The sequence below is a fragment of the Dermacentor variabilis genome, chromosome 1, assembly GCF_050947875.1.
Source record: "Dermacentor variabilis isolate Ectoservices chromosome 1, ASM5094787v1, whole genome shotgun sequence".
NCBI lineage: Eukaryota > Metazoa > Arthropoda > Arachnida > Ixodida > Ixodidae > Dermacentor > Dermacentor variabilis.
This window is the reverse complement of record NC_134568.1, coordinates 89658900-89803078: the sequence shown is the minus strand read 5'-3', so window position 1 is coordinate 89803078 and position 144179 is coordinate 89658900. Positions and strand designations below refer to the sequence as shown.

At 44.5% G+C, this 144179-nt stretch overlaps 1 protein-coding gene across 2 annotated transcripts; it reads left to right on the top strand.

Annotated features, from left to right (window-relative positions):
* Positions 1–57359: 57359 nt before the first annotated feature.
* Positions 57360–106815, top strand: LOC142580231 (ATP-binding cassette sub-family F member 1). 2 transcript variants are annotated; one of them, XM_075691134.1, is made up of 18 exons: positions 57361–57775; positions 61637–61692; positions 61764–61895; positions 63289–63389; positions 63470–63555; positions 66505–66644; positions 69048–69196; positions 73494–73577; positions 75641–75765; positions 81048–81160; positions 84502–84676; positions 85052–85126; positions 87222–87292; positions 87401–87433; positions 91914–91985; positions 103835–103996; positions 106446–106518; positions 106607–106815. In XM_075691134.1, exons 1-18 carry the CDS (start codon positions 57532–57534, stop codon positions 106789–106791), a joined length of 2076 nt encoding a protein of 691 aa, XP_075547249.1. In that variant the 5' UTR covers positions 57361–57531; the 3' UTR covers positions 106792–106815. The 2 variants fall into 2 exon arrangements, with proteins under 2 accessions (XP_075547250.1, XP_075547249.1); XM_075691135.1 differs by lacking the exon at positions 85052–85126 and having other exon boundaries at positions 57360–57775.
* Positions 106816–144179: the final 37364 nt, after the last annotated feature.

The following is a 144179-nucleotide window of genomic DNA, read 5'->3' as shown; positions in this document are numbered from 1 at the left end:
CGTTCGGAAGCGGTGCTGCCGCTCTGCCGCTGCGACGAAATTCTAACTTGCCCGAACCTCGCCGCTCTCGCCGCTAGTGCCGCCGCCGCCGCTCGAAACAGATTTCCGCGGCGCGGCGGCAGGATTCGCGAGCATTTTCGCTTGCATGTGAAACAGGCTTTACCCACGCGTTTCTCGTCCGCTCAAGTTCTTGCTTGCGTTTTGACGTACTGCACCTCGGCAAGACCAAATCAAAACGTGCCAAGCGTCTCCACGTGCTCGCTTGACCACGAGGTGTTGATAACTGGAAGGACCGCTAAGTGGCGTTCAGTTGGACATTAACGCTTTCGCATTCACAACTCCTAAGTGCTTCGGTGTCCCCGGATTTTTTAGCACTGTACAGCTTCTGTTTGAATATTTAATTTCAGAGCCACAGGAACTTCCTGAAGACAACTGTCTTTCTATCTTTAATGTTTACCTCGCGCCATGAAATAATGGAGCGCACTTCTGAACAGTTTTCAAAAAAACACGCTAAAGATAAAGACAAAAGGCACACATACGACAAGACGGGCGCTGCGCTCGGGCGTCCTGTCGTCCGTCCTGGCGTATGCGTGCCGTACGCGTGCCTTTTGTCTTCGTCTTTAGCGAGTTTTTATGAAAACTGTCCAGAAGTGCGCTCCATAATTTCATGGCGCGAGATACCCGCCCAATGCAAGGTATTGTTCCACTTCTGAAGTTTGGGCCGTAGAATCGCAGGAAATCCGGTATATTATATCAATATGTACTAACTTGAGATGATGCTTGAATATTTTACTTAGGACAACTATAGTCAACCGACGAACCGCGGATCATGTTGCTATCCGATGCAAAATATGTCAGATAGCGCGCGATTTGACAAGCGCTTGTTTCGAGCGCGTGGCCGGCTTGGAGACTCTCCGATTTTGGGAAAGTAGCTGGGGTTCTATCTGAAAGAAACTTGATATGCACATTCGACTCTGATGCCCCTTTATACGCATGTGGTACAAGGAAGGTCGTGCTCTTTATTTTCTTTATTTTTCTCTCTTTGACGCCCTGGTCTTATGAAAGTTCAGTACAAACGCGAGTACTTTTGGAACATCGCAACTTGGGCTAGATTCATGAGCCTTTTGTATTCGTTGTGTGCGCAACCGGCGTTGCGCATGCGACGACCTCTATGCTCGGCCAGTCATGCATCCGCACGAGGTCAGCAGGCAGAGTCCTTGATCTATACTGTATTCAAGGGGATTGCCCCACCAACGGCTGCAGAATATCTGCAATGAAATGCCTCTGCTGCGGTTTAGTTAGCCAATATACCACGACAGGAAGCCCGCTGTACATCGTTGAACCAATCCGGCCGCGACGTACCATATTTTCCGGCCCTAGGTGTACACTTCAACTGATAGGCTATTACTTGAAGGACGGTCTGACGTACGATGGGTAACTGACCTGTGATATCACTATTTTTGCCCATTGTCGGTCAAACTGTGTATGATAGCACTATACCGTACAATTAATGTCGCTGTGAAATTTCTGGAATTGAGCACGCTGACGTGCAAGTGAAAATTGCGTGCTAACGCAATTTCACTTGCACGCGTGTCCAGATGTACTAAAGAAGCACCAAAATATTCTAGTGCAATGTGAACGCCCCAAAGACATCTTCGCTGAACCGCCTAAAGTAGTATACCGTAGAGCTAGAAAAATTCGAGATATACTATCATCATCATCTAAATATGACTGCCCTGACGCCATCGGAAGCCATCCTTGCCGAAAAGCGCGATGCAAATTATGTCCCTGCATGTGTACATCGCAGCAGCTCACTAGTACGGCTTCAAACTTTCATTTAAAAATCAAAGGCAATTTCAACTGCGATACTAAAAACGTAATATATATGCTTGACTGTACACTGTGCAAGAAACAGTATATTGGACAAACACAAGGGCCTTTCATATTGCGCTTTAGCAATCATAAATTCCATGCTAATACATTGCCCAACCTACCGATCTCAAAACACGTACATTTCCCTGACCACTCATTTGATGAGATGAAATTCACGTTGCTTGAATCGGGATTTCGTTCAAATTATGATAGAGAAGCCCGTGAATCCTTTCTTATATATAAGTTTGATACCATCGCGTCTGGTTTGAATGAAAGTGTTGGAAAATTGAGTTTCCTGGCCACATAGCCCTTCACATCTTCCCTCTTTTCCCTTCTTTTCTACCAGTACGGCATATTTTGCCCTTTTACTAGCATGTCACTATTTTTCGCTTTTGTTTTCATTTATTGTTCTTGATTGGTGACAATGCACCTATTCGGTGACGTTTTTTGCGGTCACGTGATAATTCTTTCGAATTTCATATTTTGTGCGTTTCTTGAAATGATGTGTTTGCAAACGCCATCTGTTTAGATATGTATCGACTGTTCGTCAGAACGATTGACACGCATTCTGTTCGCGCATTTTTTCGGTTGTTATGTAAACACATCTTCATCTGGTTGATATGCGCATGTATATAAACTGTACCTACGCCATGCATTGTATTCTGATAAGGGCCGGACCCCGACCGAAACGTTAATAAATCGCGTCATATGCTCGTCTACTTCACCACATATATATATATATATATATATATATATATATATATATATATATATATATATATATATATATATATATATATATATATATATATATATATATATATATATATATATATATATATATATATATGTACGTGTGTGTGTGTTTGCTATCCTTTTGTCACGACAGCAAAGCAGTCAAAAAGAAAAGAAAAAAGACAAAAAATCGGCATAGACATTTAAGACCGCTTACGTATGGGAATGCGAAAGCATTAGAGTTCCTTTGGTTAAATGTTTTCGGTTGATGTGTTCTACATTAAAGTTCTTTGAGCTGATTCGGTGCATGTGTTTGTGTATATATTGGCCACAGACCGGCTCATTCATGACGTGGCGTCAAGAGTGCACTGCAGTAGACACAGCACCGATTAAATCCGAAGAGCAAGTGACGCGCCGGTGGCAGCACTCTCATTTTATGCACTCAAGGCGTGGCGATACCTCCTCTCTATTGGCTGTGCCGTCACGTGGCCAATGATGCACGCATTAAGCACACCTTTAGTCAGCCAGAACCAGCCGGTAGTCAGCCACTTAGCCAGTAGTGGCGTCTACGTGTCCATCCAAAATCAAATTTGAACTTCGCGCCACGGTGACATTTGGTAGGCGGATTCTTGTGGACGTGCCCCGCTTCGACGTAGCCTTCGCACTGCAAGGCATTGAAGAAGGAGCGGAGGCACCGCGAAGGTGGTGTTTGATTGCCAATAACTCCACTTCTACTGAACGCATTGAAGTACTTTTTGCTTCGAAGTATTCCTTAAATAGCCTAATTTAACTTCAAATAGATTTCTCCCCTTCGATAAAAAGTGGTTTAGGGCCCCTTTAAGTATTAAACGTCAAATCATCAGAAGAGAAGTCGAGCATATTAAGAAACGTTTCACCAACTTTGCATGAAGGTACCCTTTCCATAAAGGTAGTTCCAAGTGCACACTGATATTCGACGTCCTGAAACAACTTTTAAATGAACCGTCTGCGTTGCACTCCGATCGAGCGCATAGACAAGTCATATGCAGTGGTTGCATATGCATGCCCATCTACGCCCCAACCTCTCCGTCATAGAAATTTGAATTACGGATACAGCGGCGTATTTATTCTGGCAACATTATTCTCATGATATCAATTAATTTGCGATCTAAGAAAAGAAACTTGAAAAATCCCTCACTCGAGAAACAATCCGCTCCGCTCTCGCTCTGATCCCTGTTCTTTTCTCGCTTTCATCAACCGGGTGAAGGGACGTACGTAATAAACAACATGATTCCCACACAGTTAACTGCAAATAACGAAATTATAGACGTATCCATCGACAATCTTTGCATTTCACAGCAGACCGTCAACCTCAGGTCGAGTTTATGAGAATCCGGATGACGTGAACTCACAATTTCCAGTTTGCTCGAAGCAGCCAGCCCTGTAGCTCTAAATACGTATTCGACACTATATGCAGCCCACAGCGAAAATGACGGACGTACAACGCACCGTGTTACAAACCAGCAGGACGCAAACCGCCTCCAGGTGTAGGACTCCGTCGTTCCTTGTCTGTGTGAGTCATTTGAAGATTGTGAAGCCGCGAGAAACGGACAGGCTGTCGGGCGTCGGATACGGCTGAGCAGGACTCTGGTGCGAGTTAGTTTGTTCATGATCTTGAAGCAAACTTTGACCAGCGCGAAGAAAACGAGACGAAAGGCGAGGAACACGCAAAACACGCTCGTCTGTGTTTTAAGTGTTACTCATGTTTCGTCTCGGTTTCTTCGCGCTGGTCAAAGTTCGCTTCAGGATACGGCTGTTGAGAGGATCACATTCAGAAACGGAGAGAGGTAGGCGGAGGGGTCAGTAGCGAGCCGGAAACATTTTACGACACAGCTCGCGGTAGCATTCCGCTCCCCGTCTCACGTTTGATATTATTCAAGATAAACTTCAAGAACAATCGAAGGGCAGAGGGAGTGCGCCATGAAGAGCTTCAGTTTATGTTTACCGCCATAGCCGTGAGATAAAAAAATATAATACAAAGGAAAAAAAGAAGAATATGAAGACTCGCTGTGTCAAACCTCCTAAGACCGGCCAGAGGATCATATGTTACCCCTTCTATTTATGCATTTGAATTAAGACGAAGCGGAGGATGAACGTGATGCATTCGAGCTCTTTCTTGCTTTCCATCGTTATCTTGATCAAATCACGCACAGCGACGGGATCCGGAGGAAAGAACTAACAGGACTCTAGCCAAGCGCTCGACGGAAATTCCTCTGATCAGGGAAACACGTTACACAGAAAAAAATGCAACCACTGACCATGTCAAAATAAAGAGATGACGTTTCGGAACCTTTACGGAATCCTCGATCACATGTATGCCGATTACTATAGCATAGTTACCAGCGCGAACCAGGCTAACGGAGGGAAGGTTAGAAGAGGACAGAACGCTAGACTTCAACGGACAAATTTTATTCAGATAATCACGCAAAGACGCCATCGTATGCCCAAATAAATGCGAAAACAAACGCATAAACGAATCTGCCACATAGGAGAAAACTAAAACAGCAACGAAGCCGATGTGCGGCCGCAACGAGCCATTACACTAAGGCATTAACGAGGCTCTTCTCAAGGTAAAACGCTTCTTCCATACTTATTAACCAGCACGAAAACAACGGAAGACAAAGAGAAGAACACAGGATGGAGCGGTGTCTAACAACTGAAATTTATTGAAAAATATGCTCGAAAAAGAAAACACGAATGAACCAACTACGTGCGCGCGCAGGAAATATAAGCCACCTGGAGAAAGTTACTGAGCAAGTGCGTTTCACAATCTAGCAAAACGACAGATGGCTCAGATACACAGTCATCGCGCAGCCTTTCTATATGGAAGGCTTCAGCAGCAAGTTCACGAGCCCTCCTGTCCTTGTGCCTGATGATTATGTCAGTTTTTTTTTTTGAAGACAGGTTCGCACCCACAAGATCTACAATGCGCTGAAAGATGAGGGGTGGGCGTTTCTTTTAAAGTATTCTGATGCTGACGCAGGCGCTCACTGATGCAGTTGCCCGTCTGCACAATGTAGGCGCTTCCGCAAGGGAGAGGGATTCGATAAACTGCAACCACAGCGCAGGAAACGAAGGGTTCGCGATGATTCACAGAGCAACCAACAACAGTTGATCCACCTGCCTTCCTTTCAATCGCAGCACAAGCCTTACCTACTCTACGGTTGGCCGAAAAAACAACATCCACGTCAAATCTTTAGCTATCTTCTTAAAACGATGGGACAATCTATGAACATATAGAATGACAGCAAGTCTACTACTCCTCTTAATGCCCATGTCGTCAGTTTTAATAGGACGAGATTTACACTTCTTGATGAGTCTCTCGGACGCCGACACAAGCACATGCGCAGAGTACCCTGCATTTGTTAAACGAACAACCAGATGCTGAAAACTATCGTGACATATATCTAGAGAAGACTTTCTAAGGGTGGAGTGCTGAGAATTTCGAGCAATAGAGTTCTTGATAATCTTTGAATGACCAGAGGAATGTCTAAGAAGGGCTTTCTTGAAAAGTGCGGTGAAAGACAAGCAAATGTGGGGCGCTATAACGTAAAACTTCCAAACTTTTCTATTCCAATTCTGCTATCAGCCCTCCACGATTGGTCAAAAACTTTTTTCGACCACGCCCACTTCCCCTGTCTGTCACGCGACGTCACGAAAACTGCGATACCTCCCCATTTGATATGATGTGTACACACTGATTACCTGTGATTTGACAGAAAAAAGAAACAACAGTTATTTCTGATTCGACCCCTTTTCGCCATTAGCCCTCGGCTATTGGTAAGAAGTTTTCGGGCTCCACCCACTTCACCTGCCTGTCACGCGACGTCACAAAACCGCACAAACTCACCGCGTCAAAGTGACGTGTACGCGATAAAGATGCATTAATATGCCGAACAAAACTGAAATTTCTTCGGAATAGCCGCAGGCTGCCCCGTTCCGAAAGGAATAAAAGATGGCTGCCGCCGATCGCTGAGACGCTGGCTACTCGCACCTGCCGGAGAGCATGGGTGTATTTGCGTATAATAAAACTTCTTGCGTGGCCGTGTAACGTTTTCGAGCCCTCTCGGTACGTTTACCACCTCATTCTGCCAACTCTTCTTTGCTGAGGGTCAGCTTTAGCGTCATTCTTAAGCTTCCGTTGCATGCCGCCGTGATTTTCGACCAGCCACCATAAGCTAAGTAAGGGAAAGCCGACCAATCGCAGACGCCGGCACCACCCTCTTCATCCGGTTATCGATTTTCAGTGCACTGGCTCTGCCCCAGTGAATCCCTCTCCACTTAAGCGTTCTCCTCGCCTCATGTCAGCCAATTAGATACGACAAGCCGCTCAGTGTAGGCAATGTTATTCGTTTTTCAAGCAAACAAAAGTGACTCCCTATGAACGAGGAGAGCGTTTGATTGGTCTGTTCAGACAACACTGAGTGTGACCGCCCGGTGATTGCGTCGGTGGTTACGCAAATTTGACGTCAGGAGATCGGAATAGAAACATATTGGAATAGTTTTACGTTATAGGGCCCGTGGTCTTGCAGAAAAAGCAAGCGTAACTCGAGAAACTGCTAAGAATTATCTTTTGCCAATTCGGAAGTTAAATATAACCCAAAAGCTCTTTCTTTGAATATCTTCAACAGGTTGACATGGTGAACAGGGAGACAATCTCTCCTCAAAAAGAATTTTAAAAATCATTGACGCAGCGAAAAATCTTCACTGCGAAATGACGTATGTTCAGTTCAGTTCAGTTCAGTTTATTGTCCTTAAAGGCCCCCGAAGGGTGTATTACATACGGGGTGGGCTTTACATAAGTTCCACCTTATGTACGCATCATTATCTATATGCAAAGTGATCAATCACACGCTGTTGGAACAAAGACGGGCAAGCGATGTCCACAATGTCAGCAGGAAGGCCGTTCTAGTCTTTTGCAGTTCGAGGAATGAACGAGGCGGGAAAATGAGCGGTTCGGGCCCGCGGGCGTACGACGTGTTGCGGATGACTGGTGTGGTGAGAGATGCGTGCTGCGTGAACGATGAATGGCGCATGATGAAGGGTGCTGAAAAAGAACTTGGAATAGAGCTGTAGACTAGCAATGCGACGGCGATTAGATAGTAGTGTTCATCCTGATTCTGCTTTAAGAGCAGAAATACTGACATCATATGAATATTGGAAGTGAATGAACCTAGTAGCACGGTTCTGTACAGATTCAAGTGAGCTGATAAGACATGCTTGGTGTGGGCTCCAGATGGCAGATGCATATTCACATTTTGCTCGAACAAGGGATTTGTATGCAAGCAATTTTACGTTTTGTGGAGCTTGACGGAGATTACGCTCTAAAAAGCCTAGTGTCTTATAAGCAAAGGATATAATTCTAGAAATATGTTTATGCCTGAACAGATCATTGGACACAGTGACACCTAGTTATATGACTCGACTAATTCGAGAGGCATGCTTCCGATTTGGTAAAGGAATACCAGGGGATTACTCCAACGAGTCACTGACATAACTTTACATCTTTAGCATTAAGTGTCATTAACCAATTGTCACACCATGTTAGTAACTTGGCGAGGTCTTTCTGCAGGACTGTTTGTTTGATTGAGGGTGCGACGTATAGTGCGATAAATGACACAATCATCAGAGACCATTCGGATGTTCGAGGACACATGTGAAGGTAAATCATAATACATATAAAAAATAATAGAGGGCAAAGAACAGATCCTTGAGGGAAGCCCGATGTTACTGGTACAGGGCTAAATAGGTGACTATTTATAATGACAGATTGGGAGCGGTTACTAAGAAATTCTATAATCCAATTCAAAACATCAGGATGTAAATTAAGTCTTGTAAGTTTTAATATTAGACGCTGATGAGGAACTTTATCCAAAGCCTTAGAGAAATCCAGAAAAATTATGTCAGTTTGTATGTTAGTGTCAAGGTTAGTGTGAGCATCGTGCAGAAAGATGGCCAGCTGTGTCTTACACGAGAAACCTTTGCCGAATCCGTGCTGAGCGGGATGAAAACGTGATTCGAGTCAAGAAAATCCATGATAGGAGATCAGATGACATGTTCCATGATTTTGCAAGGGACGCTTGTTAGGGAGATGGGGTGGTAATTTAGCGGTGAATTCTCCATACGTGATATCCGTCGACAGACAACTGATCTCGTACAGCACGAGTCACCGATTTTTGGGGGTGGTCATTGGTGAAAATCTCTCCTGGACCCCTCATATGAATTATGTGAGAGAACGCCTGACAGGAATTTGCCATATGTTCAAGTTCCTTGCAGGAAAGACCTGGGGAGTGCCAATACAATCCATGCTGCAACTGTACCGGGTCATCTTTATTGGATTCCTGCGGTACAGCCTACCGGTCATGTCCAACACCTACATAACTAACCTGAATATAATCCAAAGCATCCAAGCCCAAGCCCTCAAGATATTCCTTGGTCTACCGCGCAGTGCGTCAACGACTGAAGTTATTGCAGTCACTCAAGGTTCCACTATTAGAACGCACATTAGCATTGAAACAATGCGTGTGCACATAAGACACTTCGCCCGGACCCCTACCCACCACCTCGCAAGTCTCCCAGTAGATAGGCCCCACACGACATTCAGTGCGACTATCTTCGCGCACCGTGCCTCTCTCAGGTCAGGTTACACACCTGCGGCAAGGCCTTCCATTCCTCCATGGTGTATGCGCCGTACTCAAGTAAACCTTACACTCCCAGGACTTCAGAAAAAGTCGTACTTGCCATTATCAGCGCTCAAGCAACTAACTTTACTACTCTTGTACGAGAAATACAGCGACTGCACACACGTCTACACTGATGGATCAACTACATCAACCAGTTCCGGTGGCGCTGTAGTTATACCAACAATGAGAATAACCCAGCGGTTCAAGACTTCCCATGTCACTCCGTCTACAGCTGCAGAGCTCGCGGCTCTCCGCGACGCGCTTCATGTGATAAAGGCTGAAAGTCCTAGAAAATGGGCAGGCTTCTGCGATTCAAAGCCGGCCTTGCAATGTGTGCAGTCATTTCTCCGACATGCAGCTCACGATCAGCTCACGTGCGAAATCGTGAAACTTGTCCATCACTTAAGAGAAAAAGGCCATGATATCTCTTTCCAGTGGATACCAGGTCATTGCGGTATCATAGGAAATGATGACGCCGATAAGGCAGCTCGGACATCAAACCAAGAAGACCGCTGCGTCCCCATTCCTCTCTCAAGGACTGACGCCGCGAGACAACTTGGCATTTTAGCACGCACGATCTCAGCAGAGTGGAATACCGCACATACAAGGCGCACAAGACTGCACAGACTAAACCCGTCACTTCAACTCAGACCTCCAGCCGGTCCACACCGACGTGAAGCGTCTCTTCTGTGTCGGTTATGGCCTGGAGTTGCCTTCACGAATGCCTACTCAGCACTAATTACAATGGCTGATAGTCCTGCATGTGATGTTTGCGGATGCGAGGAGAACATTGAACACTTGTTGTGCCATTGTCCTCAATTTCAAGCACAAAGACAATCTTTGTCCAACACATTGAGGAAATTAGATGATCGTCCTCTGAGTGAACAGACATTACTAGAGCACCGTCCCGACCGATCATCGGCTCAGAAGGCAGTCAAGGCACTATTATGCTTTCTCAGAACTTCTGGTTTGCGCGAGCGGCTTTAACTCAAGTGCTGTCCGTACACGTATCTACACCTTCTCTCTCCCTTCTCTCGCTTCCCCTTCTCCCTTCCCCCAGCGTAGGGTAGCCAACCAGACTATTGACTGGTTAACATCCCTGCCTTCCTATATTACTCTCTCTCTCTCTCTCTCTCTCTCTCTCTCTCTCTCTCTGTTACCTGATTTGTGGACTGGAACGACCTTCCCAATTTTCCAGTCATCTGGAATGAAACCTGAAGAAAGATACTGGAGAAATATCAAAGACAGATATGCTGCGGCAATATGCTTTGTGTTTTTTTTTTATTTGTAAATTAATCTCGTCCATGCCGGAAGATGATGAACACTTAATTTTTTCGATGACCTTGCAAATACCGTCTACATTGAAAACGATCGCTGGCATTCAAGAGTACATACTAAGCGATGGCGAATTGAGAGGTGTATCAGATTCGTTAGTGAACACAGTAGCAAAGGTAGAATTAAACACGTCAGGGCAATCGGAATCATTAATAATTTCGTTCGATTCGTTAGTTATCTTAATAGCGCGCATTTCGCTATTGTTTATGACTCTCAAATTGCCTCGGATTATTTATAAGTAGGCTTGCTAGATCATTGGGGTAAAAGGAGTGTTTAGCATGACGCAGTGCGTCAACGTAGTTCTGTTCAGCTTCGTAATATTTATACCAGGCGCATGGGCGTCCTCTTTGATTGGCAGCACGATAAAGACGCTTTTTTCTTTATTTTCTAGGCGTTTGAGGGCTTTCCTGAACCATGGTTTTTGCTGAGAGGAACGAGAGGTCACTTTAGGAATGAATTTGTTCGTAAGTTCACTTAGTTTGTTCTTGAAGCGCGTCCAGTTGCTGTTAACGGTATGGTTTTGGAAAGTGGATTAAAATACAGGAAATAATGCACTCATAGCTTCTGTTATTTCTTCGTAATTTCCTTTATCGTATAGACATATTGTTTTTTTAAAAGTATCCCGTGCCAACAAACTGAGCGTAAAAGTGGCATGGATGACTTTATGATCACTGATCTCCGGTAAATAGCAAATGGATGAAAGGCTGTCAGGGTGGTCGGTTAGTACAAGATCGAGGACGTTTGCAGTTTACAGCGAAATCCTGGTTGGCTCCGTTACTAGCTGGGAAAGGTTAAAGTTAAGGGAGAAATCGACAAAATTCTTAGTTCTTGTGTCCGATGCTGATAATAATTCTATGTTACACCAATCTATTGCGGAAGTTAAAATCGCCGAAGAGCATGATTTGCGCGTTTGGGTAGGCTGTTACCAGTTTGCTTATGATGTTGTTAAATTTATGGCAGAAATCAGGAGTGGCACTGGGGGGTCTGTACCAGACACCAAGTAGCACTTTTTTTGGAGCGGCATGGATTATCACCCATAACATATCAAGATCTGACGTAACGTTGATTAGCTAGCGTGGTAACTGCTCGCGAACTGCGACTGGTACACCACCACCACGAGCTCCTGCATGTGCTTCACATTCTATCAGCCGATCTATAACACTAAAAATATATCGCTTAAAATCGGTGCCACTCTAGAGCCAATGCACACTCCAGACTCCTGAATAAACAGGTCGCCTTCTCATGATACAAACGTGGACTTCAAATAGAAGCTCATGAGCTCTAAAAAGAATTCAGCAGTTACCAAGCTGCTGTTAACAAAGGTTATTTCATCATTGTGTTCGATGGTGAAATCATTGACAGACTTCATCAACTCGTCATGTGGGAGGGAATAAAATAAATCCCCGTCTAGACCAAGTGCGTTACAAAAAACCTGAGTTAGATTCTCTAAAACGGTCTTTTACATCCAGAGCAGACAGGTGCTTCAGCAGGTAGCTGGATACTTCATATTGCCACATGTGGCGTTCAGAGACACTACACCAAAACGGGACACCAACTTTGTGTGTTTTGGCGGAAAACCTGAAGAACGTCATCTTGCGCCCTATCAACAGCTAAGGCGAAGTTCAAGGCCACACTCGCGCAAAATAAGTCCCAGCTTGCTCCTTTACGGGCAGACGGGCAACTACATCAATGAGTGCCTCCGTCAGCATAAGAATACTTTAAAAGGAATGCCGACCCCTCATTCTTTCAGCCCATTAAAAAATTAAATTATGGGGTTTTACTTGCCAAAACCACTTTCTTAATATGAGGCACGCCGTAGTGGAGGACTCCGGAAATTTCGACCACCTGGGGTTCTTCAACGTGCACCTAAATCTAAGTACACGGGTGTTTTCGCATTTCGCCCCCATCGAAATGCGGCCGCCGTGGCCGGGATTCGATCCCGTGACCTCGTGCTGAACAGCCTAACACCATAGCCACTGAGCAACCACGGCGGGTGTCAGCCCATTGTAGATCTTGTGGGTGCAAGCCTGTCTTCAAAAAAACTGACATAATCATCAGGCACAAGGACAGAAGGGCTCGTGAACTTGTTGAAGTCTTCCACATAGAAAGATTGCGCGATGATTATGTATCTGAGTCATCTGTCGTTTTGCTAGATTGTGAAACGCACTTGCTCAGTAACTATTTCCAGGTGACTAAGATTTCGTGCGCATGCAGGTAGTTGGCTTATTCGTGTTTTTTTTATCGAGCAGCTTGTTCAATAAATTTCAGTAGTTAGACAGCGCTCTCTTATTAACTTCCTGAATAAAATGTTTCTACCACCACAACCGCTCATCTTGTGTTCTAACTTTGTGCCTTACGTTGTTTTCACGCTGATTATTAAGTATGCATCCTTTCCAACTCGCCCATCTTTCTACCTTACTGCAACACTTCTTTATCAGTGAGTGCCGAAGACGGTGTGCTTATGCATTTATCAGCAGCGTTTAAAATGCAAAACAACTCAAATATTTCCCTATATAACTGCCTGTAGGACCGTCTCCGCACATACGTGTTACGAAAACAGGGCGAGAAATTACATCTTCGGCAATTAGCCAAGTGGCCAGCGCCTGCTAGAGCGCTTACAGCGGTCCGGTGCTCCCTAAGCCGGTCATTCAGGCACGTGCGTGCTTGTCCAGTATAGTATTTTCCACAAGAAAGAGGCATCTTGCAGACCAGCCTCACGTGCATTGCAGTTAACAAAGCGGGTGGCATGCTTCTTAGTGCATGTATCTGCCCTCCCTACTTTCTTTACCAACCTGCACATTCTTGCTAGCTTTTGTGGCGCTGAAAAAAATATCACCAACCCCGCACTTGTTCGCCACCTTTTTAAGGCGGTGGGACACCCCGTGTATGTATGGCACAGCCACTGGCCGCCCACTGGGACATGCATTATTGCACCGAGCGCCTGCCGGGTCAGCTTTAACCTCTTTTATGAGGCTCTCAGTGACTGGCACCAAGGTGTCTGCGGGATACCCGGCCCTACGTAAACGGCTCGCTCGTTGCTGAACGCTGCAGGAAACCTGGTGCGCAGAGGAATTAACAGAGCAGTTCTCAGGCAGTTAGTAGTTATGCCTCTTTTAACAAACCTTGAATGCGTTGAATGGTAGTCAAGAAAGTCAAGAAAAAGCTTGTTCCTCCTAGGAGAGTACATCAAACACAAGGAACTGTCATTTAGAATGATATGAATACCTAATAATTGTAGGAGACCACATTCTGTCAACTCATGAGTGAACTTAAGTCCTACTGCACGTTTTTCAAAAACACCCAGAACGTTTTATTGCGATAGCACTTGCATGGACGGTGCAGGCGCATTTTTGCCGTTGCCGCCGCCGTCGCCTTGATGTTCCGTATGTAAAGTCCAAGGGCGATAACACCGCCGCCGCGCTTCGTATGCTGTATGTGCGAGTGAAGGCGTGCGCGGGTCGCCGGCGATCGCGGCTCTATCTGGCGTGTGTGAAGGAGAAAGCAGAGAGCACACGCGCCGTCTACCGTCGCACGAAAGAACATGGGGGGACAGGAGGGAGGTCATATATGGACTCTCGCGCGTCATCTATGGAGGAACGCGGGGAAGCAGCGCGGGAGGAAGTGGGGGCGGCTTCGACTCCGTCAGCAAGTGTGTACTTTGCACGGCTGCGCACAGTCACGCGCGCCTTACGTTGAAAGTGATCTGCAGACGGCCCATACCTTTGCGTGCGCTGTGTTCTTGTCTCTCTTGCGTTGAAGCGATAGACGGCATGAAAGCCAGTTCGCTCGCTGCTGCTGCCACGCTTGCTCACACCAGCGTCCAGCGTTTTGCAGCAAGTGTCCACGCTCATCGAGTGCGATGTGTTAATGTTTGCTTGTGCACGCTGACACCATGTTGGTTATTTCATTTAATAATGGAATGTTTCCAAGTTTATACGGTCGATAAAACTACCATCTTTACTTCGTATAGTTGTGTACTAATTTGCTATCGGAATCGATGCTTCGCCTTTCGGGCGAGACTGCGACCTTCTTTTTTTTTTTTTTTTTGCAGGAACGCCACACCCCTCAGGCTGTATTCATTTCAGAACAACAAGAAAGTCGTCGACGCATACCTCAAAATATTAATTGCAAAAGTACTGCCAAGTAACAAAAGAATAAAAGAAAAGAAGAAAAGAAGGCTAAGCTATTTATGTATGTCGACGACTTTCTTACTACGCTGATAGGAATAGAACCTGAGGAGTGTGACGTTGCCGTAAAAAATGTTCTGGGTGTCCCAGCCGCCAATGTGGTATGCCAGCCGTCATAGGCGGAGAGTTTTCATTTTTCCGGGGGGTGGGGGGAGGCGACCAGCTTTTCGAAGCCCACATATATATATATATATATATATATATATATATATATATATATATATATATATATATATATATATATATATATATATATATATATATATATATATATATATATATATATATATAATTCTTGCACTTGAAGAAACTTCGTGCGACTTTGCCGAATTCAGCGCTGAAGTGACGGCGTTATATGAGTATATACAAAACCTCATGGTAGGAGACAGTTCAATTTCACAGCCTGCGTCCTCTCGGTGGAGTAATCTTCCTTCTTGTAATTGTCCCATACTTGGCTATCATTAATACTCCTTCGGATATCTGACGAAACTGCAGCCCCTCTCTCTCTTTCTTTCTTTTTCTTTTTCTGTGAGTCCGAGTATAAGCTCTGCTGGGCACGACTTCTGTTGAAACTGATTTCGAGTGAATCCGGCTTGGCCTCATTTGGGTTACTGAGTGAATTATACAGTGTTCCCCAACTATCACGCACCAAAACTTAAAGAAGAGCAGTTGCGTTACTCGAAGAAAACCAAGTGCATATTTTTTCCAGTACAGTGGAGTAGCCGCCAGTATTATTTCGTTAGTGGGATTCAATTCGGTAAATGAAAGTAATTATCTAACTCGGCAAGCACTATGCTAATTTTCAAAGTGGCAATGAGCCATTTGTAGGTACCCAAAATTACACCTAACAGCGGTGTTTTCAGCGACGTAATAATTGCGCACAATTTTTCCCGACTGCCAAAAAACCTCACGAAGTATGAGAAATACCACTTGAGTGCGATCCCACCCGCATCATAAAGCAGCGTCCTCAAATAAGCTGATTGAAAGAAACTGAATTGCCTGTCGCAAACCCGAAGAGACAGCGCATCACCTTGATAATGGCACGGAAGGAGCACCAACAGCAGGTTTCGCGGTTTCGCGGCTATTCCTTCCTCTCATTACTACGTCACACTTATTAGCCGTCTATCGAGGCCGACTCATCACATTTATAACAAAAGCCCCTTGATAACGGGGCCGAAGCGCCGCTATGACCACGCACGAAACCCAAAAAGCAATGTAATAGGCATAGAATGTTTCAAAATCCTGGCTTTGCTCGCGCCTCATGGAAAGAGTGCACGCGAAGCTATATTTTGCGCCAGAAACTTGCTTCGGACCGAAACTAAATTGAAGTGATCATTTAAAAAAAACGATAAAATTTCAGTTTGTCCTTATTATCTATGAATTCATAAGCTTCGTTGAACACCAGCTGCTGCCCAGAGGATGTGTTCGAATATGTTTCCTTTTGCAGCTACGCAATACTGTGTCCATTTCATGACATCTTCAGTGGCTTTATTGATGACCGACACCGGAATTCTACGGCACACATCCTTGCCTTGCCTTGTGTACCCTTGTCTTGAACTAACCTGACGCTCGTCTCAATCATGTAAGCACGATTTTTCACATAACCCCAAAGAAAGAAATCGAGTGGAGAGAGGTCAGGTGACCTATACGGCCAATTTACAGGTCGGTTCTTTCCAATCTATTGCGCATGAAAAGTCGCATCCAGCCAGTTTCGTGCTCGGCTGCTGCTGTGTGCGGGTACCCCATCTTGCCGATACCCCAGAAGTGGTAGACGTGACAGCGGGACTTCACTGAGAAACTCATCCACCAGTCCTTCAAGGATTTCGTTCTCGTAACGCTGTCCAGTCAGTGTGATCGGATAACACGGGACTGATTTTAGCACCGGCGTAAATTCCTATTCACGCATTGAACGACCACTGGTACTGCTACCGATTGCCCTTTACCCAGTGTGGATTGGCGTCCCTCCGATAGTGTGCATTATGAAAGTTTACTTAGGCGTTTCTACGAAAATTGGCCTCATCTGTGCTGATGTTGCTCAAAAGTCCGGTGACTCATCGGCTTTAATGAGGACCCAGTTCGAGAAATCTATACGTTTCTATAAATCCCTATCTTCCAAGTATTGGTGCAGGTTAAGGTGGTACGGGTGAAAGGCCGTCATTTAGAATCGTCCAAACTGATGACTTGGAAATTGGTACCTGGGCGGCCACGTACCGTACACTAGCATGAGCGCTTGAGGCCATAAATGCTAGAACATCCGTGCGTAGGCTAGGACTCAAAGATGGAGTCCTCCGCCGCTGTTTCTTGAAGCTGCCGGTTTGTCTCAGGTTTTCATAATTTATGACGATAGTCGATGCGTTTGGTCTACCGCCACACTTCCATGACTGATATATATTTGCGGCCTTCCTCATGTTGGCATTTGCAGCTCCCAAGGCAAGGATCATGTTTTCCTTCTGCTCATTAAAGAAAGACATGGCGACTGGGACGAAACAAAACGCACCTTTAAATTTTTGCACTCGCGTTATCAATTCCCTAGTGTGGTGATAGTTCTTGTGTCAAAAAAAAAAAAGAAAGGAACCCTCTGTGCACTTTATCTGTACGCTAAGGCAACAGCTATCACAGCTTGTTTCCAACTAATACCAAACGCACTATAGCTCGATCACGATGTTTTTCGTCGTTTCCTTTATTTCGTTCTGGTTAACTCACAGGGAGCCAGTTCGAGGACGCTGCTTTATGATGCGAGTGGGAGCGCAGTCACGTGGTATTCTTCCTATTTCGTAGGGTTTATCAGTCGTAAAAAAATAGTACGCAATTAGTACTTCGCTGAAAATACCGCAGTTAGAGGTCCCTTGGCTGTGCCTTCAAATGCCTCATTGACACTTTGATAATTAGTATAGTACGTCCAGGGTTAGATAATTAAGTACAATTACCTAATTAAAGCTCAGTAACGAAAAAATTACTGGCTGCTACTCCACTGTACTGTAAAAAATGTGCACTAGGTTTTCTTCGAGTAATGCATTGCTCTTTTTTTAATCGTGGTGCATGAAAGGACACCCATTATATATTTATGACCTTTGCATGTAAGTGACGATGTTTTCATCCCTAGTAAATGTTGTAATTTATTAGAAATATTCTTTCTTTAAAGATATTATATGATATTGAAGCAGTGCACTTAGATCTGACACGTAAACGTAGACATAGAAAAGACATACACAGCGCCTGTCTGGGTCCTTTCTATGTGGGCGTGTAGGTGTTAGACGTAAGTGCGCTGCTTCAATATTATGTCTCACCAACTAAACCATCAGTATGTATTTTCTTTCAAGAGTCGTTAGCATTGCTTACTTGAAAGAGAAGCTATTTGAGACGCAACATTCACGTGCATTTCACACGCCATTGATAAAAGACTCGGCCGAAGGGTCACTCAAGTCTATAGCTTTTTTTTCATGATCAAGAAAGCCCGCTAAGCATTTGAAGCGTGGCAAACATGCAGCAACATATTCATTCTCTAGGCATGCGCTATCCATACCTTTAGAAATAATTTTTAATTGGCTACCTCCATCTCTTTCAAAGATATAATAAACTTTGCACTATGTGTATATTTAAGTATATTGCATATGTGCATGGTGTTTACAGTGGAAATTTAAAACAATGTTAAAGTGAGAAAGCACGGATACGGCAGGCGTTGCGAGTGCTTCTAATGCGCCTGTCCTCCTATTGTCAGGATGGGCAGAAATAAAGCGAAAGTATGAATTAAAAGCCGTGCACATCCGCGCCAACAATGATGCAGTAAGGTATTAGCCCTAACATTTCAAGTGAAAAGGTCGAGGAAAGTCAGAAGAAACCTGAAATTATGTGGGTGACAAAGCTCTGGCAATGGCACTTTAGGCGCGTGCGTGTTGGGAGGTGGGAGGGCTTCGGCATCGTGCAGGGAGACTGAGCCACACCCCCCCCCCCTCCCGGACGTCCCCGGAGGGGGCTCGGACTTCGGAGCCCCCGCGTAGTCGGCGCTCTATGCCAGCCGTGGTTGCTTATTGGTTATGGTGTTGAGCCAACAAGCACGAGGTCGCGGGATCGAATCCCGGCCACGGTGGCGATATTTCGATGGGGGCGAAATGCGATAACACCCGTGTGCTTAGGTTTAGGTGCACGTTAAAGAACTCTTGGTGGTCAAAATTTTTCCGGAGTCCCCCACTACGGCGTGTCCCATAATCAAATAGTGATTTTGGCTCGTAAACACCGAAATTTAACTTAATTCTGTGGCACATTCGTTTATGCGTTTTTCTTCACAATTAGTTGAGCATACGGCGGCTTCTTTGCATGATTACCTGAATAAAATTTGTACGTTGAAGTCTAGCACTCTGGCCTGTTCCAACCTTCTTTCCGTTAGATTTGTTCACGCTATATAGTACCTATGTTACAGCAATTGCATGAACACCAACTAGCCCAACTCTCTTCGTTAGTTACTATGCCTATTACTTTAACGTGGTCAGCGACTGCACTATTTTTGTAACGAACAGGACTGCATGGCTACTATTGTTGAGAGCCGCATGAGTTTAATGGCATTGTGGCACAGGCTTAAAGGAAGAGGGGACACAAATCAGTGCACAGGACAGCCCCTGCTCTTTTGCACTCCGTGTCACGTCTCCTTTAGCGCAGATTACATGTTTCGCGACTAGCCCTTTCAAAGATCCTCTTAGCCGACAAAGCCTTAGTCCGACATAACAATAGAGAGACTCTCAGGCTTGAAAGCATGGTTTTTCCTCATGTTATCAGGAACACAGGTTTGCTCGCTGGCGCGCCCCCTTCCGCGCGCACAGGAACCGAATCGGCCCATCAGGCAGTCTGAATCCGCCTCGCATCGAACCGCTGTAGTAATGGTCTGGCGCGACCAGTCATGTGACCAGCGACCACAAAAACTCGTTGCTCCTCCACCGACTCGTCCACGTTGCGCTATGGTCCGCTCTCTTTTCTGCCTGTCACCGCTCGCATGTATTGCACAGAACAACTCGACCTGACTCTTCAAAGAAAAAATTCCGGCAGAACCCATCTCACAGTGGCTGTCGACGATAATGCGATTAGTATTTAATTAATGTGGCGACGCGCCGTATTGCTCCAGACGCGTTTATTAAGAAACTGTAGTGGTCATTCTGAGACTTCCGTTGCTTCGGCTATATGCGACGTATACGTGCACGTGTCTGTGGTATCGGCCCACTATTCCATGACACGCGCTTACCAAGGTCGCCCATGAGCATGACGGCATGACGATGACTATTTGACTATTTGACGACGATGCAGTGATGATGATGGAATGACGAAGGAATGACGACGGTGGCATGACGACAATGAAACGATGACGATGGTATAACGACAACAACATGACGACGAAGGCATGATAACAATGAGACAACAACGAGTGTATGACGACAATGGCATGACGACGACTGTATGACGATGATAGCGTTGCAACAACGGTATGACGACCACCGGATGACGAACCTGGAATTACTACGATGGTATGACCACGACGGCATCACGGCGACGATATGACAGCCAATGCGTGATGACGACTGTCTGACGAAGACGCAATGACGGCTATGGCATGGAAACAACGGCATAATGACAATTGAATGACGACAGCATGATTACTACAGGATTAAGAAGGAATGGCGTCGCTGAAACGACAAAGGCGCTATGACAGCGACAGCATGACATTTCTCAAGTGATGACGATGGCTAAATGACCGCGTGACGACGACGGCATGACGACTACTCTGTGATGACGACGGCGGCATTACGAGAGCCGGATGAGGAAGTTAGAATGACGACGATGGAACGACCACGACGGCATCACGATGATGGTACGACAACCAATGCATGACGATGACTGTATGACGACGATGTAATGACGACGATGGTGTGACAAAGATATAAGGACAATGGAATGAAGACTAGGGGTGTGACGACGATGGTGTGACGACGACAGCATGACCAGAATTTGATGACGAAGCTGGAGTAACGACAATAGAACGACATCGCGACGATGGTATGGCAACGAATGCATGACGACTGCATAACGGCGATGGCGTGACGACGACGACATGACCAGAGTCAGAAAACGGAGCTGCCATGGAGTGACGATAATGCAACGACCACAATGGCATCAAGACCACGAGCACTTACCTATTTTCGGCGAGGACTTACAGACTCGCCATCTGTCGGAAGCGCCTCGCTTGCGTTGTACGAGGGATAACGCGAGGCGCTCCTCTTAGGTTTGTCTGTCGGCGCGCGATAAAAATACAATGCGGGAGCTCTGCTAGACATTTCTGTAAGTCCTCACGAAACGACAGAAGTTCTTTACTGTCAAAATAATAATCTTGGGCAAACAGAAAGCACAGAATTGTTTACAGACGCTATTTCTTTACCGAATACGTGCAGTGAACGCCCACTGCGCGCGGTCTCCGCGATGGAGTCCCCCGAACCGGTTTCTTGAGCGAAAGGGAGGCACTCGCTGAAAGCAAACTATGTAGAATATGTTCTTATAGTGGGCTGTTTGTATAATGAAATGGATCATAACACAATGAAGCCTCCCTTTAAAGACGGATAAATAAAGTTTTTCATCAATGCTACGATCGCACGCTTTCGCAGCGACCGTCTGCGCCTGTGCATGCCTGCGCGCAATGTTTCGCTTTCGTTGCGAGCGCGTTTTCGCGCCGTTCCGTGAGCTTCAGGCCGCAGCATATGAGCATTTTCCAGTACACAACTAACCATTGTTGTGTCGACGCTGTTAGAGCAGTTCAAAAATAATTTCGTTATAACTAGGAACTTTGACGCCTACGGCGACTTGTGATGTGCCGTGGCGATGATTCAATCTTTTTTTTTCATTTCTTCTAAATTAGTGGACCTTTCAATATCATTATTTCTCAAGTTGCATTGCACTGTATATTTATTGATCTTCTCAGCGAACAATTTCCCGCTGCTTCTTTCTCTTAATCCAGTATACATTCATTGTTTGGTGCTAACACAAATATGAGCATATGCCACGCCTTTTTTTAACGCTCTTCTTACCGTTCCCTTTCCATTCCAATGAACTTGCCAGCGTCTATCATCAACAAGTTCATAGATCAAATGTTCATGACATTAGCAGGGCAGCGGGCGCGAGCGAGCGTCTCGGTGCGCGCGCTTTCTGCTACTCACTGAACATCGCAGCGCCGAAGCCGTAGCAGTAATCTTCCTTGCGGAAATGCTCGCTGCACACCCAAGTTGTAGCCGGTGGTTTCTTGCCGGTTCTAAGTTTCGCGATCCAAGCTTCACTCAGGCTCTTGTCCGCGGGTACGTGGGAAGGTTGACACCGGGCTCTGTTGCGTATACTTTGGGCACTGCGGCACCGAGCAGTAGCCTACCACGTTAGCAGGGCAGCCACTACCTATTACAGTGCTTTCAAGTGTTGTCAAGAAGACACCCGAAGCGGGAAAACATCCCCACTTAATCAGAACCGCAACGCAAGTAGGACTTTAAGCTTTCGTTTTCAGCTTGCTTCGACGCTTCCGAAGCAGCCGACGCGGCCGCTGTGTCCACGTGATCCCTCATACCATGTCACGCCGATGGCAGCGCCAGCTTTTCCAGTGGTGGAGCTCGCCCCAATTTCGCAACTTGGTCGCCGTAAATGTAAGTCCAAATTTAGTGGGGAAAACATGTGCGGCATGCCGCAGGTGGCAGAACGTGCCAGCACTGGCATCTTCATCCCATTGTCCTCATATCCTTGTCACGCCGTCGTCGTCATTGCGTCGCCGTCATACATTCGTTGAGCACGTGCTGGAGGGCGAGTTGGTTATTCAAGATTACACAGTCGTCGTCATGCATTAGTTGTCACACCATCATCGTCTTGCCGTCGCGGCAAGCAAGCGATTTCGTCTCAGCTGCAATCACTGCGGCTAAGATCAACGATGCTAATAGAAGGGCAGCCTAGCTCCTCGCAACGTTTAGCCACGTGAATGAATCGGCCCCTCATCATTGGTTTCCCCGAATGGCGGCGAGCGGCATGCCACAAAAAATAGCGCAAAGACCCATTCACTCCGCTGCAGGAAAATGTTGCCGCTCATCTGTTATCGCGGCGCGGATAGCGGCATGCCGCGCACGTTTTTCCCGCTACGCTCATAGGGTAGATTGGCTCAAAGCGCCCGAAGTACGCAAATAATTCTAATAGCGTTGAAATTCTCATTCACCCGAGTGTATCAGGAAGCTACAAAGGAAATCCATACGGGTTTCTCAGAAAGAAAGCTTCGCAATTGATTAAAAATTCATCCTGGTCCGGGCGCCAACGCTTTTCCGGGGCGGTCCCTCTACCACTTGAGCTAACCAGAAGGCTAGCGGATCGCACTACGGGGGCAAATTACTCGACAACTTGAAGCCCAGGGACACAGAATATGGCAAATCTGCTCGCCTTATGATTATAGCTCATATGGGAGAGCGACCGCCCGGAAAGGCGTTGGTCCAGGGCTGGATCCCCGGACCAGGTTGAAACTTTCTTCAACGGTGAAGCTAAATGAGAAACCGTATGAGCTTCCATCGCAGCTTCGTGCTACACTCGGCTGGATAACAATTTTTCTCTTTCATGAACCTTCCTCCACCTTGTGCGATTCCGCAGTACTGATTTGTGACTTGACTCTGTCGGGATGTATTAACGCCATTATTTAACAGATATGTCCTGCTAATTCAAGAAGGTTCAAGAGGACACGAACGAAGCGAGTGGGGACACTCTTGTGTGTGTTTCGTCCGCGTCCTTTGTTGCGCTAGAACATTCATCAGTATACCTTACCAGCACGTCTAGGCTCCTTATGAACTACTTGTGAGCTAGTGCTGACTTTTCTGTCTCTCGTAGTACCGACAAAACGCAGACCCCTCCTAACTACTTTGGCAGTCATCTTGCTGATATTTTGCTGACATTTTGCTGGCACTCGCGCCTGACACGCAAACTATGAAGAGACGCCAGGAATGGTCTGTCCAGTCTAACTGACAGCCAGGAGTGGTTAATTCGCCGGCCAGGGGCAGTCGGCCGATTTCACCTAGGTGATGTTTTCGCCCTTATTATGTTTTTTCTTTATAACTTTAGGCAGACTCGGCAATGACAGACACCCGTTGTTAGGCGATTTCTGAGGGTAACCCTTACTACACCAAGCTTCGCTGGAGTGCGCACATGTTTTGTTATTCATTCGGGAAAGGAATAGCGCCGAAAGAGGCTGCTGGCAATTCTCCAGGCACCGACATTTCCTGGGGCGGCAGATATGAAATAAAAATTGTAGCCATTTTCATCGAAGGCCTGGAATGGAGATGTTAATAGAACTACCATAAAGTATAGCTGAACGTCATTTCCTAGATTGGCTCCTCTTTTCAACTCCAAGAGGAGCCACTATCAAAATATTTCATGAATGGAAATACAGTTGAATACCACTTGATCGAACACGTGAGCCAACAACTGAAATCGACAAAAAACTGCGAAATCTCTACTTCGATAGCAACTCAGGTATTTAGATTTTTCGTTTGAATTTTAACTTGACCAAGTTTCTTGGTACATGCTTGAATGTTGTCCAATGAAGGTATACTATATCTTGCGTTCGATGTTAAGCTGCATATATAGCAAAAAAATTATGGTGTTTTACCCGCCAAAATCGCGATCTGAATATGAGGCAGGCCGTATAGTGGGGGACTCCTGATTAATTTTGAAAGCCTGGAGATCTTTAATGTGCACCTAAATGTAAGTGCACGGGCGTTTTTGCATTTCGCTCACATCGACATGCGGCCGCCGTGGCAGGGATTTGATCCCGCTACCTCGTGCTTAGCAGCGCAGCACCAACGCCACTAAGCAACCACGGCGCGTAAGCTACATATGCCATTCCACAGAAATTAATACTACTATAGTATATGAATGGGTCTTAGTAATTTAATTGATTAAATTTACAAGTACACGAATAGCATTTATCGAGTCTTTGGCTCAGCTTAGCAAAAATGTATATACATATATGTTTTTTCTTCTAATTTCTGGGGCGCTATAACGTAAAACTATTCCATTGTGTTTTATTTCAATCTCCTGGCGTTGAATTTACGTAACCGCCAACGCAAGCATCGGGCGGTGACCCGCAGCGTTGCCTGGACAGCCAAATCAAACGCTCTCCTCGTTTATATAGGAGGTTACTTTTGCCTACTTTCAAAACGAATAACATTGCCTACATTGAGAGATTTTTTCTTATCTGAGTGCCTGACAAGAGACGAGAAGCACGCTCAAGTGGAGAGGGTTTGGATGGGGCCGAGCCAGCGCAGTGACAAAAGGATAACCGGATGAAGAGGGACGTGCCGGCGTCTGCGATTGGTCCGCTTTCCCTTACTTAGCTTGCGGTGGCTGGTCGAAAATCACGGCGGCATGCGACGAACAGTTAGAAATGCCGCCAGAATGGATCCTTAGCAAAGATGAGATGGCAGGGCGATGTCATATACGCGCCGAAAAGGCTCGATAACGTTATACGGCCACGCAAAAAGCTTTATTGTACGCAAATAAACCCATGCTCTCCGGCAGATGCGAGTAGCCAGTGCCTGAGCGATCGGCGGCAGCCATCTTCTATTCCTTTCGGAACGGGGTAGCCTCCAGCTATTCAGAAAAAAATCCGTTTTTTTTTTCGGCATGTTAATACATCTTTAAAGCGTACATGTCACTTTGACGCAATGAGTTTTCCTGGTTTTCTGAAGTCGAGTGACAGAAAGGTCAAGTGGGTGCAGTCTTAAACCTTTTGACCAATAGCAGAGGGTTAATGGAAAAAAGGCGTCAAATCAGAAATAATTATTTTTCTTTTGTTCGTTTGAATCATGCATAATCAGTTTGTTCACGTCATGTTAGAATGGGAGCTATGCCGGTTTTCGTGACGTCGCATGACATACAGGCGAAGTGGGGTTGGTCCAAAAAAGTTTTTGACCAATCGCGGAGGGCTGATTGCAGAATTGGAATAGAAAAGTTTGGAATAGCTTTACATTATAGCGCCCCTGGTTCACGGTAGGTTTATACTTCAAAGACATCAAACACCTTCCGCAATTTGCTTGTAGCACTTAAGTTACAGTAATACTGAAAATGGCTGTAGCCATGAGAGGGCGCAATGACTACACAGCGCACGCTTGATACGTGCGATATATATTATTGCAGCGCTAAGATGGCAGCGCAGGCAAGCTGTTCGTCGCCAAAAATGCAGACAAGCTTTTAAGAGTGATCTACAGCCTCGGAACAAAGAGTCCTTACAAACATGCACGCCATAGAGGTGTACTACACGCAAGCAGCTAACAGACGAGAGAAACATTCACGCCTCCAAGATCGGAATCGCGATCTCGGATGTCATGCCGCACATATCCTCCGAGATTGAGCGCGCTGGCGGGTTTTGCTACTTTTGCTGCGGCGCTCCCATTCGCACCGGAGAGAGTGTAAGTGTAGTGGGGGGAGGGGGGGGGCAGGGCCGGCTCCTTCTCAGCACCACGGAGCTCGCAACCGATGGCTCTAAAAAGAACTAATTTTAAATGTGTAACCGTTTCTTGCCTGCCTAACGAGGAAGCCCGTCCGTCCGTCACGTAAGATGATCGCTTTCAAGAGAGCGTCCGCAGCAGCGGGCGAATTGACCTTCGTGCTGCCTCAAACTCAACACGAACTAAGCGGCGAGAACACAGCGCAAAGCTATCAGCACTCGGCGCACTCGCTTTCAAGCTAGGACCTGCGCGGCCGCGCCATACGCAGACGCGTCCGCAGTATGGTAGATGACGGTTGATAATGGTTCGCGTCGAGAGGAGGCAGCGTCATCGACCACGGTCTACGTACGAGGTCTACCAAACGTGACACTGTTAAATTACGTCACGTACTACAGCACGTATGGGACAGTGCTCATCTGCCACGAAGCAGCGGCATCATCCAAATGCACTATCATATAACATGAGTGAACATTGTTACTAATCGCCTCTTCTTCATCGTCTCATGCTGGTCTCAGTTAACATATTAGTGCTGCAACCTTTCGCGGTGTTTCTCGTAAGTATACCAAACACAGCAGCATACGACGAGGAAACACCACGTGATTGGTAGCAAATGCTTACGCATCATTTAAATAACTCCCACAGGAGATTCTGCGTGTAATTCTTTTCTAGTGACTGTAAGGGGCTTTTCATGCCTCGAAGAGGTTTACGGGCGGTTCGGTATACTGTTTCTGCGGCTTGGATGAGGCGAGAAAAAAAAAGGCTTTTGCGTTGTTACGTGATCCCTTACTGATTTTAAAATGACGACTTCATGTCTACGAGGGGCAAAGTGCATGCTGGCGCCTAATCATGGTCTAATCCGTTTATTTTTTTTCTGCGCACACACCCTCACTGCATTCTCGTGGTTATGTAGAAGTGGAATATCTGCAACAGTTCGTCGTGTGCCGGAAAAGCAATATTGTTCCAAATTTAAGGCTATACATATGTTTATCATTTTGTGAGTTGGTTCGCGAGCTCAAAAGGAACAAAGAAAAACACATGACTGCGATGCCAAATGTTTGATGCAAAGCACAAGGCAGAGCCGAAAAATTGTCAGTGATATGCACAGCGAAAATACTTTTCAAGCTTGAGAAGAGAAGCAATGCGCACGTTCAGATCTCGCGCGGCCTGCCCTCTAAGGCCGCCTCGGAGGCCGCTAGATAATGATGCTGATGATGACTTATTGGCATACGCTTTGAAACGGGGCGGGGACAGAAAGTCACCCAGCCTGCTTGAGTTAATCAGGTATGCTAATCATGCTTTTCATTCTAACATTTTTGTATACATCTCCTTAATCTTTTTTCTCTTCCTGAAAACTTCTCTAGGTACCTTGTATCGCTACCTATGCCTTAACGGTCCCGGTCGCATCAAACTATTCCCTGCTTTTTTTTTTCGCGAATACCCTAAACGTGTCTTGCTTATCTCGACTGCTGACCGGTTTATGCTTCCGTCTACATTAAATCCAAGCGCTTCTGGAAGGTGCACGTTATCTACGGGTCTCACTTGGTGAACCCCTTCGCATTCCATTAGGATGTATTGAATGGTCTCCGGATTTTCGCTGCAGCAGGCACATGCCTGATCCAGTTACGAATATTTGCTCCGCTTTCTGTTTGCCCTTAGGCAACCAGCACGAGCCTCAAATAGCAAGGCACTGCCCTTTGTAGTGCCGTAGAGATTTTTCCTCTTAATTTCTTTCTTCCCATTCTTGTAAATCTCCATAGTCTTTGTTTCCATTCTTTGCTTCCCAATCCGCTGTCTCTGTTTCTCTTACTTTCTTTTTGATTACTCCTGGTTCTCTATTTACACATTTAAGCCAGATGGTTGGATGAATGCTATAAGCGTCCTCTTTGAAACCGTGTGGTGGGTCGCGCCACGAAGCTCTTGTTCTTATTTTGTCTAACGTCCTACCTATATTGTTATGTTGTCAAAGAAAAAAATAATTCCCAGCATCAAACTTTATGAACTACTATTGGGAGCTGTGTTTTTTTGTACGCCTCCGTAGTTTGTGGTCTCCCTACTTTTCTGCCGCCAAACCTCCAGTCGCCGTTTACTAACCTCTATTGCGGACACGTTTCATTTCCCCCCGCTACCCCTGAAGCCAAGAGATTCAAGGAGGCCAATGGAGGATAAACCGACAGCTGGGTTGATATGTTCACATTCTAATAAAATATGTTCCATTGTTTACCAAGCTTACCGCAGCAAGCGCATGTTTCTTCCTTGGTGTACCTCGCTCATGACCTCGCTTTACAACTACGCGTTCTAAGGCCTGAAGCCCGGTCTAACAGCGCCATCTCGGGGCAGCCGGGCGCGCACGCACCACTTTTCTCCTTCTTTTCTTTTTTTTTTTTTCGCTGGGGAGCGCGTTGAATGGCACGGGTCGCGCGTGCAATCTCCACTCCGGCCATGACGCCCCAAATTATGGTTCCACCAGGGACCGCGTGTCGGCGACTCCTCGCAATCCCTAGAGGAGAGCGAAGCTCTGGGATTTAAATGTACAGGAATTAAATCGGGCTTCGTGGTGTTTAATGACACGACTAATCAGCCGGTCACAATGCGGATAATGAGATACCAAGGGTCGCTTAGTGCGAATATCTGAGGGTATGGATTAAACAGGAATAGGTACATGGAAATAAAGCATTTAGAAACAATGAAAGCGAAATACAAGTTCAAAGCCACATGATCTGCCTGAAGGCAACTGTATTTCGTTTTCTAGTGTTCCCCTCCTGCCACGACATAACGCGGGGCACCCTTCTAGTGAAATTTAGGTTAAACTAGGTTAAGATGCCGCTTGCTTGCGATCAGATGCTAGGGTGTTTTTCCCACGATACCTCCTTTTTATTTTTTATCATTAGGTTTCAAGATTATCATGTGACTCTCCCTCCTAGTTTTTTTCTTCCCTCTGTGGGTGCCAGCACTAAACCTTTGCAAACGCCCCATTCTGGGCTTAATACGAAAGATCTTATAGGCGTGTAATGTTAACCAAAGGGTGGTAGGCTTGTTGCGATTCGAGGCCTAAGATCAAAATACAAATGAGGCAGTGCAAGTTGGCATCGGTAGGGCCCCTTTTGAAGTCAAAGAAGCTCAGAGCAAAACTAATTTTGAGGATCAACCTCAGTAAGTGGATGAAAAGAAAGAGGCCTCTAAACAGCACAAATATATGTACTCAAAAGCGTGGCCTTCGAATGGAGGGAGAAATCATGAAAGTTGGCAACCAAATACAAGGTGATTGGAAGTACAAGTAGACAACCTTAGAATCATCATAAGGAAAGAGAGAGACAGAGATGGTAAATTGGGTGGAAAAAAAATGGCAATATAGAAGTCGACGGAGCTTTACAGACGTGGGCGAGAAATCCGGAAAAAATAATAGTATGACAACACAATGAACAGTGCCTTGCTTTTTGAGGCCTTAGCTGGCTGTCTGAGAACAAAAACATACAGAAGCACAGCTTCGCAACAGGATGAGTCACCCGCCGTGATTGCTCAGTGGCTGTGGTGTTGGGCTGCTGAGCACGAGGTCGCGGGATCGAATCCCGGCCGTGGCGGCCGCATTTCGATGGGGGCGAAATGCAAAAACACCCGTGTACTTAGATTTAGGTGCACGTTAAAGAACCTCAGGTGGTCAAAATTTCCGGAGTCCCCCACTACGGCGTGCCTCATAATCAGAAAGTGGTTTTGGCACGTTAAACCCCATAATTTTTTTTAACAGGGTGAGACGTGTGTTTGCAACAGAAATAAAAACTTACACTGCAAAGCAAATCATAACTGGATGCCAAGATATTGTCACGTGGTAGTGATGGTTGAGGACACAGCAAGAAAACTGTGAATGGCGAAACTAACTTTATTGGGCGAACCTGTGCCCAGAAAAACAGGCTATACTCAATGCTCAACGATAACGGCGAACACAGTCGGCGATCGTCGAAAATCTGATCAGCGGGTCAAGCGCGTCGGCTTTTATACATCCGTCGTCGAATGTTCCAGAGTAATCGCTGGGACCCGCCTGCCTTCCACAAAGTTCTACATTATTCGCGTCGCGCACACATGTAATCAGATTACACAACGTTCGGCCACAGACAGCGGATGGAACCATCGATAACATTCCAGAAACTTCCGATACATGCAGGCGCGTCCTGCGCTGTGGGATAACATTTGTTAGGCGGTGAAACGTGGTCGCCTGATAAAGATAGGCGAGTACACGTGTCAATATTCGCCCAGCCAGAACCACAAGAAACGCGCACCTTACAGAAGAGCTAGGGGTCGAAGCTGATGGGAGCGTTAACTGCTCAGTGGTTGACATAAACAATATACGTTTAGAGTATTACCAGGAAAAATCAGAGGAGAGGTGTCGCTGGGGTCGGTTACAGGCACAGGCAATTTTATAAGATAAAGTAGAGGTAGGCCAAATGCTAGACTGAAATCGATATAGGGAAATGGTCAGTTCAAGCAGGCTAGGTGACTGGTTGGCGCCACCCTGTTTCCAAGGTGATGCCCTTACAGATCATCCTCATGAGCTACCAAAAAGACCCCACACAGGGGTATTTCGGTAGCTAGAAATCCCTGTGTGGGGTTTTTAGCTACAGGCGTTGCAGCAAAAATGTAACCGATTACAAATACAATTATTTCGTTTAAAAATGTAATTGAATACAGTGACTAAGTACTGCCCCATGAATTTAATTGAGCAGCTACTAAAATTTTGTCGCTTATTTTTACGTCATTTCTAACATTTATTGGCATTGCACAAATAAGTAAATAGAATCAGCTGACCTGGCTCTCTCAGTGCTAGAGATGGGTAAAACGGCTCACTTCAGCTCGGAACAGCTCAGCTCACTGAAATTAACCGGTTCATTTGAGCGGCTAAGCGGTTCACTTAAATCTGTAACCTGTGGTATTTATAGTCTACTTACATGGCTTTGAAAAAATGGCATATGCGAAAGTAGAATAAGCGTGTTACATGCATTTGGACTATGCTGGGCGACTAGTAAACAAATCAGTAATTTAAAAGTGGGAAGTTTTACTATTAACGAACCTTTTCCGATATTGGAGATAAAATGCTTCTTGTACTGCGACTGGCACTGAGTAGGCAGCGTCCTCTCCTGTTCCACCGTGCTGACTACCATAGGCGGAAAGTTTTCATTCTTCCGGGAGGGGAGTCTGGGTTGCACTTGAAGAAATTTCGTGTGACCTTGAAGAATTGTTCACTGAAGTGACAGCCTTATATGAGAATTTACAAGCCCTGATAGTAGGAGACAGTTCAATTTCACAGCCTGAGTCCTCTCCCACCACCAAGAATCTGGCGTCTCTCGGTGGTGTAATCTACCTTCACGTAATTGTCGTATACTTCGCTATCACTAATACTGCTTTGCCTTTCCGGAGCAACTCCAGCTTCTCTCTGTCTTTTTTTTTCTTTTTCTGTGAGTCCGAGTATAAGCGCTCCTGCGCATGACTGCTGTTGATTCTGATTTCGAGTGAATCCAGCTTGGCCACATTTCGGTTCCTGAGGCAGCATAGGGTGCCCCAACTACCATGCAACAATACTTAACAAAAAAGCAGTTGCGTTACTCGAAGAAAACCTAGTGCATATTGTTTCCAGTACAGTGGAGTAGCGGCCAGTAATTATTTCGTTCCTGAAATTGAATTAGACAATTGCAATTCATTATCTAATTGGAGAAGTAATGTCCTAATTATCAAAGTATCTGTGACTCATTTGAAGGCACACCCAGGCACCTCCAATTGACATGTAACTGCTGTGTTTTCAACGACGTACTAATTGCGTGGAATTCTTTTTTTTTTCGACTGGCAAACAAACTTTACGAGATATAAGAAATACCACGTGACTGCGCTCCCACCCGCATCATAAAGCAGCGCCCTCAAATGAGCTAATTGAAAGTAACTGCATTGCCTGTCGCAAACCCAAAGAGACAGCGCATCACCTTAATAACGGTACGGAAGGAGCACCTACAGCAGGTTTCGCGGCTTTGCAGCTATTCCTTCCTCTCTACGTCACACTTATTATCCGTCTCTCAAGGCCGAGTAATCACATTGATAACGAAATCCCCTTGATAACGCGGCCGAAGTGCTGCTCTGACCCCGCACAAAATGCGAAAAGCAATGTGATAGGAATAGAATGTTTCAAAATCCCGGCATCGCTCGCACCGCATTGAAAGAGCGCGCGCGAAGCTATATTTCGCGCCAGAAACTTGCTTCGGACCCAAGCCAAGTTAAAGGGACTGTTTCAGTTTTCATGAGAGAGTATACGGGCTGCAAAAGCAGGTTCACGGCATAAAATAAAAGCGAAATATACAGACCGCGAAGCGACCCACGTGTTGATAGAAGGCAAAACCGATGCGTTCAAGAAAGAAAATAACCGCTTCTAAATGAGCAGAATTGGCAATAACAATGTCTGCACAAAAAACAAAAACAAAACATATTTCAGTGTGCCCTTATTATCTATGAATTCGTAAGCGTCGTTGAAGACCAGCTGCTGTCTAAAGGACGTGTTCGAATAGGCCGCCTTCTGCAGCTACGCAGTACTGAGTCCGCTTTATCATATCTTCAGTGGCTTTCTTGATGAACGACACTCGAATTCTACAGCATACATCCGTTATCCTTGTCTTGAGCTAATCCGACATCCGTCTCGATCATCTAAGCACGATTTTTCACATAACTCCAAAGAAAGAAATCGAGTGGAGAGAGGTCAGGTGTCCTAGCCGGCCAATTTACAGGCCCGCGCCTTCCAATCTATTGCGCATGAAAAGTCGCATCTAGCCAGTTTCATGCTCGACTGCTGCTGTGTGCTGGTGCTCCATCTTGCTCATACAACAGAAGTGGAAGACGTGACAGCGTGACTTCATTCAGAAACTCATCCACCACTCCTTCAAGGATTTCGTCCACGTACCGCTGTCCAGTCTGTGTGTGATCGAAGAAGATGGGCCTGGTTATAGCACCGGAGTAAATTCCGCACCCCACATTGAACGACCACTGGTACTGGTGCCGACTGCATTTTACCCAGTGTGCATTGTATTCACTCCAATAGTGTGCATTATGCACATTTACCGGGGCATTGCTGTGAAAATTGGCTTCGTCTGTGCACATGATGTTGCTCAAAAAGTCCGGTGACTCATTGCCTTTCCTGAAGACCCAATTCGAGAAATCTAGACGATTCAACAGGTCCCTATCTTCCAAGCATTGGTGCTGGTTAAGGTGGTACGGGTGAAAGGCCATCGTTTAGAATCCTCCAAAGTGATGACTTCGAAATTCGTACCTGGGCGGCCACGTCCCGCACGCTAGGCTAGCAAAGAGAGGGCCGCGATTGGCTGCTACAGTAGTGAGGGCGTTGCTCTCCGTCGCAGCCGAGCGTGCGCGCAGCAGCATAGAGAAAGAAATTCAACAAGAGGGGACACTCTTCAAAAACTGGCAACAGGAAACACGTCACGCCTAGTTTCAACAACATCCGTTAGTTGACGCGAGCATCAGAAAAAAAAGAATGTGAAATAAACTTCCAGACAACGTTTTATTTTTTTTATTCCTTCCCACTAAAAGTGAGAAAGTTTTGCGTGTAAATGAACTTATATTTTGCAACTTTTTCTTGCGTTGCCTAGCAACAAGCTAGCGGCACGCCAGACGCGCGTGCATACGTCATGCGCCAGACAAGCCGCAGGAGTGAGCGAGGCTGGTCGTACTACGTATGTACTTACGTACGACCGGCCTCGCGACCGAGCACGCGAGCTTCGCACGTGCGAAGCTCGCGTGCTCGGCGACCCGTATGTTTTGGATATAGCCCATGTTTTTGGGCTCCCGGCCTTCTCTATGCTTTTCTTGCGTATCGTCTGCATTTCGACACGGCACCACTGCACTACTGGACTACGGCAAGGTGAGAAATTGGGTTTGACAGTGTGCGGCGCATTTTAAGCACATTTAGGCTTAGTTCGAGTGGCGCAGTTAGCGAAAAACAGCTCCGCCGTCCTGGCGCAGTTAATTTGAGTTAATGCCTCGCCCTGGGAGATGTTTACGACGCTTTCTATGAGCCTCAACATTACTGTAACTTATTTCGGTAGTTTTTGGGCACGCTTGCCGCGCCCGGCTTATCGACGCAGTAGGCGAAAACCGGCTCGGCCGTGTGACGCATTTGCGCGTGTACTACATGCGTGTACTACGTCGTAGCGCTTAAGACAGACAAGTTTTCGCGCATTCAGTGGCCCCCAACATTATTGTAACTAGCGTCGTTATATTTGGGGTAGTTTAGAAGCACAGTTGCCGCGCCCGGGTTATTGACGCAGTTAGCGAAAAGCAGCTCGGCTGTGTGCCGCAGTTAGTTTCGCGTGTACTGAATCTTACTGGTAGAAGTTCGTGACGCATTCTCTGACCTGAAAAAGTATTGTAAATTATTTGGTAACTTTTTGGGATATCTTGAGGCTTGCTCGCCGCGCCTGGGGTTGTGAAGGTGTTAGCAAAAAACCAAGCCGGCCATAGTGAGTTAGTTTTGCGTGTACTGAATTTTAGTGGGACAAGTTTGTGACGCATTTTATAGCCCTGCAACAACATATACCTTATTTCGGTACTCACGCTTCTCGAAAACGCGACGAGCGATTGCCGAGAGTGGTAACACGGGAGTGTTGCATGCGCCGGCAGGACGCGTAAAAGATAACACGGAGGAGCTCAAGAACATGACATTTACGTATTCTGAGCGACTGAAAACAGGCTTTGCACCCACGAATCTGTCTTGAGTGCGATTAGAAGGCATTCTGCGAGCGTGTAACATGGTCTGGCCGAGCCTGTGTGTGCACTTGGCGTACCATCGTGTCGACTGAGGCCAAGTTGTTTTGGAAACGCGCAGTCACCCGTGTATTTGTGCACTTAAAGTGCAGGAAATAATGCCCGGGAAAGGAGAGGTGCTTGAAAATCGGATGTTCAGATTTTATGGCATTGTTTGGGAGGAGTCTTTGCTGCGAAATGTACGTAAAAGTGAATTTATCTGTAATGCCGCTCATTCACCACTTACGCACGTTTCGCCTCTACACGAAATACTCCTGTTAGGTCAATATACCAAAATGATACATGCTTGTAATTTACTTTCTTTCAGCTGATAGCATCCGGTGGAGCATCGTACGACAACGACTGCTGCTTGCCTGGTGCCACAACTTTGGACGAATGCAGAAGTCCGGAACGAGCATTTATATTGAGCAAAATAAACATTTCATCATTTCAGAAGGCGTCTTTCGTTTTCTTTATGAAATTGCACCTGACAGATTCGGTGCAGTCTTGTAAAGGTCAATCGCAATCATTTCTACTTAATAATGAAACGATTCCACGCCAAGGCCACGCGAGGTTCAGCAGAAGCGAAAAAAAAAATGAATGCCGCGCCGAGCAGCGGAGCCGGCGCTGCGTGTACCAACTGGTGTTCGAAACGCGCGCGCCCAAAACCGAAACCGGAAGGAGTCAACATCCGCTTGGTGTGCTACAGTCAATTCGGCCGCTGGGCTCTATGGGAGTGTCCGCTCTTGTTGAAATTCCTAGCAGTTTCTCTCCGGCTCCGAAATGTGTAGGTCACGCGTCATACGTACTCCTGAGGGGTAGGCAGCTTCGATCAGCAACGCCGCGAGCAGAACCGGGAATGAGCTTGTCTACGCCGTGTCGATGCTGCAGCCCGGGCACAAGAACAAGCTCGTGCAGCCGAGCGCAAGCAACTGCGTACCGAGGATCCGGTAGCCTGCCGAAAAAAAAATTAAATAATGGGGTTTTAGGTGACAAAACACACTTCCTGATTATGAGGCACGCCGTAGTGGAGGGCTCCGGAAATTTCGACCACCTGGGGTTCTTTAACGTGTGCAAATCTCATACACGGGTGTTTTCGCATTTCGCCCCCATTGAAATGCGGCCGCTGTGGCATGGATTCGATCCCGCGACCTCGTGCTCAGCAGCCCAACACCATAGCCCCTGAGCAACCACGGCGGGTCGGCAGCCTACCAAGCCGTCGTCTAATGAACCATTGGGATTAACCCAGTGATAAACACCGGGGCCGCACGTTTCAGCTTCGCTGGTTAACCATCTGTACGGAGTGCTCGGGCGCCTATTTTTTTTTTTTTCTTTAGTTCCTTCATCTCGTTCTGGCTAACTCAGAAGGAGCCTGTTCGAGGGAGCTGCTTTATGATGCGGGTGGGAGTGCAGTCACGTGGTATTCGCCATATTTCGCAGGGTTGATTTATCGGTCGGAAAAAATTAGTACGCAATTAGTACGTCGCTGAAGATACCGCAGTTAGATGTCTCTTGGCTGTGCCTACAAATTCCTCATTGACACTTTGATTATTATGATAGTACGTCTCGAGCTAGATAATTAATTACAATTACCTAACTAAATATATGTAACACAAAATTACTGGCAGCTACTCCACTGTGCTGAAAATAATATGCGCTAGATTTTCTTCAAGTAGCGCATTGCTTTTTTTTTATCTTTATGCATAATAGTTAATTGGGACACCCTGTATTTATTTACGACCTCTTCATGCAAAGGACGATGTTTCCATCCCTAATAAATTTCGTAAATTATTATAAGTTTTTTTTAATGAGTCGTTCGCTTTGCTTACTGGAAAGAGAAGCGATACTGAGGCACATATCATTCACATGCATTGCACACACCATTGATAAAAGACTCTGCCGAAGGGGTCACTGGAGTCTATTCTTTTTTTTAATGGGGAAAAACAAAGCAATTTGAAGCGTGGTAAATATACAGCGACATATTCATTCTCTAGGCATAGGCTTTCCATACCTTTGTAAATAATTTTTAACTGGTTACTTCCACCTCTTTCAAAAATATAATAAACTTTGTCCTGTATCTATATTTAACTATTTTGTGTATGTACATGGTGTTTGCAATGGAAATTGAAAACGATGTTGTAGTGGGAAAATACGGATGAGGCGACCGCCACTGGCAGTTCTAATGTACATGTCGTTCTGTTGTCAGGATTTGTAGAAATAAAGCAAAGTATGAATTAAAAGCCGTGCACGTCCGCGCCAGCAATGATGCAGTAAAATGATTCAGCCCCAGTAAAATTTCAAGTGAAAAGGTCGAGGAAACTCAAAAGAAACCTCAAATGATGTGGGGGACAAAGCTTTGGTCATGACACTTTAGACGTGTGGGGGGGCGCAGCCTCCCCTCCCCCCGGAAAGCTCCGAAGGGTGCTCGGGCCCCGAAGCCCCCCTATAGTCGGCGCCTATGGTATGAATTAAAATCGGTGCACGACCGCGCCAACAATGATGCAGTAAGCTGTTAGCCACAATAAAGTCCCCCCCCCCCCCCCCCCCCCCTGTAGTCGGCGCCTGCTGACGACCCAAAGGGCGCAAGCGAACCTTCGGAAAGCGGGATGCTTGTGCGATCTCGCGCCTGTGAGCCAATGAGCTGAGCGGAGCTACACTCTAGCGGAGAGGAGATGGGTGAGAGCGACAGCAGGTGAACAAAAATAGACGGCAGCCGAGTCCGAACCGAGCTGACTGGAACGAACGTGGTCGAACGGTTAAAACGGGGAGAAAAACCGGGAACTGCCGAAGTCACACCCATAAGAGCCTTTCACACGTTGTTTATCTTGACTTTGCTTCACTTTGCTTTTCAATATTTTCATCGATCATATTTCCTCGTTTTCTAGTGGACACATCAGCAGCGACACTGGATACTCGCACGATGTGCGCGGTTTTAACGTGAGAACACCGTGCGCACAAAAGCGCTGCGATGCTCGCGTCTTTGTGTTCTGTGTACTGCACGGTAGGTTCAATGAATGAGTAGGAAAAATCGTCCGTATGTGTTATTTTGGCATCGACGTCCTTTTGTGACATCGCTATCGAGCCATAGCAGTACAAATTCAATTCGTCGGCCAACATCGTTAAGATGGGGAGACAAACACAGAACGGCCGGGTTTGCTTGTCTGACCACGACCACGGCCGTTCTGCGGCAGTTGCCGCCAAATGGAAGTGTTCAAAGCCGCGTCACCTGTTGCAGCTTGTCACGTCAATAAAGTAAATGGTTATATGTCGGTTGCTGAAAAATGTAATTACAGCAAGTGTTCCTGAGTAAAAAGATGTAATCGATCAATTACACAACTGGCAAAACTATAATTGAGTACAAGTAATTAATTACACGTAATTTGTTACGTGACAGTCTGGCTCTCACACTCATGGAGGAACGCTCTCCTCCGCGCTCGCTCGCGTGGCTGACCGACCGTGGCGAACGTAGCCGTGTCAAACAGTGCTTCCCGCGGCATTTGGAATCGCTGCAACAGAGGATGGTGAGCAACTGTTGCACAGCCATGACATCCGAGGCTGAGTGATAAGCAGACTCGTACAGCCCAAGCACGAATAGCGTACTGCACAATGGTTCACAGCGCGTGTGGATTACAGTACTTTCCCCGCTCAAGAAACGACGCCAAGAACGTCGCACTATGGCCTCTGTCTACCGTATTTACTCGTGTAAGACACGCACGTTTTCCTCAAATTTTTTACTGGGTGCGGGTATCACACGAGGCAGGCTTAGGTCTACTCACAGAAGCACCGACCTGCTTGCACATTGCCATGCAAAATAACGCAACCACTTGCGACCGGCTATGAACACATTTACAGTCACCGGTATTCGGTATTCGAATTGAATTTTATTTTTCATTAATTCAAACGAGCGTAGGCTCACACTAAAGGCATAAAGCCCGACAAAGGTCCCAGCCCCCGCAACAAGTTCGACAGCAGAGTACAGAATACGCACAATTTTGCAAAGCCGTTGATTCCTGTGAGAAGCCGTGGTAACAATGTGTATTATCATTATACTGAAACGCCATGAAATTCATGCTGCAGTATACCAGCAACAGCATGCGTGCAACAAATTCTCATATCCTAATTGCGTAATAAAATTATACAAAAACAAGAACGTCATCATTACCACTTAACACCACCCCCGCACTAGCTTATGATTAGGATTACTTAGACGTCAACTTGCATTGAGTCTGCTTGGCGTTTTTATGTTTTTTTTTTAAATTTCTCCCTAATAACGGGGTGAAAACCACTTTATTTTTTTTATTTTTCTAAACACGAGGATTGTTCAACGGTCTCGGCAGGATACGGAGTTAGCCGTTCGCTGAGTGTAGCTGCTGCACGTACAAAACTTGTGATATAAAACAAAGCTTTTGTTTATATCGAAAAAATAAAATGGTGGGATTATCTTCAATGCGTAACAAGCAAAGCGAAGCAATTTTTTTCTTTTTTCCTCCTCTGCTACATTGCTCCCATGTAACCACTTCAAACAGCGCGCGTACAACCTCGTTTTCAATGCATCTGGTGGTCAGTAGATGGCGCACCATGTACCATCGAGCTTCGCGTTCTTTGGTTGAAGGGCAATCGAAAGCCACAGAAACCACAATTTAAAAAAAATATAGCAGTTTTTTTTGGCTAGCTATACATAAAAGCTATTGTCATAAAATTGTATGAATGTGTTGGAATAATTACATCATCAGGTTCCTAAACTGGACGGGAAAAAAACCTTGTCCTCGCAACCCGATCAGCTTCCGCTTTCCGCTCTGTGCGTATATGGTAGAGCGCATTAAGTGGAGTGGATGGGCAGGTCGCAACGTCGCGCCGGCTGTGGAAAAACCTGCCGGGGGCGCTACGAGCGAACTGGCTTTAACTGGCGTAATGCGGCGACACGCGCTGGAGCGCTGCAGTAATTTATCTGCAATAAGGGTAAGTTTAAGAAATAGGTGAAATAAATTTTAATTAGAGAATATTTCAGCTTTGACTGATGAAGTTATGTTCTTTTTGTTTTATTAGACTACAGAGCTCTCATTTGCATGCAGAGTTATTTTTTTGATGGCTCGTTAGATATGAGAAAAAAAAATATTTTCTTTTTCGTTTTCTATTAGTTGATGCGAATGAAAACTGTATTATTTAAACATGTAAGAATGTAAAATGTACGTTATTTTCATATGTGAAAATGTTAGATGCGTAATAGCTCACTTCTAAATGGAATTTGTATGAAGACTGTATTATTTTAATTAAGTTTTGATGACTGCTTTATACCGACTGCTGTGTACCAATTTAGACATGTATGCTGACAGATGCGTGCCTATGCCAAAATGTTTAGGGGTCAGGCCTGGTCCTCTGTCAGGCTACGTGCTTTTAGTCCCTGCCTCTCCTCACTTGTGTATGAGGATCGAATCAATAGCTCAAATGAAATTAAATCAAAGTTCTACGGAATCTCTATGGGCGTTTTTTGGCGTCAACCATGTAGCGTCAATGAGCCAGTTTACGGCGTTTGCTATACTCTGTTCGAAAATAATGTGGTACTGTAAGACACTTGGTGTCTGCGATGGAGATTAAGCAAGTAGTATTTATCCTGTTTAAGCAAGTAGTGCTTGATCCCTGTGTCCCTCCGCGAGGGACACAGGGATCATGGGCCCCCATATTCCAGGGCACATCCAGTGCCTCGTTATACGAGAGCACATACTGACGAGCCGTGGCATGTGGAAGGCACGGTTTCCCTTCAACGTTCTACCTTTAGTCATGAGTGATGACTCCCCGGTATAGACATGATCCTCTTGTAAGGTAATTTTAGCACACTTAATTACAACAAGCGCTTGTTCGTCTCGATAAACGAGGCGTTAGAAAACTTAAATGGACGATTCCTCGTCCAGCGACACGTCGGTACATTGGATACTGCCATTTTACAGTATCGACTCTATACTTCTCACTGACTCGACTCGTGCTGCGGCATCCGTTTTGTTGGAGGCGACTCTAGAGTCTGTTTCGTCGTTGTTGTTGTGGTTGTTGCTTCAAAACAACAAAGCAGACTAACGTCAGCGCTATGCTGTTGTTGTTGTTGCCTCAAAATGCGGTATTGTATTTTCGTCTTCATTGTCTTCGTCTTCCGCTCTGATTTTTCCTGAATGGTTGTGTACCAACTCGCCCATGTGAACACTCCATGTCGACAGACTGTAAAAACGCCTCTAGGAGAGTATAATGAATGCCTCATCTATACCGTGAAGCGTACAAATAAGTTCAATCTGGAGTGTGACTGAGGGAGGTACGCGTTGGATGAGGGGGTAGGAGTATACATACGAGTTTTTCGGAAAGTATACTGCCTATGCATCTTAGAACTCCAAATGTAATGCATTACCTTGAGCCAAGCAACATATGTCGTAGTGAACATATGTCGAACGTATGGTGAACATATATAGAAAATTATGTCGTAGAGTGAACGGGTGGGGGGGGGAGGTTAACACGGTCAATGTTGTAAGCGCGGAAGTTGCCGGCATGCTTCGGTACATGTGAGGGGATAGTTGCGTTGATAGCGCATATGAAACCCCTTGTAGCCTAATCAGCACCACAAATTGAGCGCGCGGAGGCCAATTCTTCACAGACCCTGCCCAGGAATTCTGGACATTTGTTGTTTCCTTTTTTTTCGCTACCACGTGACGTATCCACCGTAAAGAATTGAAATTCGCGTCATGGGGGGGGGGGGAGGGACGTATGCCATGACGCACAAGAAATACAATAAAGAGAAGCACAGCTTGAGACTTGCTTCACCTCGGTACTTGAAAACGAGCGCGGTTATGTATCAGCCTTATCTCGAAGACGACCAGCTACTTGCTCGACCGGCAATGAATCGACGATATTGCTAGACAGCTGGCCAGACAGCTCGTCGGCATTCCGTATGAGATGTCTAGCCAAGATAACTGCTCACGCGAAGCTTCCATTATTCTTCTTTTTTTGTGTTAATTGCTTTTCTTATTATTTGTGCACCATGCACTGCGGCCGCAGGTTTGCGTATAGTCAGCGTTATGTTTCGCAGTTTTCCTATAGAACCGGCGTGATGCATCTAGAAGAAGCTTTAGCTCGGGTCTATCTCCGATGACAGCTCCTGAAGTACACGGTCGTCAACTTCCAATTTCAACAGGGCTCCGGGCGGCCGGCGAGGCCGGCGCTCCGCGGAGCGCCGCTCGTGGGCCGCCCGCAGCCGTGTTCAAATTGGAAGTGGACGACCGTGTACAGTACATGTAAAACGCAAGAATGCTTTCATGATAAACGCACTCAATTGATTTGATTGAGAATTGCTGCATTTAAGAGAGAACGTTAAATAAGTGATTACAGGAAATAGAATTTTGATTTAGGCCATGAAATTTTTTACAGGAATTGTTGAGAATCAGTATATATCTGAAAAAAGTAGAAGTACGAAGTTTACAAATATGGTAACTTAGCATCAAAAACAAATATCACATTTATAATAACCGCATCCGTAGAAGCATCAAAATCGGACAAATTGGACATATGAATTTACGACTTATGTGAATTGGTTACAATGTTTGAAAAGGTTTTGCAAATGTCATATTCAGAAGTTAGTGGTACATTTCAGGGCAGCGTAAGATATATCATTTTTCTCCACCTTATATGATATATTAGGAGCAGCTAACAGAATTGCGATATCTTTTTTAGTTGCTGAGGTACGTAGTTGTATACTTCAAGTATTGTTTCTCGAAACTTCACAGTTTTTAGGAATTTGTGTAAAAAAAGGTACCAGCTAAACAAAAAATTCGCCTTCTAAACTGACTAGGCTTTAGTTCCTTTTAAGTTCAACGTAACTCACTAATTTCGGTGCAATGGTTGTCAGAAGAAAGGATTGCTGATTGCCCATGCAGGAGCTAAAGCTTCCCCTTAAGAGGAAGCTTTAGCTCGAGTGCTCCTATCTAAATACATGTAAAAGGAGAATTCGTTTTTCTCGGCAACCACTGCACCAAATTTGACGAGGTTTGTTGCATTTGTAAGACAAAATTAAAATCTAGTGACTGTTGGTTTCGAATTTTTGAGTTAGGTCGTCAATTTTTTATTAAAAATTGGCAAAAATCGTAAATTTTCAAAAAACGAAACTATCAGGTTTACAACTCTGTAACTCAACCACTAAAAATTATAATACAATTCTGTGAATTGCATCTAATAGTACATCTAAAGCGGACGAAATTGATATGTTACACACGAATATAAAAAAATTTAATCGTAGGGAAAACAACTTTTGCAAAACCATTGTAATCAACGTAACAAATTCGCGTAAGATGTAAAATGACATATTGAATTTGTCCGCTTTGAATGATCTAATGGATACCGTTTACAGAACCGCGATATCAGTTCTTGATGCAGAGCTATGAATTTGTAAACTTCGTGCTTCTATTTTTTTTCAAACGGTCAAATATTTGAAAATCGTTTTAAGAAAATTTAAGTCCTAAATCGAAATTCCGCTTCCAACAGTCGCTAGAATTTAACTTTCTCTTTCAAATGCAACAAATTTCATCAAAATCGGTCCAAGGGTTATCTCATAAAAACGTTTTTGCGTTTTACATGTATTTGAATAGGCCGCGTCGGAGTTGCGCCCGAGCTAAAGCTTCCTCTTAAGTTCGATTTGGAATAATATATTTATTAGTAGGATGCGTTTGTAAAACAGCTTGGGCAGGATGAAGAGCACAGAAATGGAGAAGGTAAGGATGGTAATCAGATAGGCGTCTGGTTGGCTAAAAATCACTCAACGCTTACTTCTGGAATTCTATAACAGTTAGACTAAATAATTTAGTAGATGATATTTTGCTGTGTGCACCAGAAACTTTCAAAGCGCTACGCTACAAGGTGTCTTACAGACCTCCTGTTCTTCTCTAATTATTCTTAATATACGCACAGCTGCCCGCGACCAGCCCAGCTAGTCGCGGGCAGCTCTTTTCGCATTCATAATACGTCCACTTGAAATCTACATTTCCTATCGGACCCTAAATGACAGCCATATAGGCAAGGCGAGTTACGGTAGCTCGTGGGTTTCGACTAACGACACTCTTCACGCAGTATTTTCGTGTTTTGCGTGGTTTTGAACCGGAGTGAAATGCAGGAGGGTAACACGCCTTCCCGAAATATGAAACAATCGGAATAACCCTTTGTTCGACTGTTGGACATATGCCAAGGGTCCACGAACCACATCAAGTCGGTATCAGCTTGCACAGTGGGACTGAGATTAAACGTTTTCAAGGGGATAGAGAGAGGGAGAGAGAGAGAGAGAGAGAGAGAGAGAGAGAGAGAGAGAGAGAGAGAGAGAGAGAGAGAGGGGGGGGAAGGCAGGGAGGCCATCCAGATGTACGTCTGGTTTGTTACCCTGTACTGAGGGAAGGGGAACATGGATTTATTTATTTATTTATTTATTTATTTATTTATTTATTGATACTGCGATCTCGAAGAGAGATCATAGCATGTGGGATACATAAAGAAGTGTTTACATGAAAATGCACAAACGCGATAAAATAAGAACGGTACGTATATAAAAGTGAATGAATATATGAATTTATTAAACGTCAAAAGCAGAAAAATTGATGAATAACACAAATGATTTAGAGACAAACAGCAAGCCCCAATTAACACGTAAAAGGCAGAACAAGACCAGAGATGAAAATAGAGAGGAGAGCCCAGCTAGGCACACATTTGAAGGACCGCACAGAGTCTGCAGGCGGTCGCCAAGACTTGTCGACCTGACGTACTGCAACAACGTTTTCGTGGCGTTCTGTGCCATCGACGCGTACGGCCACGGTCCAAGGATATTCATTTCCGTAAATTTTCTGGAGTCCGCGCGGTTCATTGCTGCTCGGAGAGCTTCACGCTCGGCGTCATATTTCGGAAAGAGATATAAGATGTATTCAGTCTTTTCTAGAGTTCCACAAGAGTCGCACATGGACGTATCCTCAATTCCAGTGCGAGACGAGTAGGCCTTTGTGAATGCCACGCTGAGCCAGATAGGCTTCTATCTGACATAAGAATATTTTTATTGAAATTTCCTTCCCTGCCATAAGGTGAAAGCTGACTAATAAGTATTTAATTTTTCTTTATTCTTGATACTTCCTGTTAATATCCGGGTTGCTGTCTTTTGCAACCTCCTAGATTAAAATGTCAGTTGTGAATAGTAAATTATTTCATTAAAAGCGTTAACGCACACGCAACAAAAGTCCTAGTCCATTTTCCAATATTCACTGAATGAAAATATAGCATGTCTATACTGTCCCGGTTGTAATGATGTGAAGAACAAGACAGTTCCAAAAGGGTGAATATCGAATCCAACTCATTATTAGGCGAGCTTGCGTTGAGAAAACAAACAACACTTAGAGCACAACGACGGCTATGGGCAAAGTCGTCCTTCGTCGGAATCTGTCTATGGATGGAGGCATATCAAGGCATCGGTTTATCAGACTTGAATGCTTGTACTTTGCAGCGCAATCGCGGGCGCTGGAATCTGATCGAGAATGTACGCCAGTATTCCCTTCACGCGCGCAATCTGACTAGATAACGCGTTTTCCTTATTGAATCGCTAACAACATTCAGAATATTTGGAATACATACAGGCGCGTCTTGAGCCAAGCGATAACTTTGGATCAATGGTTAGGCGCTGAAGAAAGCTCACTGAATAAGAAAAAATAATAATGTACAACTGCTTTAAATATTAGCTGAAAGATAATGCACCTGGCAGAAGGGGTCCCAAAGACTGCACAGAAGCGCCGACACATCAAAACTCTAAGAGCTAAACACTTCCCGATTGCTGGTATTTATTAAACCAGCATTTCATGTGTCAATGTAGCCCTGTAGTCCAGGGGCCAGTTCCACCACACTGTGTCGGAGCTCATTTTTCACGTGACTGTACATTAATTGTCACAAAACCGCAGTGTTTTCTTCTTTATGTCTTAACATTAGACAGCCAAAATATATGCAGCAAAACCCTTATCTTAATATTTCAGTACTTTTTGTTCTAACGTACATGTCCGCGCTGATCCATATGTTACGAAGTACTGAAAATGTATCCAATGCTTTCCCCCAGGCAGCTATTTTTATTCCTGATGATGCCAGGAAACCGAGCCTGATGCCACCAACGCTCAGAAATCTAATCGGTACACACACTATGTTCTCGCACACCTTGTGTGATGTACCGTAGCGCTGAGGTGCTTCTTGTATAATGTAGGAGAATCGGTTGCAAAGGCAGAAGTGCATGGTTGGGCATATGCGGTTAAGCTCACAAACTTGATTTGCGCCAGGATAACCTGCAGCCGAAAGTGGACGTGGAGGAGCCCAAATGGCGAGACTAGAAATGAAATAGACTTCATATTCTGCGCTAACCCTGGCATCATACAAGATGTGGACGTGCTCGGCAAGGTGCGCTGCAGTGACCATAGGAGGGTAAGAACTCGAATTAGCCTAGACTTGAGGAGGGAACGGAAGAAAGTGGTACATAAGAAGCCAATCAATGAATTAGCGGTAAGAGGGAAACTAGAGGAATTCCGGATCAAGCTACAGAACAGGTATTCGGCTTTAACTCAGGAAGAGGACCTTAGTGTTGAAGCAATGAACGACAATCTTATGGGCATCATTAAGGAGTGCGCAATAGAAGTCGGAGGTAACGCCGTTATACAGGATACCAGTAAGCTATCGCAGGAGACGAAAGATCTGATCAAGAAACGCAAATGTATGAAAGCCTCTAACCCTACAGCTAGAATAGAACTGGCAGAACTTTCTAAGTTAATCAACAAGCGTAAGACAGCTGACATAAGGAACAATAATATGAATAGAATTGAACATGCTCTCAGGAACGGAGGAAGCCTAAAAGCAGTGAAGAAGAAACTAGGAATAGGCAAGAATCAGATGCATGCGTTAAGAGACAAAGCCGGCAATATCATTACTAATACGGATGAGATAGTTCAAGCGACTGAGGAGTTCTATAGAGATTTATACAGTACCAGTGGTACCCACGACGATAATGGAAGAGAGAATAGTCTAGAGGAATTTGAAATACCACAAGGAACGCCGGAAGAAGTAAAGAAAGCCTTGGGAGCTATGCAAAGGGGGAAGGCAGCTGGGGAGGACCAGGTAACAGCAGATTTGTTGAAGGATGGTGGGCAGATCGTTCTAGAGAAACTGGCCACCCTGTATACGCAATGCCTCATGACTTCGAGCGTACCGGAATCTTGGAAAAACGCTAACATAATCCTAATCCATAAGAAAAGGGACGCCAAAGACTTGAAAAATATAGACCAATCAGCTTACTGTCCGTTGCCTACAAAGTATTTACTAAGATAATCGCAAATATAATCAGGAACACCTTAAACTTCTGCCAATTAAAGGACCAGGCAGGATTCCGTAAAGGCTACTCAACAATAGACCATATTCACACTATCAATCAGGTCATAGAGAAATGTGCGGAATATAACCAACCCTTATATATAGCTTTCATTGATTACGAAAACGCGTTTGATTCAGTCGAAACCTCAGTAGTCATGGATGCATTACGGAATCAGGGTGTAGATGAGCCATATGTAAAAACACTGAAATATATTTATAGCGACTCCACAACCATCGTCGTCCTCCATAAAGAAAGCAACAAAATCCCAATAAAGAAAGGCGTCAGACAGGGAGATACGATCTCTCCAATGCTATTCACAGCGTGTTTACAAGAGGTATTCAGAGACTTGGAGTGGGAAGAATTGGAGATAAAAGTTGATGGAGAATACCTTAGCAACTTGAGATTCGCTGATGATATTGCCTTGCTTAGTAACTCAAGAGACCAATTGCAATGCATGCTCACTGACCTGGAGAGGCAAAGCAGAAGGGTGGGTCTGAAAATTAATCTGCAGAAAACTAAAGTAATGTTTAACAGTCTCGGAAGAGAACAGCAGTTTACGATAGGTAGCGACGCACTGAAAGTGGTAAGGGAATACATCTACTTAGGGCCGGTAGTGACCACGGATCCGGATCATGAGACTGAAATAACCAGAAGAATAAGAATGGGCTGGCGTGCGTTTGGCAGACACTCTCAAATCATGAACAGCAGGTTGCCACTATCCCTCAAGAGAAAAGTGTATAACAGCTGTGTCTTACCAGTACTCACGTATGGGGCAGAAACCTGGAGGCTTACGAAAAGGGTTTTGCTTAAATTGAGGACTACGCAACGAGCTATGGAAAGAAGAATGATGGGTGTAACGTTAAGGGATAAGAAAAGAGCAGATTGGGTAAGGGAAGAAACTCGGGTAAATGACATCTTAGTTGAAATCAAGAAAAAGAAATGGGGGGGGGGGCATGGGCGGGACATGTAATGAGGAGGGAAGATAACCGATGGCCATTAAGGGTTACGGAATGGATTCCAAGGGAAGGGAAGCGTAGCAGGGGGCGGCAGAAAATTAGGTGGGCGGATGAGATTAAGAAGTTTGCAGGGACAACATGGCCACAATTAGTACACGAGCGGGGTAGTTGGAGAAGTATGGGAGAGGCCTTTGCCCTGCAGTGGGCGTAACCAGGCTGCTGCTGCTGCTGATGATGATCCTGTCCAAGCTTTCATACTTGCTTTATAAGAAGCCTAAATCATCATCAACATGCCAGCTCTTGGTAACTGCTCCAAATAAATGTATTAAACCCATATAAGTCTTGGTGACATCATTTTATTATTCGAGTGTTCAAATTGGTAACCTCTAGATACGGAGTAAATTGAGCAGTTGTGTGCATAATTAACGAAGCTACGGTAATTAACATTTCCATATTCATGTTAGGTGGCTAAAGCAAATGAGTAGTTTGGAGCCATTTCTCGAGATTATCTAGCTGGTCGAAAAAATCTGATGCGAACAAAAGATGCTTCTGTAACAGCCACGCGAACAAATATTTTGCAAATAAACTCTTTGAAAGCATAACCGACACAGAAAAATAACATCTATATTTACAAGGTCGACCTGACTGCTCCAAGCCTTTTGTGATATTGTCATCAATGGTATGGCTCCGTGAGAATGTTCCTTGAGCCATTCCTCTTTCGATATTTATTCACGTTGTTTTGAACGTAAGCAGTGAAAAGCCTGAATGTCAATATAGCAGCGAACGCACCCGCCATGGTTGCTCAGTGGCTATCGTCTTAGATTTAGGTGCACCTTAAAGAACCCCAGGGGGTCGAAATTTCCGGGGTCCTACACTACGGCGTGCCTCATAATCAGAAAGTGGTGTTGGCACGTAAAACCACATAATTTATTTTTTTTTATTAGCAGCGAACGTATGCCGCCGAAAGCTTGCTTGGTCTCGAGAAGCGATACACGACGCAATGATGGTGCAGATTTAGCGCGTCGCTGGCATCAAGACAATGCGCTGCCGCCGATGGAAGGAAGATAACGAAGGGTAACAGCTAGGCAGCGCTGATGGTGATAGTGTCATCGTGACGAAATCTGAGGCTGCGTTCTTGATGCCTTACAGAAAGAAATAATACTTCAAGTACAGTGTCATTTGTTGTTGTCTCGTGGATTTAAATATGGGTTTAATACACTCTATATACAATTTGTATACGAGAGTAGGTGTAAGGAAGAAAATGCACACATAAACACACCCAATACGTAAGCACAGATGCGCACGCGTGCGCACACAAACACGCTCTCTCTCTCCCTCACACGCACACTTCGTCTCTCCCTGACACACACTCTCTCCCTCGCACATACGCGCACACACTTCCTCTCTCCCTTGCGCGCACATACACCCCCCTCTCTTACACACAAATTCTCTCCCCTAACACATACACGCTCTCCCTCACATGCACGCACTCTCTCCCTCGCGCACACACACTATATCTCTCCCCTCGCATGCACACACCCACTCTCTCTCCCTCACACACACAGAAATACTTTCTCTTACCCTCGCACACACTCACACACACACACACACACACACACACACACATTCTCTCTCCCCTTGTACAACACACAATCTCTCTCACACACGCACACACAGACACGAACGCATTTGTTTGCACGCATGCACGCTGAAAGACGAACATGTGTTCGCACACGTACACCTTCACATGCGCCCAAGCATGCACCGCAAGCGCAAAACGCGCGTACGCGCGCAAGCACACGCAAATACTTGCCGCGTATGCAAATACGGAGGCACACGCACGCGCACAAATACAAGCGCGCACACAACCATACATACGCACGCTCAAGACGTGCACACTTATAATGCACTCTCTCTCCGTCCCGGCTGCCTCTCAAAAACCTGCGCGTGCGAACAGACTGCATAACACTCCTTCATTGCCGTTCTAACGTCAGCTATAACGGTTTAAATTTGGCGCTTCTTCAAGTCAATGTGCCCTCTGCCGGGAGGGTGCAAAACGATTTGCTCCTGTTGTTTGACTTCACCGCCGATCCCTGACCAAAACACTGCTTTAACGCATCACCAATGTTCCGACTAAGTGCCATAAATGCATATGTTGTTAGAAGGGACTCCCTGTCGTTGTAGTCAGTTGAAACTTTTTGAACATAGGCCGATATTTTGAAATATAAATTTAAACAAAAATTCTCATTCAGTTACGCTTGTGCATTGCCGTGAACTTCCGAAGGGAAATGTGTGCTGAACAGTTGTGGCAAGCCGAAAGCAGTCGAAAATTTGGACACAAACTGTGGGCAGTAGAGCACTGCTAAATACAGAATAACAAAATTCACCGCAAAACTCCTTGTCGTTGATGAGAAGCTTCCGGAAATGGCTCGATCCGCAACTGCAATGGCAGCTATATTGATGGTCAGGCTTGAAATTCCAAAGACCAGCAAAAGAGACAGAGCACGCCAACTCGCGAAGGCTAACAGCCATATATGCAGCTGCAAATCATTACTACAAGTTGTGCTGAGGTACCGGCTGTGCAAAACAGGCGTGGCCTTGAAGCGAGTTCTACGAACGCGCTACATACAACGCTCGGCCGACAGCTCCAAACAATGGCGCCCACAAACGCATAACAGGTGTCAGCGCAGACCGCGTTCCCTCGCCTTACATGGTAAGCACTACACGAGCCGGGCACCGTTGCAATGACAACGCGGCAGGATACAGCTATGGTGCAAAGCCGGATGTCCTGAGGAAGCTCTCGGTCGGATATCCGATTCCAAACATACGTCGAATGTCCAGCGAAAATCGTTATACGAATATGGACGTTCAGATAAGCGGCAGCGGCATCGAACATTTTGTGCCGCGTGTGCCGCTTCCATGCGGAGAAAGAATGGTAGAAAGAATGGTACCGAGCGACGTTCAAAGAATGAGATAAGGGATTGTATTAAAAAAAAAAGGTAAATGGTTCAGTCTTACAAACATAGCTCCAACTATAGGAGCACAGCATATGTTAGAGCCTTTGCATGTCCGAGCGTCTCCTGCACAGACGTCCGGGTTGCAATTGTAAAAATGCGTCTGGGTCCGCTTTTTATGCCGTTTGTTTCCCTCTTTCCTTCGTCGAGGGAATTCACTGGCCAATCACAAACGCCGAATCGTTCACCACCTCCCGTTCCCTATCACCCCCACCGTTGCTCAACCTCAACATCCCACTGTTGCCCGCTCTTTAACGACTCCTCTACCCCCCTCCCTTTTCCCAATCTCAACGTCCCACCGTTGCCCAATACGAGGAACCACGTGGCAAACAGTGAACCCGCTGTTGACGTCCTTTCCCCTGGAGTCCTTAAAGGGCCCCTGAAACGGTTCGGACAAATTTTGTAGACGCGTAGGGTACAGCTTAAGTAGAACGTTCGCACCACAATTTAAGTGAAGCGTTACGTATTAATGGAGCTACAAGCGATTAGAAGCTACCCTCCTCCCTAGCTATGCTTTTCCTCCTCAACTCGTTCGCCTAGCGAGTGGGGCTAAGCTCCGCCTTCACTGGTTCAGCGTCACGATGCGACGTCACATCGTCCACTTCCGGTTGTTTTGGAGCCCGCCCCCGCACGCGCGAGACCGCTCCGCTAGCCGCTTGGCCGTCGACCCCAAGCGAGAGCTATCGAAGCAGCGTGCGTTGCGAGCATTCTGTCGTAGCGCCGAACGTGTCTTGTATTCCGGTAACCACAGGCAAGCTGGTCATTTCGCAAATGACTGTAGGCATAAACTCAAGCTGATGAAGGAACTTTAGCGTAGACGTACGTGAGCGGCCTGATCGGTCTGCACGGTCCATACACTTGTTGGTGCAGCGCTTAACCAGCCAAACAAAGCGCTAATATTGCTCTAACCAAGTGTAAAACATTTTAAACATTTATAAAAACAACGTGTTCATGATTACACTCCTGCGAAAAATACACGCCAGCAGCAAAGAAGAATACACTTCGTTGCTGCTACTGTGTATGGTTGAGCTCTGTGCCACCAGGTGGCTGCACCGTGCAGACCATTCGCATTTGCCCTTCTGCTCATCTCATGGCTCATCCCGTTACCGCAAAGTCAAGCGGCCAGACTCTGTCCCCTTGCGCTTGCGTTTTCCCTAATACCGGACTCGGGAAACGCTATTGCGTCAGTAATCTTCCGGTGTAAAGTGACGGCCACAAACGCGAAAATCCTGGCGCCGATCGGATAGCGGCAGTCCGATGCGCAGCAGCCAGTTCGCTCGTACGCTGCCTTGCAGAGGACACGATGTCGCAGCTTGACATATTGCCAGCCGCTACGTTTGCAGTCCACAAGGCAACAAAGTCGAATCATAGTGCTCGCGAAAAGACTGAGACCGACTCTGACCGCGGAGCTCTCTTCAAAATGGAGTACGTTGTAACACAAGCAGACGACACATGCTGTGTGCCGGAAGTGCTTAAGTGTACTGAAAAATTATTCTTGTGCATTCTCTTTATGTTACTTTCTTTTCATAAAAACAAATTAACTAACATTCCAACTATTACGAAGATCATTTGTTTACCATAAAGTTGGAAAAATTATCGATCACGCGCCCTTGTCAGCCAATCGGATAGCTCGCCCCACTGACGTCGTATGGGTGATTTCGGTCATATGGGTAGGGGCGGCTTAAAATTCCGCCGAGCAGTGCGCTGCGATCGGCAGCGATGTGCATATTTAAAACCTTATAATAAATTACACGCTTTACGCGGAGCACTTAGATGTGTCAATTAATGATCAGAAGGACCTACTCTAACGACTCAATACGTTTGTAGAAAATCGTCAAAAGCGTTTCAGGGTCCCTTTAACAATGACCCTGTCATCAGTCAGTGGCCTCTTCTGTCAGGGTCGGGAGACCGGCCTTCGCTGTATATTCAGAGGGCGACGTTGTTGTCTTGAAGTGAAGGATGAGGCGTGATTTGAACGAGCCAGTTTATCTACTCCTTCAGCCACAACTATGCTAGCGTCCTCTTCGTTCGCTTTTGCTGCGACTCGTCTGATAATGACAAGCTTCCCTGCTGCGTCTAGCCTCGGGAGCTACATGAGGCATTTTTTAAAATTTTCCTAACGACAAAAAAGTCTGTGATGAGAAATAGATTTTGTAAGCGTGACTCAACGAGGACGGCACCTGTAATAGCTGCATGTCTGCCGGTGTTCTGGGGGATCGCCAGGCAGAAGAGCGCATCGCGTGCGTCTGGTTGATCGTGGCATATTCACCGCCCCTGTCACCAGGCTATTTCATCGAGTACACCTTGTTAACTGCCCTTCCGGTCGAGTCATATTGCAGTTATTTATTTTCTAAAGCCCACATTTGTGTGGCCAGGCGGTCAATATTATCTCCTTTCCTCTTCAACATCGGACTTAGAAAACTTGCTTTACAACTGGAAAACATCCCAAAACTCGGATGTGCCTTCTATGCCGACGATATCACTCTATGGGCAACCAAGGGTTCATACGGCGACAGAGAAAACACGTTACTCACAGCTATCGGATACATCGAGTCATACCTAACCACAGCAGGAATGAGGTGTGCCCCACACAAGTCGGAGTACCTTCAAGTCCGGCCTAAGCAAACTAAGGAACATCGAGCCCCGTCAATACATCTCGAGATTGCCGGGCAACCTATAAAGCGCGTCCCGACCGCACGCATACTAGGTATGCACATCCAGGAGAACAACGGCATAAAGCTAGCCTCAGAGAAATTAAATCACGTTATAAGAAGCACCTCATCACTCATCGCCAGAGTAGCGCGCAGCAAAGATGGTTTCACAGAGGACGAAACCTTAAGACTGGTACAAGCCCTCGTCATCAGCCGTGTCACGTACGCGCTACCGTATCAAGTCAAGCGCAAAAGCGAGACAGAACGCATGGACACTCTTATAAGAACCGCGTACAAAACGGCCTTACAGCTACCGTCAAGCACAAGCACAAAGAAATTACTAGCGCTAGGCGTATACAACACCTTTGAGGAGCTAGCAAGTGCCACGCTCATAGCGCAGAGGGAGCGCCTCAACAAGACTCAACAGGGAAGACACCTTCTTCAACGGCTAGGGTACCCGCTGACACCTCAGTACTGCAAAGAAGAAACACAACTCTTGCCTAACCACATTAGAGAGAACATTGTAGTAGACCCTATCCCCAAGAACATGCACCCCACCCACAATCAGGAAAGAAGAGCAGCGCGTGCCCGCATGTTGCACAAACGTTGTTTCAGAGACACGGATACGTACTACACGGATGCTAGCCCGTATCCCTCGTCGCCACGTTGCGGGCTCAAATACACAATCGCGGTTGTCAATCAGGGGAACCTGGTAGCCTCAGCCTCCATCCGCGCCACATGCAGCGCAGCAGCAGAAGCAGCAGCAATCGCTCTCGCACTTCGCGACGCTGAGAGCAAGGGAAGGTCCGCCCGTGTCCTTACTGACTCACAAGCGGCTTGTCGTTTATACCTGAATGGAACACTCCCTATACAAGCCATTCGAATCCTTGGTCGCACACTACAATGGACCCATGGTATCGTCTGGTGCCCCGGGCACGAAGGCCTGCGGGGCAACGAAGAGGCGGACTGCGCAGCTCGAGGTCTCACTAGCCGAGCGGCAGACCACACCGTTCTTCAGCCCCCGACAGACCGACGAGCGACCCACGAGTTATTAACGACAGGTCAACAAATACTACAGGACCAACGGCTCGGAAGAACGCAATACGCTCCCCCACACAAAGCTCTCAATAAACTCCAGGCAAGGGACTGGCGCCGCCTGCAAACTAACACATACCCACACTTGTCTCGTCTACACGCAATCTACCCAGACAGTTATACGTCCCGAACATGTCCCTGGTGTAGCAACCACACAGCGACACTCGCGCACATAACACATGAATGCACTGACCGTCCGGGCGACGCAATTTCGCCACGAGTCACAACACACACACTCACTACGTGGTCTTGGGAGGCGAGACTCTCCGAACTGGACCTGGGAAGCCAACTGGCGACCCTCGACCAGGCCCGGCGAGCCGCGATCGCCAGTGGAGCCCTGTCAGAGGGAACCACCCAGGAATAAACCGCGCAACGGTTTCTGCAATAATAAAGTTTCTCCTCCTCCTCCTCCTCTCCGATAATACGCTTTTTTAGGCCATACAGAATTTTTACGAAATCGCTGCTGCAGATATATAATTTTAGTCATTTAGATGGATTACTCAAAAAGGCAGACATTAATTGCACAATAACTTGAGATGCATAATAAACTAATGAAAAACATACTAATTATATTTTAATTAGTTACTTTATGGCACATATTGCAATTTACGAATGCAAATACGATTGTACATGTCTAGCTGTGGCTGCGAGGTCATGCATATGGAGGACAGAAACGCATCCCACGTGCAGCCACGGTGATTGTTTAACGTTGTGTATCGACGAAGCCATTTCATGTTGACGTTTCTACCAATGCTTAACAAGAGTTGTTTCTAATACTACTTAAAGGGCCCCTCACCGGTCTGGCCATATTGACCTGACAAGCGCGGAGCATACATCGCGCGATAACGATCCTGTCTGCAAAGTACTACTTCGCTACGCGCCGCGGAAAGATACGAAATTTCAATCCGAGTGCCGTTTCCCTCTTCACTCGCGGCCGCCGCGCTCCAAGCTGGGCGGTGACGTAATCGTGCCCCTGCGCCTACGTATTCGTGTCCGCAGTGTGACGTCGCTCGTGGTGACACGTGACTTCGAGAATTATTCAAGACAACATCTGTTATCTGTGCGATCTGTTGCTTGAATTGACGGATTGAAGTTTATAGAAATAATAAAACACACAAACGGAATGCCTGCGTGCTTTTTTGTTCTACTTCGCACTGAAGCAAGGGAGAAGTACTTCCACTTCGTCTGCTTGTTCCCACGGCCGTGCGGTTACGTGCGCAGGTACCGAAACTATGCCATTTTCTACTACCAGCGCGTGATCACGCTCTGCGATCCTCGTGTTCTGCCTCAGTATTCGTGTAGCGCTGAATTATACCGCGCAACGCTGTCGGCAAAAGTACGTAGCGCCGAAAAAACAAACAAACCAGGAGCTAAAAAAAAAAAAGAAGGCGGGGCTTGTGACGTATGCGTCACGCGATCCTCGAGGCCCGGTACGGGAGAACGCAGGGAAGGAATTTCGTTTGCGTAACGTTTGATGGCTAGACGGGGCGAGTGGGGAGTCTTGCTTGGCAGTGGAGCCCGCCTGCTGAAATCATGGATTCGCGGCACTGAAACATTTCTATCTCGGCTATTAATGAGCCAACTTGAAAAAAAAATTGCGGCAGAACGCTCCCTAGAGGATACGTAGCAAGCTCCAGCGTGTAACCAAAATTTGTTATGGGGCCTGGTGAGGGGCCCTTTAAGGCAGAGGGTACAAACGCTCAGCAAAGTGAAGCGTACAGTGCATACATTCATTGAAATCACCCATACAATACACAGAACAGCATACGTTTCAATAAAGAACAAGCTTAAAACAAGCATCCGAACCATCAATGCTATAATAAAGCATTGCATACCTCCCTCAGCAGTTGTGATAGTTTTGCAGCAGCTTCGCAGTGCCGGGATAGCGAGTAACTTTTTTTTTTTGTCTTTATAGCTTTATATTGCATCTTTATTCCAATACACTGGCATTAACCCGAAAGTATAAGAAGCTTTGGTGCGAATGCTAGCGTGAGCTCGACAACCGGCAATTCTGAGCGGCGAAAGCCACTTTCGATCGCAGCGCTGCGGCGGTATTTTCGCAGTTCACTGTAGCCGCGTTCAGCCGGTTTGTCTCACTTAGTCTGCATCGACAATGTGATAATGCGCGCAATGGTGCGCCGTTACGCGGGTTCGGCAACGTGCTGGCAGCAGGCGGCTTTACGGCTCATTTAGGTTGGGTCGAAAAGAAAAAGTTTTAACGTAAAGTACTTTTGATATCACATTTTGTATAACTGGTTCTGGTACGTTTAACTTAATATTCTCTAAATATGCCGCCAAAGAAATCCAAAGCGAAGGCCGGCAAGAAGGAACAAGCTGGAAAAGGTACTGCTGAAGGCGACGTTGAAAAAAAGCTTGAGGATCTCGACATAAGCGACGGCTCTGACGGTGAAGACTGCGATTCTAGGCCTGTACGTCGCAATCAGAACAAATTTCAGGCTCTGGGTAGTGACGACGATGGCGAGAACAGTGAAGGCTCTGAGAAGGAAAGCAGAGGTGATGACGCCAGCAAAGGTATGCGATCGTTGTGACATTTTTTTAGTATGTGTCGGTGTCACTTTCTGTGCGCTCTCGGTGCGGCTGCACAGCCTGTAGTAAAGTTACCATACCGGTCGGTTTGTCATTCTCAAACTGTAGTGAAACTTTACTAAGCATGTATGTTGATCGTTGCTGCTGTCATCGTCGCTTTGACCTCGTTATGCATATGTCATAATGTGGTAGTCTAGTAAAAAAAAAGTGAGAACGAATCGTTTTTCTTTTTCTTCTTATCTTCTTCTGAGAAGTATTTTAGTGGAGATGTACCCAAACGACGAGAAAAACAGCCGATCCCCTAACAGCATATTCGGAGTAAGGAACCAAGGTCGTGTACGCTGTGAAGCCCGTACTACTTACAGTACACTATACCTGTACAGCTCCGTAACTCTCGTTGACTCAGCATCGCGCTGACATATGGAGCACTTGGCGAAATTTTCATTTTCGATCACGTTATATATCACAGATTATGCGTTCAGTGACAGGCTGCTATGCAGTTGCACTGTTCAGCTATAGATATCTCTAGACCTGTGTATATCCCTCATTACTAAGCAAGTCTGTCACAGTACCGAATGAATTTTGTCTGTTTTAGACTAGCATAACTGCAGGAAAGTGAGTGTATTCGGCCTAGAGCAAAGGATGAGCTGGCAGTACACTAAGGGCCTGCACAGAGGAACGCAGTTTCAATGAGACATGTCAAACAGCCCTGCAGTGGTCACACTGTTGCACTACGCCCCCTCGTTCTATCTCTTTTACCTCGCCACACTGTGATACCAGAGGATGGAGCAGAAAGGAAAGCATCAGGTTCTGATCCCACCGGCTGCTAGGTATTGGCATGACTTCATGCTGTTCAGGTTGGAGCAAAAGGACGAAGTAGGTGATAATTAACAAGGAAGTGAGAGGAGAGAAACGGACAATTTTGTCTTTGCGAATGTTGTGGATATTTAGGCTAGTCATTATTTTCTTTTTTCTCTCTTTCTTTAAGGTTGATTAAGGCACCTTTAGGCAACAGGGGTAAAGGAGCATGGAATGTAAGGAATGAAGAACCGTAGAAAATAACATACCAGTGGCATTAGGAATATGCAGTTTTGTTTCTTTGTTTCGTCACAAAGTTTAGTTCAGTTAGGAGGGAGATGGTCTTGCTAGGTACATCAGAACATTGGAAGGGACACTGCCGATGTCTAGCAGTACTTTCATCTTACGAACTGAGGTGAATTGCTGGTCACGAGCATCTATTTTCTTCAGTGTCTCAAGTGTCTACCAGAAGTTACTAAGCATGTACCTGTGCTTGATTAAGCATCAGTGTCCCCTCCTGCATTTGTAAGTAATCTTCAAGGTTCAAGCACTTACTCTGTATTTTGAAAAGTTTTCAAGACATTGAATCACAGCATGGGCCTAGATCACTATTTGAAAGGAGTAATGACATACAAAGCTCCTAGATTCACAAACCTGTTGTACCGGCACCAGTGCATATCAGTGCACTACTCTAACACTGTGTGAACTGTGTCAGTTTTTTTTTTTGGCTTTCCTTCCTTGCCACCTGCTGGCAAAGTATTATTTCCATCACTGCTTTAGAGAACCAGCAGGTCACCTTCACTCACTGACTGGCGTCACCTGAGCAGTTCCTGTGGAAATAACTGTGTTTGCATCCTGTGCTTGTGTAGTGAGGAGTAACCCTAGTGTTGCTCGTCAGCCACTGTTAATAGTTTGTTTCTTAGCCTTTTGAACTTGCTGAACTACTAGTGTATAGAAGAAGGCTATGAGAAGCATCCAGTGGCTGACAAAGAGGTAGCTACAAACTTTACTAAAGTCATGCTTGGAAGGCTATGTCAATGATACGAAGAAATAAAGGCACCAGGACACTGCCATGTACTCCTTGTTCGAGCCTGTCATCACAGTTTGCCACATTATCTCATTCTTTGACCCTGCTAGTGTAAGATCTCTGAGCACTGTTTTCTGCAACTGCAGCTGGGAGATAAGTCGCTATGCTCTGTATAAAGCCTGTGTCACTGAGTAAACTGAACATGTATCCAGATTGGCAATGATGGCCGGTTGCTGTGAGCTGCAACAGCTTGTTGTATACATGATCACCATGTTGTGCCTGTTAGACTTCTCAGTGAAATCATAACCGAAGTTGGCTACTTATTAGTCGGAAACGATAGCTGTAATAGACTTGTATGTTAATGTTCAGCTAGTTTTCATGGATGCAGTTTTGATGCCACAAGATTGACTTCCTCATGCATTGTAGCATGAGTGCCAAACCATTGCAGATTGAACATATGCCATAAAATTCACAGAGTGCAGAGTTATTGTTCAGCAAAATAGCAGAATTCTAGATGATGGTCTAAAATGTGCTAATGGTGTCTTTCAAAAAATATTCTTTGTTTTCACCAGAAATGAAGTGGTGCACTTCTGAAACTATAACAATTGTTTTTCTCAATACACATTTGTCCACTAAAGTTTTATATAAACCACCATATTTGCACGAATTAACTCAAGCTTTTTTTTTTTTGTTGAAATTTCTGGCTTCTGAACGTGCCTCGCATTATATTTGGGTTCGTGACACGAATATAACCTGTTACATATATTTTTTTAATTTTTGGAGGGCACTGCAAACTACTGTGAACTAAACCATTAGGCACCACCGCGATCACTACCGTGTACAGAGCCATTTTCAAACACATGCACTTGAACATAGCAAAGCCATGTTTGATCGTGCCCCAGGCACTGGTGAAGTGCTGCCTGTTCAATAACTTTGTTGGCATGGAGGATGGCACCATTCTTGCTGATAGTGACAAAAACATCAGCAGTGACAAGTGAATTCTGCATGCACTCATCCTTTTACTGTATTCTGCAGCGAAAGTCTGCAGTAACAATAAATAAAGTGCTCTGCGGGCATCTGCTTTTATGTGTGGTTTCTTGTTTCTTTGCTGTATCACCTCCTGCCATAACCATATGTATATTTTTTTTCCAGGAGATTGAAAGTTACCCCTTGTGTATATTCTTGGCTAAATTATTGACGTGCAAATACGGTACATAAGGTTTACTTAACTTTAAGACTGTTTTGTGGACCATTGTTTATTTAGGAATGAAACTGTGTGCAAACATTCTTTAATATGTATTTTCTGGATAATGAAGTAAATTTTTAAAGCCTGGGGATAGACCAAGGAAAGCAGTTTCACTTGACGAATTGTTTTCTTTATGAGAAGTAATTAATATTAGAAAAATAACTCTACAGTTACGAACACTAAGCCATCTTTGAGAGTGGAAGACATGAATGTTTCAAGCAGTCATTTAATTTTTAAATGATAGCTTTTCTAAGCAAGCATATTGAGTTGACACTTTCACCAGCCATATCCTTTTTGGAAATTGGCCCAGAATGATAAACTTCGACCCATAGGATTACAGTACTGATTTAAGCACGCCCTTCACATTGTGTTCAAATCATCTCTTTTTAGTGCTTCAGACTTTTGCATGTGATGAAATGAAAGGTGTGCTACTTATACAAACTAGACCGCAATTTGAGAAAAGGCCTTCAGCTAAGTTACTGAAATGCAAATAGCACTGTCCATCTTTTTGTATGGAAGATGCTAACCTTGAACCCCATGGACTGTGGGCTCAAGGTTAGCAAACTGCTAACCACTGCAACACCACACAACAACACACTGCAGGTAAATATGCAATTTACCTGCAGTGTGTTGCAGCAAGGAGGCTTGCATGTTGGGCACTTGAGGGACCATGGAAGAAAGGGGTTGTGGTGTGAAAATGCTTTGATATTGCATTGGTTGGCATTTGGATTGTTAATGACAATTACTCTTTGTTCTTGGCCTTCATTTCTGTCAGAGTTGGCACCAGCTAAGAAGGTATCTCACAAAGAGAAGAAGCTGATGAAAAAGCAGGTAACACCAACTTCTCCAGCATTGAGGTTACTTGAATAGTACAAATGAGCTTCACATTTTCTTTTCATTAGTCAGAGTACCAGAAACAGCTGGAGAGTCTCAACAAGGGAAAGACATCATCTGAGGGAGACCAGTTTACAGTATCCCAAGCGGACAAGTCGGCTGCACAGCAGATTCAGCAGGAGAATGCTGTAGACATTAAGGTGAGGAGTGTGCCATTCAGAGCAGCATAGAGTCACATTTGAGCAGCGTTTCGAGTTGGGCTTGTTGGTTTATCATTATAGGAAAACAGCATTACAGGGGAGCAGCATTGCAGGGCAACACAGTGCTGTATGTGACTTCTTTGTACCTCTCTTCCTCTTTGTGATTTCTGCCCTGTTCCCTTGTAACAGAGTCGCAACTGAGGCCATGTTCTTAAAAAAGTTAAATTATGGGGTTTTATGTGCCAAAACCACTTTCTGATTATGAGGCATGCCGTAGTGGAGGACTCCGGAAATTTCGACCACCTGGGGTTCTTTAACGTGCACCTAAATCTAAGTACACGGGTGTTTTTACATTTCGCCCCCATCGAAATCCGGCCGCCGTGGCCGGGATTCGGTCCCGCGACCTCGTGCTCAGCAGCCCAACACCATAGCCACTGAACAACCACGGCGGGTGCCATGTTCTTGAGCAGTAACTTGAGTGGGTATCAGCTTCATGCATGCTGACTAGTGGAAGCAGACAAGATGAATGAAAATTGTATGCCCATATATTTCCCCATAAGAGCTCTTCACACTGTGCACTTTTCATGTGCACTGACCTTATGGGTAGCCATAACACTGCGGCATTATGCAATGCCTTTTGCTACTGTGAGTCACCAAAAGGGATTGACATGGTAAAGTGGTACTAAATGTGGTAGAGAATGCAGCCCCGTTTCTGCTACATTCAACATGTTACCATAGTCAAATCCGAGAGTCTTAAACGTGTATGGATTATCGAGCTGAATACTTAGCACATAGTTCCCCGTGGGCTGCACTTGTAATCTTTGGCAGCAGGGCAAATAGATTTTTGGGTGAATTAGTGGGGGAGAAATTGAGTGCTCTTCAGAGCCTCATGGACCACGCTTGAGCTTTCGCGGGCCAAGCGTGGCCCATGGACTACTTGTTTGTGACTTCTGGTTAAACGGAAAGTGAAGCCTTGTGTGTGCATTCACATGGCTTATCTGCTGAACCCATTGTTCTGGTCAGATGGAGAAATTGATGACAATTCATTTATGTGTTGACTTACATCTGTACTCATTGCCAAATTAACTACATGTAGAGGTAAATGCATTAGCCATTTTCTTAGTCAAATATTTACCAAAAGCATATCACAGGTGGAATGATGTTATCAGTGCACAATTCCTCTCGTGGTTCTTCCCTCCAATATATGTTTAAGTGGTGGTAATCTTTGTAGAAATTCTTGAAATTTTCCACCAGCTTATCTTTCGTTTATTTGTTTGCACAAGTTATATACGCCCATTTTATACTTGGGTGGGGACTGCTTAGCAGCAACTGTTTTGAATCATATGCCTGTGTTGACAGTTGCTAGGTCTGATGACTGTTAATATTTTGGCAGGTTGACAATTTCTCCATCTCTGCAAGAGGCAAGGATCTATTTGTAAATGCTAGTCTCACAATTACAGCTGGCAGGCGCTATGGCCTTGTTGGGCCTAATGGGTGAGTGTGTTTATTCCTACTGGTTTTTTTTGTAATGACTTGGTCTTCTGAAATAAGTGCCATCAATGTATTTATTGCAGCCATGGCAAAACAACACTATTGAAGCACATTGCAAATCGTTCCTTAAACATTCCACCCAACATTGATGTCCTGCTTTGTGAGCAAGGTAAGCAATGTATTGAAAGAACTTTTTATATTTCATGCTTTTGTGTAACTGGGCTAGCTGAGCACATGGTTTAATGCAACAACACATGATTGACTGGGGTGATTTCAGTCCAACTTTAAGTCAGATAGTGCCTATCTAAATTTTGTATAGGGTAACAGTCTATTAAAAGTTATTAAACGTCTGTTAATATTCAAAACATTAGTATCTATAACAAATTCAATATTGCCCTTACCGATTTCACCTTTGAATCGAAAAGTCACCAGTATTTGTAAATACAAATATTTTTCAACTAGTTTTCAAATGTTTCAATTCACCAGGTGTGCACAATCAAGCACAAAATTAGAGCAAAAGTGCAACAGAGTTAATGCCAGTGGCCATTGCAGACATAAAACGCGATAAGATATGTAGTCGAGTGTGCTACGTCACTCAGAGAGTTGAACTTTGCTGGCTAAACCGCCATCATACACACTCACCATTGAGTCCTGAGTATGCAAATGAACTGCTTATTTGCTCCTAATGCTCAATCTGTACTTTTGGTAACACTTCAATAACCTTCGATCCAATGACAGATACAGGGCCCTGAATATTTCGTTATGCGTGTTCGAAAAAAAGGTTTTGCACTCACTGCTGCGCTGTTCTTGCTCAAATTTTGCAGAACAATTGCATTTTGGCGTCGACTTTATTTAGTATAACATTCGGCACAGTTAATTGCCTGGTTTTTAAGAAAAAAGTGCAAATTTGCCTGTGCTTACGGGGATGCGAGCTGCTGCCGCGACGGCGCAAGCATAAACTTGTGTTGCCACCTGCTGTCGGCTGCAGAAAACAGCGTTTCAGGGAGGGCTACCGCGTGTTGCCCGCTCCTGGAACAGGTGACTTCCATCCCTGAAACACTGCTTTCCGCAGATGATGGCAGGTGGCGAGACAAGCTTATGCTTCTGCCGTCGTGGCAGCAGCTCGCCTCCTCGTAAGTGCAGGCAAATTCACACTTTTTTCTTGAAAACAAGGCAATTAACTGTGCCGAATGTTATACTAAATAAAGTCGACGCCAAAATGCGATCGTTCTGCAAAATTTGAGCAAGTACAGCGCAGCGGTGAGTGCAAAACCTTTTTTTGAACATGCACAGCGAAATATTCAGGACCCTGTACTTGCTAACATTGTGGGTATACTAGGATGCGAAGATCATTTTATATTAATGGTGAAAACAGCTGCTGATTCTTAGAAAGCTGTTTCAGAAGTATTAGATATTCGATTTGATTAGATTTTCTTCTGGCTCTTTTCGATTCGGTCTTGGAAATTACTAATTGCACACCCCTAAAGCTATGCCTGAAGACATATTGCCAGGAAGACAAACACGGAAGCATGGTCATAACGTAGTGCGTAGTCATTTGTGTGGGTCATCTACTTTGAAGGGCCTCTCACCAGGTCTGGCCATTTTGAGCTGACAAGCGCAGAGCATACTTTGCGCAATAGCAATCGTGTCTGCAAAGCATTACATCGCTACGTGCCGCGGAAAGATCTGAAATTGCAAATTGAACGCCATTTTCCCTTCTCCTCACGGCTTCTGCACTTCAAGCTGGAGGCAGATGTAGACATGCTAGGGCGTCTACGTACACGTGTTCGCACTCTGAGGTTGCTCATGGTGACAAGTGACTTTGAGAATTATTCAAGGCAACATCTGTTATTTGTGTAATATGTAACTTGAATAGCTTAGAGAAATAATAAAACACACAAACTGAATGTCTGCATGTTTTTGTTTTACTTCGCACCGCAGCTAGAGAGATGTACTTCCGTTTCTTCTGCTTGTTCCCATGTTGTGCAGTCACGCGCGCAGACACTGAAACTATGTCATTTTCTGCTGTGATCCGCTTGTCTCTACCTCATTATTCATGTAACACTGAATTATACCGCTAGTCAAGTGTCCACAGTGCGCAAAATTGTGCGCTGTGTGAAACGAGACAATCACAACAGCTCATGCGCGGCGCCGTCAGAGGAAGTACGCCGTGCCACGGAAAAACGAGAATAAAAAGAAAAAAAATGAAGGCGCGGCTCGTGATGTATAAGTCACGTGATCCTTGAAGTTCGGTATGTGAGAATGCAGGGACGGGATTTCGCTTGCGGAGGCTAGATGAGGCAAGTCGAGAGTGTCTCGCTATGCAGTGGAGCTTGCCTTCAGAAATCATGGGTTCGCGGCACTGAAATATTTCTGCCTTGGCTATTAATAGGCTGATCTGAAAAATTTTTGCGGCAGGATGCTCCCTAAAGGACACGTAACAACTTCCAGCATATAACCAAAATTTGCTATGGGGCCTGGTGAGGGGTCTTTCAAGGTAACGAAGTGTAGCATTCAGCTACTGTTTTCAAATTCCTGCGTGTGTCATCTGTTGGGGTAGTCAAGTTTGAACCCAAAGTGCATTTGTGTCATGCACACATATCATTAAAGCAGGCAGAGGTTGATGGTAGAGAAGCTTAGCTTGTACCCTCACCCTCCTGGGTAACTTTTCCTCTGTGGCTTTATTCATTGTCAGATGCCATCTTCAAGAAATTTGTGGCTTTAAAAAAAATTTTGATCTTTTTTTTATTGTGTTGCATGAACAAATGCGATTTCATTTTTAACGCTACTTAAAGAATCCTTTGTCCATGTTTTGCATTCACCTTCAAAAATTTCTAGCCAAAGCAAGCCTCTAGTTTTTGCTGCTTGGCTGATAAGGTGCAAATTGTGGATGAGTGCATTTTGTGTAATATGTTGAATTGGAAATTCTGAAGAGATGCCTTGTCTGCCAGTTAAGTGTTTGTTATTCATCTCAGATCATTCCTGAAAACAAAACCTCTTTCAGCACAAAATTGATACTCATTTGTGGTTGCCTACATTGCATTGTACTTTTCTTACTCTGATGGCTTTGCAATACCTGCATTATGACTGCTCACTGTTCGCCTTCATCGTATTGCAGAGGTGGTTGCTGATGATACCCCTGCTGTTGAAGTTGTCCTCAAGGCTGATTTTAAACGCACTGAACTGCTGGAAGAGCAGAAAAAGTTGGAAGATGATGCAGCTCGTGGCAATCTGAAGAATCAGGACAGACTTACAGAAGTAAGAGTGCAGTTTCATTATGTTTCATCATGCTAACTAGGGAACATCTGTCAGATGTTTTGACTGTCTTGTTATGGTAGTTCTAGTGAGACCACTATTGCCGACTGTTCCTATCAGAGGCTTTCAGGAAATTTTGCCTCAAGGTTCCGACCAACTCCGGATTACACGTACAAGTGTGTGGAGCATGTCTAATACTTCTGCAGTGATTGCACACATTCAAATGAAGCGTGCCCAATTTAAAGGAAAGTTCGGTTGCAACAGTTAATCAGGGTGTCTACCAACCGGAAAAATCCAGAATTCTCAGGGATATTGAGTAGTCTGGAAAAACTCAGGGAAAACTCAGGGAATTTGTGCCTATATCAGGGAAAATTAGCTGTAATTTTATTGAAAGTGTCGAAAGTCGCGGTAATGCTGGCTCGAGTAACAGGCAGGAATCGTAATGAATCATCTTTGACGCCCTGTTGTTGGCTGGAGGAGTTGCCAGTGTACAGTCAACGACCGACTTTCCAGATGCCCGATAATTTGGATGGCTTCGCGGCACCACCACATACCTCATAGAATCAGTGTATCAGAATGCCTGAAACTTCGGATGCAAGAACCCTTCGCCATCTGATTTTCCACACTTTTTGCCGTGACTGCAGGTCCAAAACGCAATAATCAAAGCCACCACTGCTACCATTTTGATTACCTCGCCGTCTCGAACTGGTGCTCTTGCATGCAGATCCGCTGGCAGCCATAGCCACCACTGCAGCAACACTAGACTTAACTGCTTTGACGTTCACTATTGAGCTTCTTGCCGTTGGGTGCCATGTTTTTCTTTGAAAGGATTTGCTGCTGTCAGCAATGGCACTGACTCCGCCTTTGTGGTCCTCGCGATTGGCTTAGAAGCTTGGAAAGCACGGTGCGTTGCATAATGCTGGTTCCCGAAAGTCAGCTTTGCCTTTGTACAGTAATGTTGCTTGGTGAGGCATATGCAAAAGTATTGCAGTGAAGCATAACAAGCGTGGGAAGGGGCTATTGCCACGGGGCACAGTATGTATTCCTTAATTATTCACGCGTGCACCCGGTATCTCCTGTCATAGTACGAGAACCAACATGCCTAATACGTGTACCGACAGGCCTTCAGAGCGTTTTCAAATGTGCCTGAGGCGGTTTGAGCCCTTAAGGACAGTAAATGACATGCATTTTTTTTTAACTGGCCGATTTTTTGGATGTTTTCGCGGCCCCTAGGGAGTTTGAAAAATCGGACGTGGACTGTGCAACTGACCAAGAAGATGCTTCAAATGGGCTGTGGGGTGAACGAGTGGTGGAAGGAGGACAAGAACAGAAAGGATGTTTGCATTGAGGAATGAACAGGAAAGGAAGTGTGCTGCCACCGTTTTTAAGGAGCTTGAGCTCAAAAAGCGAAGTGTTGGCTGAAGCCGAGATGCAGGTGTCCCCCCTCATCCAAACCAAAATAAACTCTTTGAAGCAGTGAAACACAACACTGAGGCGTCGTGCGTGGCCTGAGAGTATGTCAGGACAGTTGAGGTTGACTTACGAGCTGTTGAGAGAGAATTGCAATTGTGACAAAGTTTGGGCCAAATACCACTGAGCTTGCTATCAGTTGATAGAAATAGCTCATATTCGAATATATTTGCTTCTATGTGCATCACCTTTTTATTCGTATTTGTGAATGTCCGACTTCATTTGCAATTTTTTTCAAAGACACTTAATTTGCTTTGCATTTTACTAACCCCTGCCTTCTATTCTCTTTTTGAATAACATAAACACTACTCCTTAGTATTCAAATTGGATTAAGTCGCTTTTTTATTTTTTTCATGTGCTAACTAGAGAGTGACAGCATCAGGCGATATGATTTCAGCCCGTCTTGACATAAAACATAGTTCTGCATCACTCAGGGAATTCTGCAAAGGCGCTCAGGGAATACCTGGAAAACTCGGGGAATTTGGAGATGTCAACTTGGTAGACACCCTGGTTAATGAAAACAGTGTTAAATCCTCAGATAGATATTTTGTGAAGAAAAAAAATTTAATCCTGTATTGTAAATTGTCAGCTATGCAACATGCACTGGTGGATCCAGAGGTGGGTCCCTGTGTGCCCTCCTCCCGCCCCCTCTTGAGACACGCCGGCACTTATGCACTGATGGAAGTGAGCATGCAGTGAGACCACCTCCCCTGTGCTCTGTTTTTACGACACTCCAAGGCTGCAATTTCCAGCAATTAGTGCTGGTTTTCATACTGAGCAAATTGCTGAAAAGTTAGAGGTACTTAGCTGTCTTCATTGAATTCTTAATTGGTTTGATCTACATAAGCTAATTCTTAGTTTGTATGCCCATATTTAGTGACATGAGCCCATCTGATTACATGGAGACACATTAAGGCTTTTTATTATACTTTGCAGGTCTATGAAGAATTGCAGCTGATTGGTGCTGACTCAGCTGAAGCACGGGCTCGGCGGATTTTGGCTGGTTTGGGTTTCACACGCGAGATGCAGGATAGGCCTACCAAACAGTTTTCTGGTGGTTGGAGGATGAGAGTGTCTCTTGCCAGGTGAGAGGTTCATTACATTTACCATGGTTGCTGTTATGAGTCCTCTTGGCTCTCAGTGGGTTTGTCTATACAATGTGCCAAAAGACTCGTCACGTCATGCCATCAATAAAGTAAAAAAAAAAAAAGCAGTCAAACCTTAATATAACCATGTAGAAGGGGGTGTTGAAAATGCTTTGTTGTAACTATTATGCCATAAACATTGTCTGCCCTCCCAGTCGACAATGCCAGGTGGGGGGGTAACCATAGTTACCGTCAGTAAGCTGATAAGCAACAGCCTGCTGGAGGCCGTGAAAGAAATAGTGTGCACATGACAATTTACTTTCCATAAACTCATTGCTTGGCTTATCAAAGCGCTTCATGAGCATGCCTGGAAGCACTGAAGTCCTCTTATATTGCACAGTGCTAGTTGCTGTATATGAGCAGATGCTTCTACGCAACCATAAAATCAATTGCTTTATGCCGGAGTCTAGCAGTGAGTGTTGTATGAAATGAGAGGCTTGCATTGCTCTGCTGGCACATTCAGGGAAACATTGATAAGCTGAATGTATTATCAGCATATTTCATCATATGTATCATATGTATTTCAGCATATGTATCATCCTCAGCATAACAGCAACTGCAGGACGAAGGCTGAATGGAAGAAGGGAGAGCTGAATGTAGATGTACTGTAAGCCATGAGCTCTGCTGTATGCATTTGATTTCTGCGTGATATAGTACACAACACTTAACCAAAGTGCAGAGTGTTATGTGCAGCGAAATGCAGAAGGCAGCAGCAGTAGAGTACAGAAGTAGTGTGCTGCCCAATCTTGGAGGCTTTGGCTGCTGACTCGGCAGTTCTGATGAGAAAAAAATTTCCCGTGTTGCCCGGTGGCTGAAAGTTTGTAGGAGCACTGTTGCATGAAATTAGTTACCTGTAGTGCTGCGCACTATTGGATTTTGGCCTAGTCAGCATGAAATGATTCGTACAAAAAAACCTCGATATAACGAAGTTTGTAAAAATCGGCAATTTGCTTCATTATATTGAAATTTTCTTGTATTGAAATTCTACCTTTTTATGCATATAAGTACAGTCACCGATCTATTTTTCTTACACGGAAAAGGGTCGCAGAATTTCCCGAATTATCGGGCAATCTAGGCAATCTGAAAAAACTAGTTTGAATGAGAAAACAATTCATTTTGACAAATTTGGGAGTCGGCGACGAATGATACGGTTTCATGCCACGTACGTCAACAATATCTTTTGCGTGGTATAAATTAAGCAAAGCCAGCCACGCTTTCACGTGCACTCTGCTCCTGCAGCTGATAGCGTAGCCTGCATTCGGGCAATGCTATCGGGAAAAGTGCCAGCGGTGGAGAGTGAATGTTTCTTCTGCCTAATGTTCCAGTGAGTCACTGAAACTTGAGATTACGCAACGTCCAATACTAAATGTGTGGTGAGACAGCCTACATGGTGTGATGCCATCTCGGCATGCCCAGTCTTTGCATGTGCGCCAGATGACTTCTAAAGCAAGATGCGCGCCTGCATATGCGCTCAGCCGTACTTACAGCCATGGGCAGCCACGGCCGAGACGTGCACCAACTTACCCCCCCCCCCCTTGCGCACGCTTGATTGCGTTACCGTGAGTTCGCTCGGCTCCCCCTCTTTGCTCACACGGGAAGGCGGCACTTGTGAAGCCACTGTCTTTCTTCTCTCACCCTCACACACTTTCACTCGCATCGAAAGCGCGAGGCGAGGCGCCATAGGATCTTATCGCACTTGGACTTTATACGGAACGTGATGCGGCTCCACTTAAATGGTCGCCCTTGTCACACAATTTGAGAGATGCCTTTGCAAGCAGCCGCTTGTAATTCAACCATTTGACCATCTGCGTCTGCAAAAGTTTCCATTTATTGTCTCGGCATTCCTTTGCGTGGCAGTGAAATTTCGTTATATTGAAATGGCATACAAACACTTCATTATACAGTCAACGACCGATTTTTCGGGCCCTCTAGGGAACGTAAAAAACGTCAGAAAAATTCAGGCAGTCTGAAAAAAATGAATGCATGCAAAAGAATGCACCTTTTTTTCTTTTTTTTTCTCGGATCTAGAGGTAAAGGGCAAAAGTACCAGGCTTCCGAAACCCTGCCAAAGCATCAGTGAAGTGGCTATAAAAAAGAGGCATTCAAAAAACTCTGTATGCAGCCGACTGCCGGTTTATTATGTACATGTGCATCTTCGGGCAGCCAGTGTTATTGCTGCAGTGGCTTGAAGAACTTGTTGATTGTTGTTTGGACGGCGTTCCGGTTGCATGCGATCATATTCGCCTCGATCTGAGCAAAGATCATGTCAGCACTGTACACCGATGAGAGTCAACAGTGCTCGCGTCAACTGGGCGCTTGTAGGCGGCGCAGGCATTGGCTCCTCATTTTCAACATCGGAGTCTTCTGAATCCCCCACAACCTGACGGACTATTTCCTCGTCAGTCAGTTGTGCGCAGAAGTCGAGCTCGTTGTCAGCGTCAACAGACTGTCAACAACAAACCGACGGTACTGCTTTCCGCGCTTCGATGCCATCGGTGAGGACGACGAAGACGGAGTGGGGGCCATCGAAGGCGAGCGAAATCCTCAAGTTGCGAACAGTGGAGTTCGCTGACGAGCGTCGAAGCACCTAGACCTAGCGTCGCAGAGCACACTTGACACAACAGCACAACCACACACCACGCTCACCAAAACGTGGCCTGCGCATGCCTGCGCAAACAAACGAAATGGCGCCGCTCCGGAAACTCCACCGGAGGCGGAAGTGCACTGATGAACACAGCCAGCGTGGTCAGACCTAATCGGTGTGTGACGGCTAGATTCGGCTAGTTGTGGTTCAAAGCGGTGATATGCTTCGGCTGCAAGTCGATTTCCTTCGCAAGGGCACTGCGCGAGGAGCCAAAAGACCTTCCGTTGCGTCAAAAAGTCCGGAAAATTGGATGGCGGGGGGTTTGAGCGTCCGAAACTTCAGATGTCCTTATACATTGATTCTACTGGGCTCGTGGCAGTGCCGCGAAGACATCCGAAATATCAGGCATGTCCGAAAATTCAGTCGTTGACTGTATTGAGGTTCTAAATACATGGTGTTCTATGGTCAAGAGGTTATGAAACGTTGAATACTTTGTTATATTGAAAATTTCGTTATATCGAAGTTAATTATATTGAATAACTGTATATCATCGTTCTGTACTAGAAATACTGTAGTTCATTGCTAGGAAAGTTTTGTTTCATTAAAGCAACAGTCTGGGTTGGTGGCATACTTTTTTAAAGATTTAAAAGCTCTTGGTTATCTGCATCTCCTGCTCAGGTTATTTGAAATTGGCTAGTTTTTGTGAAAGTCCACTGATTTGTACACAAGAACGTTATAAAATGGCTTGAACAAAACATGAGGGCATAAAGCAATTCTTCCAAACCATGCAGAGTGCAAGAAGTGCTTTTTTTTTACGTACTGTATAAACTTGTCTAAGGGCTTCATCATTTTTTTTCCTCACGATTTCACTGTAAATTTTTATTTGCATTGAAAAATAAAACTAATTGCAACTGTCTGCAAGCTTAGCGTCCTGACCTCAGCATGTTGGTCAGCAGAGTACAGCCGTTGTTCCGCACCTCCGAGATTTAGCTCGGAAGTTCGATTGGAATTTGCAGAACTTACCCTGGAAGGTGTGCACGGTGGGTGTGGCTCCTACACTAACAAATTTTTAAATATATTTTCTCAGTTATCTAGCCCAAAATAAGGGGGGAGGGGGCGGGGGGCTATGGCCCTTACACGAGGGTATATGGTATGCCTTTTTGGTTTAGTACTGTTTTATTTCTTGTCTTTCTATAATGCATAGTTGGGTGCAACTGGAATGATGGGAGCAGGCCAGATCAAGGTATAAATAAATCTGACCTCTCTTCTTTTCTGTAAATATAAACCTCTTCCTCACTCTTATCATTTGTGTGTCCCCACAGTTAAGATGAAATTCTCATGTGGCAGATTTTCATGGCCCCTTTGAGTTTGTATTAAAGGCAGTTTTATTGTACTATGTACTGTCATTGCACAAAATGTACCTTATTTGGCTATGAAGTGTTCCCCTTGTTTCTTACAGCCACGTCAGGGTGACCCTTACACTACAGTTGTGTATTTGCTGCACTCTCCTTAACATTAGCTGAGCAATCTTATTTTGAGAAGATACCTTGGTGAATGACTGGCTTTCTTCCATCACATGCATCTTATAAACAATTTTACACACCTTAGTAGAATCCCCTGACTAGTCTAACTGGAAGGTTCCATTCTTTCCAGGGCCCTTTTTATTGAGCCTACGTTACTCTTGTTGGATGAACCGACAAATCATTTGGACCTGAACGCTGTCATTTGGCTCGATAAGTGAGTAGCTTTTGCTAGTGACCTAATTCCCACATCTTAGTGTGGCCTGTTCATGTTTTGTTTATTATGGCTTAATGTGATGTGTGTAGAAATTGCAGTGTGATTTACGGACTGTCCTGCCTTGCGCAAACCAGCCTTCGCTACAGTACCACATGCAGCTATGATTGATGGGTACATGAAAATGTATATAGTGGACCCTTCAAATAAAAAAAGCACTGTAAAAACCCGCGTATAATACGAGGTTTCTTTCCTATTATTAGCGTCCCAAATTTTCCTCTCGTACTATATGCGGATCCGAACAAACATTTCTGTCAGAAATTTGGGCTAGAAGATTTGGTTTCATTAGTGCTGCGTGACTATGGCTTGACTTTGTTATTTCTACGTGGCTATGGCTTGGTTTCGTTATTGCTGTGTGACTACAGCATTGTTTCTTAATTGTTGAGTGTGCACCTTGGCAGCACACATGCAAACCACGCTTTGCGAAGTGCATCTTTTTTTATTCTGCATTGAAAGACCAAGATGTCCAGACCATGAAAACAGTACTCGGCTGCTTTCAAGGGAAAGCTTATTTTAGCTGCACAGGACATTGGCAACAGTGCAGCCGGGAGGCAATTTGGCGTCAACGAGGGAAGCATTCGCGGATGGCGTCGACAGAAGGAAGCATAGCAAGGAAGCAAGCTTGCAAGCGAAAAAGGGCTACCGAGCTCCGCCTTCAAAGCGAGCAAGCACTGGATTTATTACTACATGTGCTGTGCTGGATTTTCATTACTCCGCCGAACTTCGATTTCGCAAAAGCTGCCAGAATCGCTTGAAGAGCTGCTTGTGGCTTTCCAGCGCCACATTATTTTGCTGCACAAGTCCAAGAACTTCCAGCTAGGGCAAATCGGCAATGCTGACCAAACGCCGGTTTATCTGGATATGCCATCGCGCCTCACGGTGCATGAAAAGGCTCTAAACAAGTTTATGTCCGGTCCACTGCCAACGAGAAAACGCGAGTTACCGTCATGTTGTCATGCATGGCAGACGGGCGCAAGCTCCCGCCCTATGTCGTCTTCAAGCGCAAGACAGTGCCTAAAGGTGAGGAGCTGCCAAAAAATGTGGTTATGAGATTCCATGAGAAAGGCTGGATGAACGAGAATCTTGTGCTCGACTGGATAAAGTCCGTCTGGTGCAGGCAGCCCGGCGGACTGTTGTCGTTCCCGTCCATCCTTGTGCTGGACGCATTTCGTTGCCATTTGGCCGACTCAGTGAAGAGGCTGTTGCGTGAATCCGGCACTGAACTTGCCGTAATCCCATGTGGGATGACGTCTCAGCTGCAGCCTTTTGATGTTGGTGTGAACAAGCCGTTCAAGGACGCGGTCAAGTGGTGTTATGCAGATTGGATCTGCTCAGGTGAGCCTACAGTGACGCCGACTGGGCGGCTGAAGCGGGCTTTGCCAGCCACGCTATGCAAGTGGATTGTGGAAGAATGGGCCAGCATACCAGAGTTCCTTGTGCGTCGCGCATTCAAGAAGTGCGGCATCTCGAACTCGTTCGATGGCACAGAGGCTGAGTATCTCTGGGAAGATATGTCCGACAAGGAACTATCTGAAGAGAGCGCAGCTGAGGAAGACAGCGATTGAAGTGCGGAGTGCAATTTCAGTAAATGTTTTCCTAACTTGTATTATACGCGGATAAAACTTGTTTTTCCATTTCGCATCCCAAAAATTTCACCTTGTATTATATGCGGGTTCATATTATATGCGGGTTTTTACGGTACTTCCAGTGAAAAACTTCATCAAGTCACCAATTTTGTTATGCCCGGGTTTCTATATGCCAGCTGTAAAAATAATAAATAAGCATTTTGTGGTAAAATGACTGACTTGGAAACTGCGTTATTTCGCTCAAATTTATGAACTTTTTTTGTTGCACCCTACTGCATAAGGTCAGTTGTTACAGTCTTGTTGCAGTTATCTTAGCAGACAACTATGCAAGCTGCCATAGCTGTTCTTTGGTACTAGTGCAGGCAAATTTTTCTGTTTAAAATTTTAGTGCTAATGGGTTAGTTTCCAATTTGCTTGCAGCTATCTTCAAGTCTGGAAGAAAACCCTTCTGGTGGTTTCCCACGACCAGAGCTTTTTGGACAATGTTTGCACAGATGTCATACATCTAGACAACCAAAAGCTTTTCTACTACAGAGGAAATTTCAGTGAGTGATTAATCTGACTGCTTTCTTTTTGCCTTTTTTTGTTGTCCTTACTTTTTGTAGGTTGTAGGTGTAAATGCAAGGTTTTTGCTCCGTAAGGCGTAATTACTCTTGATGCATGCTTATCAAAGAGACTCTTAAGAGCAACACTAAATCAACTTAAACTGGTTAAGTACACTTTTGAAACTATTTTTGTTCATTTGGCAGGAAAAGGTCCATTGTTGCAAGGGGAAATTTTTTAAATTTTGTGTCGAGACTTCAGCTCTGATTTGTCAGTGTTATGTTGTGGATTTCAAAATATCTTCTCCTGTCTGAACCATTTTGGCACAGGAAATGTTCTTGAAACTTGCTAGGTTTATTCTTTTGTTCCTTTAGAATGTAATGTAGTCCTAATGTTTACTTATAAAGAATCAACTGGATGCTACTAGATGATGTCAAAATTAGAAACCCAGCAAGTTGGTGTGTGATCTTCAGGGCTGGATCGCCACCCATCTTTCATTTTTGAATTTTTTGTGGCTTGCATGCTCTAGAAAATTTTGTAATCTAGTCCAATCCACCCGTCACTGCAGCTGTGGGAGCCTAGTACCTTTGTGACCATTCCATAAGTTTGTCAGGCTGGCATGGTCTGCAAGGCATTTAAGTGTGGTATCTGATGCCATAGGCAGCACCAAAGATGAGTGGCCCTGAGCTGTTGATAGTGATAAGGAGGCCTCTGACAGTGACAATGAGGGATGCCCAGCCTACTGTAGATCAGACACAATAAATTATCTTTGTCCAAGTGAAAACAAATTGCTACTACCGTATTATACTTGCACTATTATCGTAATAAACTGGTGAGGGAACAATCTAGGCCATTGCATATATAATTTACTGAAATATGAAAATTTGGGTGCGTGTTACAATTGAGGGTGTGTTAGAATCAAGTACCATATTTCTTCAAATATAAGGCAACATTTATTTCCCTAAATCCTTAGCGTCAGTCACCCTGCCGCTCATGTGTGAGGCTGATAAATTTTGTGGGCTCTGTGGTGTGGCTTCACGGCAGTGCGCGCCTTGCTACTGTGAAGCCACACCATAAGGCAGAATTTGTGCTGCTGTGAAGTTGCATGTTAAGGAGAAATTTGCACATAACCCACTCCGATTATACTGATTATTCAGGAGGCCTCCACTTATTCGGTATTTCGGGCAGTCTCCGCCGAGTCTGAATAATCCGTTGGCTTCTTTATGTCGCCTTATATTAGTGTCCATGGTTAAGCTCTTTTTCTTGGGTCCCCCAACTTCACCTCATAATCGTGACCGCCTTATAATCGACTAGATATGATAAATGTGGTACATGCACGGAGCCTTACGTACATGGAGGAAAATCCCAATACAGGGTGTTTCATTTAACTTTGGCCAAACTTTAAAATATTCAAATTCTACTTAGCTGGACAGTACCAAGGTAACGCTGGTTGCCGTCGCTTGGAAATACTCAGATTAGTTTTTTCATTCCTCCTGCCATGCGCCTAGTTTGGTGGTGCTTCCATGCTTCAGAACTTCTTGTGCACCCTCCTTTTACAGCGACCAGGTTTGAGATGTTCACCACAGAGAAACAAATTTGTTTGTTGTAAATGTAAATGGCTTTTGAAAATGTTCATTATATCTGGATGCGTTTTCCATAGGCAGGGTTGGAAAATCGTAAATGCCATAAAATATGGTATTATAACCGATAGATTGTTATATCTGGGATCGTAATAAGCAGGTTCGACTATAGTGTAGTTTCTATTTCTGTGAGCAACCATTACTACTGGCGATAGCGATAGGGCTGGCACAGATTTGGAATCACAGCTGCTCAGGAATATAGGCCGTGACTTCGAAAGTAGCAAACGTGCTCAATATTGTTGGTTAGAAATTCATTATATTAAGGTGCTACTAATGCAGAGAAAACAAAGTTTCGCTCATTATTTTAAGTAGTGTTTAACCTCCGTTAATATAAACTTCATAGTAGTGAGATTTCATGTATAGCTATAAATCTTTTTACAGAACTTGCAAATTAATGTGCTGGTGACATCTCTTTGTCTGTGCATACTTTATTCTTCCATGTTGCAAACTCGTTTATCTCTATGCATATATTGAGCTAAACTGTGTGCATCTGCATCATGTTCCTGCTGAATTCACTTTCTTTTTCTCAATAAGCTGGGCCTTCTCACTCGTTCTTTTTTGTCTCCCTTCTTGTTCGCAATAAAGAGGTTCTTTGCGCCTCATCTTGTGGTCTCTGCTTCTTGCACTGATTTGGCTGGGCATTGTCTCCGGTGACAGTCTGTGGCAGTGTTCTGGACCTTTGTCACTGGTCTTTCGTCTTCTCTCTTTCTTGCACATGTTGACACTTTCCATTGGCATGACTAAGCTCAGCTTATCCTGTGCACAGGTTACTATAGGTGAGTGGCCATATATGAAATGCATATATGCCTACTGATGGTATATGGGCTCATCTTTCAAACAGTGGAAATAAAGGGCTTCAGACCCATCACACTTTTCAAGTGGTTCATAGATTGTAAGAACAGGTAGCTGGGCACTTGTGTAAGCAATTGTACCATGAACATGATAAGGTACATGGTCCACATGCACATTCAAGTCCAGGGTGCCATAGTTATAATTGGTGTAAGGTATACATTTTCTCTCCATCTCAGTGGCAAAAACAAAACTGGGCATTGTCCTTAAGTGCCATCATAGCTTGTCAATGTTGAAAAGTTTAGGATTGAGAAGACATTGTTGCTTTCCCAAAAAGTGTTCTGAGTAGGTTGTTTCTGAAACACAGCTGTAGGTAATCGGTAATTGTATAGTTGCCAACTCTCCCAAACTTTTCACACTGTTCCCGGATTAGAGCTTCTTTTATAAACCCTTCAAGCGCCAATAAATTTGGTCTATAGAAAATTTACATTCGCTAAATTTCTTGCTTCTTTAAAATAAAAAAGAAGCCTACAGGTGCAGAATGGATTAAGAGTTCTCAATTCTTCAGTAAGCTTTTTCAAGTTTAGAGAATGTGGACTCTGTGAGAGAGCTATCTATACAGGAACATCAGACATGAGAACATCAACTATTTCATGTCCAGCATACTTGAAAAGCACCCATCCAGTCATTCAAAATATCTGCTGGATGTAAATTATTGTGAAAAACAATGAAAGAAATGAACCCGCTGCTTAATGACATACTGACATAAAGAGCAAGCACCCAGCCATCTTATTTTGCTAAAACACTGGACACACATCATTGAAACTTGCTGCACAGGTACAGGTACAATCACATATATTTCAAGATTATGCAACAGATTTTAAATATCACTATTTTTATCAGTGATCTTGCTTTTGGTGCACTATTTTAGCCTGCACAATTGCGGCCACAGCCTATGAAGGGGATAATTTTATGAGTGTTGCATCGTGTATTACAAAAAAATTCTTTCCGTGAAAAAGTGCTGCTCACTAGTCTCTGACTATACCCTTGGAAGTCTTGAGATGGTGAAAGGATACCTGAGAGGTACTTGCTTCGAAGAAGTTTATTCAGGCAAATTACCATAGCAGGCAAAATCAGCAATGGCAAAGTCACTAAAAAATGTAACTGCGATTTAAAAACATTTTGTTGCTCATCAGTCTCTGCTTTTCCAATTTTGCTGCTGCTTGTGTAGTGCCTCTAAAGGTAAATCAGCATTTATAAAGTTTGACTGTATCCCCCCCCCTAAAAACAGGTATGCTCTGGGAAAAAAAATACTTGCTATCCCATGCCACCCACCCCCCCTCCGTTTTGCTGGTGTTTGCAGAATTTTTAATAATTTGAAGGTACGCAGATTTGCAGCAATAGTAATTGATACTGTGATAATCATTGCTGAAGCATATACATCTAACATATTTTTACACCCATGAAAGCATTTATTGAGATGCCACGTAATTGTTAGTCGTGATGGCATTGATCAGCCGAGTGTCTGTCGGGATTCAGCTACCCAGCCAAGCGTAGTCTTTCTCTTCTCCACCTTTCTTGCGTGCCCCACATTCTCTTGAGGTGTAAACCCAAAACACGCATCAGACTGTCATATTTCCCTCCGTGCACTTCTCTCCCCTCCGGGTGAGTCAAACAGGCTGTCGAGAGATAAAAGGCTTTAAATGGGTTACATGTGTAACTTCAGTCTTTGCTGACTGTTGGCCATTTGATGTGAGGCGTGCTATGCGGCAGGTCAATTTGCTTATGCAATTGATAATAACATAGGGTCCATTAGTGCGCCAGCAGTTTTTTGCATCACCCAAGTTTTCTTGTTGGTGTCCGCATCTATACTAAGTAACCAGGGTCATATATCACGTGTTGGCATTGGCGGCAGTAGCATGCCTTTGAGTGGTCTTCAGAAACAAGAGTGCACAAAGAAGCAAGTCATCAGGCCTCTGCAGCAAGAGAGGATGGTCTTGGATATGCAAAGATTATTGTGATTGGAAAACGGGAAGATAGTGTCTTGTGTATAACAGGTGGGCAAGCATAAAAAGGAAAGAATGGATTGCAGGCCCATAGTTTAGGGCTGTGAGGTGCTATTAAATGCCAACATCTACCAACCTTTTGTCTAGCATACGGCAGATTGTGCGTGAAGAACTGCTGCTACATGAGGTACTGGTGGTCAACATCACACAACAACCTGCTGCTTATTCCCTGCAACACATGGTGCCTGCAGCACCTTGTGCTCCTTGGCAACCATTGGTATGTGTTGTAGACAAACCGCAGAGGAGCCCCATGACTACGTCAGGGCATGTTTACGCCTGAGCAGTTAAATGAAGAATGCCCTTGCCCCGGCCAGTTTGCACACGTAGGTTGACAACTTATCCTGTTCAGCAGGCTGAACCACTTTACTCTGTTCCATGCCCTCCCATGGCTGAGCGCTTCGAGCAGCAGTTTATTGATCGTCGTTTACTCATGTGCTACAGCTGCGGACACGTGGGCCACATTGCTAGGTACTGCAATCGCTGCAAACCACCGACTGTTGGCGATGTCTGGCTAGTACCACGTTCCACGTTTAGAAACTTACTCACCCTCGCACATCAGGCTGTCACAATATATCATATGTTTCAAGGCATGTTTATCCATGATATTGTAAAATATACAAAATGGTAGCATGCTTAATGTGGGCTTTTCGCATGGTTCCTGTAGAGGACCATGCTGATAACAGCAGTGTATTGAAAGTTTTGTAGTGTGACCTCATTGGGCCACTTACTCACACGTACAGATGTACATGCAGAGAGATCCCTCCTAAAAAGCTTCTTTCTGTGATACAGGTCAATTTAAGAAAATGTATGTTCAGCGAAGAAAAGAACTTGTCAAGGAGTACGAGAAGCAGGAGAAAAAGATCAAGCTGATGAAGGCATCTGGCATGTCCAGCAAAACTGCTGTAAGTGCCCTGTGTTTCTTTTATTTAAAACTGCAGTTCCGTGTGATTACTATATTTGCTGTACTACTCTGAGCAATGACGTTGGTACCACACTGTGATAAATTTGCAGCGAAAGGAGTTTATTTATTTATTTATTTATTTATTTATTTATTTATTTATTTATTTATTATACCTCAAATGCCCTGTTGAGGGGTATTACATGATGGGTGGGCTATTACATCAGTAGATAAGGGGATCGATGAATTCCTTGAATTTGCTGGGGTCGGAGTGGTGCATGGCATCAGTGGACAGGTTATTCCAGTCTTTGGCTGTTTGTAAAATAAAAAAATGAATGCAGATGGGCCGAAGAATGTGCTGCTGGTGGATTAACTGCCTTTCCATCGCTTTTGCGGCATGAAGTCCTGTGGGCGGGAGCGATATTATATGGGGAAGGCGATGCGTGATAGAATTCATAAAAGAGACAAAGGCGAGAAATTGTGCATCGCGGAGCTAAGGTTTTAATATTGGCGTGGGATTTAAGGGTAGATAGGCTGGTGTAATATGAATAATCCGAATAAAGAAATCTTATCACACAGTTTTGGACTGATTCGAGTGTATGTGTATGGTTAGATTGAAAGGGGTCCCACACTGCTCATGCGTATTTCAACTTAGGCCGGACTAGCGTTAGGTATGCTTGGATCTTTAATGAAGGAGGAGCTAGTTGTTAATTTCGTATTTATTTATTAGGTATTTATAAGTGCTCACGGGGAGAATTTCTGATCCCGAAATGGCACACTTAAAAGTTTGGTACAGCTATCTGCAATGAAATGAAATTAGCATGGTTTATTGAATATTCAAGCTCATTAACAATTTTTCGCAACGTGCTTGAATGCGGTTAATATCTAACTGAAGAATGGCAGAATCGGAGGGACCAAGTACAGGGCAGTAAAGAACGCAATCATCGGCGAATAGCCGGGTGTGAGACTGAATGTTAGTAGGGAGGTCATTAATGTAGATCAAGAAAAGTAAAGGACCAAGGACAGTGCCCTGTGGTTCGCCAGAAAGAACAGGGGACATATGGGAAGAAGTGTTAGCATAAACAAACTGCTGACGGTTAGTCAAGAAGTCACGTATCCAATCGAAAATCGGGAGGCTTAAGTTTAGGCGTGATAGTTTTAAAAACAAGCGTTTGTACAGAATTTCATCGAATGCTTTTTCGAAGCCTAAAGAGAGGGCATCTACTGGTGTGTTAGTATCTATGCTAGAGCTAATGTCATTCACGAATAGTGCAAGCTGTGTTTCACAAGATAGTCCCTTCTGTTGAGCTCTTGGCTTATGGCAGGCAGGTAATACTCTATCATTTATTTTGATAACGATTTAGCAAGTTTTTTTGCCATGCGAGTTTTCTAGTGGCGTAGGTAGTTATACACACATCACTTATATATTCTCACCTTATATTCTCTAGTATAAGGTATTCTTTTGTGCCTTTTGTTCCAACATTCTAAATGTTGAATTTTCATGTCTTAAGATAATTTTGACACATTGGGACAAAGAGTAAGTGAACTGTCATACATGTCATTATTTCCCTTACAATTGCAATTATTTTGACAATGAAAGTGGACTAGAAAGCCACTACATTAAAAGCTTGTTAATTTGTCTCATAGTAAAGTTTGGAAAATGTGCTTTATTCTGTGGCATCAAACATTATTCAACTACGAGAAACTTGGTCACATATGGGTCACATATGTGCTAGTCACCATGAGGAGCCTTGGAACATAGCAAATACTGAAAAGGCAATGGCAAATGAGAGAGGCAGAAGTGGTGCCAATATCCAACTGGCACTAAATGGCAGACTGTGCATCGCTATGAATATCACTCAGAGAGGAACTGTGAGATCACTTACCGTATTTTTAACAGCCAATCCTATTCACTTAGTTTGATATGTCTGTATGATCCATGCAAGGAATTTTACATTTAATGGACTCAGCTCTAACAGTCTATCGGCTACAATGGACAAAATTTTGTTGGGATGAAGCATATACAATGCCATTTGCTGTGGCAATGTGTGCATGCTGCACTATACCACACGCAACTTCATCCAGCCACTTATAGAAAGGGCAAAAATACTTTCTCAAGGAACAAATGCACTAGCAGCAAGCCTCCTGCCATGATGTGCCACACAGTGCTCCACTGAGTGATGGCTTTGTGGGAGGACCATTTAAGTTGCTTGCCACCATCCACCGCCGTCAGATCGGTGCCGAGGGTGCTGTTTTGCTTTGAAGCCGCAGTGGATGGCCCTTCAAAAAGAACCACCGCCGATTGCAAAATGCATAGTTTAGAGAGCACATTACCTTGTAATCGCGAGCAGTTGACACAAAAAAGGAGTTGGGCTACTATTTGTGCCGCCCAGACTGTGAAGTGTGTGATGCAGCTAAGCCCTCTCCTGCACAACAGCGGCAGCCAGACCTGAGCTCTAAGATTAATTTGCCTCTCATCACTGCTCTCATTCGTGTTAGAGTGGTAATCGGTTTTCACAAAAGATAAAAAATTATGGCATTAACTGATTCTATCGTTCATTATTTTGCGTAATAAACAAATTCTAGCTGATATTTGCGTCATCGGTGGTGGCAACACACTCGAGCTGGCTGGCACAGTAGGGAGCTGGCTGCAGCGTCAGTAATATCACATGAACACATTTTATTTTGCTGACGAGAAATCTTTCCATCGTGCAGGGAAATGGTCATTTGTCGGCAGCAGATGTTTGGAAAATAGTGGACAGCAATGTGGCGTGCTGCTAGTGTGTTTGTACGGTTGCCTTGTTGCAAATGGCAACAGGCCGACGTGTTTGTTGCAAACATTCACTTTATTATCCCACTCCGCGACTCTTCCCCCATGCTGTCCACATGCTTTCCCTCCGCACACACCACAACACACACTTCGCACCATCTGCGTCTTCCTTCCCGTCTTGCCGCTGCACTTGTGCCACCTGGTCCTCTCTCTGGCAACCACAGTCAATCCTATGCTAAGCCTCCAAGAACTGCGCCTTGCTTAACCTCACTTGGAGCTCCCAGTCTGCTTTTGCCGCCACTCTCTCCTCACAGCCTCGTAGATGCGTTCCTTTCTTTAAGTATTCAACCTTAGATTTTTAAATTGTTCTTGCGATTGCCTCCAGGTTACAATAGTCAAAAACCACTGTTCCACAACATACAGTGGCCCTAATATTTGATTGAACAGACTTAAGATACAGCAGACTGTTCTCGCTGGATTATTACACTCTGTTGTTCTAACGAGTGCTGCCTGTATGTGCCGCACACAACACCTTCGTACTGAATTCCAAACCTTAGGCACACTTCCTGTTTTAGACAAAAACCACAGTGCAAGCTCTGACCCGGAAGCAGCAGAAGAACAAGCAGAAGCTGCAGGGTACCGAGGAAGAAAATGGCCCTGCAGAGTTGATCCAGAGGCCCAAGGACTACATTGTTAAGTTTAAGTTTCCAAACCCGCCACCACTGAACCCGCCTATCCTTGGCCTTTATAGTAAGTTCATAAGTAACACAAATTTGTCAGTTGCATTCAGCTGGCAGTAAATGCCAATAAGGCGTTGTTCATTATTGTGCAATGATATATCTGAGTGCTTAGCAGGAATTGACACTACTGTATAAAGTGTTGGTTCTATTCAGAGCCTTTTCAGATGCACTCATTTAGCATTTAAGAATGAACTAGTCTGTTTTCAGATTCGTTTAGATTAGTAAGACTGAGCTGTACAGCATGCACTTGTTACTTTTGGCTGTGTTCATCAGAATAGGACTATTTGCTTTGTCACTCTCTGCATTTGAGAGTTTCCTAGGTTAGGTTATACCTTTGCACATTATTTACTTTACTTTTATTTATAATGCTTATGCTTTATTTCAGATGTTACATTTGGGTACAAAGGACAGCCATTACTCTTTAAGAACCTAGATTTTGGTATTGACATGTCTTCAAGAGGTAGGTTTTGCAAAGAGGTGACTGGAATGTGTATGCATGTGCATGCATGTCAGTTCAGATAATGTGAAGAGCTGAAATTTGTAGTGAATATTAAGAGGACTTGCTGCTGTCTGGTTAGAGCTCTCTGCTATGTTACAGCAGCTGTAAAGGGCACTTGTTGCCGTGATCAAACCATTACGCTGTGCTCCTTGCCTTATCTGTCCTGGAAACCTGCCTGTTGCCATCCATTAGGAGGAGACGCTGATCAAAAGCAGTACCTTTCTCAATATTATTTTGAGATTTCGCTTTTATTACACTAGAGCTTTCTATGTGGACATGTTAAACGAATCGTTGGGGCAAAACCTGAGCTGGATGTCAGTGAAAAATGCACCCAAATGTAGTCGCAGGTTATTGAGCAATCACAAATTTTGTTAGTCATGCTTGACACCTGCTGCATGACACATGCATACCTGCCAACTCTCCAAAATTATTCTTAAATTTCATAGGTTTGGGCTTGTCCTACAATTTTACAAATTTTACGTCAAGATTTATGAAAAATGTTTCCAAAAATGTTAGAGATCTTCAAGAATGCCCGAGGCAGTGCAGGATTGCAAAAAATGTGTACAAGAAAGAAATGGTGGCGGCACCTGTGCCACCCTCTTAAACAGAAGGGTAACTTGCTTTGAGAAGGTTCAGACATGCTCCCAAAGCATGCGAAATTGGCAACAACAAAGTCACTGCAAATATCACTGTGATCAAAAAAGAATGTGTCGCTTGGCAGTATCAGGTATTTTCAAGTTTGCTGCTGCTTTGTATGCTGTGCCCAAAGGTAAATTATTGTTAATAAATGCGTATGTATTTTACAAAAGTTGTGGGCCTAGGGTAGGGAAGGTGTTAAGATTTCCGCATTCATTCCACTTTGTTTTGTCATGTTCACAGAATTTTTATGAGTTTGAAAGTTTACAGATTGGCAGGTATGCACATGAGTACCAGCCATTGTGACCACTCAGTCAGAGATACAGAAAGCCACCCACGTTTATAGGTGACTTCGATGAGTTCGTGAGATAAGAGACACTTATAGAGGGCACTGAATTGACCTCCCTGCCTTGCCCCCTTGCGTGCGCGAGATCAAGCCACCATCCTCAACTCATTCTCGCACCAACAGCATATTGTTAGCGGCCACAATATTATTGCACTTGCACTTTATACAGAACATCATGGCGACAACAATGACGGCGGCAGAAATGAGCCTGGAGTGTGCATACAATTGCTATCACAATAAAATGAATGCATGCTTTTTACTTTCTCCAAGGACTCAAATGGCTATAGAAGCGTCCAAAAAGCTCTAAAGGTTGCACAAAGTTGCATAAGTTGCAGCAGTAATGACCATGCAAAATACTCCCAAGTTGCATCCATTCACGGGATGTTGTTTACTGTAAAACATAGAGGAGTGACAATCTACAGGAAGCGCGTACTAAAAACATCTGGTGTTTTATTTTCTGGTTGCGTAAAGCACTCTGCATTATTGAGGGATTGACACCAAGTTGTATCATGCTGTGTGGCCGATCCATCGCTTGTCACCAGTGTGTATTCATGTTGCACATGAAATTTCTCAAATGGGGTATAGCTTTTACACGTACATTTGTTTAGCTTTACTCAGAGCATCTGAGATTCATATTTTGGTTGTCCACACAATACTTGGGTGAGACACAAGTATTGCATTTGATCTTTGACGCTGCTTCTGTGAACTGGCTTGGCAGGTTCAAGCAGGCACACTTTTTGGAATGTAGAGAGAACCAATTGTAGTTTCTTTATGAATGGCAGGTCATTATAGATGACTGAAAGGTTGTTGTAACAAAGCTGAACTCTATAACAGTGCTGAAACTAGACATGGCAGGAAACATAGTGTAGGATTTTGATGTTGCCAGGCAGCACCTGGCACACTTTTACGTGGTGCAGGTATTTAGCCTAGTCACTTAAGCTATGCTACAGCATCAGGAACGACAGTTATTGGCTCTTTCTGACATGATAGGCTTTCTGCTAAAGACAAATGTTGCTAGTATTTCCCCTCTATTGTTGATCAACCACTAATTTGTGTGTGAATGACCTTTTTCAGTGGCTGTTGTTGGACCGAATGGTGTTGGAAAAAGTACATTTCTCAAGCTTCTTTGCGGAGACCTAACTCCGGTGAGCAGCCGAATTCAGTACAAGTGTTGAATTGTGCAAGTTCAACTTGCATGTGTGCATTGTTTTGTTTTTCAATACAAACTGTTGTCAATGATTTTCTTTTTTCAGCTTGAAGGTGAAGCTCGAAGAAACCATAGGCTGGTAAGGATGCAGTCTAACCTATTATCGTTAGCTGTCACTTTATGTGCATTGCAGTTTACATTAAAGTGCCCGGAAATGCAATTGAGCAAACAATTATTATATTTAACAATGGTGGAGAAAAGTATATATGGGCTGTATGACAGGAGGCTATTTTGTTAGCCAGTGAAAGCAAAAAAAAAAAAAAAAAAAGCTTAAAGGCATGCTAAAAGGCCTTGTGTTGTGGGGCTGAACTAAAGTAGAATACAATCATAGGCTGGTTGAGTAGGTTGTTCAGGCTCTGTGTGCTCAGCTCTGCCTCAACTGATAATAATTGATGATGAGATAATAGTATATTTAGGCCTATTTCTATAGTAATTTTGAGTGTAGGCATCTCTAATTTAAAGTGTAAAAGGTTAGGTGTACGTAGTACTTCGAAATGTAGATGAGATTTGTGTACTAGGGCCCCATGGAAGCATGTAAAAATTTAGCAAATCTCATGGGTGTGAAGAGAGAGCATTTCGCAGGTCTTCTGCAAAAATTTGATGCAAACAGTAGTTATGGGCTAGAAAATGGGCCAGTTATGTTTGTTAGTGCTTTTGTTCATTCATCAGACTTTCGTTGAGGCACAGCAAAAGGTAACATTGAAAAAAGAAAGAAAAATACCCTGCTCAACACTGGCATTCCCATTGCACTGTATACTCTCCGTGTGATTCACACGGTGAAGCAACTGCACAACAGAAACAAAAAAAAAGCACCAGGAAGTAAATTCAGATTTGACAACCATCTTGCAGAGGGCTCACTAACTGGATGCCTCTGGCATGTCTGGCTTGCACTTGCGTGGTGCTAGGGACAGGATGCATCCACTGCTGCATGCAAAAAAACACTTCCTTAGTTGCTTAGTTGCAGTATTGTAGAGGCAGGAGTGTGAATCCTCTATGAATTGTGTCAGTTAGATACTCAAGCAAATTGCTGTGCCAAATTCCACTGAAAGCAGAAAAATGACCGACACTGCACTGTGCCACACTACGCCAGAACAGCTTTGGCAGCTTTGGCTGTGGCAGGCATCAGTGGAAGATCGCCAGCGTGGTGCAGGGTGTTGTATTGATCTCAGAGTGCATGTAAAACTAACTTTCTTATTCTGGCTGCCAGTGGGCATGAAAAGCCACACCCAAAAAAAAATAGCAGAATAGCAGAAAGAATGCTGCTAAAAATAGCAGCATTCTTTTAATTTGCTACCTCAGCGGGAGAGCGAGGGCAGGCAAGGATGTCTGGGGCTTATCTGTGCCTGCCTGTTGCTGGAGCGGAGTCACATGGTTCTGCAGGCACTGTTTCAGAATCAGAATCAGTTTATTAATGACAGAAATGGCGATAATTACATGATAAGTATATACAGAAGGAGGTCTTGTACTAGTTAGAAACTGAAATGGGACCTCCTGTTTCCACGGAAACATGCAAAAGCGTCCGTGCCTTTTGTTTTCTTTGCTTTTTTCTTTTCTCACACTGGCACCAGGATGATGCCAGTGCGCTATGACGATGAGCAGCCCCAAGATCGCTGTGATCGCAGTGATAGCGAATCATGATATCGAATTGATCGCATTTGCTGTACAGCATGATTGCTGCGACCAAAATGTGCTAACTGAGAGGGAGAGTGGTGAGAGAAGGCATGTGTGGTGAGGGGATTCTGAAAAGGAGACACTAAAAGAGGAGGAATATCGATCCCTTTAGCACATTTAGAGGGCTTACAACGAATCACTCAAGGTGAACTTCAGGTATATAGTTGCTTCCAGTGAGTCTAGTGAGCGGCAAAGCAAAGTCAATCACATGCAGAATTTTTGTTTGAGCTAGTTGGTGCTGCCGCACTACCTAGAAATGCCCCTGAATAAACCACTGTGGGGTTTACTAGACCTAAATTCTTCACAACTTCTGTTGGAAAACACCTTCAGTAACTTCAGCGCCTTTTAATACAAAAAATAGGATGAAAAATACCTTTAGGCTGCTCTTCAACACTTAATTAATGCAGCAGAATGCAAGGTTTTGTGACTGTTACCTCATTATTAATTATAAAGTTGATATAAATTACATTTTCAGTGCTTTAGACTGCTGCAATTCAGAATTTGTCTGCAGCAGTCTTCTCCAGAATGAAATTTTATCTGCTCCAATAATTGCTACAGAATGACTTTGGTCATTTCCACCCCTGTACAGGCGTTTACAAGAATTTTTCCTGTTATCTTAAATTTTTTCCTAGAGTACTGTCAGGTTCTTTTCATGATCACATTGGATTCTCTAAATGTATCGATAAGTCAGGGGCTTTCAATTGCTGTTGAAAATAATTGAGTTGAAGGGAATCAAAGTCACTGGAATCTAGTGGTTTCGTTGAGCGTTTCACATCAAGGCAGTTCCCTGAATGCCGGTAAGGTATTTCCCTCTACTTCTCTCTTTTTTTTTCTGTTGCTGCATAGAAAGGTGTGCGCCCTCACCAGCAAGAGCATTTCGTGCAGTGTTTTGTCTAATGAAAAGTCACACGTAACAGGTTTTGCATTGTGCTTTTCTTTTCTGTAATATTCCCCTGAACACTATGGTACAGTTATTCCATTTAGGTAACACTAATTAAATTATTTATAGACTGAAGCTAATAATTTAAATTATTTTATTGTGCTTTCTTTATTTTTCCTTTGAACACGCCAGCAAAAAATGAAAAACACTTCACGAAAAGACGCAATTTGTTTGCATGCAAATGATTTTTATGATCATATAAAGCAAGAACATGTGAAAAATTTAAGTCAGAAAAGTGAATTTTATTAAGAAAGAATTTTTTTTACACTTCAACAATGGGCTTCACTGCACACAAGCAACTCTATACTCCTATTGTTATGTGCAATGATACTGATGATCATGTAAAGCAAGACAATGCAAAAAATTTGATGTCAGGAAGGTGAAGTTTACTGGAAAAAAAAAATGTTTACACTGTAACGAAGGTGGACTTCGTTGCACGCAAGTGAGTCTATGCTCCCAACTTCACCTTTCACGCCATATGATGTTATTTGCAACAAGCACAAAGGGAATGCGCACCATCTGAAAAAAGCCCAGAGCAAAACAGGAGCTCAAATCATTGGCCTGCATGCAAAACAAAAACGTGTCGGGTGAGCTGGTCTCATATTTTGTCTTTTTCGCAATAATGAACTTGACGAGCTCAGCACTTCTTCCGTCCTTAAAGAGTTAGCTGATGTACATGCGTGACTCAGCGCATGTCTTTTTTTACTTTTTCACTTTTTCCACTGCTTGTTTTGCTTTTGGTTTCTATGCCATTTGCAATCTTAAAGAAATCTGGCTAGCGGCTGCCATTTATGTAGGCATGAAGATGCAGCCGAAAAGGTGAACACAAAAGCCCCAACACCCCCCATAAAAAAGAATGATGCTAGTTTAAAGTGAGATTGCAGGTTAAATGTTTTTCACAACCATCATGGTCACGTGGCCCATTAATTGAGTATGTTTGTTTGCTATGATAAAGAAGAACATTTTAGGGCCCCATTAAATGTCTCTCTTGTATTTGAGGTTATATTCAGCAGCCTAACAATTTACTAAAGTTAGCTTTAACAGTTATTCTTTGCATTAGAGGTGATTCATGTTAGTCTTGTGCAACAAATGCGCAAAGGCTTACTTTACTGGAAATTTGATAGAAGGGAAAGGAAGGTGAACGAATGGAATAGAGAGTTTGTGAAGTCCAACATCTAGGCCTTACTGCAGTCAGAAGTGCCTAATGAATGGCTGTGCTGTAGCCATGTAGAATATCACTGCACTTTCTCTTTGATGAATCAGGAACCAAGTAAAGCATTTTTTTAGATGTTTAAAACAAGAATGGGTCAGGATGAGAGTTGTCTGCAATACAAGCATTGGGTTTCCTTAATATTAATTTTAAACGCTATTATTCATTGTTACATGTACTAGCAGGTTCCTCAGCTCCATTGTTTGTGGAGACCGTTTAGACCACTGCTGACAGCTCGCGCCATTGTTCGATGTTTACCTTAGAGTTCCGAAGAAAAGTGGCTCCTTCCTGTTGTCTGCCACATCTGCATTGCAAAAAACCTGTTAAGTGAGCCACCACAGACTAGATGATGGAGAAGTGACACATGGTGTAACCTCCAAGACTGGCACCCACCACTGAAATAGTCCATTTCCGTTGCTTTCTGCAAGGTTGATTCTGCAATCCAATCACACATAAAAGGCTTTAATTGTGCAAGCGGGGTTTGACTAATATGTAGTGGAGTGGACATGTAAGCTCGGAGGCCATGTTGTGCAGGAACTCTCCTCATTGTATGCTGCGTGACTGTGTGCGTTTGATTCTCCTGGGCGGGTGTGACACAGAGAGTGGCAGTTAAGCATCTGGCACTTATTTAAAAGCACTGCAGAAATGTTACATGATTGAGAATGATGTGAATTAATGTGCCATACCCCCCCCCCCCCCCCTTATTTTCGTCTCTGTTTCTTGTCCCATGCCTTTTAGAGAATAGGTCGTTTTGATCAGCATTCCGGGGAGCAGCTGAGTTCTGATGAAAGCCCCGTCGAGTACCTTCAGGTGATAAGACTTTCCTTTTGTTTTGCACTTCTTTATTGTGCATGCTTGCTTGCTGTGCATTGTCTTTGATTATGTGACACTACAATAAATGCTTAATTTCACCCTCTGGAAGCTTTGATCAGCAAAAATTAGGGACTTCTTGATCATTTAAATTTGTCAACCATTGAGCTGTGCCAGCTCTAAGTCTTTTTTTCTTTTTTCTTTCTTTTTTTTGTGGGCACGTGCTTGAAAATTGGATCTGTGTAGATAATGTTTATTGTCCAGTGTGAAATGTTTCAGTCATTCTAACATGAACTGCTTTTATTACATTGTCTGGCTACACAGGTTGTGAATACAATGCACATGTTCACACGATGTATGTTTAAGTGATACCTGAATGCGTGATAAACGAGAAGGAAAGGGGTTAACCGTAGGGCCCGATTTTTATTAGTCATATCATAAGAAGCCAACAAACACTGACACCAAGGACAACATAGGGGAAATAACTTGTGCTTAAATGAAATAAAGGAACGATAAATTAATGGAAATGAAAGTGGATGAAAAAACTTGCCGCAGGTGGGGACTAAACCTACAACCTTCACATTTCGCGTGCGATGCTCTACCAATTGAGCTACCGTGGCGCCGTTTCCCCATTCGCTTTCTTGGGTATTCATGTTGCCTTGTAGAACCCTGCGAGTGTCAGCCAACGCCGCCACTCACAGACCTCGGTGGCGGATGTGAAACATCCTTTCTGCCGCAGGCGCCACGAGAACGTGATCTTTTAGGTGAAGGCAGCTGGTCAGTAAACCCACACATGCTTGACATCATAAAAAGTAACTCTCTGGGCTGTCCGATCCTCTTTCTGTTAAATGTAATGCATCAATTGCTGATTTAAAAATATTTGTGCTTTTTTGTATCACTTTAACTATCTTATGTGTGAAACGAAAGGCAGAAAAATCTTAAACAGGCACCCCATTGACATGACATAAAAATTAGTTAAAGTAGGCCTTTAACATTGCAGATGTCTCACTGGAAATCTGTCACTAAATATAAAAAAACAAAGAAAATGGTAACTTCTTGTGCTGCCAAGAAGTTAACAAGCAAGAGGCAAGCAAGCTGTGCGTAGCACACACAGAAACTGGCATCTTTTGCACGCACACATACGTACACATACATGAAGATCAATTTTATTGTGAAAGTATAGACGGGCAAAATGTAGTCTTTATTTGCGTAGCATAGGATCTTTATGTATTTATACATACAGCCGTTATCAGCCGACTGCAGTGTGCTCACGCGCCAGCCTGCATCTGCTTAGGGCTCTTTTTTCTCAGATGGTACCAGAAGGTGTCGTACGAGGTGGTATCGGCATAAAATTGCATCATGGTAATCAAGGTTTTAAATACATTTTTATGGGGGCTTTGCCAGAACAAAAGCAATTCGTCGTAATATCCAAGTCGTCGCATGACCAAGGGACGTATAATCGAGGCTACAGTATATATATATATATATATATATTATTATCATTAGCCTACTTTATGTCCACTGCAGGGTGATGGTTGCCTCTTCATGCAATCTCCAATTACCCCTGTCCTGCACCACCCGATTCCAACTAGCGCCTGCGAATGTCTTAATTTCATCACCTTACCTAGTCTTCTGCCGTCCTCGGCTGCACTTCCCTTCTCTTGGCACCCATTCTGCAACCCTAATGGTCCACCGGATATCTAATCTACGCATTATATGGCCTGCTCAGCTCCATTTTTTCTCTTTATGTCAGTTAGAATATCGGCTATCCCCATTTGCTCTCTGATCCACGCCACTCTCTTCCTGTCTCTTAACATTATGCCTAACAATCTTCCTTCCATTGCTCTTTGCGCTGTCCTTAACTTGTTCTCAAGCTTATTTGTCAGTCTACAAGTTTCTTCCCCATATGTCAGCACTGGTAAAATGCACTGATTGCACACCTTTCTTTTCAATGATAATGATAAGCTTCCAGTCAGCATCTGACAATGTCTGCTGTTTGTGCTCCAACCCACTTCTTTTCTTCTGTAAATTTCCTTTTCATGATCAGAGTTCCCTGTGATTAATTGACCTAGGTAAACATACTTCTTCACAGACTCTAGAGGCTGGCTGGTGATCCTGAACTCTTGTTCCCTTGCCCCGCTATTAGCCCCAAGAACAAACTACACAGGCGCTGTTAGTGTTGCTCATGTCACGTCAGGGCACAGACTCACGCCTGTCATCTGCTGCAGTTCAAGCGGTGTCCGGGCGCCTTCTGCAGTGTTTTAGTTCTTTCGCTCTCGTTCCCTCTGCTGGCAAACTTATAGTGGTCGTCTCAAATATATTTTTAAGATGTATTCGTTCTCAAAAATTTATTCAAAGAGCTTATTTTTTAGACAATACATTTCTCAAAGGCAACGCTACAGTGCCAGCCGAAGGAGTGCAGACCAGCCCATTGTGGGGTTTTCATTCGCGGATCGACAACTGCAAAAACGCAGCATACAGGGTGTATCCGGAAAGTAATGCAATTTTATCTGTTGGAAAACGTTCATTCAAGATATCGTTACAAACGTTTAGCATTCTTTGAAGTAGTCTATTCTGGCATCGGCATATTTTTGCCAGTGACTCTGCCATGCACTGTACGCATCCTGGAAGGCGTCGACAGGAACCTCTTTCAGAGCCTTTGTCACGGCGGTTTCGATTGCTTTGATGGCCCCAAAATGGACTCTTTTCAGGGTGCTCTTGATTCTTGGGAAGAGAAAAAAGTCAGCCGGAGCCAGGTCAGGTCTATATGGGGGCTGGGGCAGCGTCACCAAGTTGTTCTTCGCCAGGAGCTTCCGTACGCGCAGAGAAGTGTGGCTGGAAGTGATGTCATGGTGCAAGTGCCAGGTATCGGCGATATCTTTTTGCGCTCGGAGGACCCTTTTTCTCAATCCCTCGAGCACATCCATGTAGTAGGCAGTGTTGACTGTCGGCCATTGGGGTACAAATTCTTTGTGAACCACACCCTTGGTGTTGAAAAAGACAATTAGCATTGTTCTCACTTTCAACTTGCTCATTCCTGCCTTCTTGGCACGAGAGGACTCCAAGGTGGGCCATTCGGAACTTTGGCGCTTTGTCTCAGGATCGTATTCAAATATACCCGTATTTCATTGCCGGTAATGACACTGTCCAAAAATTAAGGTTCAATTTGCATACGTTCCAAAAGTTCGCTCACGATCTCCACTCGTTTGTTATTGTGGTCATCAGTCAACAGTTTGGGGACCAGCTTGGCGCATGTTCAAATTGTCGCTTACGATGTCGTGCACGGTGGCTTTCGAAATATTGAGAGTCTGTACTATCATCCACACACTCATTCGATGGTTGGTGTTCGAAAGATCACAAACACAAACACATTTTCATCACTTTTGCTCGTTGATTTCCATCTAAATCAGAATCAGAATCAGAATCGGTTTTTATTAGAATCCACGTCTTCTCGGCCCCCTTTAAACGCCTTCAATCAGCTTGAAACTTGAGAATATGACAAAGCAGGATTCCCGTAGGCTTGCTGAATCATTTGGTATGTATCGGCTAGACTCGTATCGAATTTAGCACAGAACTTGATCGCGTACCATTGTTCACGTGCTGATGCCTTTGCAAGTCATGACAGAGCACTATCAGGAGGCTCACGGAAACAACGATCCTGATGCTCCCAGAGTTTGGAGCAGACTTCACTAGGCAATGATGAAAAGCTAAGAGTCCCCCCACCTAACCCAACCAATCCGATCGTGGTACGTCCAATAGCAGTGCTGGAAAAAAAAATTATTTCATTACTCTCCGGACACACTCTGTATATATATATATATATATATATATATATATATATATATATATATATATATATATATATATATATATATATATATATATATATATGTATGTATGTATGTATGTATGTATGTATGTATGTATGATGAGAGAGAGAGAGAAACTTTATTTGTCGGGAAGAGATTTTAAGAGAGGTAGTCAGAACCCCCCACTGGCCTTTGCCGCCTTGCCTGACTTGGCTAATTAAGGATTTTTGTCCTGCCAAGTCAGAACGGACAAGTTGTGCCTCCCATTGCTTCATTGTGTCGTTGCTATTTGACCTGTGAGGGCGCTGAGTGCATTCCCAGGTTACATGTATTAGGGTGGGTACTCCACCGCACCAAGGGCAGTTGGCTTTATAGTGAGTGGGATACATGGCGTTTAGCAATTTTAGATGGGTGAATACCCCAATCTGTGTTTTGTGCAAATCGGCGGTCTCCTGTATAAGAATCCAGTTATGATACCATACCTGCCGCAGTATGTCACAAACGCTGGCTATATATGACTTCTACAACAGTTACCTTCATTTTAATCTGCTAAAACAGGTTTGCTCACGACGAGTAGTTCATGGTGTAATATCTAATTTTTGCATTTCTTCACAGAAACGCTTGCCAGTAACACGAGGACTTGACTAACACTAAAGTTTAGATTCTACCAGCACCACTTGCGTCTTTAACTGCTTCTCAAAATTAAGCAGTTCTCGTGTTATTTCTATTTCAAGTGGCGGTAACTTGAAGTAAAGCTAATTGAGGCTTACAGCTATTTGCAGAATACGAAAATGAATGTATCAATGTATATTCCCTTTTCCGTGCTACACATTCAACTCACTTGAGCAATGTACTGGTCTTTGTTGCTTGAGGAATGTACCTGACGAATCTGTTTGGCGAACTGACACAGGCTGCTCGGCCCAAATGTTTTAGTGAAGTATGCCTTTTTCACCGTATCGCTGCAGCCAGAAAGAAGCTGAAGCGTCATTCATTAGTAGTATGGAACATATTGAAGATATCATAATTCCCCAGTGGAGGGTAAAAAATCAAGTGAAGTATGCAAAGCTTGTGGTGTCTTCCTTATGAAGGTTTGCGAGGTTCTCTTTTATGTACTGACGAAGCAGATAGTTCTCTGTATAATTAAACAACGCTGGATCAAGACATGGGGAGGCAGAAGTTGCTTGGATTTTTTTTTTTTAGGCACAGTAAGCTGCACTGTAGTCAGTGGCGTAGCAAAGTGGGGGGGGGGGGGGGGGGGGAGGGGGTTGTGGGCCCCGTGTGCAAGGGGCCAGTGGAGGGCGGTGGGGGGGGGGGTGACAGAAGACCTATGGGCCCCGGATGCCAGACGACCTATCTACGCCACTGGCTGTAGTACCTCGAGTATACTTTAGGCATAGCAATTGGCGCAGTAAAAAACTGCTTCATGGTTTCAGTTCGAAGTTGTAGTGAACTGATGGGTTTTGCGAACAATGCGTGCCTCGCCATAACTACGGTCGGTTGTTTGCGTTGTGTGAGGGGTGTCCCATATTGCCAATAAAGGCTACTGAGGGCCACCATGAAAAATTTTATCGCTTGCAATTGATTGGCTCTCGAACTTAACTCCGAAACTTTTCTTTCAGGTGATTGCTACTACGGTATTTGTGAATTAACTATGTAAATACTCTACGTGACGCGCCGTCGTGTTAGCAGCCATGAGCAATTCATTTTATGGAGGCCTGTTTCAGAGAGCAATGAAAGTAGCAGCAAACCTTTTCATGCGAAATGCATGCCTAACTCTTTCTTTCATGCATTAATAAAGTGGCCATATTTGACTAGAACAACTCACCAGAGTAATAAGATTCATGATGACAGCTTCGCTGGGCAGTGTCTTTCTAGCACATATAACATGTTGACACCAAATATCAAGGTTTTTCTTCCATGTAAAATGCAATGTCTCTCATAGCTAAGTTCTAAGGGAATGTTAAGTGTTTAGCAAAGCATCATGCACAACTTCACATGTTGAATTTGCAGACATTCTTTTTACGCAAAATTTATGGACAGACACGGCGCACATATGCATTGCAAAACCATTAGACCCCTTCAACGCTACATAGCTTGTGATATCCAAGCCACAAGTTTTCTCAATTCACACGCTTTTCAAGAAGGAACTGTGGTCAGGCATGGCAGCAAAAAGAAGCCAACATATCCTTCAATAAGTATGGCTCAAGTCACCCATACCTCAAGCATACATGAAGGGAACGAGCGTGCGCGGCAGCCGAGCGAGCAGGAGTGAGTGGTGTCCTAGCCGTGATGTCACTTGTGATAGGGCGCCACTCCAACTTCTCGGCGCTAATTGATCGTTATCTTTGTCTTCTGCATATTAATCTTCAACCCCACTTTTACACTCTTTCTGTTAAGGTCCTCAATCATTTGTTGTAACTCGACCCCAATGTTGCTGAACAGGACAATGTCATCTGCAAATCGAAGGTTGCTGAGATATTTGCCGTTGATCCTTACTCCTCTACCTTCCGAGTTTAATAGTTTGATTAGGTACTTCTTCCAAGCACACAGTGAATAGCATTGGAGAGATTGTGTCTCCTTGTCCGCCCCTTTTCTTTATAAGCGTCTTCCTACTTTTCTTGTCTAGAATTAAGGTAGCTGTAGAATCCCTGTAGATATTTTCCAAGATATCTACGTAAGCATCCTACGCTGCTTGGTTACGTAATGCCTCTGTGACTGCTGGTATCCCTACTGAATCAAATGTCCTTTCCTAATCTATGAAATCCATATAGAGAGGCTGATTTTACTCTGTAGATTTCTAAATTATCTGATTGATGACATAAATGTGATCCATTTTAGAGTATCCCTTCCTGAATCCAGCCTGTTCCCTTCGTTGACTGAAGTCCAGTGTTGCTCTTATTCTCATAGAGATTATCTTGGTGAATATTTTATATAATACTGGAAGTAAGGTAATGGGCGTATAATTTTTCAATTCTTTAACGTCTCCATTTTTGTTAATTAGTATAATGTTGGCATTCTTCCAGTTCTCTGGGGCCCTTAATGTCGATAGACAGTTCATTTAAAGGGCCACCACATTTTCAAGCATTATGTGTCCTCCATTTTTGGTTAAATCGACTATTATTCCACCTTCTCCTGCCGATTCTTCCCGTTTCATGTCTTGGAAGGCCCTTCTAACCTCATCGCTAGTTATAGAAGGAGCCTCTGTAACCTGTTCATTACTTCTTCGAATGGAGGTATCGTGGCTGCTCTAGGTACTGTACAGGTCTGTATAGAATTCTTCCACTGCTTTTAATATATCTTTGAGATTGGTGATGATATTACCCTGCTTATCTTTCAGTGCATACATCTTGGTTAGTCCTATGCCAAGTTTCCTTCTCACTGATTTCATGCTGCGTCCACTTTTTACTGTTTCCTGAGTCTTTTTCACGTTATAATTTCGAATATCCCGTATTTTCTCCTTGTTGATCAGTTTTGACAGTTCAGCGAGTTCTATCTGATCTCATGAGTTGGACACTTTATTTCTTTGTCGTTTCTTTATTAGGTCCTTTGTTACTTGGGAGAGCTTGCCTACTGGTTGCCCTTGGTGCCTTACCTCCTACTTCAATTGCTGCTTCTGAAGCCAGCCTAGCTACGGTTTCATTCAGTATCTCTATGTCATCTTCATCTCTCTGTTCTAAGGCTGCATAATTGTTTGCAAGTACTAGCCTGAATTGGTCTGCTTTTACCCTTACTGCTTATAGGTTGGCTTGTTTCTTCCTGACCAATATTACTCTTTCTCTCTTCAAATTGAGGTGAATCTTAGACCTCACTAACCTATGATCACTGCACTTTACCCTACCTAACACTTCTACTACCTGCACCATGCTGGGATCGGTAAAAAGTATGAAATCAGTTTCGTTTCTTGTTTCACCATTAGGGCTTTTCCAGGTCCAATTTTTGTTGTATACGCTTCCTGAAAAAGGTGTTCATTATTCACAGCTTATTCTTTTCTACGAATTCTACCAGCATCTCTCCTCTAGCGTTTATAGAATCGACGCCGTAGTTGCCAATTGCCTGTTCACCGGCCTGCTTTTTCCCCACTTTTGCATTGAAGTCACCCATTACTACTGTATATTGAGTTTGCACTTTTCTGATCGCTAATTCAACATCTTCATAAAACTGACCTATTTCATTATCATAATGACTGGAGGTTGGAGTGTAGGCTTGCACTACTTTTAATCTATACCTCTTGTTAAGATTTATTACTATATATATATAATATAAGCGAAGGTTGTGAGATCGTTCCCCACCTGTGGCAAGTTGTTTTTTCATCCACTTTCATTTCCATTAATTTATCATTTCTTGATATCATTTATTAGGCACAAATAATTTCCCCAATGTTGTCCTTGATGTCAGTGTTTGTTGGCTTCTTATGCTGTGACTATATATATATATATATACATATATCAGTGCAACTGACGGTGGCCTACTCCAGACCACCGTCAGCAGGATATGTGTCGAACGAGCTGCTGAACAACACTTCGCAATGTGGTGAACATGGTTTAAATCATGGATGCTGATGCATTTCTCACACATTTACTGCTAAACCTTTGGCATCACAAATTGTGCCCGAGCCAAAGCATGACAAGCAAACACATGCACGAATGAGCACAATGAGCCCAACTCCTAGCTTATTACTGTTGTTTTCTGTAAAAAATAATCTATGCAGGAGGCCTACAGAGACCGATAGACTACTTTGTAGAGTGTATGAGCAGCCATATCTGGGGTATGCAGGCTCTGCCTGGCAGCAGTTGTGTTGAAGAAAGTGCACTTGGGTGCATGCGCAGCCACATATGTGTGTAAGGCTGCACACACTGCTTTTTGTAAGCAGTGATGGTACATCTGCACATTTGTTTTGTCGGAGGCAGCTGGTCGCTTGCTGTACACAACAGTGAACTGGTTTGTAGATCAAGGTGCCTTCAGCAAGTACTTATGTTCTCCGATTGCAATGCACATATAAAATACTGTAGCCGGTTAGTAAGTTATGAAAGGGCTTATGTGTTCTGCGTGGTATTTTTACATGTGCTTACAATCGATAAGTGTGCTTGCTCTCATGCAGCATGCTGTCTTGAGTAACACACCCTTGATGGAAGCACAAACAACTGCCACTTTGAGCTTGCTTGTGCATATCTGATGTGGTTTTCGCTTGAAGTGGCTTGAGCACATACATGGTGCTGGGACTATGCTAAGTGCCCAGCGAGCATGCACTTATGAGGAAGCTTGAGCTTGTGCCCAACTCCGATTCTGCCTATTCAAAGACATGTAAAATATAGAAGCGCTTTTCTGAGATAACCCTAGTGTTGATCTTAATTAAATTTGATTCATCGGAGAGAAAAAGTGAAATTCTAGTGGCTGTCTGAAGCAGAATTTTGATTTATGGCCTGAATTTTTGTAAAAAAATTGCTAGAGATCAGTGATCATGAAAAAAAAAAGAATAGAAATGCAAATTTCACAAATTCGCAACTCTGCACCAAGAACAGATATCACAGTTTTGTAAACTGCATTCATTAGAACATCTAAAGCGGGTGAACTTGATATAATAATTTATATTTTATATGAATTTGTTACAATATTTACAAGGTTTTTGCATAAGTCCTACTCGCACATTAGTGGTGTATGTAAGAGCAGTGTATAATACATTAATTTTGTGTGCTTTAAATGTACTGTTAGATGCAATTTATAGGATTGTGACATCATTTTTCATTCCTAAGGTAATGTTATAAACTTGAGAGTTTTGTTTTCTGAACATTTGCTATATTCACAAACTTTTATTAAAACATTGACAGCCTAAATAAAAAATCCACTTCCATCAATCACTGTACCGGGATCGAACCTATTGGTCAAAATGGTGCCGGCTGCGCCCCGGATCTCGTGCACATCTTAGCTGTAGTCATCTAGTAGCGGCACGGGGAAGTACGCAGTGCACAAAAATCCGCCAACGTGCACGTGCGGCATTGGAGCAGTGAATGCGATTTATTTTCTGTTGGAAATATTTTGTCCCAAATTTTGGTCTGCCACTTTGGAGGCGCAGCGCCCACATGTCTATACGGTATTTTAACTTTTTCTTTTAAATGCAACCAACCTCATCATAACCGGCGCAGTGGTTGCCAAGAAAAACGATTTCTCTTTTCCCATGTACGAGGGCGAATCAGAAAGTTGTTGCCCCATTTTTATTAGCCAAAATAAGGTACATACAGGTAATTACAAATATACGTACTATTCTACGCACCTTGCACTATATTTCCACACAGTCGCCCCACCGGTTCAGACATTTTTCCCATCGCAGCACTAAATTTGAGATGCCCCTGTGTAAAATTTGTCCAACTGACTGTGGTACCATCATTGGACTTTACGGCCTTTTTTGAACTCAAGCCACAGCCTCACACTTCTCAAAGCGAGACACCTTTTCCTATACAGTAAACTCTCAGTTGTACGAACGTCGGTTTATCGAATATTTCAGAATAACAAACTTTTTAAAAATCCCTGGCAGTTTTCTTATAGATTCTATGCAAAAACGTTTCACTTAAATGAATTTTGGAACAGTCAATATTTCAGTTTAACGAACTCGCTCAGAGGACCAAGGCTTATTTTTACAATCAGAACCGATGCCCGCCCTCATCAAACCGCCGCTCCAGCGGCAATGTAACGTCGCTGGTGCTACAGCGCCCCTGGGGCAAAGCGGAGGCGCGGAAAACGAATGTCAACGAGGCATGGCCTCCGAGATCGCCCGCAGAAAACGAGCAAGCATGTAATCTCGAAGGCCATGAACAAAGTAAAATCGCTGGCGCTTACAACGCCGCCAGAGCAAAGCGGCGATCTGTCACACCACAAACCACGTGGTGTGTGTTTTTTTCCGACCGGCTAGTCGTGGCATGGTCGTTGTCTCTTTCTTTCGAAGAAGAGGTGAAGAAGACGAAGAAACGAAGAAGAGGCAACTGCCGAGCCAGTTTCAAGCCCTATAACTCTAGCTGAGGTTGTAGGGTACATTGGAAAGTTGAGATACTTTGTGTCTCAACAGCAAGCTGTGCCAGAAGAAGTGTACAAAAACATCGACTCTTTGGACAGTTTTGTTACTTCCTGTGCTTTAAAAGTACAAGTGCAGAAGAAGATTACAGATTTTTTTTTTCTAAGTGAGAAAGGCAGCATTATAACTGTTATGAACCTTGTACTTGTTGATATGTACAAATTCCATTTCACACATTTCTAACACTGTGGATGCCATGTCTTTTGCTCCATGAATTGCACTTCAAACTTTTGACTCTTTATACCATGTCTTATGTTGGTCTAGTGAGTATTCAGTTTAGTGAACTTTTTCCTTCGGTCCCTTGAAGTTCACTCAAGTGAGAGTTCACTGTACGTGGGTTTTGATTTTTCTGTAGATATTGATGGGCCTTTGTCCCTTGCTCCATGGAAAACGAATTGCTCATACGCCGTGGATGTGTGAAGCGCAACTGCCATCCTCAACAACTGACAGCAGCACCGTGCTGCGGAGCTGCTGTCAAGAAAGGTCCACCGCAGAGCTGGCCAGTCCAAGAAGGGTCCACCGCTGTGAATGGCTATGTTGACTTCGCATTTACAGCTGTAATTTGGCTCAAAAAGAAAATAGGGGCAAAGTCTGTCCGATTCGCCCTCGTATTTAGATAGGAGTCCCTGAGTTAGAGCTTCCTCTTAAAGAGACTGGTTGGGTTCTTTGGGCACTGTATAACTTATGCAGTTGGTGCCCTCAGCAGCTCGGGATGTGGTTGCTGATGGATGTCCAGGAATGTGTCGGGATTAGCCATTCAACTCCAATTATGGTGGCACATTCTTCATTTGATGGGCATTGAAGGAACTGGCAGGGGTTCATGTCAAACTGAGTAGCAGGCCCTCTAGTTAAGTTTGACTCTGTTATACTTTGGCAAAATTGGACAGTCATGATTTTGGGGTGGTTTCTGTGGGCACTTTACTTACATGTCTTTCCAAGCTTGCATCACATTGTTCATGGTGGGTGGGCTTTTGCAGAGGCTGTTCAACCTCAACTACCAGGATGCACGCAAGCAGCTGGGTAGCTTTGGACTGGTGAGCCATGCACACACAATCAAAAATAGTGATCTCTCGGGTGGCCAGAAAGCACGAGTTGCCTTGGCTGAGCTGTGCCTCAGGGCTCCTGATGTGCTGATTTTGGTGAGCAAGAGGACTTGCATTTGTTTCTTGCAGTACATTATACTGTATATTGATATGTCATTTGTACTGAGTAACACACTGCTTTGTATCACTGATTTTACATTTCGCCTTACACATTTTCATTTATACATTTGTACATTGCACACACTAAAGTGTACAAACTTTATTTTATTAAGTCCTCGTTGTCATGAATACGGGCAAGAACCTTGTCAAGCTGCAAAAAAGCAGCTTTTAGTTCTTGTCCCAGCGTTCATATTTTTTAAATGAATGAATGCAAAATAAAGATTAAAAGATTGATTGACAGGTAGTTCCTTTTCATGAACAGTCCAATTTACAGCCTTTTATCTTGTTTTGTTAACTTCTCTCCACCTTATGTATCATGTTTTCATGGTGTTTATTTCAAGATGATTATTAATTGTAGCATTTGACCTAAAAGGGAGCCTGAGCCACTTTTTATCGAAGTCAAGAAATGCATTTGAATTTAGAATGGACTATTTCAGAAATACTCTGCTGCAAAAAAAGTACTTCTATGCATTCAGGAGAAGCGGAGTTATGGCAGTCGAACATGCCCTAAGCCACGGTATCTATGTTACGTAGCAGACCGTAGCTACTTGCAACTGTAGTGCGTATGCGCAGCGTTAGCTTTGTGCACAACAGAGCTTGAGTTGTGGGCTTGCACTCATGTTCTCCAGTCTGGCTGTGCTACGTGGTGCAGACCGGCTTTGTTTTGCACCACCTTGAATGATGGATAGTAGCAACATCCAACCTGCACATTTTGAAGCGCTATCAGTAGCTCAGTACAAAGTGAAGTCTGCCAAGGCGTCTAACCAGGAGTGGCCAGGAGTGAGCACCTTAAGTTTCATGTCGTTTGAGGATAGTTGAGCGTTCTAAACTAGTTGAAATGAATGAGACCCGATGGCTATGACACTGATAAACAGCGTGGCCAAAGTTTAATTCCTATGTGATTACCCGCGGCCAAGTGTGAGCAGATGATAGTCAGCTTCTTCCTGAAATACGTAATTATAATCAAAATTTGAAAGCAGATTTTCACTTTAGCCTGTTTAGTAAATTGCATCGATAAATATACGCAATGACAGTAGGAAGAGGTGCACTAATCCAAACAATCTTCTTGACTGAAATGTGAAAACACCTATGTTGTTAGATTCAGGTGCACATTAAAGAACCCCAGGTGGTCCAAATTTCCGGAGTCCCCCACTGCGGCATGCCTCATAATCAGATTGTCGTTTTGGCACGTAGAACCCCATAATTTGATTTGATGTTAGCTATTGGCCAATTGCAGCCGCATATCAGAATCTGCATATTACAAAATGAAGCGTCCAGAAAAGAGTGAGGAGCAAGCTTCTGTTGAAAAGAGAGCGTTTGAGAAAAAGGTGAATTCATGCTCCACTTGCGAGCTCCAAGGGCTGCACACAACAGCAAAATATGGCTGAGATGTTCACAGCAGCATATGCTATCCACGGACTGTGTTTTTTTTTTTTTCATGAAACCTGAGGGGTGGTTCAGGCGAGGGGATAGCCTGGCTGCAAAGTGCCCTTAAAAGCTTGTGTGGGAGTGAAGTGATGGCGCAGTAGTGAGAGAGAGGAGTGCTGAGAGAAAGCACTGTGTGCAAGGGTGTGGTGCCGGGCATCGTTCAGTATTTGAAATTCACCAGCAGGCAATATGTGCGTGCTTGGATGGATCTTAGTACAACGTTAAATTAACAAATTAATTCAACGTAATAAGCAGGTTTGCCAGTTTGATGACAACAGTGTAGGGGCTCTCTCTCCATGCAGCTATAAAGAGAAAGAAATTTTTTTTTGGTATGTCATTTTAAATGCTGATCTTTTGAATTGATGGCGCATATCTAGAGATGCACTGCTTTGCCAAAGTTGCTTCTGCATCTCGAACAAGTTATGCTGCCATGATAAAAAAGTAGTTCACTCAGAAGATCAAATTGTCCAAAAAGTACATAAGTAGGTAATTATTTTTGCTGGTGCTTGAGTTCCATGAGCAGTGTTTGTTTTTGTAATTTATGGATCTAATAACGTTAATTGAATTGCTCCCGGAGAGCTCCATAACAGGGCTTGGGCTCAGTGCTCCCATTTAATTTTACTATCTCCCCAAACTACTTCAAAAGATATTTTTCTATTTTGCCTTCAAACAAATGAAAAAAAAAGTAAAAACACTGTAGGATGACACTATAAATAAATGGGCACCATTATAAAAAAATATGAGATCGTTGGGCTCAGCCTCTTACACATTTGGCATGGAATTACCCATGTGCTTGCGTAGACTGTTATGTACACATTTTTTCATTTATCCAAAACTTATATACAATACTGCCCTTCCACTGTGAATTTGTATGATCACTGCGCTTGATTACTGCAGTACACCTTATTATGACAAACGTATCATGTACTTATTGTGAGTTACAAATTTGCATTGTCAGGATGAGCCTACAAACAACCTGGACATTGAGTCAATCGATGCCTTGGCAGAGGCCATTGGAGAATATGAAGGAGGTAAGAACGCTGTTTTTTTTTGCTCTTTGAATTCCTGCAAAATCATGTAGTTGCAAGACTAAATGTTGCTTATCTTTGCGTGTTTTAGGTGTCATCATTGTGAGCCACGATGAGCGCCTCATACGTGAAACAAATTGCCAGCTATGGGTGATTGAGCACAAAGGAATAGAAGAAATTGACGGAGACTTCGAAGACTACCGCAAAGAACTTCTAGAGTCTTTAGGGGAGACTGTTAATAACCCAAGTATAGCTGCACGCCAAGCAATGGAGTAATAAAACTTTTGCTTTTCAACTACAGCATGCTAGAGCAATACATAGTGTATTTATGGTGCCTGGCAGCTCACTTTATGATACACTGCCCACAGATGCCTTGGTTTCATGCTTCTCACTGAATTCCGCCACTTCTCTACTCTATGCATCTGTAAACATAGTATGGTAGTCATGACAGTTAAACCTGTCAGGTAGTGCTCTTAAAATATTTTTAGAGAAGATACACCTTAGAAATCTATTTTAATTAAAATTAAAGTGGATTAAATTTATGTATTCTATAGAGTGTAATCTCCCATTTTTAAATATGTTTTAATTTATCGAAATCTTATTTAGTTATTTTTCTGTGCACCCTTAAAGCGGAAAAAGTGTAGTTTCTTGGGCAAGCTTGGGGCTTTGTATCATGACTATAGAGTGGTATAAAACAACCTACATGGTTCCACATAGAGCACAGATTGCAAGGAAGCTGAAATTTTTTTCCCAGATTTATTATTTAAGGGAAATTTTGAAAATCCTCAATGACTATTTTCACGAGAATTGTTGAGTGGTTTCCCAAATAAACATAACCAACATTGCCCAAAATTATATTTTGCATACGTATGCAAAAGGATGTGTAGGGTACAGGTATCTAGATGTTACTGTATAGCTTTTGGCAATTTTGTCTAGCTGGAATGCTCGCATGACCATAGGTAGTGTTGCACAACTCTCAATGCTTTCTGTGACCTTGCTGCCGCTGACGTTCCTTCTAATGCAGCAGCAGAAAATGGCATGCACACTCATCACTGCAGCTTTTCATGTGCGCCCGGTCCACATTCCTTCTCTCCACAGCCCAATTTCTTCACAGAATGAAAGTCCATCGGACTCTACAAAAAGCTTCACATTAAGAGTACTATGCTGGTCGAGTTGGTGCAGTTAACCTTACTTTGGTGTAAAATATATAACCCATGCAAAAAAAGGGGGTAGAAAGAATCCTGTTACTTCATTCTGTCCCCCTTTTTTTCCACGTTTTTTATTCTTTGTGCCACAGCACGTCGGATTCACATTAAGGGGGATGCTGCTTTCGCACCGCGAGAAAAAAATCGATTTTTGGAAAATCACATTTTCAATTTTGAAAGTCCGTCTCCATCTGATTCTGAAATATCATCGCTGAAAACCACGTAGAATTGCGCTAAAAATTAGTTGTACCAGCCAAAGCGGCGAAAAAATCGGCAGAAATCGGGAAAGAACAGCGTTTTTCAAGCCAGAATGTCTCTGGAATGGCGCAACCATGCTTCCTCCTTGGGCGCAACCTAGCGCTGCCATCTTGGTCTAGTCGGAAAGCGCATTTCTCAAGATCTGCCGCTTCAGCTGTCTTCTCCATCAGAAACAAAAAAGCAAATTGTCGTGCCGGAGTCTGCGATTGGCCATGCCTGACACGGGACTCCAGCGCGGTTCGCCATTGGTCCGGCACTCGCGTCGTCTGCTCGGCTCTTTACACCTCGCGAGCTCTGGACAGTCTCCATTGTCCGTAATGTCGATGAGTGTGGGAACGGCCGCTACGCGGACATCGCAGTAGCGTTGGTAGCGCGGCCGATCCCTGTGTGGACGTCTCAGACCTGCGGCTAAGCATTCCGAGCATCGGCGACGCGGACTTGGCGACTAAGCTTCGCGTGCGCGCGGAATCCTCGTGCACGCGGCTAAGCCTTTCAGCACTCGGTGTGTCGGAAATCGCGGCTAAACGCAGCGCGCACGTAATCCTCGGACCCGCGGCTAAGCATTTCTGGCTTCCATGCGCAGCCCTGTTGAGAGCCGTTTTCTCAAAACTTTTTATTTTGCCTTTCTACTCGGTTTCTGGAACTGATTTCTTTGTTACCGTTTAGCCTATTTTGACTTTTATTTTTATCACGTTCCTTGGGCTGTAGTGCAGGTCGTGACAGTCTTGCTCTTTTATCTCGACGTTTTATAAATTTATCATGTGGCTATTTGTTCAACCCGAAAGTGCGCTTGAGGCGAAGCTAACATAAAAAGTGAGTCTCCAAAAAATTTGTGTTGCGAAAAAGAAAACCAAGACTGTCGCCACCTTCAGCACGCAGTTAATACTCAACATGCCTTTCGTCGCTTTTTTTAAGCTCTCCATGGGCCTTCGAGAAAGTTCAAGGGAGAAAAATTCTGCTCAATAAAATGTTCGCAATGTGTCATTCTGAAACATTTATGGAATCATCAGGAAGACATTCTAAACGTTGGCGCCAATTTTCATCAAAATCCTGAAGAAATAAGGGAGTTGATTTTCAAAGCCACATCCTCCCTTAAATGCATATGTGGTACAGTCGAGCCTCATTATAACGAAGTCGCATCGGCGACGGCGATAGCAAAAAAGAACGTTGCGATCATGTTTATGCAATAGAAATACTAGCAGGATGCCTCCGAACGGCCAGCAAAAGGTCTCCTGCAGCTTTTGATAGTCCGTCAGCATCATGCCTCCCCATCACTGCGAATACGCAACCGTGCGATCGTTTTTATCACGCGCGATCGGCACGTTGGCTTGCCGACTGCAGTCCAACCAGCCGAGCCGCTGGCCAGAACGCGCACGCGCGTCCAGTGGGTTCTATTGTGGTCGAATTCCGACACATTGTCAAATTCTGTTATGGAGGAATTTTGAGCCAATCACAAGAGTCGGTAGCAGCCTTGGCCAATCAGAGCTGACAGGATTGGGAATTCGACAATGTTCACAGTAGCACCCCATTATATGTCATTTAATGTTGCTATTGCTGAGCAGTTTGCCATCTTAGCGATATTATCTCTAGATTTAGCGACATGGTTTGCTTAACGACAAAGTAGTCAATCCAAGAAAGCTAAACGACCTAAAAACATATAGAGTTTCATACAATAATTGCTAGAGAGAACTCTGGCGCTAGTGTCTACGGGAGCTGCAATGAGAGTGGTTGTACCAGCATGGGGAATTATGGGAAGTACGTGGATTTGCCTAAACCTCGTCCTTGTGGCTTCAAACGGCTTAAAGCTCGTCATTTTCAAAATGTGCTGCGTAATAAATAATTCAATAAACGTTATTAAAATTGTCCGACGGCAGGACTTGAACACAGGGGCCTCTAGCACAGAAGCGTGATATTGACACCATTAAGCCATGGACGCATGTATCGACAAGCGACGTGAAATGCCTTTATGAATTTATCGCGGGCATGAGTGCCTTGAGACGCTTCGCGCGTTTCGATTTGGCCACCTCGACAAGCTCAATCGTTGCAATTAGTAGCGATTGCGCGTGTTCGCGGTTTCTTCTGCACTTCGGAGAGTATAGATTGCTCTGAAATTTACAACAAGATTTATGTAGCGTAAAATACAAAGCCACAAGAACGTCGGAATCCACAAGCACGAAGATTAGACAAATCCATGTACTTCCCATCATTCCCACGGTGGCTAAACGATTCCAGCGCTAGAGTTCCAGTTCCATCACCAAGCGTGCATTTTCGGCATTGATGGAATTCTGTGAAGCAACACACCTCAGAGCGCGGCTGTAGGCCCCGCAAACGCTTAGCTACATTGTCGTCTTTTCTTTTCTGCTATTCCGATCTCTCTCTCCTTTTTACTTCCGGTCACTATCTCCATCTTTTTCTCCCCACACCCCTTTCCCCGTGCAGTGCTGTTGAGGTGTCCTCCTGTGAGAGGCAGTTACGGCACTGCACTTATCTCTTCCATCTCTCTTTAAAAATCACTTCACACAGTTCTGCTCGTGGCGTTGCTGATCGAAAGCTGCCTGCTCCTCAGGAGTACGTATGACGCGTGGCCTACCCATTTCGGAGCCGAAGAGAAACTGCTGCGCGAGCGCTCGGCTGCGAAGCGGAGCAACGACATCACTACTGGCGCAGCCTATCGCGCGCCTCTGCTCTTTTTTTGCGCATGCGCATGGGGTCGCGCCGGAAGAGTTTTAGGCGTACAGGCGACAGACGGACGGACGGACGAATCGGCTAGCCATACAGCTTCGCTGTAAAAGGAGATAGTACTATCATATTAGGTTGTATGTTTACTAAATCGCTTCAGGATATCTGCCAAAAGACTAGAAAACAGCCAAGGTGATTCCGCTTCCTGAGTCTGGCTACATGCATCATTTTACTTGACTATCGCCTTGTTTCCATTACGTCTGTTCCTTGTAAACTAATGAAGTGTATTATTTACGCCAATCTTGCTAACTTGTTGAAGTCAAATAACTTCTTCCACAGCTCCCAACATGGCTTTCGTAATTATTTTCATGCGAAACGCAACTTCTCATATTTACTAATGATTTGCACGTGGCCCTTGCCACAAGTGGGGCGATTGACTGCATCTTCCTAGACTTTGCAAGAGCATTCGATAAGGCTAACCATCAGATGCTCCTACTAAATCTACATCGCCTGCGTATTGACCTGTTGTTGCTCCAGTGGATAGAAGAATTTCTTTCTAACCGCACACAGTATGTTTCCACTAAGGATACTGATTCTCCCGAGGTTCTGCATAGTTAGCGGACGAGCATAAGCGAGCGAAACACGGATTGTGACGTCATCCGTGACTGCGCCCATATGACTATTTCATGTGCTGAACGAGAAGAAAGGGGGTTAACCGAGGGACCGATTTTTATTAATCATATCATAATAAGCAAACACGCCAAAACACCAAGGACAACACATGGGAAATTACTTGTATTTGCTAACTGAATGAAATAAATGGTAAATTAACGGCAATGAAAATGGATGGAAAAACAACTTGCCGCAGGTGGGGAACGATCCCACGTCTTCGCATTACGGATGTGATGCTCTATCAATCGAGCTACCATGGCGCCGTTTGCCCGTCCACTTTCTGGGGTATTTATGTGTTACTACTAAAAGTAACCCTGGGAGTGTTAGCCAGCGCCACCACTCGCAAACCTCGGTGGCGGATGTGGAACATCCTTTCTGCCGCAGGCGTCACGAGTACGTGATCTTTTTAGGTGAAGGCAGCTGGTCGATAAACCCATAAATGCTACCTGAAGGCATCAATGTTGCCGGATTCGAGAAGCTCGTTATGTAATGAACGCGAAGAAAGGGGGTTAACCGAGGGGCCCGATTTCTTTTGATCATGTCATAAGAAGCCAATAAACAACGACACCAAGGACAACACATGATAAGTAGTAATTAATAAGTGATTAGTAAGTACACTCTAAGACAAAATTACACCGTTTGGTTTGTATCTTGCTACACAACGATAAACGTCATCTGTCTTGTCCGCATTTCCTCTCTTTAACGCTGCGCGCCCGGTACTTCCCAGTCACGAACGGCATGCGCGTTATCAGCATGACAAGCATTCCCGAGAGGAAAGTAGCAGGCGCGGCGTTTTCAAGAAAGGAAACACAAGCAAGGCTGATGACGATAATCGTTGTGTGGCCGATATACACCCCAGAGCGTGCACCTTTGTCTGTGAGTGTACAAGTAATTTCCCCTGTGTTGTCCTTGGTGTCGTCGTTTGTTGGCTTCTTATATTTAATGTGTTACATGTTAAAACAACAATTCCGGGGCTCATGAATCCGGCGTGATAGCCCGGAGAATGTAATCTCTGGCAGAGGCGTGAGCCGCTAGATTACCTTCCAGGGACTCGTGTCCCGGGGCCCAGACAATGTATATTAGTTGAAAATTGTCTAGTTTCTTGAGGATGCTCAGGGCCTGTTTGGAAATGTGGCCCTTTTGGTAATTTCTGCATGCGGTTTGCGAGTGCGTGATTACTGTGACGCGCTCTACCTCTCGCTTGCCCGTGATGGCCGCCAGGGCTCTCGCCGTTTCTTCCGCGGAGTCGATGTCTGGAGTGTTCACCGAGGCCGATGATATCTCTTCTCGCTGGCAGTTTATGACGCTGACAGCATGGACCGCTTTGTTCTTGTACTTTGCCGCGCCGGTGTATCTGACTTCTCCTCTAGGTCCTTCGCAGGCCTTGCGTAGAGCTTGTACTCTCGCTTGGCTCATTTCCTTGTGGTAGTCCGGGTGCATGTTTATCCCCAGGAAGCACAAGTTGGCTAATAGCTAGCTAGATACAGCTTGAGCAGGCTAGAAGCAGCTAGAGCTATGTCAAGCTATAGTTTAGAAATCTTCAAGATGACTAGCACTTGATGTCTCTAAGCTATACTCACTAGTAATTTTGAATACGTTTAGTTAGAAAGAACATGTAACAAATTTTCAGCGCCATGGCTAGCACTCGGTGTTTCGAAGTCATACGCTTGTAGCCATTTTGAAGACAATTACTCAGAAAAAGTGTCGAAATTTCGAAAGCATTGCCAGGGAGGATCCAAGGCAGCCTCAACGAATTTGAGCGAGGAGGGGGGCGACATGGTAAATTTTGTAAGCGCGGAAGTTGCCGGCATGCTTCGCAAAGGCCGCTCGATGCACCTTGCGTGTATTCGCGGGTTTCTGTCACGCTCGGAAAAACACTTTTATGTAGCACGTATTGAGCAACAGAAAGCTGTATCGGGAGTTTTTAATGTCGCTGTACACTTTTCTCATTGACACTTTTAACCTAATTATGACATTTGAGAAGTTGATTAAGTAAGAGTAATTATCTAATGAGGCGGAATGAAAAAAGTAATAATTTGAGTATCTCCAAGCGACGGCAAACAACATTACCTTGGTTCCGTCTAGCTACGTGGTATTCGCATATTTTTATACTCTGCCTAAAGTTAGCTGGGACACCCTGTATAGAGCGCGAATACATTTCTTTGCGAACGTTGGAATAACTATTTCGGTACAGGTGCTATGTATTGAGAAGAATATTTTGTTGCACTGAATTTATTATTTCTTTAAATGATTATCAGTGTAGAATTTGTGCAATATTACAGGAGCATGAAATCAAGGGCTTGACTACATACAGTTCATCTGGTTGGGAAATAACTTGGCACAATAAATACACTGACCACAGTATAAGTGAAAATTTTGCTCTGGCTGTTGCCTTGCTTGTGCTTTTGTAGTTGAAGTTTATTTTTCACCACCAACAGTACAGTGCGTTTTACACAGAACAGTTGTGGCGTGGAAAGTTGGAAAAAAGCTGCGCTCATGCAGCTTGACTAGCCCCACCTCCCATCCGTACAAGGCAGCAGAACGACAGCACAGCAAACTTCATAGTCTTAACGTATGATAGAAAAATAAACAAAATAAATAAATAAAACTTGTACGATAATTGTCAAGTAGACATAATTATATGCGCCCTTGGGTGACTACAAGTACATCAATCATTCACGCACAAAAAGCCAAAACCAAAGACCAGAAAATTACTGCAGGGTAACATAACAGTAAGACATACGGTAAACTGAAAGGAGTGCTTTATTTCGACAGTATTTTTGTAGGCTTGTAGCGGATTATGTGAACATGTTGAATAGCTCCTTTCCTGAAAGGACATGTAAGTGATCTTCTGTAAGCTTGAACATATTGAGTACGTGTGGAATGGTGAATTTTAACATTTGGAGTCCATAATTCGTTCGTGTTCGGGGGATGTGCCAGTGTTCAGAGTTTCGAGTGGGACGCAATGAAACGTTCGGCTGTAAATGCGCTAAACCTCTTAAGTTTAGGCGATTTCTGCGAAATTCAGACCTCAACGACAACAACAATTGAAGTTCACAGGCAACACTGAATTTTAACACCTTAAACTTCATAAATAAATGAGATGTATGATCTCTATAGCCTAAATCTGCAACAGCCCGCAGTGCACATTTCTGAAGTGTATGTAACTTTTTCTTTGATGTTTGAGTTCCAGATGCCCATACCAACTGGCAGTAGCATAGGTGGGAACTAAAAACCGTATTAAAAATATGAAGTTTCTGGGGAACCGGCAGAAACGACCGACACCTCCTTAGCATATCTAGGGCTTTTCTTAGCTTAATACATAATTCTTCAATGTGAGAATCCCACAGCATATGTTGATGAAAGATAATACCTAAAGTTTTGACAGTCTCTGAAAGTTGAATTTAAAAATTATTTAGTAGCAGTTTATGCGAGTACTTGCAAGCCATTCCTTTCGCGCGGAAAAGAACGGCCTTGGTTTTAGAGCTGTTGATTTGTAACGAATTACGACAGGACCATTCGGATAATTTGTCTAAAGTTTCATTAGGCTGCTTGAATCAACTCATTTACGTTTATTCCTGTAAAAAATAAGCTTGTGTCATCTGCATAGATAATGTATGTTATTGAGCGATCTATCTTTAGAATATCAATAATATAAAGGTTAAATAAAAGAGGGCCTAATATACTTCTCTGCGGTACACCACGTTTGATTTTTTGGGGCATAGATATTTCCCTATTTATTGACACACACTGGTACCGATGGCTAAGATAGCTCCTTATTAAGTCCAGTGTAATGCCTCTGATGCCATAATAGGGCAATTTTTCAAACAAAGTTTGGTGATCAATCCTATCAAACGCTTTTGTAAAACCTACGAATACGCCTAGTGCGAGCTTTCTTGCTGCAATGTTGCCGAGTGTGACCTCTTTCTGACGTAGAAGTGCTGTCTCTGTCGATACACTGGACCTGAAACCGTACTGTGCCGCTGTAATCGCAGAATGCATGTCCAAAAATTTTGAAAGTCTAGTGAAAATTATTCCAGAGCCTTTGAAAATATTGGCAATATCTATATTGGCCTGTAATTACTCATTTCGTTTTTGTCACCACTTTTGTAAAGTACCGCGACCTTGGCCTTTTTGCACACGCTGAGGGAAAAGACCTGTTCTTAAAACAAGATTATATTTATATGGGTCAGACAAGGTACTAATAAATCGATGACAAAAATAACCGGTTCCATTTTTTTTATGCCGTCAATGTCTTCGTTTTTACTTTTTTTAAGTTTCATAAAAACATTAGTTACCTCAGATTGTCCTGTGGGGCAAATAAATATAGAGGGTGTTATTGGCGTGGGTAAATAACGTAACGCATTCCCATCGTAAGTACTGTCATAAAGAACTAAAGTGGCCATTAAATTTATTGGACAACGCTTTTCCCTTAAATATATGATTGTCAATAATAATTTCGTTAATGCGGGGCGCTTGTTTGCGTGAAAATATAATTGTGTTTAGGGTTTTCCACATTTGTTTGGTGTCTATGATGCCGTCGAAGAAGGTAAAGTAATAATTACGTTTGGCTGGCCTTAATATTTTGGCAAGATTGTTTCTGCAAGTCAAAAATTTTTAGTGCATCTAAATCGCGATTTTTCAGGAGCACCTGGTACAGCCTGTTTTTTGTACGTATCATTTTAAGTGACTTATTGTTATCCAAGGTTTACGTGCACGTGTTGGCTTCGTTATTTCTTTGTCAGGGAAATATCGTTTATAGAGAGGAAAAAATTTCAATGAAACGCTCATATGCGGTATCAGCCGAAGAGCACGCAAGAACCTCGTTCCAACTAGTCGTGACGAGTTCATCTCGGAACTGAGACAGTGCGACCGTGTTGATGTCCTGATTTCTTATTTTCGCAGTGATGTCTTTTGCCTTATGATACGTGTCAGTGACTAAATAAATGGGCAAATGGTCGCTAAGAGTCATATTAATGGTACCAGAAAATAGGTCATCAAGTGATAGGTTGGTAATGAAAAGGTCTACAAGTGTTGCGCTGTTTGCAGTAATACGCGTAGGGGCGGTTATTACATTAGACAAAAAATGAGAATCTAGGATTGCAGATAATTCACTTTGCTTAGTAGATTTTACCAACATATCGATGTTTAAGTACCTCCTAAAATGAAAGTATTGATTTGCATTAACAAACGAAAAAACAGCATCTAGACACTTGAAAAACTCGCTCAAATCAAGTGGTCTATACACCACAGCAAACAAAAATTTGTCGCATTTTAAACAAATAATTTCAATATCAGCTGTGGACCATGAAAGATCATCTAGGAAGTCGCAGCTAATACACAAGTTTACAAACACGCAAACACCGTCACCCCTTCTCGATTTCCTATTCAAATAAACAGCCCTGTATCCGTTCAAATGTACAATGTCGTGATCATTGTAGCATGTCTCAGTTAGCATTATAACCGAGAAAGATAACCCAAATTCGTGTAAAAACATACAAAAGTCGTCATATTTTCGACGTGCTGACTGCATATTGAAATGCATAAAAGTGGCAATTACGTGGCAATTACACTACGTAGATATATAGTGACGAGCGTAAACGAAGAGAAACACAGATTGTGATGTGAACAGCGACTGTATTGTGCAATCGCATGTATCTATGGCTATGTCATGTGGTGTATGTAAAACGACGATAACATGTGTACTAGCCATAGGCGTATCTACCCGGTAGGGGCAAGGGAGGCATTTGCCCCCCCCGCCGCCCCCCTCCACACTGTCGAAATGGGGGGGGGGGCAAATTATGTCATTTGTCCGCGCCCCCCACCACTTTTGAAAGCGGCCACTTTCGGCTGCATGCTGGAAAGTCCAACAAAAATACAGCTGAAGCTAAATTTTCTTTCTTAATAGAAAGAGGGAGAGAGAAGCTATAAGGGAAAGGCAGAGCCACCTTATAAGTAATGCTGTTCTTTACTACGCATCCTCTGCTTGGGCAGCGAGGATTGTCTTTTGTGCCGGGACGCGCTGTAGCGGACGACGCGCGGGATTGACCATACACATTCGCGTTGCGGAGAACGCCTGGCGCTGGGCAGTTGCCGCAGTAACAAATGCCAGCTTGCGCAACTGGCATCGTGCCCACATTTTGGGGACCGCTATATCCGTATTCGAATCAGCTCGCTGCATTTAACCTGCGGGTGAGGGGAGGTTCGGATAAAGCCCTATATTTAGCCGCACCCAGTCAATTTGTGCCTAAGGGCATGAAATCATATGATTATCAAATGCCGGAACTATTTATCTCTGTCCAGAGATAGCCTAGAAAACGTTGCAGTACCAGTATGTTATCATCATGAAAAGTCTAATCAATCTTTTACAGGTATAACTGCCGAATTTTTTTCTTCACGACTTATCGTAAATAGGCTCGTGAAAATGACGTTGGTCTAACGTGCAAAGCCGTTTAAAATTATGGGGTTTTACGTGCCAAAACCACTTTCTGATTATGAGGCACGCCGTAGTGGAGGACTCCGGAAATTTCGACCCCCTGGGGTTCTTTAACGTGCACCTAAATCTAAATACACGGGTGTTTTCGCATTTCGCCCCCATCGATATGCGGCCGCCGTGGCCGGGATTCGATCCCGCGACCTCATGCTCAGTAGCCCAACACCATAGCCACTGAGCAACCACGGCGGGTAAAGCCGTTTAAGTACCAATTTTTTCTAAAGGCAAGTGTCGCTTCTTACTTTGAGGATTTCATTTTCAGACTGTTTCTAAATAAGAATTACACTATTACATGTTTCCCGGCAAGAGGAGAAGCAGATATTTAGTATTTTGAAAAAATGAAGGCCACCTTTTGGTGACGTGTACTGAAAATTTGCACTGTGTAGGTTGCTTATGTGCTCTGAAAAGAGTTACTGAATAATCGCTTTCTACCAATTTTGATGCGTTATGCATGTCATTTACAGGTCAAACAACGAAAATTTCTGGGATACATTTTAGTGAAGAGTTGTCGTGGAATACACATGGAAATTCCCTTTGCGGTGAATTATATATATATACATAAAAAAACATTGGTGTAACCTATAGAATTGCACACCTGATCCCTCTATGGCTGAAAAAACAACTGTATAATGCACTTATTTATCCAAAGCTTTGCTACGGGATATTGGTATGGGGTACAACCACCAGAATAAATTACACGTAATTGATTACCTTACAATAGTTAATCGCTCTATGAAAATTACTATGGCTGTTTTTCAGATCTAAGAACCGGTCCACTATTCCAAAAAATATGATATGCTACGTGCGGACATGATATATTATATTATATGAAAATTCTTCTAGGAATCCGAAAGAGAAATCCAAGCGCATAATGTAGTGAACGTAACCTCTCCGGATACTTCTTGCGACACAGCACATGACACACACCAAAAGCAAAGACCAATTACGGGAAACAAACATTTCCTTATCAGTCCACAAAAATAATGAGCAGATACAGTGCATCCGTATCCTTAAATACTTCTTTACAGACATTTAAAAAAGAAATAAGAGATTGGTTAGATAGGGAATATATATACTTTAAAATTGAACAAATGAGTGTATTAAAACGAAAAATGTTTCTTCCATGAATTACTTATTTTTTCTTTTCAGGATTCCCATGATATGATTTCATTTAATATTTTTTTGCGTTTTGTATTAACACAAATATGTTTGCATCCACGTCCTGTTGCCAGTTTTTTTTTATTTTTGGCACACAATTAGGTTGTTTTTTTGTGCATGTTGTTGCTATATATTGCTCTATAAGTTCGCTGACGTTTATTTCGTGTATAATTGTGCAGTTTTAGCACACCATTAGAACCTGAAATGCTTAGTTGTACTTAGTCGTAGCTGTACATTGTACTATAAATTTCAAGAATCTAACGACCATGGACATTGCTACCACGAATTTTCACAGTAACCAACGCTGTTGTAACGCACAAAATGGTGCATATGTGTGTGATCTGCTGTCAAACCTGTCGTTCGCGGGGGCTGGGACCTTTGTCAGGCTTTATGCCTTTACTCTCAGTCTACCCTCGTTTGAATGAACGAGAAATAAAATTCAATTCAATTCAATTCAATTTAGTTTTCTCCCCCGGTATCCTCATAAAATATGTTAGGCACAGTGTATTCGAAGTACGAAGCAATGTTCTGATAGACCAACGAGATATGTTTGTTCTGTGTAGGTTCATTACACCCTTTGTAGAAAGTTACTCATTGAAGCGTTCCAGGGTGTCGTACAGCCGGTAATAGAAATGCTTCCCAGATTCCTAAAACAACAACATGAAAGGCGGTTGAATTCCCGTGAAAATAGAGAAAATTTTAAGCACAATGCGTTGTGATACTATCACTTTCCTGCTGCAAATGCAAGTGTTTTGGATAATTACTAAGCCCCCGTTTTTTCATGTATTTTACGAGATTTGTAGTTTGTTTCTCCGGTGTCCTCGGTAAACAAGGCATCTTGTTTATATCTCGGGAAAATGAAGGGCATGGTATGGCCAATGTGTAGGCAATGTTCCAATGGGTGGCTGAGTTAAATGCGCATTTTCTCGCCGAATATGTATGCAAGTGGTCGATAGCGTTAATTATTAGTCTGTTTTACGAAAGCTGTAAAGCTTAGACGGCTGCGATGCATAATTACAATTACAACTGAGGTGAAATTTTGCGAACATAAGAGGAACAATACGTCAACTTTATTTGCGATTGTAAATGTGTGTTGATCAACTACAAGGTTAAAAAAATTGTAAGCAAGTGTCCGAAACTATCATACTGCTGATATTACCTAGGTTTCCGAATGTCTCAAGCGAACTCTGCGTTTCAGATATTTATACTTTGAAGGAATAGCCAGCATTTCAAGCGCAACGTGTCGCGCAGTTTTAACGTTTATTTAACCTTTAGTGGCTGGCCCTACTGCGTGTGATCTGTACTGTGTTCTACTTTATTCTTTAGATTTGTCCTGCTGCTCTTCCTTTCCACTTTCCTCCCCTCCTTCCTATCTTCCATTTCTGTGTTGCTGTCACCTCCCTTCTCAAGAGTAGGGAGGCGTTGTGCCCCTTCCGGTGGCAGTTGCCAGCCTGCTAGTCGCCTTCCCTTCCATGTTAATTGTATATATGTGTTCAAAACAAATAAGTTAGAGGCCATACGAATAACTATTGAACCTTCATCTTCTTTCTTTTTACTTTTCCTGCGTGATACATTAGTTTCGTCTGGGGTCCTCACTAAACAAAAGGAGACCGAACAGCGCGGTTTTCACGGGGACAAGCAGGGAGAAACGAAATGGACGAGCGCTGTCCCTGCTTGTCCCCGTCAAAACCGCGCTGTTCTGTTTCAAACATGGCTTACCAACTCGCCCAAACGTCCGTTTTAAAAGGAGACCGCTTCGTTATGTTTGGTGACTGAGAACAAATTAATGGGTGATGTGCAGGTGAGGCTCAAAAGAGATAAGGAATTGGGCCTTTCGCAATAAATTACGTATGCAGGCACTCTAGGGTGTTATGAGCGTGTCTAACGAGCCGGGCAGAGTTGAGCCCGCTGCCATGGCAGAACTATAACAACCACAAAGATAAAATTTAGCGAAAATTGGCGGTATTTACAACTACTGCTGTCTCAAAATTGAGACATAGCAGGAGTGGGTAAGTACACCTGCCCTGATTTTTAATAATATAGCGCGAGCGTCGACTGAACTGCTGGTGAGCGCCTTATAACGGCGATAAGCGTGCAACAAGAGCGTGCAACAAGGCGAGTGCAACAAGGCAACAAGGCTCGTGCGCGAACTCTCGCCTTGTTGCACGCTTATCGCCGTTATAAGGCGCTCACCAGCAGTTCAGTCGACGCTCGCGCTATATTATTAAAAATCAGGGCGGGGCTGTACATCAAGATAACATACAATCAACATGTCACATGTAAACGAACTTCGTCCACAAAACGCTCAAGTGGCAATTCTCGGAGATTAGTATGTAGCGTGTTCCACAATTCAATGGTAAATGGCAAGAAAGAAAATTTAAAGCTATCTAAATGAGCTCGAAAGGAAACAATATTCAAGGGATTGGCTCTTCGCGTTACACGTGCCGAGGAGCCAACAAATGTCACAGGTACGTCGACAATGACAGAAGCATGTACAATTTTGTGCAACATTATAATCCTTTCACACGTGCGCCATTGTGCCAACGGCTCAAGCGATAGCAGGCCGTTGGCACATAGCACATGGCACATGGCACATAGCGCATGGCACATAGCACATGCTATGGAAACTTTCTGTGCGAAGATAAATGCGGTTGGATCAAACACAGCTTAGGTAAAAAATTCTTATTCAAGTGTTAGAGCGTGTGATATAACCGATATCGGCTATGCTACCTAATGTACCGACGTAGCTGTTGGGTACAACAGGGGGCTATTCTGTAAGAGTCCACTTAGTGGACTGGTCATTTCGGCCGCTGCTGATTGGATGCAGCTGTACGAGAGAGGAGGAGACGAGCGGCCCTAGCCAATCAGCAGTGGCGGAAATGGACAGTCCACTAGGTGCACTCTTACAGAATACCCCCCCCCCACCCCCCCCAAGGTTTTTATATACTGTGGAAGACGGATGGGGGGGGGGGGGGCATGGTAACTGCAATATGTGACAAAATTTTTACGCTACTCTTAGAATCGTTGCACATAATTACTATGCCATCGTTTTTCTTTCTCTATTTTCAGGCGTCATAACACGTTCCGTTTTCGTTTGAGCGATGTCCTCGTTGAAGTAAACAAGGAATTTTGATTATATTTGGCGAAAATAAAGGGCGCGGTATGGGCAATATGTAGGTAAACTTCAAGGACAGGGAAGTAATTATGACATTTGCAGTTACGCATGCAAGCGATCTGGAACATTATGAATGTGTTTGGGGAACAAAGAATTTATGCCGCTGCTTGAGGAATTGTGAACTCAACCAATATCAAATCTAGCGGGAATTCAGCCGGGTGGGGGCAGGAATGGAGGAAGGACACCATGGTAAATCATCAAGACAGCAACGAACTAGCCCTTCTAAGTCTCTTAGCCATGGTAAATGCCATGGCGATATGTGTTGATGACTTACTCGCTTTTTAAAAATTCCCAACAAGAAGTGCTCCAAAGCATTACATGTGGGTAAGTTTTCAAGCGGGACAGTGACATATATATATACGGGCAATTTTTAAAGTATGCGATAAAATTACAAGAAACTCAAACTTTAATTGCGGCTTTTCGAAAGAAACAGCTTCGCTGGAAATCGGGTTGTAATTCAAGGTCGCACACATCTGCTGTCTTTTTTTTTGTGTGAATATTGCGAGCAATTTATGTAGGCAGTACTTCATTGGGTATAACCTCAACAATACTCTGCATTTATGCTGTAGACTTAAACACCAAGCACAATTTCTTGTTTAATGATTATATTTGTTTGTCGCAAATGTCCATTTGTTTATCTGTGCTGTACTGCTGCTACTGGACGGGATCCGCGGCCTCCCTGAGGCATTCAGTGCCTTTTGTTGCTGCATCTTCTTGAGATTTTATATATTTGCAAGAAATAAATGCAAATTCAAATAATTTTTCGGGCCCCCATGGTTCACCACGTGTGATTGATAAATAGGCCTATGTGTGGTAAATATAAATGTAACTGACAGAAGCATTTCCAGGCTCTTTCACTTACTATTATGATAGCAATTATATGGACACGCTAGGAGCATTTTTGTTGTCGTCGTCGCCATCGACGTTGTGTTCCGTATGAAGTCCGAGGGCAATAACACCGTCGCCGCGCGCCGTATGCTGTATGTGGCAGTGAAAGTGTGTGAGGCTGAGCCGACGATCGCGGCTCAATCTCGCCTGCGCAACGGCGGAAGGCGGGAAGGAAGTGCGCCATCTTCCGTCGCATGCAGAGAACCAGTGGGACGGGAGGTAGGGGATGCGTTGTACTTCGGCAGCAACTGCGTATGGGGCGGCCGCGCGCGTTCGTGCGGGCTTTGTCTTGAAAGCGATCAGCTTTGGGGGCGCAGTCTAGGTGGACCGACGGCTCGCAGCTTTGCTGTGTTCTCGTTGCTCAGTTTGCGTTGAAGAGATAGACAGCATGAAGGTCACTTCGCTCGCTGCTGCTGCCGCATTTCCTCAGCTAGTGTTTTGACAGCGAGTGTCCGTGGTCATTGAGAGCGATGTGTACATGTTTGCCTGTGCGCGCTGACACCATGCTTGGTAATTTAGTTACTAAGCGTGTGTTTACATGTTTATACGGCCGATAAAACTACTGTCCTTACTTATTATGGCTGTCTACTAACTTGCAATTTGCTATAGCAGTCGATGCTACGCCTCTCGGGCGAAACTGCCACATTTTGCAATTGGAATGTACTATCTATCTATCTATCTATCTATCTATCTATCTATCTATCTATCTATCTATCTATCTATCTATCTATCTATCTATCTATCTATCTATATATATATATATATATATATATATATATATATGTATATATATAATTTCATTTATTTACCCTAAGGACCCAGAATCGGACATTACATAGGGAGGGATAGCAACACGAAACTTCAAAGTGGGGTTATAAGCACGAGGACCAAGACACAAAATAAAGAACAGAACTGTTTTCAGCATTAAGGAGATACAGTACATCTAGTGATAGCATGACGTAATGATTGTATAATGCAATTACACAAGATTCAACTACAACACTATTAAAATAATGCAACGGATACATGACAGTGATCAAATGCAGTAAGGCGCTCAAGGAGAATAACATTGTTGTTTAGAAATATCAGCTGGTATGGCAGATTTGCTCAGTAAGGTAATTTAGTAAAGCTGATTGGAAAGAACATAATTCCTTAATGTCGACAATGAATGGCGGAAGGGCGTTCCACTCATTTATTTATAACACTAAAGGTGAGTGTAAATATTTTTTAGTCCGTGCGAAAGGTGGGTATACCTTGAGTTCGTGGTCAATACGGGCGGAGATGTGGGCTGCTAGATGAATGAATTTGCGTGAAAAGGCACTGTCACGGTAATAAACGCTGTGAAAAAAAGATAATCGTGAATATTTTCTGAGTATTACGAGAGGTAAAATGCCAAGTGTTCTTTTTATGGATGACACACTGTGATAACGAGAATATGAGGACGAGATGAATCTAGCGGCTTTGCTTTAAATTGATTCCAGCATGTCAGTAAGATAAGCTTGATGTGAACCTCCTATATGAACACAACAATCAAACCCCGGCCCTCAGTCCCCAGCAGCTGCGAAGCAACTGACCACGACGGCGGTCAGACCTGCGACGCAGCAGAGGGTGCTAAGAATCCCTGGCTCCGGACAGACCGCCATTGGAATATGAACCTGGCAACGTTTAACGCTACAACGTTATCTAGTGAGGCGAGTCTAGCAGTGCTATTGGAGGAATTAGAGGGCAGTAAATGGGATATAATTGGGCTCAGTGAAGTTAGGAGGCCAAAAGAAGCATATACAGTGCTAAAAAGCGGGCACGTCCTGTGCTACCGGAGTTTAGCGGAGAGACAAGAAGTAGGAGTCGGATTCCTGATTAATAAGAATATAGCTGGTAACATACAGCAATTCTATAGCATTAACGAGAGGGTGGCAGGTCTTGTTGTGTTAAGAGGTACAAAATGAAAGTTGTACAGGTCTACGCCCCTACATCCAGTCATGATGACCAGGAAGTCGAAAGCTTCTATGAAGACGTGGAATCGGCGATGGGTAAAGTCAAGACAAAATACACTATACTGAGGGGCGACTTCAATGCCAAGAAGAAGCAAGAAGCAATGCAAGAAGCAGGCTGGAGACAAGGCAGTGGGGGAATATGGCATAAGCACTAGGAATAGCAGGGGAGAGCTATTAGTAGAGTTTGCGGAACAGAATAATATGCGGATAATGAATACCTTCTTCCGCAAGCGGGATAGCCGAAAGTGCACGTGGAGGAGCCCGAACGGCGAGACTAGAAATGCAATAGACTTCATACTCTGCGCTAACCCTGGTATCATAGATGATGTGGACGTGCTCAGCAAGGTGCGCTGCAGTGACCATAGGATGGTAAGAACTCGAATTAGCTTAGACCTGAGGAGGGAACGGAAGAAACTGGTACATAAGAAGCCGATAAATGAGTTAGCGGTAAGAGGGAAAATAGAGGAATTCCAGATCAAGCTACAGAACAGGTATTCGGCTTTAACTCAGGAAGAGGACCTTAGTGTTGAAGCAATGAATGACAATCTTGTGGGCATCATTAAGGAGTGTGCAATAGAAGTCGGTGGTAACTCCGCTAGACCGGATACCAGTAAGCTATCGCAGGAGACGAAAGATTTAATCAAGAAACGCTAATGTTTGAAAGCCTCTAACCCTACAGCTAGAATAGAACTGGCAGAAATTTCGAAGTTAATCAACAAGCGTAAGACAGCTGACATAAGGAAGTATAATATGGATAGAATCGAACATGCTCTCAGGAACGGAGGAAGCCTAAAAGCAGTGAAGAAGAAACTAGGAATTGGCAAGAATCAGATGCATGCGTTAAGAGACAAAGCCGGCAATATCATTACTAATATCGATGGGATAGTTCAAGTGGCTGAGGAGTTCTATAGAGATTTATACAGTACCAGTGGTACCCACGACGATAATGGAAGAGAGAATAGTCTAGAAGAATTCGAAATCCCACAGGTTACGCCGGAAGAAGTAAAGAAAGCCCTGGGAGTTATGCAAAGGGGGAAGGCAGCTGGGGAGGATCAGGTAACAGCAGATTTGTTGAAGGATGGTGGGCAGGTTGTTCTAGAAAAACTGGCCACCCTGTATACGCAATGCCTCATGACTTCGAGCGTACCGGAATCTTGGAAAAACGCTAACATAATCCTAATCCATAAGAAAGGGGACGCCAAAGACTTGAAAAATTACAGACCGATAAGCTTACTGTCCGTTGCCTACGAAGTATTTACTAAGGTAATTGCAAATAGAATCAGGAACACCTTAGAATTCCGTCAACCAAAGGACCAGGCAGGATTCCGTAAAGGCTACTCAACAATAGACCATATTCACACTATCAATCAGGTGATAGAAAAATGTGCGGAGTATAAATAACCTTTATATATAGCTTTCACTCATTACGAGAAAGCGTTTGATTCAGTCGAAACCTCAGGAGTCATGGAGGCATTGCGGAATCAGGGTGTAGACGAGCCGTATGTAAAAATACTGAAAGATATCTATAGCGGCTCCACAGCCACCGTAGTCCTCCATAAAGAAAGCAACAAAATCCCAATAAAGAAAGGCGTCAGGATGCCATATATTAGAAGCGTACTCTAATGACGGTTTGATTAGCGAATTAAACGCCTGAAGTTTGGTGTCGGAATTAGCAATGCGTAGGCGACATTTTAGAACGCCGACCTTTCTAAAAGCTTTTCTAGTGATTAGTTCTACATGAGAATTTCATTTTAGATTGTAAGCGAGCAGGACTCCTAAATATTTAATCGACGAAACTGTTTCAGCTGTAGAATTGTTAATTAGGTACTCGTTAGGCAATAAATTGAGACTGGGACCAAATTTAACGTGTTTAGTTTTCTCAATGTTAATTTTCATTTAACATTTGCCGCACCATTCTGACAGAGTCGTCAAGTCAGATTGCAGGGTTAAAGTGTCATACTGGTCTGCTATTTATTTATATATTACACCGTCATCTGCAAAAAGATGTATGAAAGACTGCATTTTAGTCGATATATCGTTTATGTAGATTAGAATTAACAGTGGTCCCAAAAATGATCCTTGTGGGACTCCCGACTTGACATCGGTGTGGTGAGATACGTAGTGATCGACTTTAACCCTGAAGTCTGTTGGTTAGAAAACCCTTAATCCAGATAAATGTTTTGTCACCTAGCTGTAGGCTACGTAGTTTTGTTAGTAGACGTTGGTTAGGGACGTGATCGAATGCTTTAGAGAAGTCAATAAATATTGCATTGATGAAAAATGATCCATTAATATATATATATATATATATATATATATATATATATATATATATATATATATATATATATATATATATATGTATATATATATATATATATATATATATATATATATATATGAGGGAAAGAGAGGTCAGATCGGTTGCGGTTTGCCGCCTGCCCCCACTCGAGAAATAGTTGGTACGCCACTGGTACTAGGTACGTCCGGCGAAGAAATATTAAAGCATGAATTAATTGGGCGATCATGACGTCTGTACAGCGTCGCATAGTTTTTGAGTAGCGTAAGATGCTACGAGGAAAGGCACCGTTCCGGAGGCATTCCTACAATTGCTAGTAAGTACAGCGGGGCGTGGCATTTTCCGAGGCGCCCGACGTTTCTGTGCCGGTGCGAGAGCAGGTACAAGAGAGAAAATGTGGGGGATTTTAGTCCTTGAATGTGCGACCTTGCCTCGGCACTACGGAGGAGAAGTTTCTTTGCTCGTGTTGCATGCGTTGGTCCCGTAGGCGTGCCGGTATTGCGTAGGGGAGCCGAGTATCCGACGCTGGCTGTCGGCGTGGTGAAGCAGTAGGCACGGACGCCCCATTTGGTGATCGCTGTTTCTGAAGGTACGTCGGACAGACTTTCTCGCGCCTGCGGCACTGGTGTTGAGTCAGTCATGCCGGATTGAAACTTTGTCGTACCTTACAGCGCTCTAACTTAAACAAAAATAAATATCACTTATTTTCCCCCGAGAGCATTAAGGGACGTTGTAGAGGCCGGGCTTGCTCTCCTGATGTAGTATCTTCGTTCTTGGTAGGTTTTTCGTATGCTGCTGTCTGCGAATTTTCAGGAGCAATTTTTAGGGGTGCCCTTTGAGTGAAATAAACGCACAGCGCCTTAGCAACCGTGTGTTAAACGCCATTGCCGGATGTTACGCCGTGAGGATTATTGGCTTTGTGTCTCGTCCACGTTAGATTAGGTTAGCTTAGGTTAGGTTAGCGTAAAAGGCGTTAGGGTGGCGCGGCGTATTGGAGAGGCTTAGGTTAGTGGACGCAAGCCGCTTGCGTACGGTTAGGCGTGCGGATTATTGTCTTTGCGTCTCGACCATGTTAAGTTAGGTTATCGGTACGTTACGTTAGGCTAGGTTAGCGTTAAGTTAGGTTAGGTTAGCTTACGTTAGGGTAGGTTAGCGTAAAAGGCGTTAGGGAGGCACGGCGTATTCTCACAGCGGCTGTGCCGTGCGGAATATTGTCTTTGCGTCTCGGCCACGTTAGGTTAGCTTTAGGTTCGGTTATGTTAGGCTACGTTAGCGTTAGATTAGGTTAGTGCAAAAGACGTTAGGGTGGTGCGGTATATTCTCACAGTGCTTACACAGTGAGGATTATTACCTTTGCGTCTCGGCTACATTTGGTTAGGTTAACGCTACGTTACGTTAGTTTAGCGTAAAAGGCGTTAGGTTAGCGCGACGTATTCTCACAGCGGTTGCAGGGGCGTCGAGTGTCACCGGCGGCCTTTCAGCCACTCGCGTTCTACCGCGGTTGCTAAGGCACTCTTCCTTCCAGATGTTCAATATGTGCGGCCCGGCGTCTACTACGGTCCCTACTGCTCCCACAGAAACATCTGTGATGTTATTATCAAGATACATCACCGTAAGGCGAGTAAGTACCCGCTGCTTCACCTGTTTCACTGCACCCGCAGCCAGCGGCCGAGCTTAAACAAACTCGACCCTAATCCGTGATTCCGGCACGCCAAGGGACAAACGCATGCTATTGCTACACGCACAGGGACTTCTCCGTAGTGCCTAGGCAGTCAGATATTCAAGCAGCAAAAGCCCCAACATTTTCTCTATCGCACACGCTCTAACTCGCGCATGCGCACAAACGTCCGGCGCCTCCGGAAGTGCCACACTCCGCAGTACTTACTAGCATTTGTGAAGTCGCGTTCCGGAGATAGTGCATATCTAGCACGGCGCCTCAAAGTTCGAGCTATCACGAGGAAAGAAGACGACAAAGTGGCAGGGGGTGTACGCGTCGAGTGTTTCAAAGAGCTGGCTGTCTTTGGAACGAGAGCAGTATGCGTGCAATCGTGGATCGTTGCAGTTTATGGAAAACTCCCACGTTAGATTGGACTCCAGGACCAATTGTATCTTCGCAGTTACATTTTATTAACATGATTTCACAACTGAAAGACTTTTATGATCAAAAGGACTTTAAACCGGACTGGTACCCATTGTTGATTAAGTGTATCCTTTTGCCTCCTTTTTAAAGAACTGTTTGGTCTAATAAGTGAACTGTGAAGTGCTTGTTTCGTTCTTGTAGACGTGACTATGACTGTTATGCCATTCTGTAAGTACCTTGCGCATGGTTGTTTTATAATGGTAATACATATCATGAAAAAGAAAGTGATCGGGGTTTAACGGTTAAAAGAGTTGAATGCTGGGTTAGTTGGTATTTTCACATGAGAACCATCTTGAAATATAGCGCAACGGGACGGCACAACAGAAAGGAAGACGAACACAGGCGCAACTCAAAAGTGATTTTATTGAAGCCAAACCAACAGGTGCATACATCCACAAGCTGCGCAGATGCAACGTTACAAAGACAAGTGGGATTCGTCCAACAGAAAGTGATTAAATCAGGCACGAAAGGAATTTCATTTCTGCATTGTACAGAGCAATCGATGTTTCACTTACACAATCCTGACCGGCTTTTCTGATAAAAAATGCCTCTAGCGTTTCACGAGCGTTTTTTTACTTGCTCTTGCCTAGGATTTTCACGCTACGGAAACCTGGTTCAGAAGGGGGACAGCTGCTGCAATGGTCAGCAAGATGTGTATTCTCCTTATTAGCTAGATTTCTTGCGTGCTCCCTGAGTCGGTCATTTATGCATCGACCCGTCTGGCCGATGTATACCATTCCGCAGGATAGGGGTATCTCGTACACGACACTGTTGGCACACTCGACTAGTAGCTTTTCATGGTTACTTTTGCAGCCCACAGTGGCCACTCGGTTTAACGTGCCGATGGTTTTTTCAGTGCCCAAGAAACTTGCTTAGCTAAGCCGTCGCATCATTTGTGCAGACAAAAATGTAGGCTGCAACAGGAACTATGAAGAGGCGAGGAGCACGCTAAAGTGGAAAGGGATTCGATGGGGCCGAGCTACTGCACTGAAAATCGATAACCGAATGAAAAGGGTGGTGCCAGCGTCTGTGATTGGTCCACGTTCCCTTACTTAGCTTACGGTGGCTCGTCGACAATAGCGGCGGCATGCAACGGAAGCTTAAGAATGACGCTAAAACGGATCCTCAGCAAAGAAGGGCTGGCCGAACGAGGTTGTAAACGTGCCGAAAGTGCTCGAAAACGTTACAAGGCCGCGCAAAAAGTTTTATTGCACGCAAATAAACCCATGCTGTCCAGCAGGTGCGAGTAGCCCAGTGCCTGAGCGATCGGTGGCAGCCATCTTTTATTCTTTTCGGAACTGGGCAGCCTGCGGCTATTCAGAAGAAAATTAAGTTTTGTTCGGAATATTAATGCATCTTTAACGCGTACACGTCACTTTGCCGCGGTGAGCTTTCGCGGTTTTGTGACGTCGCGTGACAGGCAGGTGAAGTGGGTGCAGCCCGAAAGCTTTGGCCAATAACCGAGGGCTAGTGGCGAAAATACGTCGAATCAAAAATAACTATTTTTCTTTCGTTTGGTCAAATCATGCATAATCAATGTGTACGCCTCATATCAGATGGGGAGCTATCGCGGTTACGTGACGTCGCGTGACAGAAAGGTGAAGTGGGAGTGGTCCAAAAAAGTTTTTCACCAATCGCGGAGGGCTGATTGCAGAATTGGAATAGAAAAGTTTGGAATAGTTTTACGTTATAGCGCCCCATGCAGCTGTGCGTAATGGCAGATGTTCAAGTCCTACATCGGTCGTAGATTATTTTTACGTGCAAGCGTACAAGCCCCGTCTGTGAAATCGGCGAGATTATGCGTGTCGCCGCGAGGGAAGCGAGCGCCGGAGGACGAAGGCGCCTGGAGCTTGTGGCAAAGACGTATTATCGCTAGTCACTCGCTTACTCGGTGGACCGTCATGAAACGTTCAGCTTCGAACATTCGTGTGCTGTCGCTGTAGTCGCCGTCACCCATGCTGCAGCACATTATTTCAAGAGTGCGCGCATTTAGTTATTCTTGACACGTTGGCACTAAATTGAGGGTATATGTGTATAGATAACATGTGAGAAACTGTGCCAGGAAGCGGCGCTACTCCATTTGTCACTGTGTAACGATCAATACTAACTATAATGATATTTCGGGGTTGAAGTCTTCCTTTGGAGGTTAGCGATACAACGCTGGCGGATGAGTGATTTTTTTTTATCCTTGCGAAAATCTGCGCATTGCGAAGGGCCGGCAACACAGGCAGTCCTTATGCAGCAGCAGTCCGTGAACTTAGTCACACCGATTCATTCTATTCCTTAACATGCCAGTCACAATTTTTCCAGCCAGCTACTGCACACGTCTTGCCTCTACCGCTCCACATTTTGCAGCATAATCACATTCAGTGCGTTCGCAACGACCCAGATCGCGCAGTAGCAGGGCAGAAGCAGCAATCGTTTCGTATTCGAGTGTTTTCGCTGAGACAACGTGCGGCGCGCCGCCGAAAGCGCCATCTCGTTCCTGTAGAGCAAGCTGCTCCGCGAAACTCCGCGAAACCTTGACAGTACGATGGCGCCGGCACATACGTTGCAAGCACTCCTGGAGCGTCCGTATAATTGCTATCGCAATAAAAGCGAAATTATCTTCCAACACACACACACACACACACACACACACACACACACACACACACACACACACACACACACACACACACACACACACACACACACACACACACACACACACACACACACGCACGCACGCACGCACGCACGCACGCACGCACGCACGCACACACACACACACACAAACACACACACACACACACACACACACACACACACACACACACACACGCACACACACACACACACACACGCGCGCGCGCGCGTAGTTTTTTTATTATGAATAAGGTATCGAAGTCTCAAATGTCACGGAATACTTGCGATAGGGCACTGCGAGCGCATAGTGCCATTCGCAAAAGTAGATGTACGTTGAATTTTTAAGACCGATTTAATCTGCAGCGTTCGTGGCGAGACAACTCGATGGGAGGCATAGCTCAGAGTGTGCTCGGGGAATGGCGTTATTTTATTATAGCAAACAAAATGGAGGAGGCAGCTGGTGCTCCACGCTTTATTGGCTTTATTCCAACCCGGCTTATCGCACCATCTTGCGATAAGAGCAGATGTAGCCATGTAGCGTTCAAGAGAAGACACAAACTCACCCGACGCAGCATTTCATGTTCCCTTGTGCGCCAGAAAGAGAAGTTTAGGCACGGTTTTTAGCACCGCAATAGAAAGAAAAAGAGATAAGACGAAACATCAAGCGCTTCAACATTCGTCTCTTCTCCGTTATTCATTCACTTGGGATGCTAAGAACCATCCCCCAACGTCGAAACCAACTAGCCCAACAAGAAGGTTTCCTACGTTAAAAAAAAGAATAGAAAGAAAGGAGTAAAATACGACAAGGATAAAATCTTCTGATTTGAGACCGTGAAACAAAAGAGAGAGAAATAAAGAAGAAAGAACGACGGAGCAAGCGAACAGACGCAAAGCGGATTGGTAGGCTTTCCTAGCGAGACGTCGGCTCATCAAAATAAACACCTGAAGGCGGCATTTCGTCGAAACTCCACGTAGCTCGCGTCGAAATTCACGCCTCGTCTGCGGAGAACCAGAAATCTGCTTAGGAAGCGCGCAACCACGCCACTCTCCTATACGCGCGTTCAGAAACACATGAACTCAATGCGTTTCAAACGAAAACGCGGAAACAGGCTTTATTACTGTATACAAATGATACTTGTGGTGGGAGCGCGTTAAAGGACGGAGGTCGAAGGGGCAAAAGCAGGTAGCGGAAACACATGGACTGGTATGGTATGGTATGGTATGGTATGAAAAACGTTATTCAGGTCCTTCATGCCGCGCTGGTTTCCTAGCCCGAAGCGGGCCGCTCCCACGTCGGGACCGAAAGGCTACAGCCTCTCGGCCGCATTGCGGGCCCGATGGACTGCCCATGTCTGTTCTTCTAGTTCGGGGCTACGGAGAGCCGCGTCCCAACGCTTTTTGGTGTTGTCATTGTCACTGCATAACGCAGACCACCGCCATAGCTTATGTTCTAAGTCTGCTACGCTACCGCATCGTGGGCAAGTGTATGAAGCCAAGGCTTCGGGAATTTATTTGCTTATTAATAGGGGATTGGGATAGGCCCCCTCTGCAAAAGCCCGAGGGTGAGAGCTTGGGGTCTGTTTAGCTTTGTGTGTGCGCAGGCGGATATGATCTGCGCGCCAAGTAAAAGTGTTTCGTAGGTTCGTTGTATGAGAGAAGATGGTCCCTGCAGTACGTAACCTCCAAACCTGGCTGCCCTAGCGCCACGCGATCTGCAAGTCCTCGCACAGCATCGTGAGCCGACTCGTTGAGATTAGTCGGGGTTCCATCAATTTGTCCCATGTGTGCATAAAATCAGATGATCGTGTGCGACTTAACTTCCTTGCCACGGAGGATCGCCAGGGCCTGTCTAGAAACGGTGCCCGTGGCAAAGGCTCTCACTGCCGCCCTCGAGTCACTGCGTATTTTGGTTCTCTTGCCATCCAGGAGTGCCAGGGCGATGGCTACTTTTCGGCCGTCTCCGGATCCGTTGTATATACAGACGCGGCCGGTGACTCGTCCGAATTCTTGCAAAGTTCCAGCGAGGCAGGATCCCATTTGGCGTCAGTCGCTAAATATATTGAAGCAGCGAGCGCACACCGCCGTTCTCAGCGGCGTTCGAGTGTCTTGCCGGGGAGGCTTTACAAGGAGCACGCCTGGCAGCTCAGATCTAAAAGATGTGGACGCACTGATCGGCAAAATTTTCAGGCGACATGTGTGAGCACTGGGTGGAAGTAATGCTGCTCCCTCGCTGGAACCCATTCTTCGGCGGAACGCGAGGCGGCGGTTCCATTCTCTCGACGCCCTGAAAAAGGGTGTGCGCATGCGGAAAGTGGCTGAATTGGAACCCCATTTCTCTTTACTTATTCCTGCTGGATAGGAGAGCTCGTGTACCGGCAGCTGGCGTGTCATGCATTTGTGCATTCTGCTTCGGCTGTTTCGTTCGTTTTTTCTTTCTTTGACCACTGACAAAACTTTATTCATTGGGGTACTGCTCTCTGTTTGCTTGCGCCCAGGGTGAGGGTGTTTATGACGTAAGTATTGCACGTTCAAAGTGATTTCCTTCTGCATTATATACGGTAATGCCCAGAAAGCCTAGCCGAAGTTACGTTATTTGCGATATTTGTAGGTTGCAGCGTCGCGAACACCTACAAAAAACGGAAGAGATCCTTGCTGCCCCTAGGTGCAATTTTGCAACGCTGCGACGAATAAGTGATCGCTAAGTACAGACGCAGATCATGTGGCTATAGACACGAGATAAAAGCTTCGTGTGTGGATCGCCCTATGCAGTTTTCCCTATACTGACTTCCTTCTGCGTTGTGTGTTCTGGCTTCAACCCTGCGTTGTGTATTCACGACAAGTATGTGGTACACACAAAACATTTATTCTAGCGCAAAGGTCGGATGAGTGGAACCAATTTTGCACACTCTGTCGGGATTGAGTAAAGGGAATTCGAATTACCCCTGAGGAGAGCACCACTTTCACGCTGTATGGGGTGTCTTAAAGCGAAAGTTTCTTTGCAAACGACCCCAGACGTTCTTCAACGTGGCTGCTGGGTGCGGCTATATCTCGCCGAACAGCTCATACTTGTATACATATAAAGAAATTTACTTCTGTGCCCGACGGTGGGATTGGTCATCGGTCACCCAGCACAGCAGCCCGGTGCGTTGTAAACGTTAGGCAACAAGCACACGTGTTCTTCTATCTTGCCAACGCCAGCTGCCTCTTTGAGATCATCGCCACGTGTGTGACATTGCGTAGCACGAGTGCGCGAGAGCACGTGCACGCGCTACACTTTACGCTAGAGACGCAGGAGTGAAATGGGCAAACTTATTGCATTTGATGAACACCTTCGCGAAAGGTCCGCTTCGCATAGACGCCAAGATGGGCGTTGTATCTGCGTGTAATAAACTTGTTATCTACGTAATTTATTTAGATAGCCATTTAAAAATTAGCATAGATAGATAGCATAATTGTGGTCCTTGAACTGGAGTTCTCGAAGCGGCGGATAATGCTTTCGCGAGAAATGGAGATACATAATCGGCAAATTAAAACAAAAATTAGTAATTAAGTTTTTACTTATTTACTTTACCACACATTGCAATTTACGATTTGTAGCCGCTGAGTTCGCAAGGCAATCCACTTGGAACGAATTCTGAGGATGGTTTCGAGATATGCGCCATTAAACATGCGTTTTCTAAACTTACTGCTTTAGCAAAATGTTGCTATATGCACTGACGCACAAAATTAACTTAAACGCCCACGTATGTCGTCGCACACTTTTGGAATTATTGTCTCGAAACTGGTGTTATGCTGAATATTGGCTACAAATGGTATGATACGGACTCTAGCCGCGGACTCCACGGCTAGAATTCGTAAATTGCAATATTTGCCCTCAAATAATTATTTAATAAGTTTATTAGTTATTTTTGTTAATGAATTCATTATGTATTTTGATTTCTCATGCAAGTATTGTCCGACCTTTTGAGTAAACAAGTTCAAGTACTAGCGTTGCTTCCATTCAATGCACGGGAATAGCCAAAGCTCCTTTAGAATTATGCTATCTGTAGCAGGCAATTAAAAAAATTCCGCATAGTAACAAAAAACACAAAGAAAATCACCAGGGGTAATAGCCACCGAGTGGACGGTCCATTTCGGCCACGGCTGATTGGCTGGAGCTAAACCTTTCTCGCTGGTAACCCACCCCAGCCAATCAGCACTTTAGTAGCAGGCGAAATGGACTTTTCCACTAGTTGGCAGTTGCACAATTATGAAAGCAGCAAAATCGTTCCGTGCATTTGATATTGATTAATCGACCATTTGAAATTGAATAAGAGGGTTATGCTTCATTTAAGAACCTGCACACATTTCTTTTGAAATCCGCGTATTTCGCTGTGCGCAATATACTGCTGCCTCTTTAGTCTTTCTCTTGAATATTTAAACGCATAAGCATTTCTATGTATACCCAACGAGGAAAGCCGTCCGTCCGTCACGCAAGACGAATAAGTGAAAAGAAACTAATGTATGAAACAAAATATATGCGAGAAGAAAAGCGTTGGCCTGTTTAGAACCTAATACCTCACTCTCAGAAGCCGAGCCTCTTGCCCACTGGACCAAACAATCACTTTCTTTTCCTTTATCACAAGGGAGCCGGATCTTCAGCAAAATAAGAAAAAGCGCTGCAGAAATTTAAGGTGACTGAAAACACATTTAAAAGTCAGGCAAGCACCTGCAAGCGTTCAATAAAGGCATCCAGTCCGGCGCTGTTTCTTGCGCAGCGTACGCACTGCGAACGTAGGCAACAGATTCCTGAAAAAACTACCGAGTGCTTCGCAGTCGTTCAGCGTGCCTGTCACACATTCTACTGCGCCAAAGGCTATGTAGGGCAAGTACCATGAACATGTCATATGGTGTGTCACAGGGATATTTAAAATGTAGGAAACGAATTGTCTATGGTGTGACATCTAAATCCTTTTTAAGTGTTCTTTGGAGAATGTCCCCAGAAGAACACGGCGTTACTAAAATCTACAAAACAGTGATCAATCGTTCCAGCGTGTGGACACAAGCCGCAGTTTGTCGTCTACGGCACGAAGAACGGTGTAGTCTGCCGCTCGGCTAGTGACACCATTCTTCAACCCCCGACAGACCGACGAGCGACCCACGAGTTATTAACCACAAGTCAACAAATACTGCAGGATCAACGTCTCGAAAGAACACCCCCGCAGGGGCGTCTGCGTCAGCAGGCGTTTGGTGTGTTGCGACACCACGTAACCGAGCACATGGGGGTTGGTCCCTCCCGCGTGTAGCCGTGCGTGGCTTAGCCGTGTCCGGGGAAAGGGGGATCCTGGGGGTTGAGCCGATGCTGGGTGTTTGGACCTTTAAGGCCCCCTGGCGGACGCAACACGCCCCTTTGGCCTCTGCTTCACATAGACGGCACCTCCAGACTGACCTACTTGGAGGAAACCGGCAGTCACCTTTTCCTGTCTCTCTCTACCCTCATCTTCGTCTTTCTCTTCTACTTTTGATCTTTCCTGTCCTCTCATCTTTTCCATTCACTTCGACTTTTCCTGGCGGCAAGGGTTAACCTGGTGTGGCTGTCCTACCTTGGGTATACCATATTGGGTTATAGTAACGCCATACTGCTGGCGCTGTGCAGACGTGTTACATGTTCTGCCACGTCCCCTTGTTGGGTTCCGTGGTGGGTGGCAGACGCCGTTGCCGAACAAATCACTTAATTCTATGGGATCCTCGAACCCGTTTTCACCTGATCGTGCCTCGAAAAGGGTACGCACCAACGCAACCTCGCTGTTCTTGCCCAAAAACAAAGAAACGTTCCCGAAATTCCACGTCCTTCACTGTGAATAAACATCCACAAAAGCTAGAGCAATTTCACCATTCCTTGTGGCTAAATGCCTAAAAGAGACCGTTGGAGCTGGTTATAAGGTAACAAAGATGGCAAGTGGGGACTTGCTCCTCGAACTGAAAGACAAAGAACAATACAACAGACTCGCACACCTCGTAGACTTTGGTAACATTCATGTTTCTGTGAGCGCACATCGTACTATGAACACAGTGAAATGCGTAGTATCAGATGAAGATTTAATGGCATTGAATGTAGAAGAACTCCTGGATGGATGGAAGGACCAAGGCGTAATCCATGTGCAGCGCATCAAAATTAGACGGAATGACAACGAAATCCCAACGAAGCATTTAATACTCACTTTTAGTTCAACTACTTTACCCGAGTATCTTGAAACCGGCTATGTAAAACTTCATGTTCGACACTACATTCCTAACCCGCGACGTTGTTTCGAATGTCAGAGATTCGGTCACGCATCCCAGAGCTGCCGAGGGCAGCTTATGTGCGCAAAGTGTGGCACAAACGGTCACTCTGCTGATGACTGCAATAATGATGAGGTACATTGTGGGAACTGCGACGGCAGTCACCCTGCATACTCCAGAGCTTGTCCAGCCTGGAAGAAAGAAAAGGAAATTATTACTGTAAAATTTAAGGAGAACATAACATTCCGTGAAGCGCGACAAAGGGTCTCCTTGTTATTTTCACTGAAAACATCTTTCGATCAAGTGGTGCAACGGGGGACGGCACCACAACGGCTTCTGGCGGCAGCCCGGACCACGCCTAGCGTGCCGAGGCTAACACCACCCGCCCCTACGGTGGGAGCAGCCAACGCTGCCCTGCCATCTCTCAAAGTGTCCACACCAGATTGCCTCTTCAAGCTCCGGCAGCAGCCAGGGCACCGCAGTGGCCACAGGGGTCCTGTCGACCTCCGGCCCGTTGGGGACGAAGACTTCATCGCTTGAGATGAAGTCTACGCGACGCACACATCGCTCTCTGGAGCGGGTGTCCAGTGCCTCGCAAGAGGCTATGGACACCAGTCCAAGCCAAACGGCGCAGGTAGCGTTGAAGGAGCGGCGAGGTTCTCTTGACCGCTCCAGAAAAGACAAAACACCAATTACAGGGCCTAACAAAGGCTCTGTTAAGTAACGTCATTCTCCTCTCTCTCGAGACACACAGCACGATTTTCTTTTCAACATGCGTAACATTATGCAGTGGAATGTTAGAGGACTATTAAGAAACCTAGATGATGTGCAAGAAATTCTCCCTAAGTTTAAACCTAAAGTGCTGTGTGTGCAAGAAACCCACCTAACTTCCAAGCACACCAACTTCCTCCGACAATACATGACTTTCTGGAGAGACCGCGAGGATGCTGTCGCATCATCTGGTGGTGTAGCCATCATTGCTGATAGAAGTATAGCATGTCAGCATTTCAAGCTCCAAACGGCCCTTGAGGCAGTGGCCATTCGAGCCGTACTTTTAAATAAATTCATAACCATCTGCTCCTTGTATATACCACCACATTATCACCTTCACAGACGTGACATCGAATCATTAATAGATGAGCTCCCGGAGTCCTATCTGATTCTTGGTGATTTTAATGCACATTGTAGTTTGCGGGGCGATTCACGCTGTGATTCGCGAGGTCGCGTTATTGAACAGCTGCTTTTTTCTTCTGGAGCATGTCTCTTGAATACAAAGGAGCCCACGTATTTTAACCTGGCTAACAAATCATATTCTGCCATAGATTTTAGCATTTTATCGCCGACGCTTTTACCTTATCTTAAATGGAGTGTTCTTAATAACCCGTATGCAGTGGCGTAGCCAGAAATTTCGTTTGGGGGGGGGGGGGCTGCTCATGTTGCAGCTCGGCCTCCTCCTTAAGAGGAAGCTTTAGCTCGGGTGCTGCTATTTAAATACGTGTATAAGGAGAATTCGTTTTCCCCCCCAACAACTGCACCAAATTTGACGATGTTTGTTGCATTTAAAAGAAAAACTTAAATTCTAGTGACTGTTGGTTTCGAATTTTTTATTTAGGCGGTCAATTCATTATTAAAAATTGGCCAAAATCGCAAATTTTCAGAAAACGGAACTATCAAGTTTAAAACGCAGTAACTCAACAATGAAAAATGATATCACAATTCTGTGAATTGTGATATCGCATCTACAGCGGACAAAAAAGATATGCTACACACGAACCTAAAAAAATAGTATTATGGAAATATGGCTTTTGCAGAACCCTTGTACACAACGTAGCCAATTCACGTAAGATACAAATTGACATACCAAATTTGTCCGGTTTGACTGTTCTAATAGTTGCCGTTTACAGAACCGCAATATCTGTTCTTGGTGCATAGCTATTAGTTTGTAAACGTCGTGCTTCTATTTTTTTGAACTTACCAATTTTTCAAAATATTTTAAACAAAATTCAGGCCCTAAATCGAAATTCCGTTTCCAACAGACACTAGAATTTACCTTCTCTCTCAAATGCAACAAATATCCTTAAAAGCGATTAGCAGGATTGTCTCAGAAAACCGTTTCTGCGTTTTACATGTATTTGAATAGGCCGCGTCGGATTCGGCCCGAGTTAAAGCTTCATCTTAAACAATTTGTCGAGGGATCAAATACATGAGTAACAACTGCATCACCAAAGATGCTGCAAACGAATTCTTGAACGCTACGCACTGTAAAAACAAGTAAAATATGTATTTTTTTATAAAAAAATATTTTGGTGTGTGCCAAAAATTGTGCCCAATGTTACTGATATTAACGCTTCCATGTTTTTATCTATTTAATAAGTAAAGAAACTATCATACGAACTTTATAACTATATCAGTTCGAAACCAGGAAAGCAGTGCATGCCGCTGATATGAAAAATGAAAGGGCCATGAAATGAACAAGTTGAGGACAAATATGTTAATTAAACTTTGTCATTCAAGAACCGTGTTTACATTCTTGTATATATGCAATGAGCAGTGAAAAATCTCATTGACGCTGTCATTTGTTCCAATGTATTACACAGGAGCAGCTGTCACTAGTTGTGTTTCGTGAGTAATTGCACCGAAATATTTGTCACAACAGAGAGCACTTATATAAAGCTGGAGTTCTGCAAGATATACGAGGGCGAGTCAAATGAATATGAGCCAATGCGAATACATGGCAAACGGGGTACTTTATTTAAAAGTAGCCTTCATGAGAATTTAGACATTTGTCCCATTGACTAACAAGTCGCGTGATTCCCGTCTCATAAAACTCCTTGGTGTTACGTTTCGCCTACGACGCGCGGCAAAGCCGGCGCGGATGCAACGGACGCCGGGGCTTCGTTCAAAGCGGCAGACATTTTGGCCCGTTCGGCGCCGCCGCTACGCCTCCCTGCCAAGCGCGTCCAGGCATGTTCCAATGCCACGTGTCTTCATGTGCGTGTGTGTGTGTGTATGTGCATGTTGGTGCCCACGCTTGTCGAAGCGCGGCAGCCGGGGAGAGGAGCTCCCAACAACTGTGAAGCGAGGGGGTCTGACAGGCGCCGACTCGACGTATGAGCCACCTTATCCCATTGTTCCCGAGCGGCACAGTCACGTGCTCGTCTATAGAGGGGTTCCTTCCTGCCCTCAACTGCGAGAGTATAAAAGCAGCTGCCCCCGGACGCCAAGGGGGGCTCCGATTTCTTCTGTTGAGTAACGTGCACTCCCGTCTCTCTACTTCGGTCAACCTGACCGCCAACTCTTTGCGATGTTAGAATAAACAAGTTGTTTTGTTGTTACCAGTCGACTCATGCTTTGCCGGGACCTTCGGATGCTTCCAGTTGTACCCCAGGCCGCCAGGCCAACGCTACCCTTGGGGCTTGCGTCCCAGGTGCAACAACGGGCGTCAGCGCCGAGTTCCCAACAACTCGCGCCAGCGGTGCGATTACAACAACTGGTGGCAGCGGTGGGATCGCGACAACGGAGGCCAGCAGCGAAGAGATGCAGTTGACTGTATGCTGAGCAGCTCAACGACCATCCGGGAGCAGTGCAACGAGCCCTGTGTGATGACTGGTTGCCTGCAGCGGAACGACTGCGCTGAATTCTTGGCTGCGAGGTTTGGTGAGTGCGGGACTTTCTTCTTCTGAGCTTTGCCAGGCTTTTGTTAGTGTCAGAAACAGAGCTGGTAAATGTGGTTGTCGTTGCTGCCGGGTTAGTTTGCGGCAAGACAATAATAGGCAGTAGAGAAAGCAGCATTCAGAGCAGCCATGGATTTGAAGTCGTTGCGCAAACCGAAATTGTTGGAGCTTGCAAGAGAGTTGGGTCTGGATGTCTCGGACAAACTCAGAAAACCAGAACTGCTAAAGGCTATTCTTGAGTTAGAAGCTGAGGATGACGAGCTGTCGGAATGCCTTGAGACTATTGAGGAGAGGTCAAAAAGACAGGAGCGCGAACTTAAAGAACAGAAAGAAAAAGAAGAGCGTGAACGTAAAGAACAGAAAGAGCGAGAGCAACAAGAGCGCGACCGTCAACACGCTTTGGAAATGAAGCGTCTCGAGATAGAGATCGAACGCGCTCGTAATGGAAGTCAGGCACACGGTGCAGGAGAACGCGTATTGTTCAAAATGACTGACCTGATGCGGCCGTTTAAGCTTGGAGAGGACATTGGTTTGTTCCTGGTTAACTTTGAGCGAACGTGCGAGAAGCAGGGGTTCTCTCGGGAAACGTGGCCACAGCGCTTGCTCACTTTGTTACCCGGCGAGGCGGCCGACGTAGTCGCTCGCTTGGATAGAGAGGAGGCAGAGGATTTCGACAAAGTGAAATCGAGTCTGCTAAAAAAGTACAGGCTGTCAGCGGAGGCGTTCCGTCGGAAGTTTCGGGAAAATGAGAAAGGCAGAAGTGAGTCATATACAGAGTTTGCCTACAGGCTTATGTCAAACATGCAGGAGTGGCTCAAAGAAGAGAAAGCGTTTGGTGACCACGATAAAGTTCTGCAGTGCTTCGGGCTGGAACAGTTTTATAGTCGGTTACCTGAGAACGTGCGGTACTGGGTCTTGGATAGGCCAGACGTTTGTACGGTGGCTAAAGCCGCTGAGCTAGCCGAGGAGTTTGTGACGCGTCGGGCTCACGGGGCTAAGGACGGTCAAAAGGGTGAATTTGGCTCGAAGTTTGAGAGGCCGAAGTTCACACCCAAGAGAGCAAAGGGGAACACACGTAGTGCGGATGCGAGTGAAAGCAGTGCGACCGAACCTAAGGAGACGGCGGCAGCCGAAGCCGAACGCAGAAAGCGGTTCGAGACGAGGCAAGCGCGCGTTTGTTATACGTGCCAGAAGCCGGGTCACTTTTCGGCGCAGTGTCCGGAAACAACACCAAAAGTTGTGTTTTTGTCATTATGCAGCACTGACGAGAACATGAAGCTTCTCGAGCCTTACATGCGAGACCTCCTCGTGAACGGGAAAGAGTGCCGAGTGCTTCGCGATTCCGCAGCTACGATGGATGTAGTTCACCCCTCCTACGTAGAACCCGATATGTTCACAGGCGAGTGCGCATGGATCAAGCAAGCCGTGGAAGCTCATAGCGTGTGTCTGCCGGTAGCAAAAGTGCTTATTGAAGGACCTTTCGGAGCGCTTGAGACGGAGGCGGCAGTGTCATCTATGCTGCCCCCCCAGTACCCGTACCTATTTTCGAACAGGTCCGATCACCTCCTGCGCGAGAAGGGGCTTTTGTTTGGTGAGGCTAGCGTTCAGGCCTTAACCCGATCGAAGGTTCGGGAGCTCGCTGCAAAGGCGGTAGTTGCGAGGCCGACGTTATCAAACAATGAAAAAGGGTCAGAGGCGCAGCAAGCTGATATTCAGAGCACGCCTGAACTGAATAAAATTGAGTCTGTAACGTTAAAGGCACCAGATACTGGAGAGGAAATTCCCGATGCGGGAAAGTTAGAAGAGCTATCTGCAGATTTGCTCATCGCGCCTACGTCAGACGGACTTGATAGGTTGCTAAAAGTCAGCCGGTCGGCTTTGATAGCCGAGCAAAAAAAGGATGGCAGCCTAGAAAACATACGCTGCATTGTCAAGGAAGGTATCGCCAGGAAAAATGCGCGTTTTGTGGAAAGAGGTGGAGTCCTGTACCGGAAGTATCTAGACCGCAGAGGAGTGGAGTTCGATCAGCTGATCGTGCCTCAATGCTATCGTCAGGATCTGTTGCGCTTGTCGCACGGGGGTTCGTGGTCCGGACACCTAGGAGTTAAGAAAACTAAGGACCGTCTCTTGCAGGAGTACT

What these genes read in the sequence shown, in the direction of transcription:
- LOC142580231 (XM_075691134.1), top strand. Translation starts at nt 57,532, where the DNA reads ATGCCGCCAAAGAAATCCAAAGCGAAGGCCGGCAAGAAGGAACAAGCT. An exon ending in ATGAGAGTGTCTCTTGCCAG is followed by an intron (nt 69,197 to 73,493) that starts GTGAGAGGTTCA and finishes CATTCTTTCCAG; the next exon opens with GGCCCTTTTTATTGAGCCTA. An exon ending in GCATGTCCAGCAAAACTGCT is followed by an intron (nt 81,161 to 84,501) that starts GTAAGTGCCCTG and finishes TTCCTGTTTTAG; the next exon opens with ACAAAAACCACAGTGCAAGC.